Source organism: Electrona antarctica (assembly GCF_951216825.1).
Source record: "Electrona antarctica genome assembly, chromosome: 19".
Classification (NCBI taxonomy): domain Eukaryota; kingdom Metazoa; phylum Chordata; class Actinopteri; order Myctophiformes; family Myctophidae; genus Electrona; species Electrona antarctica.
Window position 1 is genome coordinate 1,293,533 of NC_136800.1, and position 130,666 is coordinate 1,424,198.

Consider the following 130,666-nt stretch of genomic DNA (forward strand, 5'->3'; position numbering starts at 1 on the left):
TAGCTGATCTACAAGCTCAAAACGTTTTGAGCTTGTAGATCGGCTATTTTTGCTAGAACAGTAATATGCAATGTGGCCCCTCTGGAGTGAGTGAGGAAATATAGTGGCCCTATCCATCGTCAAAGTTGTCCACCCCTGGTTTACATGGTGAAAGAAATGCAAATGCCCTCCTCTCCTTTCCATGCCATGCCGGAAGGAATGCAGCGTTCAGGAGTAATGTTTTTTTTGTAAAAAATTTACGAAGTCTCCTGAACTTGAACGCGGTATTTTGCATTGAACAAATTTGTTTTGCAATCCAGGGAGACATGGGTTGGGAACCGATGGAGACTATAGGCAAAAGGGAGAAGTGATCCGCTTGTGGAACCGTCTTATTAATCTGCCAGAAGATAGGTTAACAAAAAAGGTATTCAATTGGGATAAGGCACACAATGGCCCCTGGATGAAGGAAGTTTTTTCTATTTTTAGAGAGGCAGATCTGTCGTATATCTTTCAAAATATGCTTTGTGGTAATATCAATAGGTTGAAACAAAAACTATTTAGTAATTACAAAGATAAATGGTCAAATGACATATGGTCTAAACCAAAACTTAGATCATATGTCCAGATGAAGCAGTGTTTTGGTACTGAACTGTATGTCAAATCCTTTCTGACCAGAAACCAGCGGTCATTGTGTGCCCAGCTGAGAACTGGTATCCTGCCTCTGGCTATTGAGGTAGGGCGGTTTTCAGCGGTCCCAGAAGAGAATAGATTATGCATTGTATGTGACCTAAATGATGTGGAAAATGAATTTCATTTTATGTTTTATTGTACCCTGTATGATGATTTGAGGGTTCCACTGTTTGAGGTAATGCAACAAAGAAATCCTGATCTATTCTGGGAAGATGATGGACAGAAGTTAGACTGGTTATTTAATTATGAAGTATTTAGGACAGCCCAGTTTGTTTCTAGAGCCTGGAGTAGAAGACAATGCCAGCTCTTCAAGTAGGTACATGTGTCTCCTGTCACAGGCCTAATGGTGTATTTTATTTTATGTTATATATTATGTAATCTGCCTCGTAAGGATCTGGAGTGTCAGTTTGGTATTCAATTGATCATTGTTTGCAAACCGTCATGTCGGTTTATTGTAATTGTTCATGTAAACTGTAAAAAGTGTCCTGTAAGTCCATATGGGCTGGGCTTCTTCGGAAGCATGACACTTAAATAAAGAATCAATCAATCAAAATCAATCAATCCACTAGCTAAAGAGTGCTGGGTTGCGCCCCGAAAAAAGCTGATCTACAAGCTCTCAACGCGTCGCAGCACGTCGCGTTGTGAGCTTGTAGATCTGCTATTTTCGCTATTTTTGTCCAAAAAGTGCCCTCTTAACGGGATTGCAGCCCCTGCCCCTCTATACACTCTCTGCATGTGTTCCCTTTTCTTAGATGGTTTTAATGGTGAAATGCTTCTTATGTTTTTATTTTTATTCTTTTGCATTTGCTCACTGTAGCACTTTTATTATTATTATTATTATTAGGTCTAGGCCATTTATTATGATATGTCGGGGAGAAACCAACTCCAAAATGTTCATAAAAAAACCAAACCATTTTAAATAATGCACACTGCCTCATCACAATTGGTATTGTGTTGTCAATTACTGGCCCCGACAGTGACGACAGATACATTTTTTGGTAACACTTTACAATAATAGGGCCACAAATCATTAACAGTCATTAGCATGACTAACATGTGAGATGCTCGATTCATTATTTACAATTTACAATTTAGGCATTTAGCAGACACTCATAATCCAGAGCGATTTACAGTAAGCAAGAACAAAAAGCATGGCAATGCATCGCATAGCCTACATAAAAAGTAGTTATCATGAAACATGCATAGCTAAGAACGTAACAGTGGAATATCTATATACTGAAACTATACATACATACTATACTTTATTACATGGCTTGGTTGAATGCTTGATTCTGATTGGTCAATCACTTAATTCAGCGGTGAGTTATCTCATCATAATGACCGATCCGCTGTATAACAGACCTCTGCCTAATCAAACCCTCTGAGCACCAGCTGTGCGGCTGCGCCCCGCTTGATTTACTGCTGTTTCCAACATGACAGCCATGTAAACACACACACACACACACACTAGTGACACACAATGTCATTTACAGCTAAACATTACTCTCAAAAATGTTTTTGAAAACATTTGAGCGAGAAATAGACAAAGCAGGACCCGAAAATGGATTCTATTTGATCAACTCACTTCCTTGTTTTCTGACAGTGCTGCAGCCCTGCAGCTGGCCAGACACAACCAGCGTGAACTTATGGAATACTTTTTTGTTGTGTTTTGGGTCAATGTATTAATTTATGTAGCCCTGAAACATGACTGCCATGATGATTATCATGGCAGTCATGTTTCAGGGCTATAATTTATGTTAGGTAGCCATGTAATAAGCGGGATAATATCTGGCTAGGTGGTCATTGTCGGGAGATAATTCACCGACAGGGAGTTTAACCACCGAGGCGAAGCCGAGGTGGTTACACTCCGAGGTGGTGACTACATACAAAGCATACAATGCAATACAATGCAATTCTAGTGGTACAAAAAGTGCTATCTAAGGGGGTAGGGTGAGTGCTACAGGCCATATTTAGATATTTATGAATAAATAAAAAGGTATAATTGAAAAAACACTCATGTACTAGAATTAGAGGGACAATTAAATGTTGTTTTTTGTTTTTTAATCTTGTATGAAGTAATAAGGTACTGTAGTAAGGTCTGATAAAATGCACATCAGCATGAGCTTGTAGATCTGCAATTTTTCAATAGCTAAAGTATAACATAATGCTTTAAAACACCAAAAGGGGTTCCCGCCCAGAATGGGTTTTAAATACTTATGTTTGAAAGTGAAATATCCCTTTAACCATCCTGCAGCGTTCACCTTTCTCTCATGCCAATGAAGCCAATTGAATTGAATTGAATTGAATTGAATTGAATTGAATTGAATTGAATTGCGCACATGTGTGTGGGTGTGTGTGTGCGTGCGCGCATGTATGTGTGTGTGTGTGTGTGTGTGTGTGTGTGTGTGCGCGCGCACGCACGCACGCACGCACGCACGCACGCACGCACGCACGCACGCACGCACGCATTTGTAAAATACAAATAAAAAGTATGTCACGGCATCACAGGTCCTCTCAAATTGTTGGTGCTGGCTCCCCGGCTATTGTGATTCTGTAGAACACTGTTGTTATGCAGAGTTGTGGTGATTAGACTCCATTAAAGCTTTCGTCTGTATTAAAGCTCCTCTGGTTGTGGAAGCTCTGCTTCTCAAGGCTCTACATATACTGTATGTGTCAACCCATTCTGGACGGGAACCCCTTTTGGTGTTTTAAGCATTATTTAAAACTTTAGCTGTTGAAAAATAGCAGATCTACAAGCTCGTAGCGCGGCACCAAGTGCCGCGCTACGAGCTTGTAGATTTGCTATTTTTGAAAAATCATGAAAATGTGGCACAAATCTTTGAATATATACTTTCAGAGCGAACGTTTTTTAACTCAAATCTTTGCTTCTGGGGAGGTCCCTGGAACAACATATTTTCAGATGTGTGTCCGCTCAGCAGCCAAATACAGATAATTATTCGGGGTCCTTGACATGAAAAAGGTTGCACCACTGACATAGAAACATAGGTTTTCAGAAAACTGTCATGATTTAGAAGACATTTTGTAGAATCGACCTCAGGTCTAAATGGGTTAAGATGGCCAGGGTCCACTTACTGAAATAAATTAATAGTTACCGTATGCAATAAAGAGGTTTTCTTCTAAACCAAACCTTTTAGCCGTGTGACTCAAAAAGCAAAATATGATGTCTCCCCTCCCCGACACCCACACTATAGCCTAGTTACTGTAAAATAGCCGATCTACAAGCTCACAACACGTGGCATCGCAGCGCATTGTGAGCTTGTAGATTGGCTATTTTCACTTGTTTTCTAACACTTGTTTTCTAATTTATGGAATTTCTTTGATTTTCTTTCTTTGATTTCTTCATGACATTACTTAAAAAATTTAATTTGCTTTTTTTAAATGTCCTGAAATAGTAATAAATAATAATTAAAAACAGAATGTAGGAAACAAAAAATAAAGGGACCCACTGTTTGGGAAACAGTGTTCTAAAGAACTAGTTCTAAATTTAAAGAAACACAGAAAACAGACAAAACTGAGGACATTTTGATCTGGAAGGGCACACCTCGTAAAAAAAAAGAGAAAAAAAAGTTACAGTATACAAAAATCAATTGAAATGCTTAATATAATATTCAAATAATGAAATCTTACCTGAAATAGGTTCAAAAGTAGGTGAACTTTATACACTTGCATAATGCATGGCTGCCAAATGAACTACTTTTCTCCAGTGCATTTGGTGCAACAGATAAACCACAACTAGACCCAAGCAGAATGTATTAGTAGAGACCATCCATGTTCTCTGTTACAGTGGAACTCATTTATTTATTCTGATATCTTTCTCCTCAGCTCTCCAGACTGAATCACACAACACAACAGGTACACATTATTATTATTGTTGTCTCCACCAGGCCGTCTGTGAAATCTTTCACAGACGTTCCTACTAGGCTGAGGAATATATCCCACCCTTTTCACATTGGCCTGTTATAGCGCCACCAACAGCTGGATTTTTGCAAAACACATTTTTGGAACAAAATGCCTCAAATCATTTGCAATCCAAGGCGTAAGAAGAAATTGTACCCTTTTCACATTGGCCTATTATAGTAGCCTGGCTAATAAGCCAGACTAATATCACACAACACTGTCGCGGTATATCAGTCTGGGCTGGCTCCACTTGGATTTCATTTCCCGGGGAACATTTTCTCTTTGACGCAATTGGTCAGAGCTACTGTCAGTCAAAGGTCTCAAGCATTGAACGTCACTGTACCAAAGCCCGCCTATATTGCATACCGTGTCCCGATTGGTCCGACCTGTTCTCTGCTGTAGGAAAGAGGCGTGCTACTGAGCCTCGCCAGACCGTAATCCGCTGGTAGGCAATTTTTTTTTGCCAACGGCTGATTCGGTCTGGTTTATTAACCAGGCTACTATTATAGCACCACCAGGAGGCCACAACCTGACCTGCCCTGGTGGAGACCTGTCCTATTATAGCGCCACCAGGAGGCCACAACCTGACCTGCCCTGGTGGGGACCTGTCCTATTATAGCGCCACCAGGAGGCCACAACCTGACCTGCCCTGGTGGAGACCTGTCCTATTATAGCGCCACCACGAGGCCACAACCTGACCTGCCCTGGTGGAGACCTGTCCTATTATAGCGCCACCAGGAGGCCACAACCTGACCTGCCCTGGTGGAGACCTGTCCTATTATAGCGCCACCAGGAGGCCACAACCTGACCTGCCCTGGTAGAGACCTGTCCTATTATAGCGCCACCAGGAGGCCACAACCTGACCTGCCCTGGTGGGGACCTGTCCTATTATAGCGCCACCAGGAGGCCACAACCTGACCTGCCCTGGTGGAGACCTATCCTATTACAGCGCCACCAGGAGGCCACAACCTGACCTGCCCTGGTGGGGACCTGTCCTATTACAGCGCCACCAGGAGGCCACAACCTGACCTGCCCTGGTGGAGATCTGTCCTATTATAGCGCCACCAGGAGGCCACAACCTGACCTGCCCTGGTGGGGACCTGTCCTATTATAGTGCCACCAGGAGGCCACAACCTAACTTTATCTAGTTATTGTCGTTGTCCAATGGATCCACTGTAGTTATTATTCATTCACAATATCTTGTTAATACTTTTGCATTGGTTGGTTAGATATTCATGAAACTTTCACTTATATATGTTTATTTTTATTTATTTTTAAATAGCTAAAATAGCCGTATAGCTAAAACAATAACTAAAATACATGCGATGCGATGTTGCGATGCGTTACCAAGACCAAAACCTACATTAAGAATGAATGACTTAAGCCCTAATTGATAGTGAAAATAGCAGATCTACAAGCTCACGTTGTGGACTTGTAGATCTGCTATTTGCACTGTCTTACTTTATTGCGTTGTGTGCTTGTAGATCGGATATATATATAGGAAGTAGGAACAAGCAGGGAAAAAAGTTGAAATATGGAAATAAGAGGTTAACAATATATTCCAGGTGTGGTATTGACAGTAATAAACACAGACATTAATAAATGAAGAAGAACTGTTGCTTTTCCTCTTATTGTGTAATAATGTTCTGACCCAACACCTACTGTACTTCCTGTGCCTCAGTGTTCAACAGCACGTGTGACAGCGAAGAGTTCCTGTGTCAAAACAAAATATGTGTCCCCAAGAGCTTTGTCTGCGACCATGATGACGACTGTGGTGACCACTCAGATGAGTTCAAGGCGTGTGGTGAGTGGACCATTCTTTAAGGAGTTTGGTGAGTGGACCATTCTTTAAGGAGTTTGGTGAGTGGACCATTCTTTAAGGAGTGTGGTGAGTGGAGCATTCTTTAAGGAGTGTGGTGAGTGGACCATTCTTTAAGGAGTGTGGTGAGTGGACCATTCTTTAAGGAGTGTGGTGAGTGGACCATTCTTTAAGGAGTGTGGTGAGTGGAGCATTCTTTAAGGAGTGTGGTGAGTGGACCATTCTTTAAGGAGTGTGGTGAGTGGAGCATTCTTTAAGGAGTGTGGTGAGTGGACCATTCTTTAAGGAGTGTGGTGAGTGGACCATTCTTTAAGGAGTGTGGTGAGTGGAGCATTCTTTAAGGAGTGTGGTGAGTGGACCATTCTTTAAGGAGTGTGGTGAGTGGACCATTCTTTAAGGAGTGTGGTGAGTGGACCATTCTTTAAGGAGTGTGGTGAGTGGACCATTCTTTAAGGAGTGTGGTGAGTGGACCATTCTTTAACTGACGTCGAAATAAAAAACACGTTTGCTCTGAAAGAATATATATTCAAAGATTTGTGCCGCATTTTTACGATTTTTCAAAAATAGCAGACCTACAAGCTCGTAGCGCGCCACTCGGTGCCACTCGGTGGCGCGCTATGAGCTTGTAGATCTGCTATTTTTCAATAGCTAAAGTAGAACATATATGCTTAGTTAAAACACCAAAAGGGGTTCCCGTCCAGAATGGGTTAACCCAGTGCTTCTCATACTGAATGAATATGGATATGAATTAATTTGGTTGCGGACCCCCACAGGAAAATATGTTGTGCCTAATGCAAGATCTTGTTGTTGAAACGTTTCAAACATATTCACAATTTCTTCACTTTTTTGCCCCTCCAAGATCGTTTGAAAATAGCAGCGCTAGAATCTCACGACAACATCGTGATGCATTGTTAGCTTGTAGTGGTTAAAGTGAATTTGGAGGCTATCAATTGGCTGTGGGACCCCAGAGTGTCCGATATGTGATTCTTTGACCCATTAGCCTGTAAAGAACAGCCTCTAGCCTCCATTTGTGACTCTTCAAGCTCTCCTTCCTGTTCCAGAGTATCCAGCATGTGGCTCCGACCAGTTCCGCTGTGCCAACGGCCGCTGTCTCATCCAGAGAGCGTGGGAGTGTGACGGAGAGATCGACTGTCACGACCACTCAGATGAAGCTCCCAAGAATACTCGCTGCCCAAGTAAGATGCACGCACGCACGCACACACGCACGCACACGTCACACATACAACTAGCCTACATGTAGCAATGAAGACTTAGTTTCGTAAGCTTCGACACGATCAGAATCAAACTGTGTGATTATATTGTAACCATTGTTCTCTGCCGTACGGAGACTGTATCCTATCCACAACTATACTTCATATTTATAACACATGTATGAGAAACTCATACTGGGCCCCTTTACCCAGATGTGTAAAGGGGCCACACACCGCTATACATCTGATCACCGCTGGCATGCAGATTCATCACACCCTGCTGGGACAGCCAACCAGGGTCCACAGATGGAACTACACCCGACACCTAATCTGACACCACCAGCAACACATTGAACAGCAGCTCTCTTTGCTGATCAGTTTTTGATTGATTGATTGAAATATTTATTAACAGTTTGCAGAATTACAGTACATTTCAAGCACAAACTCAATACAAAGACTGTTAACTGTGAGTGGACGACCCAATTAAGCATTACACTTGTTTACAAGAGGGTCCACCGTGTTCAATTCATCAAAACATTTAGAGATGTACAGATAGACACTTCTATATAGTCAAAGAACAGAACAGGAATTTATCATAAAGGAGGTAAAAAGGGAAAAGAAACATATACAGTGAGGGGAAAGAGTGGGGGGGATTCAGATTTTACGGGGGCCAGTTTCGAATTGCAGCCGTCCGTAGGTGCCCTTTGAGGGCGGTTTTGAAGGAGTCAAGGGATTCACATGTCTTAATGACTGTTGTTAGGGCGTTCCACATTTTGGTGGCATAGGAGCGAAAATAATTTAGTCCCTTGTTTGTGCCGAATCTGGGTTGTACATGGTTTGTTGCACTCCCTCAGTCCTCTGGTGTTGTGGGTGTGGACTTCGTTAACATTAAGGAAGTATTTAGACAGGTACATGCATGGGTATATTGGTGGTGTATCGAATCTTGTGGACCAGACCCATTGCAAGATACTGTACTCTCTGTCGTCGACCCTAAGCCATTCCAGCCTGTCAAAGGGAAGCTGGAGGTACCTTCACTAAAAACGCCGGGACAACGCTCCACACGTCCCAAACTCTTCTCCCTTCTGGCTCCAAAACTATGCAATGCACTTCCCATTGCAGTCAGAACTGCAGCCTCACTCCCAATCTTCCGCCGTAGTCTGAAAACCCACCTCTTCAGACTCCACCATGGCCCGTAGCACTTGCCCTAGCCTAGCCCCTTAGATAGCACATTATGTAGACTTAGATAGTATTTTAAACAGACTTATAGCTTGTTATGTAGACAGCTCTAGAATTGCACTTTATGTAGTCATAGCACTTTATAGTACACATGTATAATATATTATATAGTATAGTATAGTATGTATAGTTTACATAGATACTCCACTGTTACGTTCTTAGTTTACGCATGATTCATGATAACTACTTTTTATACATGTGATGTATGCCATGCTTTTTGTTATTGCTTAATGTAAGTCGCTCTGGATTAAGAGCGTATGCTAAATGCCTAAATTGTAAATTGTGTAAATTGGGCAGGGGTGAGGTGGGTTCGGGGAGTGAGGCCAAGTAGGAGCCTGACCAGTTTGTTTTGGGAGGTCTGGAGCCTTGTTTTAAGGGCCTTTGAGGTGCTGTGGTACCAAGAGGTGCATGCATAGTCAAAGAAACCTTGTACGAGGGCTCCTGTTAAGGTCTTCAAGGTGTTTTTGTTGACCAGTGAGGAGATCCTGTAAAGGAATCTTGTTCTTTGATTGACTTTTTTGATTACGTTGGTGGTCATTTTATCACCGGAAAGATTAGCCTCCAGGATGGAACCTGGAGGTTAATCTTTCCGGTGATCTATTCCACTGGTTCCCAAACCTTTTCAATTGACACTCATTAGCCCGCGGACCCCCATTTGAAAAGATATGCCAGGGACCCCCATAAGAGAAAAGATGTTTACGGTTCTAGCAGTGATTCTCAACCTGTTTAATTTCAAGGACTCCCAGTTTGATTGATTGATTGATTGATTATATTAGACAGAAATGCAAACAGCAGGAGTACAGTCAAACACTTGGTCTAAAAGGATAACAAAGCGTCATGTGGACTTGTTTCCATCAAGGTCTTATGTAAACAATAGAGAATACACTATTCTATATTACAAGGTAGGATATTGAAGATATCAGTCACACATTAAATTAATAAACAGATACATTAATAAGAGAACGTCAAACATCATCCATAGACATAACTATAGAACTGGCTTTTTGCTCTTATTCTATAATAATGGATTGACCTAAACAACTACTTCCTGTGTCTCAGCAAACCTGTGTGACAGCGACCAGTTCATGTGTCAAAATAAACGATGCATCCCCAAGAGTTACGAGTGTGACGGATACGATGACTGTGACGACAACTCAGATGAGGCTCACTGTAAGAACCCAGGTAAGACACGCACGCACGCACCCACGCACGCACGCACGCACGCACGCACGCACGCACGCACGCACGCACGCACGCACGCACGCACGCACGCACGCCTCTAACAGCACCTCCAACACCTCTAAATACTTTCCAGGAAGACTTAATTGCGTCATAAACTTTTACTTTTACTTTTACACGATCAGAATCACATTCATCTGAACCTCCTCTGCTTCCATTGCTCTTCCCTTTCTCCTCCTTCCTCTAAGTTTCCACTCCGACAGAGAAGACATGCTATGTTTGTCACAACGGGAACTGTGTCCAGGAGACATTGCTGTGTGACGGCAAGGATGACTGTGGTGACGGCTCTGATGAGCTCAGCAGCTGCTCTGTTAACGAGTGTCTGAACAGCGAGCTGAGTGGCTGCTCCTCCCAGCTCAGCTGTAAAGACCTCAAGATAGGCTTCAAGGTATGGAATCAACAGTGCCATTTGATACAGATTCCACAAAGACACTGATGAAACACCTGGTCAGCATCACGCTCTGTTCCTGTCTCCTTACAGTGCACATGTCCCAGCGGCTTCCATCTGAAGGACGATGGGAAGACGTGTGTGGAGGAAGATGAGTGTAGCAGCTATCCCTGCACCCAGCACTGCAACAACACACAGGGCAGCTTCCACTGTCTCTGTGTGGAGGGTTACCAGCTCAGCCCTGAAGACCCCACCATCTGCAGGTCCACATCTGGTAGGAAACAATGGGAGCTGAAAGCACTGAAAGCACATTGGTTGTCTATTCCAAGAATAGCAGATATAACTTATACAAGCTCATAGCGCTGCACTGTGCCGCGCTATGAGACCGTATAGCTCTGCTATGTTTGAAAAAAAGTATGACAAATCTTTGAATATATATATATATTTTTTTTTAAAGCGAACATTTTTAACTCAAATCTTTGCTTCTGGGGGTCCCGGGGTCCCTGTAACAAAATACTTTGGGATGGGGGCCAGATACAGATAATTTTGGGGGTTCTTAACATGAATACTTTTGAGAACCACTGATACGTTTTTCAGACTGTTTGGGTTTAGAAGACATTTGTAGAATGTCTGTCTGTCTGTCTGTCTGAGTTGGTTATTTGAATTCATTCATGAATCTTTGTGTTGTGCTTTTACCAATCTCTTTGTAACTGATATTTTTGTCTCTTTTAACCCAAAGAATATATATTCAAAGATTTGTGCCACATTTTTCAAAAATAGCAGACCTACAAGCTCGTAGCGAGGAAGGGAACCCCTTTTGGTGTTTTAAGCATAATTTTGAACTTCTATTGAAAATTAGCAGATTTATAAGCCCATAGCGCTGCACTGAGTGCCGCGCTACGAGCTTGTAGATCTGCTATTTTTGAAAATGTGGCGCACATCTTTGAAAATATATTATTTGAGAGCAAACATTTTGAAGTCTTTGCTTCTGGGGGGGATGATTTCTCATCTCTATGTAGTTTTATAAATGATGCTGTTTTCATGAATATGTTCTGTCTCTCCCAAACAAACAAATAAAGCATTGCATTTTTTTTAAGCTAAATGTGATGTCTAATTTTCTCTAGATGTGGAGCCCTTCCTCATCTTCACCACCTACAACGAACTGAATAAGATGAACTTGAACGGCTCCAACCACACTGTGCTCAAACAGGTGAAAACCATTGAACATACTGTAACAACACATCCTATACACGCTTACATCCACCAACAATAACACATTCAAGCCCCTAATCAACTGCATAGACGATATTAAAACCTGGATGGATGAAAACCTCTTACATCTCAATGACAATAAAAGGGAAATCATCATCATCACAACCTCGGCCCCTTCACTTCCAATATCAACACAGGCTGTTATTTTTGATAATATTTTTAAATTTGACAAGCAGATAAGCTCTGTTGTCAAAACAAGCTTTTATCACCTACGCCTACTCTCCAAGGTTAAACCCTGCCTCCCCCTCAAACAATGTGAAACGGTCATTCACTCCTTCATCTCTTCAAGGCTGGACTATTGTAACGCCCTATACTATGGCATCAACCAATCCTCACTCCGAAGACTCCAATTAGTCCAAAATGCTGCGGTCCGCCTTCTCACCGGACCTAAAAAGTTTGACCACATCACACCAGTCCTGATATCACGCCATTGGCTCCCGATAAAACAAAGCATTGATTTTAAGATCCTAATTCTTTACTTTTAACCCATTCAGGACAGGAACCCCTGTTGGTGTTTCTAAGGATTATGTTATACTTTAGCTATTGAAAAATAGCAGATCTACAAGCTCATAGCGCGGCACAGAGTGCCGCGCTACAAGCTTGTAGATCTGCTATTTTTGAAAGATCGTGAAAATGTGGCTCAAATCTTGATTATATATTCTTTCACAGTGAACGTTTTTAACTCATACCGTTGCTTCTGGGAGGACCCTGGAACTACATATTTTCAGATGGAGGTCCTTGCCATGAAAAAGGTTGAGCACCACTGACAGGTTTTTCAGAAAACTGTCATGATTTAGAAGACATTTGTATAATATGGTCTATAAGGTCTAAATGGGTTAAATCTCTTGCCCTATATGGCTGAACGTATACAGCGCTACAACCCTCCCAGAGCTCTGAGGGCTGACCAATCACTGCTGACCGTGCCAACAACCTGAACCCTCAGAACAAGAGGTGACCGCGCTTTAGCGGTGGCGGCCCCAGAGCTGTGGAACAACCTCCCCCCCTTTATTAGAGCTGCCCAATCCATCGAGATTATTAAATCCTTACTTAACCCATTTTGACCTGAGATCAGATTCTAAAAATGTCTTCTACATCCTGACAGTTTTCTGAAAAAGCTATGTTTCTATGTCAGTCGTTCTTCGATTCTTCAAAAATAGCAGACCTACAAGCTCGTAGCGCGCCACTCGGTGGCGCGCTATGAGCTTGTAGATCTGCTATTTTTCAATAGCTAAAGCATAACATAATGCTAACCCGCCCAAAATGGGTTAAAACGCACCTTTTCTCCCTGGATGTTAATGTAATCTGATTTTAATGTGCTTATATATTCCTATATTGTCCATGTATCATGTTTGCCTCATTTGCTATGCATCTGGTTCTACTTGATGTAAATTGCTTTAAATGATATTTGCTCTAAATGTTTTTTCTTTCCTGTGAAGCACTTGTCAATTTCAGGTTGTGTTAAATGTGCTATAAATTAAGGATGATTTGATTTGATACAATACTCACACTGCTTTTGACATGTTGGAATGTATTCGACCTGTCAGAGACTAACAGCTAACTAAGTAACTGCTGTGCTGTGACAGGACTTGAATGGAGTGACGGCTCTGGACTTTGACTACGAGGATCAGATGGTCTATTGGATAGAAGGGGTCTTATCAGATCTCCCCACCAAGACGATCAGTCGTATGCACATCAATGGCAGTGACGTCCAGGTCAGTGTGACAAATACACAGATGGGAAGTGAAGCAATGTCAGAAAATGGTTATACTTGTATTCAAAATACTTTGTAATATCACCGTTAGACAGTCTGGTGGGAACTAAGTATTTTTACTCAAGTACTGTAAGGTACTTGTGTATAAATACTTCCCAAGTATTTATATTTCCTAATACATACAACTCCACTACATCTCAGAGGCATATTTGTACGTTTTACTTATTTGACAGCTTTAGTTACTTGCAGTGGTGGACAGTAATGAATGAGGTACTTTTTAAATATGAATACAGCAATGCATTGATACAAATTATTTATTTACACATTATACAGTATAGGCTACAAGTACATCAGTACTTTAGCTCAAGTACACATTTGACAGAGCAATTTATACTTAGTTGAGTAATATTTGACCAGGAGTATCTATACTTTGACTCAAGTACTGGGTTTGAGTACTTTGTACAACACTGGTTACTAGTTACTTTGTAGATTTAGATTGTTATGATGTTATACAATATAAATAATAACATTTATTGATAATATTCAACATAGTTAGAAAATAGCAGATCTACAAGCTCACAACGCATCACGTCACAATGCATTGTGAGCTTTATAGCATAGACCTGCTATTTTCAAAAAGCCAAATTATGAAATAAGGCTTAAGTGCTGAGAGTTGTGCAAACAAGCAGTCAGGTTGAGTAGTGGCAGTTAATTAGTGCACAGACAATATGCTCTTTATACAATATCATGTGATATTAATATGTTGAACAAATGACTTACAAATAGAACAATAAAACGTGGTGAGTATATCCAGAGTGAATGTATGTGTCATTGACAGGTCCTCCACACGTCACTCAGTGCACCACGCGGTCTGGCTGTTGATTGGGTGGGAGGAAACCTCTACTGGAGTGACCATAAGCAGCACACCATAGAGGTGTCCAAACTAAACGGGGCGTACCGAACAGTCCTGGTCAACACCGGCCTGGAGGAGCCATTCTCCATGGCTGTGGATGTACGCTACGGGTAAGTGTACTGTACGTGGTGTGGTGATCATGAACCTTACACTGACTTTATCAACCGTCCTGTGAAACACCACAGATACAAGAAGACTGAATTACATCTAAAAGCTAAACGGATGACATTGCATCATATTTATTTGTTGTAGGCCTACCTCTTTGACAGCAAATTCTGATTTAGTCTTAGTCTTTTGAATAACACCATTTAGTTTTAGTCCTATTTTAGTCTTCTGAAATTGTTTAGTCTTAGTCTTAGTCGACTAAATATCAACATCTTGTGGTCTTTTATTATTTTAGTATTTTAATCTTAGTCTTAATGAAGTGTACATTTTTAAAGATTTAGTCTTAGTCTTTTGAACAACACAGCATTTTGTTTTAGTCCTATTTTAGTCATCTGAGTCCTATTTTAGTTTACTACACAACATAATTAACAGTCTTGCAGATCTAGTTAAATAAAAGTCACATTAGTTCTTTTTTTGTATAAGACTAGGATGGATCACATGAGAGTATATATATATCCGATCTACAAGCTCGCACAACGCGTCTCAACGAGACCGTCGAGACGTGTTGTGTGAGCTTGTAGATCAGCTATTTTTGGTGTATGTTCCCCCCAGAATAGGGATGGTGAAGTTCAAGTGTTTAAAGTAAACGTCAAGTATGAAGTTATTTTCATGGAAATGACTAGTTGACGTACCGTAAAATGACATAAAGGTTCTATAAAGTAACAATGCAATTCAGGGGTGCGGTTGACGAAAACGTTATTTTGCCGATCGAGGTGCACTGAGACAAAAATGATTGAGAACCACTGCTGTACAGACAGTACTGTATTCATTTTGTTGTTAACAGTGACCTGACACAGTGTCTCCTCTGACAGCTACTTGTACTGGGCAGACCGGGGCAGCAACAACCCCCACATAGGGAGGATAGGGATGGACGGCACCAACAGGAGCATCATAATGGAGGATAAGATCACCAAGCCCAGGGGCCTGACGTTAGACTACATCAATGATCACATCTACTGGAGCGACGAGAAAAGCATTGAGTTTGCCAACCTGGATGGAACCAACAGACATACAGGTAACACACACACACACACACACGTTTGTGTGGGGATTCATGGATGCCATTTTTACAAATGTTTTGGTCAACACAAATCATAGAGAGCCAAATATAGCTGATCTACAGGCTCACAATGCGACGCGTTGTGAGCTTGTAGATCTGCTATTCTTGGTGAGTGACACCGTTGTGCAGTTAAATAAGTAAGGCATAATTCACGCACACACACATGCACAGTTGCACACACACGCAGCCACGCAAGCAGCCACACACACACACACACACACACACACACACACACACACACACACACACACACACACACACACACACACACACACACGGCCCGAAATGGTCCCCGAGCAGTCTGTTCATGACAAGCTGTCACTCACTCCTGGGAACCGCCTATTGTGAAAAGCCCCGTTGTTTGCGCCGGTGCGAGTGAGAGTGTGGAGGCAGACAGACAGACAGAGAGTGAGAGAGAACCGTCAGCGTTGGACCTGTCACTAGTGAACGAGCAAGTTGAAGTTAGCCCCTCATTCTCCGTGCCGTTTTGGTCCGTAATGTGGCGTAGCCTCGGGCGTTGTTCAAACCTGCAGAGCTACAAACAAGCATTCAAACGGACGACAATAACCCACAACCACAACTGACGATCCCCGCATCCTGGTCTGTCCCTTCTCCTTGGCTCAGCTGTCACGCACGGAGCAGTGCGGTAGTATTTGATTCCCCCCCTATTATTTCAAGAGCTTGTTTTGTTTATTATTTTGTTGTTTTGGAGACTAATTAAAGAGCCGCTCTGCTTGGACAGACGGGCTACTTTCATAACATTTACTAACATTCACGTTGCGTGGATCTGGGAAATATACCAACAGTTTATTTATGTATTTATTTATGAACTGCGCACGGTAACTCACTAGGCTACAAATGGTTGTCATGAAATGAATTGATGCATGTGTAATAAACCTTGTCTCAGGTATGAGAAGTGTAAAGAGCCCGCCCTACAGAATATTTCCACTGTGAGCATTTAATAATGGAGCCAGAACATCCCATGTAGGAAATAGACAATAATAAATATGCAGTCAGATATTTTCCTTCCCCCACCCACTACAACCCCTTTAAAGCACAGTACAGATCATTGACGGAATGCCATCAGCCGATGGACTTCCCAAGCATTCAATATTCAATCTATACATTTCATAAGCAGTTTAATAATTCATCCTAATTAAAACCTACACCATATACACAATACAATTAGTCTAAGATCACAATATATAATATCCGTGCACTGACTGACTGAATGTCTTTAACGCGCTATGTACTTAACTTTCCACAAGGAAACGACCCCCCACAGGGTCGGAGCTGTGTCGTTGGCTCGGCTGTTCGTTTGTCTGTGTTGGTGTGTGGGAAACACCGCCGGTCCAACGCCGTGAGTGATCTCCGTGGGCTGTATGAGACCGCTCGCCCCAACTGGAGAGCGGAACAAGAGCACTCCTATGTCCCCGCTATATCTTACTCTCTCCCTGCCTAACGCAGGAACCTGGCCCTAAGTCCCTGACTATCTTCGCCGCCGGCAGCCCTAAACAGCGTGCGAACGTCACCCACCCCCCCAGTAGTGAGTGCACAAACAAATAGTTCGGTAGTTGGCTCAACGCCAGCAACAACAGAGCTCCGCTCTCCAGACACGCCGTAACGTACTGAGCAAAACAGTTTTATAGTTTCACCTTCCTCAAACCAATCATGTCCAGCCGTGAGTGATCAGCGCGACGCACGTCTCACACTCAGGCGGTGGCCATCAGTCTGTGATTGACAGTTGTCATTTCTGACGTCACTCCAAGTTCAGGTTCACTACACATGGTTTTGGTTGAAAGGTTACGGACGTAACCCCATTTCTTTGAGTGTTTTCTCCCTCATTTCTTTGAGTGCAAACTGTTGGGTCTTGTTTCATGAACTGATTAACTGTTTGTGTTTATGTTGGTTGAAATCTCAATATATAATAACTTGAGAGTGAGACTGAGTTGATACCGTGTGTTGTGTGTTTTATTTCTTGGTGTAAGGGTTTTCATTTTACTCATACTCACATACTCACATACTGATACATATTTATTGTGACATATTTAAGACACCGTAATTACACAATTCCAGGTCCATTTTACACTCACAGTGTTAAAGGAATGCTCCAGATTTGACTGTGTTTAAGAACAGCTTTTGTAAATGTTGTCCATGAGTAGTGGAAGAAAAAGTAATTAAAGCAGTAAGAACATGATTTACTTTAGTACACTTTACTAAAACATTGTATATCTTATTATAAATAGTCTTATTACTATTTCATAATATTCTGACACTTTTGGTTTTGTGTGTCTGTAGTTCTGCGTCAGGGAGATATCTATGGTATTACCCTGTTTGAGGAGTTCATCTACTGGACAGGCTGGTGGTCCAACTACATCTCCAGAGCTCACAAGACTCAGGGAACCAACAACACAGAACTCTTCAGAATCATGAACTATGTACGGGACATCCAGATCTACCACCCCTATCAACAACCTGAGGGTCTGCACCACCTACTGTACACAACACTCTCATTATGACTCTGCTTAATGTTTTATGACTTCTATTAACTGTCTATCATTGTATTATTATCTGATCTGTTTTGAAAAGCATCATGTATACACTATACAGTATAAATACACCCTATAATAATAACAACAACAACAACAATAATAATAATAGTCATATTGTGACATAGTAGTAGCAATAGTATTAGTATAGTATAATCGGAATTGGTCTCAAAATAATCCAGATTATTTAATCGGTTTACACCAGCAAAATAAATGAAAAATTCTACATTTAACTTGTGTACTCATCTCATTCAGTAGTCATTCAGTTGTGAAAATGGACACTTGGAAAAAGAGTATAGGTTATTTATTGATTGATTGAATACTTAGGACCTAGGCTTGTTTCCATTGTGGTCCTCTGTATAATATCGGAATCGGTCAGATTTGGTATCGGCAGATATGACCCTGCAAATAATCAGAGATCGGATATCGGTCATAATTTCATAATTGTGCACCCCTAAATAGTATTGTAACATAATAGTAGTAGTAGCAGTATTGTATCATAGTAGTATAGTAGTAGTATTCAGGGCTCTCATATTCATTACATGTGTACATGTTTTCCTGCAGTGTCTGCTCATCCGTGTCAGACCAACAATGGAGGATGCAGTAACCTGTGTCTGCTCTCACCTGGAGGAGGCTACAAGTGTTCCTGTCCAACCTACTTCTACTTGGCAGCTGACAACAAGCAGTGCATGTCCAGCTGCACTGCCAGCCAGGTGATTCACCTCCATCACTTGTGTTATATGCAGTGCTTAATTTCTAACTCAATGGATGCCGGAGCTCAACTCCCGCACATGCACACGCGCACCAGAAAAACAAACTGTTTTTCGTCGGGTTTGGGGATATTTATGCCGGTTATTTGGTGGTAATTCCGCCCCAGAGTGACCGTCAGACAGTAGGTAGGCTATACCAAACACTTTTTCACAAATCAGACTGCACAGGCTAGCCACAGACTGTACAGTCACAGAGAGTGAGACTACAGAGAGTCACCTGTCATGATAAGACTCATAAGAGAGATGATTATTGATTACAAATACAAACTGCAGCAGCAGCACTGCTAGTCCCGGCCGCTAGCCTCCAGCGTGGCTCAGCCTGTACAACACACAACAACAACAACAACAACAACAACCAGGCGCATCACCACCATTCACTGTGAGTCGCAACACCTGCACTCTCACATATACTGTAGGTCAGTGATTTCACCCCCCCGCCCCCCACATAAACACACACACTTTGACCACCCGATAGCTCCGTTTGGAACAAGTAACAACAACCGGCATTCACAGCACAGGACACTGCAAGGCTGCAAGTTGACAGTTTATTTACCTGATTGCTGCTGCCCGTATAGTTCAGTCTGAAGCCTTTTCTTTTTTCATATCCTGAACGAACGGATAAAGTCGCTTCATGATGAATAGATTCCGTGTGTTGTCTAAAAATAAACTCTCCCGTCCGAACCTGAACCGATTACAACGAAGCAAAAATACTTTGAAAGGGGGGCGTTTCTACATGGTGGGAATAATAATTTCTACAGTCAGCCGTCAACAGGCATGTTTCCAATTCTGATCACTAAGGTATGTTATTGACGGAAGATTCCACCCTTATGAGCAGCGTACACTCACTGCGCAAAGAACGTAGTTGCGCCCGCCCTGCGCAAAGAACGTAGTTGCACCCGCCCTGCGCAAAGAACGTAGCTGTACGTTCTTTGAACGTAGTTTTTTGCGCAGTGCGGGTGGAGGCCTTTTTGGGAATCGGGGGCCCTACGCAGCCTGTGTAGTCTACTCTGCGTATAGGACCAATCGGCTCCCATAGCGGAGCGCCACCTACAGGTACCGGAGCTGCCTTTACACTTAGGGGAGCTGAAGTGACAGTTACCGGAGCTGAGCTCCGCCAAGCTCCGGCTGAAATTAAGCACTGGTTATATGTCTTTATGTCTTCATGTTTCGTGTCTGCTGTCGATAGTCATTCTAAAGATGTGTGTCGTCTCTCCCATCAGTTTCCTTGTAAGAACTACAAGTGCATTCCGTTGTGGTGGAAATGTGACACGGCAGATGACTGTAAAGACGGCTCAGACGAAGCTGCAGACTGCAGTGAGTATAGAGACTCCGAGACTGAAACACTATCTTACTACATGTGTTTACACTGATTACACTTAGTATTACTTTGTACTCCAATGTCCTTTAACTGACATGCAACTCACATGCATTAAATATATAACTACAAATGTCTTCTAATTCATGACAGTTTTCTTAAAATCCTGTTTCTGTATGTCAGTGGTGCTCAAACCTTTTCATGTCAAGGACCCCCAGAATAATATGCATTTGGCCGTGGACCCCCATCTGAAAATATGTTGTTCCAGGGACCACCCAGAAGCAAATATTTGAATTAAAAATGTTCACTTTGAAAGAATATATAGTCAAAGATTTGCGCCACATTTTCACGATTTTTCAAAAATAGCAGATCTACAAGCTCATAGCACTCTGTGTCGTGCTATGAGTCCTTTTTGAGTAAAATCTGAAAAAATGAAATAGAGGTCCATTTTAAAACAACCAACATCCAACAGACCATACAAACAACTGTAAAAAAACAAAAAACAAATTAATAAAATAGCCTACTAATGTAAACAATTAAAAACAAATGGCTTCTAAATCCTAAATGTTTTCTGTAAAACCTGTGTTTCTATGTCAGTGGTGCTCAACCTTTTTCAGGTCAAGGACCCCCAGAATTTCGCCGTATACCCCCATCAGAAAATGTCTTTCCAGGGACCCCCCAGAAGCAAAGATTTGAGTTAAAAACGTTCGCTCTGAACGAATATATATTCAAACATTTGCGCCACTTTTTCGCGATTTTACGAAGCTCGTAGCACGGCACTCGGTGCCGCGCTATGAGCTTGTAGATCTGCTATTTTTCAATAGCTAAAGTATAACATAATGCTTAAAATACCAAAAGGGGTTCCCGTCCTGAATGGGTTTAAGGCCATGCACAGTGCACACACACATTTAGAACTGATGGCTTCCCCTGTTGGGCAATTACAAAATAACTTTACACACAGTGTTATGAAGCATGTCCTGTGAGTTGTAATGTTTGGACTAAACAATTCATTGACAGCCAACTGTTTGATGGTGGCCGTTTGAAGTTTTGAACAATAGGCTATACATGATATGAAGTAATACTATACCGTAATGTACCGTGAACAATCCTCAAATATGAAGTGCGGCAGGAACAATGTACGCCTCACTTTGTTCCTGACACACTTCATATTTGAGGATTGTTCACGGTAGTGAAACAAAATGTGTTGTCCGTCCACTATGCCATTTGAAACTTAATTAAACTAGCTATATTACAGGAACAGGCACAAAGCAGATATCCACCAATACAAATATACAAATAGTTTGGGGAGTGGGACAACGTCGCTGCACAACACATGTAGTGTCGCTCTCTCGCTGATTGAAACACATGTATTTTAGTGGTGGGCCGTCAGGGCAAGCAAGGCCTTCTCTGCTGGCCCTGCACTTTCCTGATGCAGAAATTTATATTTTATAATACGTTTTTCTTTTTAACTAATATTATATATTGTATTTATTTCGCTGCCACTGCACTATTTCTCACTCAGACAGGCTGGATGCTCTGCTTCCATTCTGTGCAGGTACAACAGCGCTTGTTTTTTTTTTAACCAATAGGATTATTTCCTTGTGTTGTCTCCGGGTAAAAGTCTCTACCGTCAGGCCTTCATAAACTCCACTGAATCCCCTTGCTGTTGAAATGAATGGGAGCAATATAGAGATTGACAGGTTCCTTAGCCAATCAGATTTCAGTTTTCCCTGCTGGGCGTCTTCTTTCAAGTGCTAGGGCCAGCTAGCTGGCCTTTGGTGATGTTAACGTCTTGCTTGGATCCCATCGCTGGGGGAAAATATTGTCCAATGAGAAAAGAGAACTGGGTGTTTGAAACTTTCTGCGCGAGTTCCCATCTGATTCTGATACTCATTCTGAGGTGGGCATTGACTGTGTGGGTAGTTGTCATGATCCAAGGAATCCAGGGAATGTCAGTTTTGATTGTACGACCTACGGTTCAAGAGTTATGGGCCAAAATGTAACGCCTGGCCTGGTGGAGACAATGTATTAGAGTAATAGAGACAATCCACGTTCTCTGTTGTGAAGCTAATTGATTGTGTTATTTTTTCCCTTCAGCTCTCCAGGCTGAACAAACACACAACACAACAGGTAAACAAAGATTACAAATCATCATAGATTATAGATAGACCAAGAGCTTCTTCTAATTAAATCTCTCTCTCTATCTCTCTCTCTCTCTCTCTCTCTTTATCTCTCTCTCTCTCTCTCTCTCTCTCTCTCTCTCTCTCTCTCTCCAGAGTCTGTGAGGTTGGTGAATGGGACCAGTGTGTGTTCAGGCAGAGTGGAGGTGAAGTCTAATCAGTCTTGGGTCTCAGTGTGTGAAGATGACTTTGACCAGCAGGACGCAAAGGTGGTCTGTAGGGAGCTTGGCTGTGCGGCTCCTTCAGTCCTCCAGGGGGCGCTCTATGGAGAAGTGAACGCTTCAATGTGGACCAAAGAGTTCCAGTGTGAAGGCAGCGAGTCTGTTCTCCTGGACTGTAGAACTTCAGACTCAACTAGAAACACCACCTGCTCACCTGACAAGACTGTTGGACTCACCTGCTCAGGTAATTATATATATATATATATATTCTTTTTTTTTTTTTTTGAAATAAAATGGTTGCACCTGTCTGTATGTTCATTACACTAGGTATGGAGGGCTCTGCAAATAACACACAGCCCCCGCCTCCCCCTGCTGTCAAAGCAGTTATCAATGTTGTTCACAACATCATGTCAATGTTTACAACTTTATGTCAATGTTTACAACTTCATCTCAATGTTTACAACTTTATGAGAGGATTAAGTGGAACTTGTGTTCTCTCTCCCAGGTTGATGTCAGTAAATAAATCAAAGTAACTTTACATTGACATGCATCTCTCTCTTTGTCATAATGCTTGACAATAGTGAGAGTATTTCATATGTTTAGTGTGATGTAGCGTGTTGCACGTGCACGTTGTGTTTAGTGTGATGTAGCGTGTTGCACGTGCATGTTGTGTTTAGTGTGATGTAGCGTGTTGCACGTGCACGTTGTGTTTAGTGTGATGTAGCGTGTTGCACGTGCACGTTGTGTTTAGTGTGATGTAGCGTGTTGCACGTGCACGTTGTGTTTAGTGTGATGTAGCGTGTTGCACGTGCACGTTGTGTTTAGTGTGATGTAGCGTGTTGCACGTGCACATTGTGTTTAGTGTGATAAAGCGTGTTGCACGTGCACATTGTGTTTAGTGTGATAAAGCATGTTGCACATGCACATTGTGTTTAGTGTGATAAAGCGTGTTGCACGTGCACATTGTGTTTAGTGTGATAAAGCGTGTTGCACGTGCACATTGATCGTCACAGTACATGGATGTGAAGGTTAGGAGGAGGAGCGAGCCGTAACAATTCGTCCCCTACGCACCGACAGAAGAGAAACAAGGGTTTATGCACAGATGAGGGAGAGGTTTCCACGTTCATATGTTAAATCAATTAATATTATTATTATGGTTAAATCAATTTATTTCATATCATGAAATATTGGGCTTCTAAGAATTTACAAGCACTGTGTGCAGCGCTTTTCCAAAATGTATTTAAAGCATTTTACAAAACAAGATACAACTTTTACTATAATATAACACAAACGAGATACATGAGAAAAAGTATCAACTTAAAACAAATTGAAGATATTCAAAAAGACACTGACTCTCTGAGATAACGACACTTTTAGTTTTTGATGAAATAAAACGTTGTTTTACTACTTACTCCCTTGTCTCTGTACAGAGCCTGTCAGGCTGGTGGGAGGAAGCAAGTGTACTGGTAGACTGGAGACGCAACACCAGGGAGACTGGAAACCTGTGGATGGTCATTCTGACTGGAACCTGCAGTCATCTTCTGTAGTGTGTAGGCAGGTGGACTGTGGCTCTGCTGTTTCAACACGATGGAGTTATGCTTCAGAAGATAAACTTCAACCGGTATGGAAGATGACAGTGTCCTGTGATGGGTCTGAATCTTCACTGAGGGAGTGTGGAAACAAGACGTCTGATACTTCCAATAAGATCCTGGAGGTATTCTGTTCAGGTAACACAAACAATCACTTCAACAATGACTGTAATCTGTAGTTCATTTAATTGAACTGTCTGTCTGTCTGTCTGTCTGTCTGTCTGTCTGTCTGTCTGTCTGTCTGTCTGTCTGTCTGTCTGTCTGTCTGTCTGTCTGTCTGTCTGTCTGTCTGTCTGTGTCTTTGTTGAAACTCATGTCCGTGTCTGTTATGCACAGTGGTGGACACTAGTAGCAAAGTATGTTTACTTGTATTGAGTACTATTACTTAAGTACTTCTATTTTTGTATACTTTTACTCCACTACATTTCAAAGACATCTCTAGGAAGGGAAAAGTTTAACCACTTAAATGCACTTTAAAATACAGTGAAAATAGCAGATCTACAAGTTCACAACATGTTGCGATGTGACACATTGTGAGCTTGTAGATCTGCTACCTTCACTATCCTATCCTACTATAATAAGGAAACCGTTCAGTCAGTCAGTCACTCTTGTCTGTTCTGGATGGTTCTCCTCAGTGGCTTGAGCAATTGCTCTGCACACGGGCATTGACCATTAGCATATGCACACAACCACAACGCCTGTTTTTAACATTTAAGCTGTTTATTAGCGTGTCTGTGTAAACACCGGACATTCAGATCGTAGCTGCTGGCCAGACACTGTCACACAGTAAACGCCACAACACACACACACACACATGCTGCAAACTTATAAAGGGCTTTCATTTACGGCCCGAGTCCAACACATGTTTTATGAGAGGGAAGGCTCTTTGGGATATCATCCTCATAGCACGAGCACGTAGCTTAACACAGCACGCCGGTCAGTTGACTTAACTCACAAAAACACATTTAACATCCTGTTTAACCTTCAAATTCAAATCATCTGACAATGCAAACAACGACACGTGCGTACTGCATGTATGCACGTTCTGGCGCGTGGCTATATGGAAAGCTCACTCCTCCGTTCTTCACTTGACGTGTAGATTTCTGAACGAACTTGACCACTGAATGTACTGCTATGGTTGACGGCTGCAGTCTTGTGTTAAAAGCATTTTAACACAGCTTTAAATTGAGTGACTGGCTGTAGGCTATTTACTGTATGTAATCACGGGTAACAGGGCGGACAACGGGTCCCTTATTTGACGGGCGTGGCGGGTCTGGTTTGTATTTTGATATAATCGCTGGTGACTGGATGGTCTATGGATCTGATTATTGACTGGCAGGGTGCGGGTTGTCAAAATTGGAGCCCATTCACTGGTAGCCTGGCTAATAAGCCAGACTAATATCACACAACACTGTCGCGGTATATTAGTCTGGGCTGGCTCCACTTTCATTTCCCGGGGGGCGGGTTCAAACATTTTCTCTTTGACGCAATTGGTCAGAGCTACTGTCAGTCAAAGGTCTCAAGCATTGAACGTCACTGTACCAAAGCCCGCCCATATTGCATACCGTGTCCCGATTGGCCCGACCTGTTCTCGGTTGTAGGAAAGAGGCGTGCTACTGAGCCTCGCCAGACCCTAATCCGCTGGCAGGCAATTCTTTTTTTGCCAACGGCTGATTCGGTCTGGTTTATTAACCAGGCTAATTCACTGGGGGTCTGCGACAACCTGCCTCACAAAAGTGATATTTATTTCATCTTAGACTGTCGAAAGCTGATTTCCCACTGCATGGCTACTGCTTTGCCAAGCTTGATAACAGATCAATAGCCTCCTGTAACAATGGCATACTTCGTTCACGCCTTCGTTCTATTCAAATCAACTAAGATCCCCACTCATTCATGTTCTTGAAATGATTGTTGTCGATTAAATAATCGTCCAAAGATGAAGGAATGACAAAGTTCTTCAGGGTGAAGTATTGAGAATTTATTAAGAAGATTCAGCAGAGAAACAATATACAGAGAGTGAGGAACAGGCCTCCGTGCCTGTTCCAGCAGCCCCTCCGGGCGCAAGCCTCCCCAACCCCATTCTCAAACAGTTCTTATAGTCTTGTTTTAACAGAGATGCTATACTGAATGGTCATATAAGGGTCTGTGCTAAAGATAAGGGCGACACACAAATAGTTACACAAGTACACATTCGCTGACATAGTGATAGTAAGCATGGAGAAGTCCGGTCAGCTGTTAGATTGACAGCTGCATGAATTAGACTGAGCACATTGGTGAGCGAAAGAGACTTAATGGAAGGAAGATAAATACACAATAATGTATATATTTGGCACTGTAGTTGGCATTCTAAAACTCCCATAACATGATCTATCTCTCTCTCTCTCTATCTCTCTCTCTCTCTCTCTCTCTCTCTCTCTCTCTCCAGAGTCTGTGAGGTTGGTGAATGGGACCAGTGTGTGTTCAGGCAGAGTGGAGGTGAAGTCTAACCAGTCGTGGGTCTCGGTGTGTGAAGATGACTTTGACCAGCAGGATGCAGAGGTGGTCTGTAGGGAGCTTGACTGTGGGCCTCCTTCAGTCCTCCAGGGGGCACTCTATGGAGAAGTGAACGCTTCAATGTGGACCAAAGAGTTCCTGTGTCAAGGCAACGAGTCTGTTCTCCTGGACTGTAGAAGGTCAGACTCAACTAGAAACTCACCTGACAAAACTGTTGGACTCACCTGCTCAGGTAATAATAAAAATCACACCCATGTGTGTCGTATCTGGTAGACACGAAACACTCTAGTTCTACTATACGAAATACTGTTAAACGTGAAAGCTGGGAGAGCACCGGAGAAAATGTGAGACGGCACGACAGCAGACAGAGTGAGATGTTCCGATCATGTTGGTTTATTCAGCAACACAGCACACAGCATAGGCTCCTCCGGCGGCCTTACGCCGTCCGGTAGACTGACAAAGTTACATTCAATTGCATGGAATTAAGTACAGTTTCACAGACATAGGTGAGAATGTAGGCGTGTTCACTGTTCCTCTGAAGGCGAGATGCTTAACCTTTGATCAAGCACTCCAACAGTGGCCACTTTGAACTACTATTTAGCATGTAATTGCCCCTAGGTGTGACCCAGGAACTCAGGACTCAAACAAAAGGCACAGACTACAGTATAAACAGGCGCCACATCGACACCCCCATAGGTGTCAACAGGATGAGCTCTACTGCATGTAAATAACACAAGGCACATTTTGTAACCAATAACCAATAAGAATTATTGGTTCCAGATTCCACAAGTGAGGGGCGCTCTTATCATCATACATCATCACATTCCGGCCAATCAAAATTTGCGTCCTCAATGTTTGTGTTTACACACTTTTGTCCTCAATGTTTGTGTTTACACACTTTTGTCCTCAATGTTTGTGTTTACACTAACACTCAAAGCTGGACATAGGAGGGGCTAGTGCCCCTCAAAAATAGTAATAAGGACAAAGGTTACATGCTTTACAAACCAACATCTTATTTGAAAAATCACACCCATGTGAAGTGAGGGGCACATCACCATGACGTAAAATTAGACACATTGTCTATTTGCTCAGACACTATGACACAACGACTGTGGACACAGACTATGGACGTGGGAGGGGCTGGCGCCCCTCAAAAGACAAAATTAAACGACATGAGAAATGATGGTGAAAATAGAACAGAATCAGTTAAAAAAACAGAAAACAAACACAAGGATGTGGTTTCGATAGCCTGACATAACAATCTACACTCTTTGTTAGGATTGTTATTTTATAAGGAAAGTAATAGTACTTTGTTTGACTGTACTGATGGTATTCTCACTTGTCTCTGTACAGGGCCTGATGATGTTAGGTTGGTGGGGGGAAGCAGTAAATGTACTGGTAGACTGGAGATCAAACGCCAGAGAGAATGGAGACGAGGGGGTGGTCAGTCTGACTGGAACCTGAAGGCAGCATCTGTAGTGTGTCGGCAGATAGACTGTGGCTCTGCTCTGTCGACACAAAGTTCTGCGATATACTCTCCCATGCATCAGTATAACACTGATGCATGGGAGATTATATCGTCCTGTGATGGTACTGAGTCTTCACTGAGGGAGTGTGGCGCAATGAGGTCTGGCCGCAGATTCTCACAGTTTCACAGTCTGGAGGTGATCTGTTCAGGTAACACAAACAATACTTCAACAATAACAGTAATCTGTACAGTCTGCTATTTAATTGATCTGGCTTGTCTGTCTGTCTGTCCCCGTCCGTCTGTCCCCATAGGTCTGTCCATCCGTTGATTCGTGTGTGTGTGTGTGTGTGTGTGTGTGTGTGTGTGTGTGTGTGTGTGTGTGTGTGTGTGTGTAAATAGCGTCAATGCTAGCGAGCGCGCGCGTGTGTGTGTGTGTGTGTGTCCTCATGTTCTCGTCTGTTGTCTGTTACCTTTAATGAATGAAAATGTTGAACACCCTCCCCCCTGCCACACACACACACCCACACCCTCTCTCTCTCTCTCTCTCTCTCTCTCTCTCTCTCCAGAGTCTGTGAGGTTGGTGAATGGGACCAGTGTGTGTTCAGGCAGAGTGGAGGTGAAGTCTAACCAGTCGTGGGTCTCGGTGTGTGAAGATGACTTTGACCAGCAGGATGCAGAGGTGGTCTGTAGGGAGCTTGACTGTGGGCCTCCTTCAGTCCTCCAGGGGGCGCTCTATGGGGAAGTGAACGCTTCGATGTGGACCAAAGAGTTCCAGTGTGAAGGCAACGAGTCTGTTCTCCTGGACTGTAGAAGTTCAGACTCAACTAGAAACACCTGCTCACCTGACAAGACTGTTGGACTCACCTGCTCAGGTAATCAGGGACGTGCAGAGGGACCAGGAGAGCTGTGGCCTGATTCTTTTCTTTTTTACTATACCCAGATTTAGAGGAATATCTCATTTTAAATGAACACTAGGAATCTAGAACAAATTGTAACCGCAGTGCATGATGCAGTAAAGCCAATATACTCAAACAAAAATAATACTTGTACATTAACCGTTTCCGTACCCAATGGACCCGTACATAGGACGTCTGAGGACGTCCTAGCGCATCCTCAATGATACAGGGCGAGATAAGAATATTCTGAATTTTTTCCTTTTTTTATTTGTCAGTTCGCCTTTCGGCTACCGTATGCTACACTCTAGGCAATTGTTAGCTTATCATTGACTTAGCTGTTAGCGCGGCGGAAAGAATGACTCGTCTCTCCTAATCCAGGGCGCTCTCCGTGGTGTTGAACGGATCGATATACTGGCGCTTCATTTCTGCTCCTCATCCGTCTCTCCCGCAAAATATGAACGCTTTTTGGATCATATATCGTATAAACTAAAACTATCGCAATGTAAGCTAGCTATGTAAAGTAAACTTTTTTTAGTGGATTGTTTCCGGGTCATGGGTTTCCGAGTAAAAGCGGCCATGTCTTTCCGGCACCCCAGAGCTCCTATAGTGGCAGCGGTGGCCGAACGGATTGCGGAGCGGTCTTGATACCGGAAGGTCGCCAGTTCGAATCAGCGGTCCGACACGTTAAAATTACCACCGCTGAAGTGCCCTTGAACAAGGCATTGAACCACTACGATGAAATGTTCTATGAGCAGGGCCTGGCTGGAAACAAGTTCTTGAGCTTAGCCCAGATACCCTGGGTAAATATAGTAATCATTTCATTGAAGGACTTCCGGCACTGATTGTGTTAACCCATTTAGGCCTGACGTTGAAATTAAAATAATTAGGTATTTCTGAAAAACCTCATGTTTCTGTATCAGTGGTGCTCAATATTTCATGTCAAGGACCCCAAAAATTATATGTAATTGACCACCGACCCCCATCTGAAAATATGTTGTTCAAGGGACCCCCCAGAAGCAAAGTTAGAGTTCAAAATGTTCGCTCTGAAAGAATATATTCCAAATTTGCGCCACATTTTCACGATTTTTCAAAAATAGCAGACCTACAAGTTCATAGCGCGGCACTGTGCCGCGCTATGAGCTTGTAGGTCTGCTATTTTTCAATAGCTAAAGTATAACATAATGCTTAAAACACCAAAAGGGGTTCCCGCCCAAAATGGGTTAATGAAACAAACAACGCAAAATAGACTAGAACAGTCATACCAGGTCACTTTCCTATATCAGCTGAATCTCATCACGATTGCAGATGCTTTCCCCACACTGAAAGTACAAAAACTATCATTTCATTGGAATGACCACGATGGGCTGCAGAGACATGAAGCAGGGGCCGCATGGGGCCCGCGGGCCGCGGGTTGAGTAGCGCTGCTGTACACTGTGTACAGTATGTGTTAAAATTGATGAGTTATGTGGACACACCCACCTGACCCATCTCCTCTGCCTCCTCCTCCTACATCACAATGTGCTATGACAGCAGCCTATCATTTCAAACTTGAATTAGCATTCTTTTCAACATGCGTGTGATTTGCTTTAAATGGTAAATGGTGCATTTACTGTATATAGTGCTTTTATCCAGAGTGCTTTACATAGATTGTGCATTACATTCACCCATTCACACACACGTTCACACACCGATGGCAGAGTTAGTGTCTAACCTACTTAGAACCTACACTAACTCTGGGGGAGCCCGGGATCGAACCGGCTACTCTACCGGCCACTCTACCCCTGAGCCACTGCCCCTTTACTTACTCTGATTTAGGTTGACAGATCTTTTTGGAACGTACCGGTGATGCTTTCTGTGTCCCCTGCAGGATAGACTGTGTAGAGTCTTAAAACATACTTAAAATGAAAGTAATGCATTTTTTTTTAATTTTCTTTTTGTTTTTACTGCTTTCGTCTCTGTACAGATGTCAGATTGGTGGAAGGAACCAGTAACTGTGCTGGAAAACTGGAGATGAAACTCCATGATGGGTGGAGATGGAGACCAGTGGACGATTCTGACTGGACCTTGCAGTCATCATCTGTAGTGTGTAGACAGCTATCCTGTGGTTCTGCTGTTTCATCACTAAGACTGGTTGGTTCTACAAATCAACCTGTATGGTGGATAACATCTCCCTGTGTTGGCTCTGAGTCTTCACTGAAGGACTGTGGAACAAATGCGTCTTATACTTCAGCCCACAGACTGGAGGTGATCTGTTCAGGTAACACCTGTTCAGGTGTGTCTGTCTGTCTGTCTGTCTGTCTGTCTGTGCCTCACCTGAGACACCAAAACTGATACACACAGAACACACACCTCCCTTGTGTTCTGATACACACAAACATCTTTACTTGTATTAACCTGAAGTACTAAATAAAGTACCACCAAAAAAATGCTCACATATTAATAGTCCTGACTGTCCATTACAGAGACATGTTAGGAATTCTGAATACACAAAAATGAGTTATTACATTTAGACAACTCCTTATTTGTGCGTAGTGATGTTGGAAAATGTATTCTTGAATGATCTCAACTAAGATCCCCCACTCTTAAAAAAAATGGCATTTCAGAGATGAGCGGAGCATTCCTGGAAAAGTGTAATGTATTTGTTTTTGATAAAAATTCTCTCTTTCTCTCTCTCTCTCTCTCTCTCTCTCTCTCTCTCTCTCTCTCTCTCTCCAGAGTCTGTGAGGTTGGTGAATGGGACCAGTGCGTGTTCAGGCAGAGTGGAGGTGAAGTCTAACCAATCGTGGGTCTCAGTGTGTGAAGATGACTTTGACCAGCAGGATGCAGAGGTGGTCTGTAGGGATCTTGGCTGTGGGGCTCCCTCAGTCCTCCAGGGGGCGCTCCATGGAGAAGTGAACGCTTCGATGTGGACCAAAGAGTTCCAGTGTGAAGGCAACGAATCTGCTCTCCTGGACTGTAGAACCTCAGACTCAACTAGAAACACCACCTGCTCACCTGACAAGACTGTTGGACTCACCTGCTCAGGTAATAATAATCACAACTAGAAAAGAACATTTCACATAATGTGACATAATGTGGTTTGTGGTCACCTGCAGCCTGGCATCATTCACTTCCCTGTGCAGTGAGTGAAATGTACTCTAGCTGCAGACAACGTCATGTCTGTGATTACTTTGATTCTGATGGGATGAGAAATCACATCCAATATAAGCATATGGTTGTGAATCACCAAGGCGGTAAAACTGGTGCTATTTAGGCTATTACCTTGTACTTCCTGCTGCCACCGTAGTCCAATTGAATTGTGGAATTGGTCGAATTGAAGAAGTAATCCAGCACCGCACCACATTGTGGGTGTGAGGCAGAGTACAGAAAGTTTGCATGCCAGTCTCTCATGGCTCAGAGTAGAGGAGAGGTTGGCATGCAATTTAGTGAGTTTCTTTAGGAATGTTTGTCATAGTAAACAACCAGTTTGTCTGTTTGTCACAAATACAGTATGTGAGAGATCGTCATAGTCATGCTACCAGGCAGGCTACTAGTGGCCACATGGTCAAAGAAAAACCCAGAACAAATGCGGTTTGCAGATCTGTAATGTTCAGTGCTATTTCAGTATGGAACACGTTACCAACTATAATCACGGAAGCACCCAGTAAGGCTAGTTTTAAGAGGCTCCTTAAGAGACACCTGATCAATTACCCCAATTTTAATTTTAATTAACTGTCATCATTTAAGGGGATGTCTTGTTTAGTGTTTTTATTTTCTCTGTATTTTTAATGTCTTAAATGCATTTGTATTTTGTATTATGAATGTATTTTTTTCAAGATTGCACCTGTTTTTATTGTGCAGTGTTATTTTTGATTGTGTTGTGTTATATGTATTGTTTGTCATGGACCCCAGGAAGAGTAGCTGCTACATTGGTGGCAGCTAATGGGGATCCATCTGAATAAAGAATATCACAAAGCACAAGGCACCACAAATATATTATGCTTAGGGAACCCAAATGGCCAGCAGCTGCCCTGATTACCTCTATGGTCATGTCATCAAGGGAGACCTGTCCAATAATTCATATTTCATCCAGATTGGCTAAGATTGACCTCTACTATATTGTCGGTGGAGTCCTGTGCTCAGAGGAGCACATATTTCTAGTTTAAAACATGAAAATGACATTGCTAGCCTGAGATAATTCGGATTCCTATTTAACAATGAAAGTAATAGTACTTTATTTTATTCTTTGCCTCGTTTTGCCACTGTACAGAGCCTGGTGACGTCATGTTGGAGGGAGGAACCAGTAACTGTTCTGGTATACTGGAGGTGAAACACCAGGAAGAGTGGAGACCAGCGGGTTCTATTTATGACTGGAACCTGAAGTCATCATCTGTAGTGTGTAGACAGCTGAACTGTGGCTCTGCTGTTTCAACACAAAGGAGGTCTGATGCAACCGTTGAACCTGTGTGGAAGATTCCATGTGTTGGATCTCAATCTTCACTGAGGGAGTGTGGAACAAAGGAGTCTCACAATTCCACTGAGAGACTGGAGGTGTTCTGTTCGGGTAAAACAAATAAACAGTGACCTCAACTATTACAATAATGTGGACTCCACTTCACCTCCACAACTCGTGCGTGTGTGCGTGCATGCGCGTGCGTGTTGAAACATGTTGCAAGAATTGCCATTAATAAGATACACGTACGTTGACAACCCCCCCCCCCCCCCCTCTCTCTCCAGAGTCTGTGAGGTTGGTGAATGGGACCAGTGCGTGTTCAGGCAGAGTGGAGGTGAAGTCTAACCAATCGTGGGTCTCAGTGTGTGAAGATGACTTTGACCAGCAGGATGCAGAGGTGGTCTGTAGGGATCTTGGCTGTGGGGCTCCTTCAGTCCTCCAGGGGGCGCTCCATGGAGAAGTGAACGCTTCGATGTGGACCAAAGAGTTCCAGTGTGAAGGCAACGAATCTGTTCTCCTGGACTGTAGAACCTCAGACTCAACTAGAAACACCACCTGCTCACCTGACAAGACTGTTGGACTCACCTGCTCAGGTATAATCTAATAATTTTAGTAATGTCCTCAAAGTATGAGGAGGGAAAATTACCATCTATGCCGCCAAACGTTGAGGACGGAATTGCAGCAAAATTAACCATGTATGGCCGACATTGGCGATGTGGTTGGCCGATTGGCTGGAAGGTGTGCCATTATTCCCATTATGCACTGTGATTGGCTGAGCATGGCATGAGGGTGTGCCACAGCCAGGGACACCCGTTATATATAAGTTGCACGGAAGTTGCATATTCCATGCATATTCCGTGCTCAAACTTTGAGTTTTGAGTTTGACGTTTGGTCAAATCCGTTCCAAGAAGTCACCTGTTTGCCGTCTTGGGAGTGACAGTTCACCATGTGTTAGTGTTAGACAGTGTTAGGAATAGATCCCCACCATCTGTTAACAGAACACCACCATCCATTAACATGGAGTGGGAGAACTGAACACTTTCGGCTCACAAGGCATGTCTGCTCTAAATGGTTTGTAACGGTCTTGTCTCTGTACAGAGCCTGATGACGTCAGGCTGGTGGGAGGAAGCAGTAACTGTAGCGGTGTACTGGAGATGCAACACCAGGGAGACTGGAGACCCGTGGATGGTCAGTCCGACTGGAACCTGAAGTCATCCTCTGTCGTGTGTAGGCAGATGGATTGTGGCTCTGACGTTTCAACACAAAGGAGTCCTGCTTCAACGGTTCAACCTGTGTGGTGGATCACAGCTGACTGTGTTGGAACCGAGTCTTCACTGAGGGAGTGTGGAATGACACTGTCTCAGAATTCCACTGTCACATTGGAGGTGATCTGTTCAGGTAACACAAACAGTGACGTCCGTCTACTTGCCTACTTACTTAACCTACCTATCTACAGCATAGAAACAGGATGTTTCTTTTTCTGAATTAATTTAAAATAACTTTTTTTGCATCGTCTAATTTCAGCAAAAGCCATACAAAAGCCTTACAATATGTTGGATCTCTAATCTTGGTTCCATCTCATTGGCTACTCTATACTGTATGTAAATATCTGCTGTACTATAATTCAATCACTCGTGTCTTGTTACAGATCTTCTGTTTAAGCCAAACATCAGTGTCTTCCCCACTCTAAACGGGGTTTCTGAGGGCCAGCAGCAGGGGCAGCAGGTGTTGGAAGGTTCCAACTTCAGCATCAGCTGCTCCATCCTGCCACAGTACCCAGACGGCTCCTTCCACCTCACCTTCACTGGAGCCAACAGCACACACAACCACACCCAGCCAGCTGTCAATCACTCTGCCAACTTCCTGTTCTTCGAAGCAGGCCCCGGCCACCAAGGGAATTACAGCTGTGCTTATCACGTCGACGTTGTTATAAAACACACCAACGTGTTTTCTCACAATGTCTCCTCTGAGAGCGACATCCTCTCTCTCACCGTCACAGGTAACCTGAATGAAATGACCTTTAAACCATTCTGGGCGGGAACCCCTTTTGGTGTTTTAAGCGTTATGTTATACTTTAGCTGTTGAAAAATAGCAGACCTACAAGCTTGTAGCGCGTCACCGAGTGCCACGCTACGAGCTTGCAGGTCTGCTATTCTTGATACATCTTGAAAATGTGGCTCAATTCTTTGAATATATATATTCTTTCAGAGTGAATTTTTTTAACTCAAATCTTTGCAACATATTTTGGGCCAAATACAGATAATTCTGGGGGTCCTTGACATGAAAAAGGTTGAGCACCACTGACATAGAACTGTTAGCATTTAGAAGCCCTTTTTTAAGAATCGGCCTCAGGTCTAAATGGGTTAAACTCACAATATGAATCTCCGTCAGGCATGATTCAATCAAACATGAAGGTTTATTTGGTGATGTTTTTTTTCCCACAGTCCCTCCTACAGTCCCTCCGACAGTCCCTCCGACACCTGAGGACAACAGCAGCAGAGTTACAATCACTGTGGTGGTGCTGCTGTTGGTGGTGCTGTTGTACCCACCCATCGCCCTCTATTGTCTCTGGAAGGTAATACATCTTTACACAACACAAGACTGGAATGTAAATGACAGTTAAACCAGAGTTCACGTGTCTTCATATACAAACAAACAATAGAGAGATAGGAGGGTTCTCAGCCAGATGATGATTCAGTGACTTAACGTTGGGTGTTTCTGTGTTTCTCCAGGCCTCCAGAAGACATAATGCAGGAGTGTGGGACACTGCGACGGTTCATTATAATGTCGGAAATGAGAACATTGATATCGAGTATTATAATGTTGTTGGTTCTGATTCTGAATCTGGCCTCGAGTATGAAGTGATAGATGAACAAGTAGTTGTTGAATCTGGCCCCATTGAAGAGGCAGAAGACTCAGATTATGAAGAGATAGATCAACAGGTAGTTGTTGAAGCTGCTGGACCCAGTGAGGAGACAGAATACCACCAGTATGAAGAGATAGATCAACAAGTAGTTGTTGAAGCTGGACCCAGTGCTGAGACTGGAGTCCAGGCCCCATAGACCCTTGAGACGCTCGGGTGGCACAGTAAAGTAGCTGTGCCCACCATTGCGGAGTCTGGGGGGTTAGAATCCACCACAATGCATCTGGCTTTGTCGAGCATCTACACGAACACATTTGGCCCATGTTCGGGGTAGAGAAGCCGGGCGGAGAGGGTGATATATGTATATATAGTCACTGCACATAATCCTACAGAGTATTCCTTCCTGTCAGCAGGGAGTGTTGGGTGAGAGGAGTCAGATGAAGGCTCTACATCCTCCCGGTAGGAGCTCCAGGTGAGCTTGTGACAATGTACAGAAATGTGTGTGGGGGGCAATACATTGGCATAATGAGGAAATTGGGGAGAAAAAGGGGCAAAAAAGGGGGGAAACGAAAAGAAAAAATTATTGACAGGAACAGACAGACGGAAGAACAAGTACTGTACTTTACCTGGTGTTTGTGGTTGTAAATAGAAATTGGGGAGAAAAAGGGGCAAAAAAAGAAAAAAAGATTGACAGGAACAGACAGACATTAGAACAAGTACTGTACTTTACCTGGTGTTTGTGGTTGTAAATAGAAAGAATTCCTCCCAGTCCACACAGACCAAAGCTAAACGAGGACAGACATAAGATGTGATTTTGAAACGGAAGCCTTGTTGCGTTGTTATTTAGCTTGTTATGGGAGCATGGTTGAATCAATGAATTTAATGTCACGGTCAGTCATCCATGCTGGCGCTGTATAATACTACAAATATTATTAGTCCCAAACGTCAGGCTCAACCGCCGCCTATGCAGGCAGTGACGCATCCAGTCAGGATGCTCTCTGTGGTTCCTCTGTAGAAGATAAGATTATGGGACCATGCCCGGAGAATTAATATCCCAAGCAGGCAACAGCAACACGTAAATAGTTGTGTAGGAGAATTAAAATAGTCAACTTGATGAAGGGCTATAGTCAGTGGTTGCTATACAATTGTTACTTTTACATATTTTATGTGATTAGGGTATTAATATGAATAATCTTGCATTGTCATTCAAGCTAATGTGTAATCCCTCCATTTTTTGCTCTGTGTTTTGTTTATATAATTTTTTACAGAACAGTGTTTGTTATGAGCAGTAAACCATAGTGTAAATAGGAGGTTATTGTTTCTTTTCATAGGCTCAACTTATGTAACTTAGATAGCATTTTATGCAGACATACAGTAGCACTCTATAGTGTATACGCATAGCTTCATTATATAGATATTCCACTGTTGCTTACGTATGATTCATGATAACATTTTTTATGTATTTGATATATTACCATGTTTTTGTTCTTTGATTATTTTTTTTAAGATTTAAAGATTTTTTTTTAAATCACAGTTAAGCAACTTTACTTTGTATTGTATCCTTTTCTTTGTGTTACTTATCTCTATTGTTGGATGAACACCTCATTGAAGTTGGTATACTGTACATATAGTCCATTATGAAGGCATGAAACCCATTCAAAGTCCATTGATTTCAAAAGCGCATTGGAACTGAATGCACCTTCATTACTGTAAAGTCGACGGTTGTGACTTAACTATTCATACAGTTTTAAACAGTTGAATTGATGAGATAATGTAATGTTTGTTTCTTTGTGCCTTTTGAAATAAAGACAAAAGTCCTGAAAATGAAGAATGTTCTCTCCACAATGTGTTGTGTGTAGTAGAGGAAGCTCCCATTGGTTACCATGAACACAAACGCATCCAGCAGCAGCAGCAGGAGACAAGCTGCTACGGTAACTAAACTGACATTTTAACAAAAATATTTGGCCATGAAAGAGCCTCGTCAAACACATTTTCATTCAAATCAACACGAAAACAATTAATGCAGAGTGAAAACATCACAATAACGCACACGTTACACCAGAGCAAAGAACAATGAAGAATCAGAAATCATCATCTTCAGGGGGGTTCCTGCAGGCACTGAGGCCGGGGCCACTGGAAAATATATGCAAAACATGTGTTCATTCTAACGGAATGCATTTTGTTCTCAGTCCCCCTGGCCAAATGAGATATAGCCTATAGTCTTCTGGACTATAGGCATGGCTATTTATGTACGTGTATGTAACATAGGCCTACACATAAATAGCTACTATAGGCTACTAACATACAGTATGTTAGTAGCCTATGCATGCCTGGGCATACAGTCCTACAAGTGTGTAAGACTCACCTTGTGGTTTTCTGGTTCTCTTATGTAGATCAGCAGGGTCACCACTGTCACTATATACTCTAAGCTGTCACTGCAAACACAATCTGAGAACCCATCGTCAAACAATAAAGGAAAAACAGCCCCTTTTTGCCAGTCAACAGTCTGTCTCGAGAGACTACTGCTAACATGACAGCTAAAACTGATCATGAGCTAACCTAGAAGTGTGTTACATGAGCACCCCCTGGTGGACAAACTTGTAAACAGCATGACATGCAGTATAATGGCATAATGGACTGAACAGACAACCACTGCAGTGGAGCAGTGGTTCCCAAAGTGGGGACCGGGGACCCCCAGGGGTCCTTGAGGGAGTTCCAGGGGGTCCCCAGCTAAATGATAATTAGGAACCAAATGGACCCTTATGGGTCTGTAACTCTGACGGGTCCATTTGGTTCCGTTTGTACACTCTCAGAGTTAAATTAACATAGATTTGTTTAACACTTCAAATGGCCATAACACCGCTCAGGGCTGGATTTGAAGGCTAGCTGTCAAGCAGCCTGAAAAGAGACCAACTCTTTACATTGTAACAAGGCCCAGCTTATGCAATAGTTAAAGAGGTGAATATATATATATATATATTAACCGCTGTATAATGGGGAAATGGTGATTTTGGCCTCGAAGGTTTGAAAATATACAAAGATCCCAAATGCATGCTTCCGATTTATACCCCAAATGTTAATCATATTGGGGGGCCTCTGAACAACGAAGAGCCAAAGGCCATTTCACTTTCACTGATAGGAGCACCACAAATGCACAAATACAAAGGGTAAACGTCAAGTCTTGATACTCCTTACGTTTGCTTATAACTGCCTTCAAAATGATATCTGTGGGGCAGATGTCTTACAAAAAAAAGCCATAAACCATGTTGTCATACTCAAATTGAACTTTATAGGACAATATACAGTGCAAATGGGCTTAAATTGATGCCAATATAAGTGCACCTCCAAAAGCACTTTCACTTCACATGTAATAGGGGGCACCACAAACATGAAAAATGAGTCTATAGAAAGAGGGGTCAACCAATATTGTGGATTTTATTACACCACCTAGCTCTGGTCCATAGCCCTAATGCCCTTTGCTGCCGTTGCATTAAGGCTCTGCCACTCTTTGCTTCTAGCCCTCGCATGAAATGCAGACCAGCCTCTCCTCTGTAGCGGAAATATTAAAAACCATACTCACCAATACAAAGGCGGCTTGTGTAATTAGAAAGCCTACTTTCCTTAGTGGATGCACTTTGAGGCTGAGTGGTCATTGTTTATAGATGAATCACCGCCTGAAGGTGATTTATTTATTTATCTGGCATTTATCTAGCTGGCAATGATTCTTGAAATCACTAGCAAGTAAAGTAAAATATAACGTTGACCATTTTGGGGAACACAACGTATGTGTTGATATTGTGGTAACTTAGAAAAGAACATAATCACACTCCACTAGTTCTCATTTTTGATATGATTATTATGGATTTTTTCCTCTTGCTAGAGTTGTAAATGAACACTGAAAGATGGCAAAGTGCCATGCCAAAACAAAGTTTGTATTACAAATACGTATTGGCCCAAAGTATTGTACTAACAATTCACATTGTGGTTGTAATATTTGTTAGATTGACTGATTGATTGCTTGATTGCTTGATTGAATACTTTATTAACAGTTTGCAGAAAAAAAGCACAGGAAAGTATACAGTTCAAGACAAAATCTGCTAAGAGGATCTATAACTCAAGATATCCATGGCTTGTTTCCATTGAGGTCCTTCATATTAAATTCCTAGATGTTACATTACCATTTAGAGTAAATTCACTCATAGAAACAGCGACTCATTTTCAAAGCCAAACACATGTATTCATGTGTCAATTACAGAAGGCTACAAGTCAAATAAAACAAAGGAAATCAAAACCAAGACAAAAGAAAATTCTACATCATTTTTTGGACGAAATTTAAATACATCATTTGGTCATTGATATATTGTAATAATAAATAATGAATAATAATACAATTTAGCAAAATAACTTGATTTAGCACATTGTCTACAAAATTTGTATTATTGCTCTTTAACATCAAATACAAAGTTACATCACATGCTGTCAGAATTAGGTATTCATATACAACTCAACCTAATAAACCAAATGCAGCCCTAGTATAAAGTATCACACAAATAAAACACATTTACCGGTAAACCAAAACCACCCCAGTATACCACATAGCTAATACTTGTAGTATAGTATATTAATCTCATAAATGAAGAAAGTATAAATAAGTTGGTATTAAAAACTTATTCTTTGCACTCTGCATTTATCCTGTCAGGTTTTATGATAATTACATTGCAAGTCACTCTGCTTAAGACTATCTGCAATAGTCTTATTTGCCAAAAAAGTAAATTTTGACTGAGTTTGTTAACTTGGAATCCACATCAGTGGCAGTAGCTGTTATTTCTGTGAAGCCAAATTTGACTTGAAACTTGAATTCACGATCCAGCCCACGTTTAGTATTTGGCATCTCAACGTCAAATGAGTTAAGTTTTTCTATTCCCCACTCATCTACATAAAGCGGATTTATCCTTTCTGTGCGGTAAAACGTGATACGCACTGATGTCGTGTCTCTACGCGGTGGTCTTAAGATGTGGTCTCTGGTTTCCTCCAAAACCACATATTAATTTATTGTCACCAGTGTTTTGAAAAGTCTTATCTGAGACAGCAATGCCATAAGTAAAAGGACTTTTTAGTGATACCACTACCTTTGGGCATGTTGGGTTTCTTCCCAACATGACAGCTCCCTTCAAAACTGCCTCCTGGGCAAATGCAGGGCACAGTACTTTGCACTGAGCACCAAACTGCTTGGTAATGTGTTTGCGTAGAATCTCACTTAAGGCATAACCTCCCACGGCACTAACAGAAGGTAGTCAATGCTGAGATCCTTTTGAAAGATTTTTTCCAGACTTTTAGTGATGCCACTCAGGCTTTTCTCAAAAAAAGATCTCATCTTTGCTCTTGAGAGTTGGATCGACCCATCGTCCCAGCTGACACCTTGCACATTCTTGAAGTCATTCTCTATTGGTTGCTCTTTCTGAGCCAACATATATAAGTTCATAGGACAGGAGATCTCTACATCTTCATCCACACTCTTAAGGACAATGAAGTTATACATCAGCTCTTGAAGCTCACTGGGATACCTTCTTTCAAAGTCATTCCAGACATTTTCAGAGAATATTTCTTTCAGGCAACTTTTAAAGTTTATGGTAACCTGCTCCCCTCCCACACCATTATCAGAGACCTTGTGCAGCTCTTTCAGGGCTCCTCCAGCCAATACTTCATGCACCGTGATGTCAACGGTACCGCCTGTAACACAACAATGTTAGGCTTTAGAATATGAACAGAGGAAGAATGTATAGTGAAGTTGCATACATTTATGCAACTTCAGAAACCCAGTTCAGAAACCCGTCCACCAGTGACATCATCGATGGTGAATCCAAGCTAATGGAAACGGCAGGCTTTCTTTTCCTGAAAAGTTGCAATGCAAAAGTTGAAGCCATCGTTCTCACGATAATACAAATCTAAATATATTTTAAAACAAATCTTGTTTTTTTAAAAATCTGCCTAATGATGATGTCACTGGTGGACGGGTGTCCGAACTGCCCAAAGCCCTCCTATGAGACACAGACTGAGTAGGAAAAAATGGTGGTGTTTTATCATGAACATTAGTGAGGACCAATTATATGAAGAGATGTTGAAAAGTGGTGAACTGGTCCTTTAAGTCCTTCAACTGCCTCCTCCATGCCATGCCTGATAACTGGGGGCTTCTCTGCCAAGTCAATGACACCAGCTGAGGCAGCTGACATTGAATTTGTTTATATTCCTCAAACAAATTGCAGTTTACTAGAAGTATTATCCAAATTCTTCTGATTCTGATTTGCCACTGGAGTCCATATTTGTCTTTGGCCCCGGTGGGTCCCTCGGGGCATTAAAAGTAAAAACCTGAACAAATAAAACTAACACACTCCAGTAGGTTCCTTGGCTTGAACCTACCTGTGGACTATACCAGGGACAAGGGACTTGACTTTCCCCCCTTTGCTCCGTCTACTGTCTACCTCATGGACCCACATGTAGATTCTAGTATCTACCAGTCCAGTGTGTTTTGCAAGTTAATCCCATGTACAATGCACTGACTTTTACCTATTTGTGTGTTTTATTATTTTTAATTCTAGCACCTTAACTATAACATCCATAAGAATATATAATGTGCAGTATACGTACACTGCAGCCTGCTATGCTCATGCACATTTATACATTATGTCAGGTTTATGTGTAAATTTGTAGATTTGTCTTTTTCTTTGTCCTTTCCCCCATTTATTTTTCTGTGGAAAAACGATATAATGGGAACTATGCACTAAAACTAATCCCACTCTTCCTTGTGACAATAAAGCTGATTCTGACGTGAGCATAAAGTGGCTTGATAAAAAAATAACATATTATAGATCTTAGCAGACGCTCCAGAGCACTGCAACTTACAAAGTGCAGGATCAGAGTAAATGTCACTAACCCTAGTCAACAACACAACAACAGAGTTAAATGTTTACATAACTAGAGTCCAAAAAAAATGCAATTTAGTGCTGGAGGGGTGAGCTAGGGCTAGGGGGTGAGGAACGTTAGTGTAGTGGCAGCGGTGGCCGAACGGATAGCGGAGCGGTCTTGATACCGGAAGGTCGCCAGTTCGAATCAGCTGTCCGACACGTTAAAATTACCACCGCTGAAGTGCCCTTGAACAAGGCATTGAACCACTACGATGAAATGTTCTATGAGCAGGGCCTGGCTGGAAACAAGTTCTTGAGCTTAGCCCAGATACCCTGGGTAAATATAGTAATCATTTCATTTCATTTCATTTCATACAAGGAGAAAGGAGTGCAATGGGGTGAGATGGAGTCTGAAGAGGTTGTCAGACTGTGGTGGATAATGGGGAGTGAGTATGTAGTCCTGACTGAGAGGTGAGGTCAGAGGTCATTCCCCAACTTGGAGGCCAGAGTAATGATGCTGCAGGAACCAAAGTGAAAGCTGCAAACTACCATGTTAAGACAGACGTAAAGGCAACACAGAGTAGGAGTGCAAGAACAGAGAGGAGACCGCTATAGGCCCGAGGCTGAGGTGTTTCAGTGGTAACTGAAACACTGTATTGCATTTTCATATTGCAATACATTATAGGCATACAACTCTGACATACAGCTCTGAAGTCATCTGAGGAATTCACACGTCACAAGTGCCTGTTGATTAAGTCAGATGAGAAGCTGATGAGACAGTTACCATTGTCTGAACAGTGCTAGAACTTGTTGAACAAGTATTGTTCCTGTGACACACCGTTGCTCCAATCAATTGCAGCCTCTGATGTGGCCCCTGGGGTGACTTTTTTTGATTGATTGAGTAATTTAACAGATTGTAAAATAGCACAATGGAACAGATTTATTCAAAATAATGCTAAAAGGATAACCCGAATAAGCCCTCAGGGCTAGTTTCCACTTGTTCATTAAGGTCCTGTGTATTTAATTCAGCGAGACATTTAAAGGCAAACAATCCTAGGTTCAAAATGTGTGATATGAATGTACCTTTAAATACTTAAGCATTTACTTTAAATTTGACTGAGCAACTTTCCTTTGTAATTGAGTAATGCATCACCAGGAGTATACTTTGACTAAAGCACTGGGTTGAGTAGGCCTACTCTGTAGTGTAGAGCCTCAGTCACTTTAACATATACCTCCCCCCACCCCTCTTCCCCTCACTGTTTGTTTTTTCCCAGTTCACCTCCTTTTATGATGATTTCCTGTTTGTTGTTATATAGAATTGTATATTTGTACTTCTCTAAATGTTCTGATGAATTGAAAACAGTGGACCCTATTGTAAACAAGTGTAATGCTTTATGGTGTCGTCCACATGCAGTTAACAGTTTTTGTATTGAGTTGTGCTTGAAATGTACTGTAATTCTGCAAACTGTTAATAATTACATCAATCAATCAATCAAAACCTGTAGTAATGTCCAGGACCCTTCACATGGGTCTATTGCGGTGGTGTAACTAACGAGCCAGCAATGGGCCCCTGTGCACTGTGGTCTCAACACCCACAGCCCCACAAAAAGAGGACAGTGGGCTTACTGTACCCTATTTGCGTTTTATTTTTTATCGTGTAACTGACACATGAATAAATGTGATTAATTGGCTTTGCAAATGAGTCGCTGTTTAGGTGAATGAATTTCATGTAACACTAAATGGTAATGTAACACAGGTCGCGTGCACGGCTGCACACATCCGCCCACACGGGTGAGCGCTGGCGCTTTGGCATGGGGGGGGTCAGATCAACATATGGAATGAATTCTGTACTGGCCATATATGGAGCGTGTTTTGAGTGTACAGGGTTTTTAAAAATGCTCAAGTATTTAAAAATACATTTATTTTTCATATCACACATTTCGAACATGAGATTGTTTGTCTTTAAATGTCTTGATGAATATAATACACAGGACCTTAATGAACAAGTGGAAACTAGAGGGCTTATTCAGGTTATCCTTTTAGCATTATTTTGAACAAATCTGTTCCATTGTGCTTTTTTTTTTGGCAATCTGTAAAATTATTCAATCAAAAAAAGTCACACCAGGCCCCACATCAGGGGCTGCAATTGATTGGAGCAACGGTGTTCTAAAGGTTGGATCATGAGTTCTAGCATTGTTCTAAGACAATGGTAACTGTCTCATCAGCTTCTCATCTGACTGAATCAACAGGCACTCATGTGACGTGTGAATTCCTCAGATGGCTTCAGAGCTGTATGTCAGAGTTGTACAGTATGTGTGTATGCCTATCTTATAATATATTGCAATATGAAAATGATGCCACTAATACTACTAGTCTGTTACCACTGAAACACCTCAGCCTCTGGCCTACTCTTTGTTGTCTCCACCAGGCCGAAGAGGCATGGGGAGAGAGTATGTTTTCCACTCCGTCTGTGTGTCCGTCCGTGTCCGTCCGTCCGTCCGCGCGCGTCCGCGCGCGTGTGTGAGTGTGTGTGTGTGTGTGTGTGTGTGTGTGTGAGTCCGTCCGTCTGTCCGTCTGTTAACAGCTAATCTCCGGCACCATTGACCCGGTCGATGCCAAATTTTGCACTAAACACAATGTTTTGGGCCGAACAACAACCAAAATATTGTGTGTGTTGTCATGATTTGTCACAACTCGAGTTGGCTTTGTACGACGCTTAAAAGGTCTTTAAATAAAAACATTTTGAAATGTCTATGGGAAAAATGCATTGGGAATTATTTCCTGGGCCTGGCGTCGTCATGAAAGGGGCCGGAACTGCGATGCTCTATTGACCGATTCCGTAACGGGTCTCATGGTCGCAGCCTACGTATTTCCTGTAGGCGGAGACGACACATCTGCGGTTTCCCCGCACCAAGCTTCTACTACATTGAATGGAAAAGTGACTTATATTAGTCTGCCTCAAACGTTACTCTTTTACCTGCTTTTTACTAAAACTAACATTACAAAGATGCCCAGAACATCGGGATGAACCTGTGTAGTTTATGGCTGCTCCAACAGTAGTGGCAACATTCAAAAAATTAAATAAAACGGAATGTCAAAATATCTACCGCGGTGGCTGAGACCAGAGCCATTGAGTAATGGTTGAGACAAAGCAGTGAAAGGTCCTGAAAGATACATAACGTCAGTCTTACCCAATACCCAATCTTTCTGTTTTAGGAACACAAGGCTGCTGTACTTTATACCTCATGCTTTAATGCTTAGTATTGGTGCGGGGAAACCGAATATGTGTCGTCTCCGCCTACAGGAAATACGTAGGCTGCGACCATGAGACCCGTTACGGAATCGGTCAATAGTCATGTGTTCAAGACGGATCTGTCCGATATTTCATATTCCATCCTAATTGGCTAACATTGGCTTTCAATTTACGTGAAATCTTTCACAGACTTTCCTACTACTAGGCTGAGGAATATATCCCACCCTTTTCACATTGGCCTGTTATAGCGCCACCAACAGGTGGATTTTTGCAAAACCCATTTTTGGAACAAAATGCCTCAAATCATCCAATTGCCATCCAAGGCGAAATGGCACCCTTTTCACATGGGCTATTATAGCGCCACCAGGAGGCCACAACCTGACCTGCCCTGGTGGTGCCCTGAGGGGCACTTTATCTAGTTGCCTTTCTGTCTTAACATGGTAGTTTGCAGGTTTCACTTTGGTTCCTGCAGCATCATTACTCTGGCCTCCAAGTTGGGGAATGACCTCTGACCTCACTCTGGATGGATTATGACAGCTCCGTTCCACTGTACTCAAAAATGCTTTACAAATTAAAACAGGGTAATAACAGAGGTAATGGGTTTAAATCTGGTCAGTAGTAAAAGTAAGACAATTAATTCAAATTGAAAACAAAAAATTAAAATAAAGTTAAAATAAGATAAGTAGCCTAACCTAATTCCAGTAGTAGTAGTAGTAATAGTAGTTGTTGTTGTTTACTTTACACTATACTGTCTATTTGTGGCTTCTTGTCTTTTGGCCAGTGATAGATATTTTATAAATTAACTAATGTTAACCCAAGGCCACAAGATGGCAGCATTGTTTCTTTTTCTCATCATGCCGTGGTGGTGATCTGTGAATTTTAAGAAACCAATATCAAATATGACATGATGTACAGTAGGCTACACCATTTTACAGAATCCACCTTAAGTAAATTTTATATAGCAGATTTTATACCAGGTAACAAGACTTTACATTAAATAGAAAGATTTCCACAAACAAAGTAGTTACTGAAAGTTTTCTATGCATTTCGGGGGGTTGGGGGTTTTAACCAGAGATTACAGCTCAGACATCAGGTGAATTTTCGGTAACACTTTATGTTAAGGTCGCCTTTATAATGCATTATAAACTCATTTATAATGCATTATAATGTGCTTATAAGGCATTATAACACTCGTTATAAATGTTTAATCATGTATAACAACTTATAACCACGTTTATAACATATTCATGTTCATAATGCATTATTATGCTCAGTGGAACAGCATATTATAACTATTATAACTTAGTTGGTTATAAAGGCACATAGAGAAGTGCTGTAATGTCTGTGTCATGATGCATTATAACCAATGTGTTTATTAAATGGAATAATGTCTTATAAACATCAATAATATGAGTTTTGTCAATTTACTTAAAGGTCACAAAGTCATGCTATATGGTATTATAAAATGATACAACTGCTAATAACCATTAAAGAATGTTGCCACTTTACTTAAAGGTCTCAAAGTCCTGCTATAGCATATTATTGATGCTTATAAGACATTATTCCCTTTAATAAACACTTTGGTTATAATGCATTATGACATTACAGCACTTCTCTATGTGCCTTTATAACCACCTAAGTTATAATAGTTATAATGAGCTGTGCCACTGAGCATAATAATGCATTATTTATGACCAGCACTTATAATAAGTTATAAACGTGGTTATAAGTTGTTATACATGATTATAAACATTTATAACGAGTGTTATAATAATATAATATAATATAATATAATATAATATAATATAATATAATATAATATAATATAATATAATATAATATAATATAATATAATATAATATAATATAATATAATGCATTATAAAGACAACCTTAATATGAAGTGTTACTGAATTTTCCTAGCAGTGCTGTACTTATTACTTGATTACTTAATTGCAGACAGTTTTGTCAGAAATCAAGAAATATGTAATAAAAGCAGAAAACGTGGCGTGTCAGCATGTGCAGATGTTGGTACCCTGCCTGATTGATTGATTGATTGATTGATTGGTTGATTGATTGATTGATAAAAAATTCTATTCACAGTTTGTAGAGTGGGTACAGTACAGGTCAATACAAAAACTGTTACGAGGATAAACCAGAAAAAGCACTAAGACTTGTTTACATCAGGGTCAATTCATCAGAACATTTAAAGACATACATTAACATATAGAAACATGGGTTTTCATAATAAACATCAATAATTTTAAAAATCACACCTGTGTGTGAAGTGAGGGGCGCTCTTATCATCATACATCATTATACATCATCTCATTCTCAACCAATGGCACATCTCCCACCCAATCAATGCCGGCCAATCACAATTTGCGTCCTTACATTTGTCTTCAATTCAATGTTTGTGTTTTTTCTTTATGTCTTTATGTGTTTTGTCTTCAATGTTTGTGATGTTTGTTTACACAAACACTCAAAGCTGGGCATTGGAGGGGCCAGCGCCCCTCAAAAAAAGATTGCATGTAGGTATATATAATGTAGATATAAGTGTGTGGTTAATAGGTTCTCCTTGATCTCTCTCCCACCCCCACCCCCCACACGCTCTCCATCCCTCTCTCTTCACTGCCTCACACAATGCCAAGCGACTCTGATGATTATTTATTTTTTGCCGCGTTTCCCGCCGCTTTTCCGGAAAAAGAAACGTGCCCAGTCTGCAAGGACCTATAATGTGCATAATCCTAGATTGAAAGCTGACTTTGGACACTTCACTCCAGGGCCGCGGGAAGATGTTTACACTAGCAGGTGCTGAACGTTCAGTAGGGGGTGCGCGCGCGTTAGCGCGCGCCGCAAAATGTGCATGCACGCGCCTCGTGCACGCGCATTGTCGCGTGCACGAGAAAACTGACACAGGCAATTAACCAGGATAAGGTGCTGATACTGTGATACAGCATATTTATTAAGCCTAGTAACAGAAATCTGTTTAATTCCAGCCCCCCCAGCACCCCTACTTCCCTCAGCCATGCTTCACTCCCCAAGCTGTGCTATGCTTTAAACATATATTTTTGTGTGATGATGGATTGGATCAGATGAATGTGGTCTTTGCATTGCATAAAGCCCAAACCAGTGACGTAGAGTCTGTGGGGGCCGGGGGGCCAGGGCCCCCATGAGGAATTGGACCAGGGATCTCGGCCCCCATGAGGAATTGGACCTGAATATATATTCGCCTCGGTTCGTCCCGTTTGTGCCGCATCAGGTCGCGCCCGTTCGCGCAATTCTCGCTTGCATTGACGTTGTATGTAATCGCGCTGCTCTAAGGCAGCACAGCCACCGTTCCTCTTTTTGAGTGGTGTAAACCACTCCTACAACTGGCTTTGTTAGTCTGTCTGTCTGTGCTCAAAAAATGAGCATGGTTGATGCTGATTGGTTGATGCTGATTTCATTACGTCAGACATTACGTCAGACCACAGCTGATCAGGCTATATAATACCTTACACCACTCAGTTCACACGGGTGTGATTTTTATACTTTTGTATAGCCTATGTGCAATGATTAGCGCTGTGCTGAAGCAGGTGGAATCAATATATATCAATTCTCTCTCTCTCTCTCTCTCTCTCTCTCTCTCTCTCTCTCTCTCTCTCTCTCTCTCTCTCTCTCTCTCTCTCTCTCTCTCTCTCTCATGGGCCCCCATGAGGATTATGAAAATAATTCGTCCCTGGCCCAAACCACACCAATAATTCGCCAGGCAATTCTTTGCAACCAAACAGTTGCGAGTAGTTGCATGGAGCTGCATGCCACAGTGCCGGCCCACCGTATAGGCTACGTGAACTACGCGACCGCCTAAAGCCCCGGGAGTTGCTAGAGCCCTAAAATGTCCGTCATGCATCCAACAAGCTTTGAACTGAGCAGATTGGACTTTCCGTTCCAGAGATTATTGCGTATAAAACATCTTGTAAATGGCCATGTTCGCTGATTTCAGGCCATTATTAGCCGTTTTTCTTTAATAACATGGGCTAGGAAGGTCGGACGGCAACAAACTAGATATACCCGAACAAAGTTCACTATGAGCTTCATCCAACGCAACATTTTTGTGAGGGTACCTACCCTAGGGGACACGGGGAGAGTGCATGCAAACTCCACACAGAAAGGCCCTTTCGCCAACCCCGCCCAAGGACTGTCTAAAGAGGACAAGACGCGAAGACCGTACGGGCGACGCCATGTTGCTCCATGGAAGGAAAGAAACATGCGCAATGGGCTATATGCAGCCAACACTTCCGCGTTCAGCTTCCTTGGTCTCAACTGCGCATGTTTCTTTCCTTCCATGGAGCACCATGGAGCAACATGGCGTCGCCTACGGTCTTCGCGTCTCGTCCTCTTTAGACAGTCCTTGACCCCGCCTCGGGTATGGGCACTGATGACGCGGAGGAGGGAACATGCCCCCAGTGCCCACAGCGTCCCCAGCGGGAATCGAACCCAGGACCTTCTAGCTGTGAGGCGACAGCACTACCGACTGTGCCACCGTGCCCGGAAAATAGTGTGCACTGGTCACTGAGCTCCAGTGTTGGGTAACTAACACTACCTAACTTAATATATTACGTAATATATTACCGGAATACGGTAACTTGTAATATAATACATTACTTAACAAAAAAATTGTAATATATTCTAAAAATCTTTCTGTATTACTGCATTACTTTCTGTATTACTTTCTGTCTGTCTGTCTCGTTGCCCGTGGCTCTGTCTTGTGACATTGTGACACTACGTAATGTATAATTTATAATTATACTAAATATTTAATTGTTCGATTTGAGCATTTAAAAAAAGTAATATGTAATAGTAATATTAATATATTACTCTTGCTCAGACAGTAATATGTAATACAATATATTACTTGACAAATTAAGGTAATAAGTAATAAGAAATATATTCCAAATATAAAGTAATATACCCAACACTGCTGAGCTCTCATTGACTCCAGTGCATTCTGCCGAACTTCCGGGTGTAGTTGTGTAGGCTCCCATGAAAGCGTCCATGAAAGTGTCATGGCGCAGCCCAGTCACGTGACCATGTCTTTTCCTTCTCTAAGCTTCCTTGCCCTGCTCCAGGAGATCCCCACATTTCACTTCTGAAAGGTATTATATCTTCAGATTCTCTAAGCTTCTCTTGCTATATCCAAGTCTGTTGGATTGTTTTATCCGTTACGCTCGAGCGGTGCTGCGTAGCCACATGTGCCAGGGACCTTCAAAGACACTGTTGTCTCGTAATCATCCATAATTCACAAGTTATACTCAATACTATTCAACCATATGTCTAATTCAACTGACTTAATTGACTTGACTTCATGAGGAAAACAACCAAGAGGATAATTAACTTAACTAATAAGACAAATATGCCATAAAACATTATACTTGCCTTCTACAACTAAAATAAAAACACCTTCAATATTTTATTTCTTTCATAAATAAAGAATATTTAATAATAAGGAATAATAGGAACTGCTCCTGTCGCAAGTTGATGATGTATGCATACATGGATGGAATGTATGGAATGCATATGCTAATCAAAAACAACTTAATACTTCCTAAGGATCATATGAGCATCAAAGCAATATTTTAAATACTTTTTATTATCACGTGCATTCCATATATCCAATAGGGCTGGACCACACATGGACATATGACATCATCAACTTGCGACAGGAGCAGTTCCTATTGAGTGAAAAATGCTCTATTTATGAAAGAAATAAAACATTGAAGGTGTTTTTATTTTATAGGCAAGTATAATGTTTTAAGCCAAGGCATATTTGTCTTATTAGCCAGGGATCATTTTAAGAACTCCATTTCTCTGGTTTGTTAGTTTAAGTGGTGCTTAATATACCACAACACAAAATGTTACGGGTTTGGGGAGGAGCGTGAGGGGAACCCTGGCTGTGTTGGAATCCTGGAAGTAGTGAAAGGATTTTAGAAATCCGGGGGAGTGGGTGGAAGCAGGGCCGGATTAACACCTCTGAGGGCCCCTGGGCACTGAAGCTCGAAGGGCCCCCCCTTCACGCGCGCGCAAAAATTGTGCGGTTTTGGAGCCGTTTTGGGGCAGTTTTATGCCGTTATATTAGCCTATTTCCGGTCGCCTACCCCCCCCAGACACCATTTATTTCAGGGAAATTTTATGTGGAGCTAAAAAAAAAGAAGAAAAAAAAAAAAAAATCTTTTTTTTTTTTTTTTTTTTTTTTAGGGGCCCCTGGTGGCCAAGGGCCCCTGGGCACGTGCCCAAAGTGCCCTATGGTAGATCCGGCCCTGGGTGGAAGGAGCTGTGAGACACTGGGTTTGTGGAGGGAGCCTGGAACAAAACAGAGGATGAAGGTTGCTGCCGAATACACTAACCACACAGTAGTAAACGTCCAAGCGTCGGGCACCACTTCTTAGCAGCTAACAGATTCTTCCAAATCTTCATCAAACAACATCTGTGGGGTTAAGGGCAGGTCAGTTGGCTGGTCAGTTAAGCTTAAGCACAGTACCATGGTTGGTAGGTACACCAATTTGGTACACCAATTACTAGTAAGTTTGGCACTGTGGGCAGGTGCTAAGTCCTGCTGGAAAAGAAAATCAGCATCTCCATAAAACTTGTCAACATACTGAAGGACAAAGTGCATCTATCCTGATAGATGGCTGTGTTGACTCTGGACTTGATACAGCACTGTGGACCAACACCAACTGAATGACACACCACAAATCATCACTGACAGTGAAAACGTCACACTGGAGTCAACACAGCCAAAAACAAAATGGCGGCGAGCGTGTTTTGGGGTGAGCCTCAAGTTTGCAGATCATACCACAGTCATAGCATAGGCTAGACCACAGACGGTGATGAAACAGCCTACACTACATGTAGGAGCCATAATGTGATATTTGACATATGTGAAATATATATGTCAAATCATCAAATGTGAAGTCTAATATTATTGTTGTTGACAATTTATATGCACATTTAATTGATTGATTGATTGGGCGCTGCACTGGTATTGGGTGGTGGTGGGCGTGATCACCAGATCTGGAGCGCTGCCACGCTAATAATATGGCGTCTACCTGAGCACAATAGTGTGGGAAGTTGGACAGAGGGGGTGAGCGTGGGAGCGACATTTTCTGTTTTATGAAACAGAAAATTGCATTTTCATAAATGCAATTTTAACATCCACGTTTAGGTAATATCGTTGCTGGGAACTGTTGTACGTGTTGTGGTGGAATAAATGGTCAAACTTATGGCTTGGAGTGGACCTGCATTCTTTGCATGCACGTCATCGGTGTCTCAGACTCTCATGTTCAGCTCCTCTCGGCTTTGTAGAACAGCCTATACGAACAGCCGCAATACTACAGGAGAGAAGTGGAGAACCTGGCACAATGGTGACAGGAGAACAACCTGGCTCTCAACGTTGACAAAACAAAAGAGCTGATCTTCGACTACAGCAGACGTACCTCCCATGAAACCACTCTCCCATCCAGATCGGGGTGCTGCAGTGGAAAGGGTCCGAGAGTTCAAATTCTTGGGGGTGCACATCACTGAGGCTCTCACCTGGGCAGTACGGGTGGTGAAGAAAGCACAACAACGCCTCTACTTCCTGAGAAGACTCAAGAAAGCTGGCATGGGCACCTAAACGCTTTCTACAGAGGCACCACAGAGAGCATCCTGACTGGCTGCTTTAATAACTTAATAACAACTGGGCTGTCTTTAATAACTTTTTGGGGGCCTCGCCCTCAACGCTTCTGGAGCAATGCTCTGCGTTAGTGCAGTGCTAGTACACCTAGAACGCCCAGGGGTATTTAGGACCATTAAATCAGAGCGCCCAGCGATTTATAGCAACGGAGCACATTTAGCGACGCACTACACATTTCTGCTAAGGAGTCATGGCCAGGCACTGGTGGTGGCACTGCCAGTTGCAGTAGTCGTGGCACATCAGGCATCAGAGGTGGACGCGGAAAAAGGTGGCACCACCAGCTGCAGCGTTCGTGGCACATCAGGCAGCAGAGGAGGCATCAGAGGCGGGCGCGGTAAAGGTGGCACCAGCAGCTGCACATCAGGTGGCGCGGCAAACAGAAGAGATGGGGTGAACGGATGCCCAGCAGCAGAGCAGCACTGAACTTTCAGAGACCTGTCAATCAAGACACGGTACTGTCTGTCAGAATGAGTACTTTGTACAAACTTCCTTTTTTTTCTGGGACAGAAAATCCACTCGCGCCAGTCGCGTGTCAGTCTCTACCATAGAGTAATAGTGATTTTTTTTAAGGAGACATGATATTAGACATAGCAACCTTGCATTGCAACCTTCACTGACAATCACAATGTTGATTCAGTCATCTTTTGTTATCTGGGACCTTTGAATGCAGGTGTTGTGTATCAGCAATCAAGTGATTACTAGCAACTTTGTGGTTAGTCCAGCCACAGTAAAATAAGGCAGCTTCAGTTTGACGTCCATCCTGTTTCTTTATGTCCTTGAGAAGAAACGTATTTTTTCCCACTCTTCTGCTCTCACCACACACGTGTACTTATGTGGCTATGCAGTGAGTTAAACATAAGCTTCTGTTAACAAAGTAGCCAAGACAGGAGCTGAACTTGACACATCATTCTCCATGACATTATTATGTTATTTATTCACTGGTTGTGGTTACATGCACAAATCAGAATGAATGAATTCCGAACAGAGATTCATACCCAACTGTTTACATGGAACCTGAATAAAAGTATTCCTATTCCTCAATAGAGCGTCGCAGTCCCGCCTCCTACCCTGGACCAGGAAATGAAATCCAATGCATTATTCTCATAGACATTTCTTAAAGTATTTATTTAAAGACGGTTACGCCGCGGACAAAGCCAACTCGAGTCGTGACAACTCATGACAACACAAACAATATTTTGGACCAAACAAATAATTACAAAGAAGAAAAACAACAAAAAAAGTGTTGTAACCTGCCGTTTTTTTCTTCTTTCTAATTATTTGTTTGGTCCAAAATATTGTTTGTGTTGTCATGAGTTGTCAGGACTCGAGTTGGCTTTGTCCGCGGCGTAACCGTCTTTAAATAAATACTTTAAGAAATGTCTATGAGAATAATGCATTGGATTTCATTTCCTGGTCCAGGGTAGGAGGCGGGACTGCGACGCTCTATTGTTTACATGACCAAAGCATTCCTTATATATATATATATATATATATATATATATATATATATATATTATATTATATATATTGAAGCACAAAAGGAGTCCCTGCAACCACACGCGACTTCCACCCAAAACAACCCCCCCAAAAAACACAAAAGAAACACACACACAGCAGCATGAGGCGTAAAGAGAAGTGGTGTTTGGGAAAGTTTTTCCCAAAAGATTTCCCAAGAATGATAATTTGGTTACGTAACATCGGATGGTCGAAAAGGATATGTTGTCCATCAGCGTAGTCAATGGCGAGGGTTTTCAGGAGTTGCTGCCTTGCAAAAAAAGAAATCACGGGTCCATCGAATTGGAGCCCATTTTAAAGAAAAAATAAAGCTAAACTGGCTAGTGGAGTTTACGTTACGCGTGTGTGTGGCTCTTACGACCTCCTATTGGATGGCACTCACCAGTCACCAAGGAGAGCTATTTGACAATGATGTGCCGAGGAGTGCACGTTTCATCCACCAGTCAGCTCTCCAGCCGTCACAGACACAGCACTTGCAGACAACCTGGTAGGCAAACGAAATGATGAAATGAAATGAAATGATTACTATATTTACCCAGGGTATCTGGGCTAAGCTCAAGAACTTGTTTCCAGCCAGGCCCTGCTCATAGAACATTTCATCGTAGTGCCCTTGTTCAAGGGCACTTCAGCGGTGGTAATTTTAACGTGTTGGACCGCTGATTCGAACTGGCGACCTTCCGGTATCAAGACCGCTCCGCAATCCGTTCGGCCACCGCTGCCACTATCCGTTCGGCCACCGCTGCCACTAACGATGCGGTGGAGGCTTGGGGACTTACTTGGGAAAGTGTGCACGTGTTCACAACAACGCACACCAATACAGGTGTGCACCAAGACAGGTTGGAGCAAAAATAGCCAATCTACAAGCTCAAAACGCAGTGCGACGCATTTTGAGCTTGTAGATCAGCTATTTTTGCTATTATTTGAATTGAAATCCTGAATATTTACAATTTTTGAATTGTAAAGCTGAAAAGTACGTCCAACATAACAACTTAAATTACAATACAAATACATTGGACATAAAAAAACACAATAACATTTTAACCTATTTAATAGTCTCTCGAGGGCAGGTCAGGTTGTGGCCTCCTGGTGGCTCAAGCCAATGTGAAAAGGGTGCCATTTCTTCTTACGCCTTGGATGGCAATTGGATGATTTGAGGCATTTTGTTCCAAAAATGTGTTTTGCAAAAATCCACCTGTTGGTGGCGCTATAACAGGCCAATGTGAAAAGGGTGCGATATATTCCTCAGCCTAGTAGGAACGTCTGTGAAAGATTTCACGTAAATTGCACGCTGCGTTCATGATTTGAGGCTTTTTGTTCAAAACGGGCCAATCTTGCAAATTTTGAAAGCCAATGTTAGCCAATCAGGATGGAATATGAAATATTGGACAGATCTGTCTTGAGCACATGACTATAGAGATACTGTGTAACGATTTGCTGGATTTTTGGACAAAAAAGGTCCTAACATTGATTTGGTGTATTTCCTAAATTCCTTCTGTTTCTATGTTTCCTATGTTCTTAATCTTTTGTGCTACCGTGCATGCATTTTTGCGGTAAGAACTGTAGCACTGCAGCCACACGTGTGTTAAATGTATCAATGAGAAGGTGATGTGACCACCAATGATCAATGAGTAGGTGATGTGACCACCAATGATCAATGAGTAGGTGATGTGACCACCAATGATCAATGAGTAGGTGATGTGACCACCAATGATCAATGAGTAGGTGATGTGACCACCAATGCGTCAACTGCCCTTGTGTGGCTTGGCGGTGCAATAACACCACCATATAAGTAATAATATTCAAAATAAATCAAAACACAATTAGCTCCTCCTACACGTACAGGCAGTGAATGTGTTTAGGAATCAGGATCAGTACTTGCTTGCTTATTTATATTTTACCGAGCACTTTATTCCAAGAATGGCAGTACACCACATCAGTCGTTTCATCCAGTATTGTATTCCTATTCTTACTTTTTATTGTATCATAGTGTTGGTCCCAAGTCCCACCTACATTTCACTGCTAGTATGCACAGGCCTGTGGCAGTATCCTTCTGCCAGGAGCACAAGGAATCAGACCATGGTTATTTTAGACAGGAAACACTCATATCAAAGTAGATTCACCATTTAGTGCAACAAATGGTATACAGTTAAAAGGCTCCACGCTCTGGGAGATATTTGAACTTTGTCTAAGCAGCATGCTATGCAAAATATCAGAGAGCATTAGCAAAAACCCCAATGGGTATACAAGAACAGCACATATCACGACAGTTAATGAGATTAACTTGAATCATGCAAACTTGAAGCATACAACTTGAATGCATTTTAACGTTAAAGCCATTAATCAGATTAGAGCTGTAACATTTAATTCTACTTTACTTTAGCCGCAATACTACAGGAGAGAAGTGGAGAACCTGGCACAATGGTGACAGGAGAACAACCTAGCTGCTCTCATAATTCACAATTCAACATGCAGGTGCCCTGACCAACCTCTTGGAGCCACTATAGAGCTGTGACAGAGATAACCCTCCATATCTGTCTTTCCTGCACTTTGTTGGGTCACCTGGCCAAGCTGGATGCATTATGGAGGACTTGAACCCCTATAGTCTCCGCTGTGGTGGGGCAGGACTTCACCCCTGTACCACCTGGGGCGGCGGTGGCTCAGGGGTAGAGTGCCTGGATTGGTAACCGTAAGGTTGCCAGTTCGAACCCGGGCTCCCGCAGAGTTACTGTCGAAGTGTCCTTGAGCAAGACACTGAACCCCTAATTGCTCCCGATGTGCTAGTTGGTGCCTTGCATGGTTTCCGCTGCCATCGGTGTATGTATGTGTGTGTGAATGGGTGAATGTAATGCACAATCTCTGTAAAGTGCCTTGGATAAAGGCGCTATATAAATGCACCATTTACCTGGACACCCCGGTGCCGTGTTATTAATTTGATTGCTTTGCTTTTGCATTGCATTGTTAAAGCAGTGTTTTATACTATGGACAGATGGATTCATGATATACAAAGGCTTACATGTGGATTCAATAAGTGATGGACTGATGTCTGTGTCATGATTAAAAAAATCACACCCGTGTGAAGTGAGTGGTGCAACTCCGTGTGGGTTGAGAAATGACAGAGTTACCGTGTGGCCGGGGGTCCCTCTACTGTACCCTCTACTGTACTGTACTGTACTGTACTGTCACTGTACTGTATGGCACACCCATAATCACCATATATACAGTTAATATGTGCGTGTGTGTGTTTGTGTTAGGTTGCGCACAGGTGGTGAAAAACAACCATGCTGTTTTCATGCTCAGACGCACCCAGCCAGCCAGCCACCCACCCACATAGCTCCGTAAGTGGTTGCACCACTCAAAAAACCCTCTCGAACTGACTGCAGAAAATCCTTGTCCTGTGTGTGTGTGTGTGTGTGTGTGTGTGTGTGTGTGTGTGTGTGTGTGTGTGTGTGTGTGTGTGTGTGTGTGTGTGTGTGTGTGTGTGTGTGTGTGTGTGCGTGTGTGTGTGTCTAGCGTGTCTATGGTTCCCAGAGGAAAGGAGGGTCTTTTGGCCCAAGAGGGTGTTTCTAATGGACACCAGGCTTCCTTCCACAGAGAATAGTAGAGATAGAGAACAGTGAAGAGGAGGAGGGGGGGGGGGAGGGAGTAATGAAAACCATCCATCTCCTGACATCAGAGAGAGAGAGAGAGAGAGAGAGAGAGAGAGAGAGAGAGAGAGAGAGAGAGAGAGAGAGAGAGATTTCCTTCACCGACCAGACTCGCTCCACTCCTGTCTCTGTCCCAGTAGATTTACTTTATCAGGACACTTGTCTTGGTTCTGTTTCAAGCAGAGCTGTTATTTATCATCATCAGAAGATCACCTAAAATGAAGGAGACTCTCCTCTTAGTCTTCATTGCCTCAGAGGACTGTGTCCACCTGCATATGAAGTAGTGGCTGAAACCCTTTCTGCTCTTAACATTTTGTTCATGTGTCTATCAGAGAAATAGGTTTGTGCAATATGAGAAAAGGTATAGAATGACCAAATGGTGCCTTAAGACATTTTTGGTTTTGTGAGGTCACATGTTTTGGTGTGTGCCAATAAAGAAATGGAAATGTGAGTACTTTGTCCGCCGTTTGTTTAATTTTTGGATGTGCTACCTTTTTGATATATATTGTATATATACAAGCACCATGCATCAATCATAGTTTTCAGGGAGGTAGGAAGAATAGAGATGTAGAAGAAGAGCAAGGAGAAACAAGGATAGAAAAAGGTCAAATAATCAAAAGTGCCTGATATGAGTAGATCGAGTGATTTTTTTTTGTATTCTCTTTTATAAATCAACGCTATTGAACCCGCTTTATGTCTGTGAAGGGGTGGAGTTAGCTGGTTTTGCATTTTAAAGTATTTTATTGAATTAAAACATAGAACATAGCACCAGCTGGCATAGCGAGAGTATAGGGCACAGGGTTACAGCTTAGGCAAATGGCCCCGGGTGAAAGAAATGGGTTACAAAATCGAATCATGGGATACAAATTTAGAAGGGGAAAAAAAAGAATGAAAAGAAAAAGCACCAGATGTAGCTATCACGGCTGTGTAGATAAGGTGCAACAATAGAACAGTAACAGATATAGAACAAACCAGAGCCATAGAGTAAGACAGAGTTACGAAATGGGGCCAGTCTAATGGCGGCTCTCCTACATAGACTTCTATTGAGAATGGGGACAACAAAAAGGGACCGGAAGAGTGTGTCAGCCCTTCGGTCGCCCGTCGCCTTAAAGGACCACTTTTCAACCTATCTTCATATAATAGGTCCTCACTAATAATCATGATAAAATGGCACGATTCTTTTCTACTCAGTCTGTGTCTCATAGGAGGGCTGTGGGCAGTTTAGAAACCGTCTTCCAGTGACATCATCATTAGGCAAGATTTTTTTTACAAAAATGTTTAGATTTTCATTATCGTGAGAACGATGGCTTCCATTTTCGCATTGCAACTTTTCAGGACAAGAAAGCCTGCAGTTTCTATTAGCTTGTATTCCCCATCGATAATGTCACTGGAAGACGGTTTCTGAACTGCCTACATCCCTCCTATTAGTAAGGGCATTTTATCAGGTATTTGACCAATCTGGGAAGTAAATCGTTACCAAGACATTTCTTCACCAATGTGTTTCTAAAGGTGTCTAATAACATGTACTAAAAGTTTGAAATTCAACTCCTGTGGGAAATTGAGTTATTAGCATAATATGTGACCATACCCTTAACATCCTATAAAAGGCAAAAAAGTCAAAATTTCATCATTCTTTAAGTAGCATGTGACATATGAAACTAGGGTGTTTTCATGATTCTGAATCCATTCCAAGCATTAGTTTTGCACAAAAAACACTCCTTGGGCTAAATTAGGCCATATCCACTTGACCAAATGTGCTGACCCCATCACTTTGTATGGCCGTTTTCCTCCCAAGGAGTGTTTTTTGTGCAAAACTAATGCTTGGAATGGATTCAGAATCATGAAAACACCCTAGTTTCATATGTCACATGCTACTTAAAGAATGATGAAATTTTTCAATTTCCCACAGGAGTTGAATTTCAAACTTTTAGTACATGTTATTAGACACTTTTAGAAACACATTGGTGAAGACATTTCTTGGTAACGATTTAGTTCCCAGATTTTCATAGATTTCTCTTACTATATGAGACACAGACCGAGTAGAAAGAAATTGCGCAATTTTTTCATGATCGTTAGTGAGGACCTAGTATATGAAGATAGGTTGAAAAGTGGTGAAGTGGTCCTTTAAGGCTTCTTACTGGTTTGTAGTAATCGTACAGCATAAACATAAACAGTTGGCATGTTGCACACATGCCTAAAATTGCTCTTATTTGTGCTGCCCTCGTTGAAAACAATGTATTTCCAACTCCAGCTTGTCTCAGTTCAGGCTGCATGAACAGTGCTCGAGCGCTGGGTTTCTGCCCCCTCAATATCGTAACTCTTCTATTAGATGGCTCTGGAACAAACAAAAGCACAGGAGCAGCGCGGCCTGTTAAATGCCCTTTTAAAAAGTGCAATGTATAAAAGGACGCCACCGCATTAGATGCCACAGGCTTAATTGGAGTCTGATGAAGATGCTGGGACATCGAAACATCAGGCTTTTTATACGTAATAACGCCTTTAATAATGCCTTTAATAACAGGCATTTAACAGTTCGTCCGCACATGCTTTGAGAACGTGGCCTGAGATCCTGACAGGGTCCACAGCCTTACTGGTGTTCACCATGTGTTCTTTCAATTAATTAATTATTCTCCGTCATTTTTAGCAATATTATCTTCATGGAAGCCTGGCCTTTTTTTGTCTTTGTCACTCTGGAGCATTTTCCATCACATCACTGGTCTCTTGGGCTCTACTCTGTTTGGTTTAACGGCACATACAATATTGGCTGTGAAAAGTGGTTTTCAAACAGCATACAACAGCAGCTATGATCTTCACATCACTCCTAATGAGTGTGCATGTGTACAGCAGAAGGAAATAGGACATGAAGCCAGTTTAACAAAAAATAAACAGTTTGCAACAAAAAAAAAGGCACGGTGGGTGGCACAGATTTATACCAATAAGCCAAGGGCTTGTTTCTATTGAGGCTCTGTGTATTCGATTCTAGACAAACAATAATACACAGTAATATGCAAATCATATACGAGAATCATGTGTTTGGCCTCCCCCATCAGTCAGAACTGCAGACTCACTCCACATTTTCCACTGCATTGTATACCCCATATTGATGATTTGATTGGCTTAGCACGGAATGTGATGTATTATGATGAGCGCCCCTCACTTCACACGAGTGTGATTTTGATATGTATATTCTTTTAAATGTCATCTTATTTTGTAATCCTAATTATGATTGTCCAGGTTGATTCCAAAAGGCATAACTTGTCTTTCTTTCTTTTTTTCATTACCTTAAGACTACTCTATGATGCTGGAAGGCTTTGAAATAAAATCTCCAGTATTTTGACGCAGTGCGTGCGTGTGCGCGTGCGTGCGTTGTTGTATTACATTTTTCTGATTGAAGTTGAAAAGCTGCACATCCTACATTCTGCACTGCTCCTATGTGATCTGAACCACACTCTTCACTGACAAGAGATGACATGATGGATGAATGCCTGTTTCTCTTGGGGCGTGAGAATGCTAGAAGCATCTGTCTTCGTAAGGAAAACATGAAAGCTGCAGTTCACAGCTGTGCAGTTGTTCAGGGCAAGACAGGTTTCCGAGAAGGAAAAGAGCTCGGAGAAGCCAGCGATAACTGGCAAGTTCTATGAGAAGTCATGTGCTGCTGGGTAAATTTACTAAAGACATTTTCAGTGAAATCACTTGTGTTAGTCTCCTCAGTGCTCAGTTAATCTTTTTGTAATTGTAATTGTAAGACGAAAATCTACACTAATAGCTGAATATATATAGCTAATGTAGCTCAAAGATTTGTAGTAAAGTAGCCGATGGCACTGTTATTTGAGGGCTTATTTTAGGCCCTAAAATGAGCGAGACAAAGACATCTATTCAATCTTGGATAATACAGACGTGCCCAGGAATTACATCACATCTGTCATGTGTGAAAATATATTTATTTGCATTGGACATCGCTATTATTTGTGTATTATTTTACTTTTTATCTTATAGCTTATCCGGCTGGTGAAGGAGATCAAATGTTTTTGCACCTCTCTGTGTGTGTGTTTGTGTGTTTGTGTGTTTGTGTGCGTGCGTGCGTGTGTGTGTGTGTGTGTGTGTGCGTGCGTGCGTGCGTGTGTGCGTGAGTCTGGAGCTTATCTATGAAACTACTACTGGATCAATTGCCGCCAAATGTCACGTGCACGCTGCCAGTGGAAGTCATTACACCCCAGTATTTAGATGGGCATCACGGTGGTGCTATACTGTTACGCTTTACGTTTTCACCTATAACTCTTGAACCGTAGATCTTACAATAAAATAAAATTTTATCTTGGATTCCTTGGATCACTATACAAATCCCCATGCAGGTACGTCAAGTCGCAAAGCTTGTAGATCGGCTATTTTCGGGACTTCTACTTGTAACGGAGTACATCCACATTGCAGTATTACTACGTCACCTTAAGTACAACATTTAAGTACTTTTTCCCACCACTGACTCCACGTATTTGTTGTCCAAGCCACGTGCTACACTTGCTGGTCGCTGGTTCCCGGTGGTGGAAAAAGTACTCAAATGTTTTACTTACTGTAAGTAAAAGTATAGCCTAGATGTACTCTGTTACAAGTAAAAGTTAGTGTATTCAAAATGTCCTAAAGTATCGGCATCAAAATGTACTTAAAGTACTAAAAGTAAAAGTACTCATATTGCAGAATGTTCCATTTCACAAGTTCAAAATGTGTGTTCTTTTTTTGAAAATAGCCAATTTACAAGCTCACAATGCTCGCGATGCATTGGGAGCTTGTAGATGTGCTATTTTCAAATGGCCGAAATGTGTATAGGGTTGAATGTATGTTTTCAAATCAACATTTAGATCTCCAAAGTAACTAGTAACTAAAGTTTTCAGATCATTTTAGTGGACTAAAAGTAACAATTTTGGCTATGAGATGTAGTGGAGTAAAAGTATTGGAAATTGGAAAGACTCAAGTAAAGTAGGCTACAAATACCTCAAAATGGTACTTAAGAACAGTACTTAAGTAAATGTACTTAGTTACTTTACAGCACTGCTGGTTCCCGGGAACAAAACCACATGTGGGCCTTGGAAAATCCTGCACCGTCCCACAAACCAACAGATATAGAGCACCTGAGGTCTTCACGGGTCCAATTTGACCGGCCCGTAATCAAATAGACCCGTAAACAAATTTACCCAGAGCCGAATGGACCCCGGCTATTGTTAGAATTCTGAGTTCCGAACCGGTACTGAAACGGACCCGGGTATTATTAGAAATATGAGTTCCGACCCCGAGCAGCACCGAGAGCTGTCGAACCGTACCTCTACAAAACCAGAGGCCCCAAAATTACCGAATGCCAACGTTATTTTGAACATGCTTTCTTTCCTGTTGTTGTCTAATAGCGCTGCTACTTCCTGACTATAGTGTGTACCAAAATCTCCTGGAGGGGGCGTCAACATATGTGTCACGTGGTAGCGGCCGCCATACTTGTTGGCTTGTCTGGTTTGTTTACATTGAGCGACTATCAGGTGTGCTTGTATACGTTCTTTTTTTAAACTGACCTCACAATGGTGCAGACTTGCTTAGTAAATAAGTGCCACAGCAGGTCATGTCGAGGGAATGAGCCAGAAAACGGAATTCGATTTTCAGCTTTCCAGCATGGAGACAGCATCAAGGAACCCAGATTGACGAGTTTACAAAAAGACGTAGAATGGCTTGGATCGGTGCACGGGCGCAGAGACATAACGTTCATCTAAGTATCTAAGCACAGCCGTGTTTGTTCACAATATTTTCCTTGTCCTTGTAATGTATTTGGGCCCGACGTTCTTTCTATCCATCCTGGTGTTGGTTCACTATGTTGACGCCAAGAACGAGCTCAATATTTACAAAAACATACCACCGTCACTCTATTCTGAGTGATGTGGGCTAGAATTTAATGCCCACGAGAGGGCCGTCCCTAGCTTTTCAGACGCCGCCCCCCTCTTGGTGACGTACACGTTTTCACACGCTATAGGTCATGTGACGCAAGGCACGCAGGCAGCTCGCCTACCACTGGCAGAGGAGGAACAAAAAGGGGGTGATTGACAGCTGTGACAGCCAATCGCCGGGTCCACTGAACTCGGGTATTAGTGGAACCGTCATTTCACTGTCAGTTCCGACCCGGTCCCAAAGTCCCAAAGTCACTTCTTGTGGATGGAACCGTGACATACCCGGGTTCGGGTATACTTTCAGGTCTCGGATATACCCGAAGACCTCTACGTGTGACGTGCTATACTTTAGCGTGATAGCACCGAGAAGAACATACTGTCATTTCAAAACGTAGTTTCCGAGGTATACAGTATGTGCATAATGAATCTATTCAATATTCTACTGTCAATCAGTAAGTCCAGCAGAGCCACTGTGTCGCTGTCTGTGCCACCAGAGTCGCCATTGGTGCTGTAATGGCTGTATCTCTGTCTGTCTCTCCTGTGCGTGTGCGTGTGCGTGTGCGTGTGTGTGTGTGTGTGTGTGTGTGTGTGCGCTCTCTGCGCTGTACACTGCACAGCTCCTCACAAATATAATATCTCTGTCTCTCCGTGTGCTCGTGCTGTGCAACTCCTCACAACATTTCACACACTTAAGCTGCGTTCAGACTTGAACAGTTAGAGCCAATGGAAAGACAAGAAGGTGCGTGAACGAGGCGACACAAACGAAGCGAACGGTCGCCTGGTATCTTCGCCCCGGCTGGAAAAATCCAACTGAAGCGACCCCGGGAATGTTTTGGCTGTTTGGTTTCACTCATCCAGTTCCAACTGAACTGACCGCCGGGACTCAGCAACGTTGGAAAAAACATTACAAACCCTTTGCAAAGACGTAGGAACTTTTTTTTTAGTTTTGCTACTCACAAAATTATATAGTAGCAGCCTAGCTGCTGTTAAATATATTGAACCGAGCCGTCTTGGGTGAACGAACGGGTCCATTTGGTTACTCTCCCAAAGATAAGTTACTACAGCCAATAAGGGCCTTTCTCGGCCCCACCTCTCTCCCATTGTTTATATTGTGTTTTAGTTTCCAAGATGGCCGTAGCAAGGCCCCAGTGAGGCTCTCCAACGTTGAAGCACTGGGCCCTAGTGGTAAGAGACTGCAGGCGAACCCGTGGAAGTATGACGAGGAAACCCTGTGCAGCTGGGCTTTAACGTTGAGCATGTTTGCACTTCCGCATTTTGGAAGTAGACGGTCCTTCCGGGTGCTTCAAAACGCCACTGAGCAACTTCCACTGACATGAATAGCGGGGGGGGGGGGGGGCTTCGCGCCAGTTCAGTCTCTATCCTTCTTTATACTCTATGGGGTGGCCTTACTGGGCTGCGTTCACACATTCAAGACACCTGTCTTGTGTCTGTCTTTTGTCTGTGTATAATGGCCGCTCCAATGCATTTCCAATGGAAGCCCATATAGTTTGACCAAACATTTTGTTTGATGGGGGGCAGAACACATCCATCAAAGCTGTGTTCAGACACAAGTCAGGTGTCAGACACAAGGCAAGTGTCTTGAATGCAGCGATTGAAAACAAATATATATCTTCAGGTTTGAATGCACCTTTACTCCTCGCTCTCTCATTCTGTTTGAATGTAAAAGGAAATATTGCGGGCTTATGCGGGATTAGACGATAATATTGTGGTATATGAGGGACTAAATGGCACGGAATTTTTTGTTGCTGGCTGATGTGGCGGTCAAGAAAGGAACTGCGGGCGGTCAGAAAGGATTTGAATTAAATCATCCAATGGGAGCGGGCGGGAGGGAGATTAAGAAAACAGTTCTGCAACCCAGGATTGACATAGTCCCTGGTACTATAGGCCACCCGGACTGGCAGAGATATGCGCTCTGATCACGCCTTTCTAGTTTTTATTTTTAATATAAATCAAACATAGTATGTATGAGCTGTGGGAAATAACACGTGTTAAACAGTAAAATGCATGGCTGCAAAATGCACTTCCTTTTTTGTATTTGAAAACCTGTCCTGAGAGAGCAGCAAGCAACACACAGTATTTGGCTTAAAGAGGCTCCCCTGTTTCGAGGACAAATTATTATGGTCAGGATTATAATAATAGATCAAACATGGGGATGAGAGAGCACTATAACATTCCTTTAAATAGCCCCGCAGACTACACAGGCACAACAGGGTAGCTATTATAGGCATCCAATGACACAGTAACCTGCATTACCACCAACCTCTATTGCAATGCGGAGGCGCTCCACAGTCAGATCCTTCTCTGGTGGAGTGTTGTATAGGGATAAGCAGGGTGCTATTCGGTCATGTGATTCCGTTTTTTTCCCTCCTCCTTCGAAGTTGAAAGGCAAGGCAGAGAGAGAGCGGTGCGGGGGCCAAGCTTCTCTTCCTTTCCTCAACCCCGGGACTAGTAGTAGGCTGTCCGTATAGATGCAGTAAAATTCGTCCCTTTTTGCCACCTTATTTTTTTCTCTCGCTTGGTGGTGTGACTTTCACCAACCTTATTTCTCCACAATGGCGGGGGCTATTATTGAAAATATGAGCACCAAAAAGTTGGTCATTGTGGGAGTAATTCTGCTTTTGTTCCAAGCGTTTTCCTTCATGGTCGGTGGTTTGATTGGTAAGCTTCACTTTTATTATTGTTGGTTTAGCTATGATTTAGAATCCTTTCTACAAGCACGGCTGTTTAAAATGCCACAACATGGTTACATGGGTGTCTATTGTGTATAGAAACTATTGTTAAAAGTTTCAAGTTCGGCTATTCCTTCCTTCCATGCTCGCATGCAGACTATAGTCTATTTTCATAGGTAAGCGGGGCGACTATAACTGAAGATTAATTCAACACTTGACGTTATCTAACAAAGCAGACTGGAGCATTTCATTTGTATCATGCGTCACTCCAAAAACTGATAGCCTACTTTTTGACCTGAGCCGAAATCACTGCTTTGTACCACCAAGGTATTTTCCGCCACGGAGTTTTTGTTTGACGCTATGCGTGGCGTCCGTGCCACATTTCAACTTAATTCCTGCTAAATGGCTAGAAATAAACTAGGCCACTTGCTTTTTTGACTTCTGATGACCTAGTTGTCTGTTGCAGTGAGTTGTGAGTGCAACTGATTAAGCAACACGAGATATTTTATTCTGCATATTTTATTTGATGCAACATTGAATGTTCGCCAACCCCCGTTCGTTCTCGCTCTCTCTCTCTCTCTCTCTCTCTCTCTCTCACTTCTCCCCTCCCAGATTATGTCTGTCTGCTCTGTGGCCCCAGGCAGCATCTCTTTCTCTACCTTTCTTTTCAGTCTCTCCCTCTTGTTTCTCCCTCCTCAATGTATCATTTCCTGCTCCTAGGCAGTTTCATTTGCATTGCTACACTTATGTCCCCCTCTCCCTTACAAAAGAATATAGTTACTTTACTATACTAAATATTCAGAGAGAGAGGGAGAGCACACACTGTTAAAGTTGCATTGTAGACTATCTCAAGGATTGTATTATTGGGAGTTGCTGTCAGTGTATTTCAAGTCCACACACACACACACACACACACACACACACACACACACACACACACACACACACACACACACACACACACACACACACAGTGAAAACGACAGTTAATAGAAGTTAAGGCCATGTGAAAGATGCCTATCTTTACAGTAGGCTAAAGCTGGCACCACCTTCCCCTGCCTGTGTGAACACCAGCCATTCTCTCTCTCTCTCTCTCTCTCTCACCCATGAGATGGCTGGTGATAAATTAGCTTGTTTGGTTCGCTGCTGGCTGAGATGGTTTTAATGAAGCCGGATTCCTTTGTGTTTGCTCGGTGGCCAGGGGCGGCGGGGGTAATTGAGTAGAAAGGGGTTTGTCTCTCCCTGTTTCCCCACAAACCCAGGAACACAGCGTGAGGTCAGTGGGCCAGGGGGACGGCCATTCTTCTGGACACACTGTGTTGGAGCCGGTGTGTTGCTGGACTCTCGGGTCACCAGATAATGGAACTCCAAGGGGTTCCAGATAGCTGGCTTTAATTCGATTTGCTGTGGCCTCCTTGTCACCACCATGTGCGTGTTGCTGGTGTGTTTTGCAGTTGTCCGTGCCAAGTTCCACTGTGGTCACCTCAACAGACACACACACCAAGTTATAATAATAACGATACATGTATTTGTATATAACCTAGATAACTTTCTTGGGACCACCGTTGCTCTAACTAATGGTGCGTTACCAGCTCAAATCAACATTGTAGAATAGGTGAAGAGGTCACACACACCAATAATATACTTTCAAAAGATTTATTGAGTGGTAGACAGCTATGTGTGTCGCTGGCTGGCTGGCTGGGTCTGTCCGAGCACGGAAATAGCATTTGGTTGGTTTTCACCACCAACTGTAACTGTTGCGCAGCCTTACACACACACATTAACTGTATATATGATGATTTTGTGTGTGACAGTACAGTAGAGGGAGCCCCACACGGTCATTTCTCAACCGTTTTGAATGTGGGGCGGCTCGCCAGAACCGGGCCGGCACCTTGTGGGTCTGGAAGTTCCGGGGACCCCTGGGGACCCCCACACGCAGTTGCACCACTTTCTCTACATCACAGGACAAACATTTCGGCTATCCAGCCTTCATCAGTGTGTAAGCTTTCATACAAATCATGCAGCTTAAGAGTGCTTTACTTGCCAATATAAGAGCTTTTTTTGCTTTTGGTACGAATGACACTAGGTGTCACATGGACGGAGTAGTAAATTGACTCTATGGGAGCCAACCCAGGGCAAAGCCAGGAGGAGAAAGAAGCGTACCACCTATGTAGACGTGCTGTGGCGCGACAGCTTGGCTAACAACACTGCAGAGCTCAAGAACCTGATGTTGGATAGGAATTTGTGGAGGGCAGCGATCCAGGAATCCCGAGTTGGTGTTGGCTAGACCTCACTCTCGCAGCAACTAACTAACTTTGCTTTGGTGCTGACTAATAAGATGTCTTATCGTTTAAAATGAGAAAGATGTTACCCATTTCATTGCAGGGATCCTAAGGCATCTTCATCATTTGGTTCAACAGATTTTGTGTATCTGTTAACTTTAGCTCTGGAAGCTAACATTATGTTCTGTAATTACATCAACTACTAGAATCAATGAGCATAGTGCGTAATAGCGAAGGCCCAAAGAGTTGTTTATAGATTGTAGTGATGCACCGAATATTCGTCCGCAGAAAATATTCGACCGAAAATGGCTAAAAAAATATTTTCGTCCGGTTTCGGCCCGAATAGGCAGAAAATATATGTTGTTGAATAAATGTTTTATGGACCCATAATAGTGATTACTATTTAAGTTAAGTTATTTTGCCATAAATCAGGTAGCTTTAAGGTGACAGCAATGGTAGGAAAAAAGATATATAATATTAATCATATTCGGTATTCGGTTTTCGGCCAACTGTTTACTATATTCGGTATTCGGTTTCGGCCAAGAATTTCCCTTTCGGTGCATCCCTAATAGATTGCAAAAGGGTGGAAAAGTTCTGGTTTAAAAAATAGAAAAAAAGAGAAAAGCCTTTTGAATTGGGAACTTGAGCTCAGGAATTGTATACATTTTATTGTAAAAGCTTGTCTATAACAAGGCATTTGAATTTGGTAAAAAATAAAATAAAAAAGAGAGAGAGATGGATGGGACTTTGTGCTTTGCACCTGTAGCCTCCATCATGCTCAAAATCCCAAGAACATTGTGCACATGCACACACACACAGTCAGGTTCTAAATATATCAAGCTGACCAGTACAACTTGAAATGCTGCCACACATCAGCTCTGAAATTCAAGGCAGAATCCATGATCTCTTTCTTGATACGTCATTTTTGCTGGATCTGAGTAAAGATGCAGTCAGTGTTGTTTTTGGCAGAGAATTTCCATTTTAGTTTGACTCCTAGTCTCTTGAATAGTTTTCACTTAGTTTTAGTCACATTTTAGTCACCTGGAATGTTTTAGTGTTAGTCTAGTTTTAGTCGACTAAATATCATAAGATTTTAGTCGACTAAATCTACAGTTAATTTAGTCGACTAAAATGTATTTTAGTTTGCCTTGATGCTGTCGTAATGACTGTTTTTACACTTGCTGAAAATAGCAGATCTACAAGCTCACAACTTGTAGATCTGCTATTTTCAGCATGCAACCAAGTGTAAAATGACTTATAGTGTCCACTAGTCCCTTCCTAACATTTTAGTCTAGTGTTTATTTGTCGACGAAATTGTCAGTATATTTAGTCTTAGTTTTAGTCATCATATCATAGTTTTCATTTAGTTTCCATTTAGTTTTTGTCAGTGAAAAAAGGTAGTCGACGAACATTTTCCGTCTTAGTTTTAGTCGACGAAAACAACACTGGATGCAGTGCTTCACTGACTTGCCCATGAAGCCCTAGATCTTGCGCCAGCCCTTACCCCTTATCCCTAAACTTATTTGCCATTTTTTACTATTTTAAAACATTTTAAAATAGTACAAATAGCCGATCTACAAGCTAACAACGTGTCGATGTAGATTGGCTAGTTGAACTATTTTTAAATGTTTTAAAATAGTAAAAAATGACATAAGTTTCAGTGATGTAAATAGGTATTCAATGTAATGAGTCCCGGGATGCAGGGGTGGTCTTTTTGATGAGTCCCAGGGACATTTTTTGAGTCCCATTTCAACAACGTTAGGACTCAGGAGTCATATTTTGCCATTTTTACAAATTGCAGCATTTGACTCCCATTTCATATGGTTGGAAAACCATATAAAACAGAAGAAGAAATGATAATTATAACTAAAGCTAGCAAAATAAACTAGAATAAAAAAATAGTACAGTAGTACTAGTGCATCCCGAGGATGCAGAGGTCGTTGTTTTATTGCGTCCCTTAACTATAAACTGCGTTTTGGGATGCAAAATGCACCCTATTTGAATCTCTGAAGTTTAGGGGTAAGGGGGGGTGGCACAAGATGGAGCCCGAAGTCTTTAAAATACAGTAATCAGTGTTCACAGCGATCATCCTTGCAGATATTCGCTGATCTATAAAACATCTGCTAAGGTTTATTACAGGAGAGATGCTGTAAAGATAAGTGTCTGCTCATATCGCTGTGTAAACATGAACATAGGTCTCTGCTGCACAATTTCCAGCCTGTAATTCCTGTCGTAGATGCCATGATCATGATATTAGATATTGCTGTGTGTGTGTGTGTGTGTGTGTGTGTGTGTGTGTGTGTGTGTGTGTGTGTGTGTGTGTGTGTGTGTGTGTGTGTGTGTGTGTGTGTGTGTGTGTGTGTGTGTGTGTGTGTGTGTGTGTGTGTGTGTGTGTGTGTGTGTGTGTGTGTGTGTGTGTGTGTGTGTGTGTGTGTGTGTGTGTGTGTGTGTGTGTGTGTGTGTGTGTGTCGTGAGAACCGTTCGCCCACATAGATTACTATTCATAGTGAACAGATTAACCAGGTATGTTCATATAAATACCTAGGAGTAGAAATCTCCTGTTGTGGAAAGAATCTGTGTGTAAGAAAACAAATAATCTATTTCCTTCGCCGTTTAAGATCCTTTGGTGCTACAGTAGTACAGGGGTTCTCAACGTTTTTGGCCGGGGACCCCCGAAAATGCTTTGGCAACGTCTCGGGACCCCCGCCCCGCCCCCTCCCGACCCTCAATATAAATTGACTGCTACAATAACCTTAATAATAGAGACAATACACCATAAATAAATACTGAAACCAGATATAATCATTAGGGAAGGTGTATGCATGTGTGTACTATAAACTCTTCATTTCCATTTTCCAGCTATTCAGTTGCATTAAAAAAAAGGAAAAAAATGAAATTTATTTGGGGACCCCCCAAAATAATTTGGCGACCCCCCGAGGGGTCGCGACCCACGGGTTGAGAACCCCTGCAGTAGTAGACAGATTCTTCTTTTGTTTTTCACTTCTGTTATTATGAGTGTTCTTCAGTACTGTAGCACCACCTGGTATGGATGTTTGTCTGTAGCCTTAAAGTCACAACTGCTGCAACAACTAAACATCTGTTCAAAGATTGTTGGACAACCACTTCAGAGGCTCTATATATACATCCATGTATGATAACAGCATCCTAAGGTTAGCAAGGAATATCACCTCTAATACTAGCCATGTTTTGTATGGAGAGTATAGGTTGCTGCCTTCAGGAAGGAGATATGGTGTCCCAGCATACAATAAGGTCAGACTGAACTTTGAAGAGGTATCAGTTGACTTTGAGGCTTAAGCAGGATTTTGGCCAGGACTAGACTGAGCTGTGGACATTGCTCTCTGCCCTTATGTTTCTATGTACGTATGTAATTTTCTTTTTTGTCCTGTGTTATGTCAAATGTACGTGTGTATATATGTGCTGCATACAAGGCCGCTGGGTCGCAAGACAAATTTCAGTGCAAACTGACAGTAAAGTACAATATTATATCATATGGGCACAAAAGGGGACACACACTTAACTTTTTCTGTGCCATCTACGTTTATAAACGTAGCTAGGCTAATGGTACCTACTGGTGCTATCTACACGTATATTCGTAGACAACCGTTTACTCCGCCGACTCCAAATTGGACACACGCGTTCCACACCCCCACCGGGAGTACAGTGCCCGGTGTCGAGTCGGTCGGTTGCACGGTTGTCCAGAACCGCCGCAAAAGGCCTCTGCCCGGGCTCTGGACAGGGCCCCTTACCCAGGCTCCAAATATGGAGCTGGCCTGTTCTGACATCACAACACTCCATATTTGGGCATGCCTGACAGAGAACTCCATACGTACGTGTGCACGTCTGTAATCCACGTAACTCGAGAACCATTCGCCCCACCGACTTCAAATTCGATTGGATTCGAACCCGGGTTCTCGTGCTCACGAGAATATGGTCTGTGTGTGCACTAGTAACTGGCCGAGCCGCCATGCACCCGACCCGAGAAGTAGCATGTTTTATGCAGCTTTCGATTAGAATGTCAGTCTAATGTGTGATGGTGGAGTCGTGTATTGTGGAGTGCATTGTGCATTCCATCTGCCAGTGGAGAGTGGCATCAGTTGGCTCAGCGGCAGACTGCAGTGACTGTCGTTTCTCACTTTGACATTTGATTTCTTCATCTTGGAGAAAGTCATGAATGACATCACCCAAGGCTAGTCATTCTTCATCGGCAATTTGCTGAGCATAGTAGCTGACGTTTAGGAGGGTTAGGTTATTCTAAACGCTGTCGCAAGCACAGTGATCATCTGTAACATGAAATGGCAAAGGCAATGATTGAGTACAATGAGTTTTCAAAAATAAGCCTGAGATCATCTAGAAAGTATAATCTTGATGGTCCAGTAGTATTGTGTACACGCGCACGCACGCGCACACACAGACAGACATCATGTGTCTCAGTGATCGAGTCCAAACAAGCCCTAAATGTACAGACAACACATGCACATGAACTTATTCACAGCCAACATTGGTCACTTCAGTCTGTCATATTACCAACACTCCTCCAAATAGGTCGACTGCCTATAATGGAACACACACACACACACACACACACACACACACACACACACACACACACACACACACACACACACACACACACTGATGATAATTGATGGTCCACTGAAGATGTTGGAGTTTTACAAGGTTGTGGTCTGAAAAAAATGTGGGGTTGGAGTGTGTTTTGGGGTGAGGCTTCCGGTTACCATGTGATCATATTTCATTCCGTTTAGATGTGATTTCTTTCTGGTCTAGATGGGCCGGTTAAACAGGCGGTGGATGCTCTTGGTTCGCCGTTCGGAGCACCTGTCCCCCTCCTCGCCTCCCCTCCCCTTGGCTTGAAACTTTGCATGCACAATCCCACCAGTAGCCCAAGGAAGATCTGGCACCCGAAATGTGTCAGCCTGGCGGGGATCTTTTCTAGTTAAATCAGTTTTTTATTTTAATTGGGGACAAATAAATAGCATATGTGCCCGGCACATAATGTCACCCATTTTCTTCGTTTTTATTTTATTTTTTACAGTACACATCACAGAACAAAAACAACGTACTACAAGGGGTCCGTGTTCATAAATCGAATGGGCGCTATATTGTAATGGATTAAATAACCCTGAGCGATTAAAGTGTTAAGGCCTTAAAACTCATTCAATGCCAGACTAAATCATTATTTAGATTATTAGATTATTTTCCACAATCTTTGTGGAAATGTATATTGTTAGTAAGGGCATTTTATCAGGTATTTGACAAATCTGGGAACTAAATCATTACCAAGAAATTTCTTCACCAATGTGTTTCTAAAGGTGTCTAATAACATGTACTAAAAGTTTGAAATTCAACTCCCGTGGGAAAGTTAGTTATTAGCATAATATGCATAATATGCCCATAACATCCTATATAAGGCAAAAAAGTCCAAATTTCATCATTCTTTAAGTAACATGTGACATATGAAACTAGGGTGATTGCATGATTCTGAATCCATTCCAAGCACAAAAAACACTCCTTGGGCTAAATTAGGCCATATCCACTTGACCAAATGGGCTGACCTCATCACGTTTGTGTGGCCGTTTTCCTCCCAAGGAGTGTTTTTTGTGCAAAACTAATGCTTGGAATGGATTCAGAATCATGCAAACACCCTAGTTTCATATGTCACATGTTACTTAAAGAATGATGAAATTTGGACTTTTTTGCCTTATATAGGATGTTATTATTATTATTTTTTTCTTAACCGTGATCAGCAATGCTTTAGTTATCGGCCGTGAATAAAGCTTGTTTTGATTAAAAACCAAATCTGGGAAAATAATCACAAATAAAAGCAACAAATGGAGGTGGATGGACTTTTTGTTTCCGGTTAATTTCTGTTTGCTGTTCTGTTGCATCATGCAATGGTTTGATTTAAAATGTATGCTACAGGTTGTGTACCGTTAGGTACAGTAATATCATAGTTAATTTTCACTCTGTAAAAATGTTCCCGGACCATTTTACAATTTTAATGCCGTGATTAAACAATCGTGTTCCAGATCTCCCTGCCGTGTTTTCACTAACCTTTTGAAGAGCCACTGTGCCGACTTGATAGTTGCTTGTCATGAAAATCCACTTTCAAACGGTGTAATCGCTTGTCGTAGTGTTAAAGAATCACAACAACACCTGCACCACTGCCGCCATTGTAACGCATTGGGACTCAATTTCCTACAATCCTTTGCACGCCAGAACGACAGAACTTATTGCGATTCCCACTCTGTCCTGTGGAAACCCTGTATGACTTAAAACGTATTAAAAACGTGGATTAAACAATGAACATAACTTGTGTAACTCGCGAACGGGAGGGAAAGTGTTCTACAGTCAATTAACTTGTGTAACTCGTGTTCAGGAGTCAAAGTGTTAAATGAACACTGAGGATTTTATTGCGTAGATTAGAAGCCATGGTGATTGCCAAGATGCAGTGTAGTGTTTTAACTCATTCTGGGAGGGAACCCCTTTTGGTGTTTTACGCATTGTTATACTTTAGCTATTGAAAAATGGCAGATCTACAAGCTCATAGTGCGGCACCGAGTGCCACGCTACGAGCTTGTAGGTCTGCTATTTTTGAAAAATCGCGAGAATGTTGTACAAATTTGGAATATACTGTTATTCTTTCAGAGCGAACATTTTTAACTCAAATCTTTGCTTCTGGAGGGTCCCTGGAACAACATATTTTCAGATTAGGGTCGGAGGCCAAATTCATAATCTTTGGGGGTCCTCGACATGAAAATGTTTGAGAACGACTGACATAGGAACATGGGTTTTTCAGAAAACTGTCAGGATTTAGAAGGCATTTGTAGAATCGAGCCTATAGGCCTAAATGGGTTAAGAGGCTTGCTTAACAAGCTAAAAAAATTGCCAGTTCTATTTCGGTATGGTTTGCCCTACCGTGTCAGGTCTGTGTTGGTCTGTGTCTGCGATAAATGCTTTTTTACATATGTGATGTATTCCCATGCTTTTTGTTCTTGCTTATTGTAAGTCGCTCTGGATGCCTAAATTGTAAATTGTAAATTGTAATTCTTAATAAGACATTCAATCCCCTCCGTGTTCCTGTTCACATGATCTTTACCTCAGGGCCTTCTAAGCAATTCTGTTTACATGATAATGATTGTCTCCCAACAAGCACCATAGATATCCTAGGACTAGAGCAGGGGTTCTCAACGTTTTTGGCCGGGGACCCCCGGAAATGCTTTGGCAATGTCTCGGGACCCCCGCCCCGCCCCCTCCCGACCCCCAATATAAATTGACTGCTACAATAACCTTAAACCATTTTGGGCGGGAACCCCTTTTGGTGTTTTAAGCATTGTTATAATTTAGCTATTGAAAAATAGCAGATCTACAAGCTCATAGCGCGCCACCGAGTGGCGCGCTACGAGCTTGTAGGTCTGCTATTTTTGAAAAATCGTGAAAATAAAATTTAACTTTTTTTTTTTTTGAAAATAATTTGGGGACCCCCTAAAATAATTTGGCGACCCCCCCCCCCCCCCCCACCCCGAGGGGTCGCGACCCACGGGTTGAGAACCCCTGGACTAGAGAATAACCGACACCAATCTCATAAATCATAAATCTCTGCGATTGTGATGGATGCTGGAAATTCCCTCGGATGACTTCAAAGCAACAGTCTCTCCGTGACAGTAATCACTGGATTCTGTTGAGGAAAAAGAAAACGGTAGTTATTTGCTGCTGATATTTGGGGAAAACACTAGCTCATAAATCATTACATTTCTTTTTATTTCCCAGAAATCTTGTGTTTGAATAGAAAACAACAAGGACCCCAAATTATGGATTATTTCTTCTCACAGGATATTTATTTGACATGCAGGCAGCTGCCGCTGCCAACATCAAAATACAACAAGTTTGACTATTTCTCCTTCCATCAATTTAAATTGGTTTTCAATGTAATGAGTCCCGGGATGCAGGGATGGTCTTTTAGATGAGTCCCAGGGACATTGTATGAGCCCCACTTCAACGACGAGTCATATTTTGCCATTTTTACAAATTGCAGCATTTAACTCATTTAATTTGATATGGTTATAATGTGGTTATATTCATGTAGAAAACAGAAGAAGAAATGATTATTATAACTAAAGCTAGCAAAATAAACTAGAATAAAAAAACAGTACAGTAGTGCATCCCGTGGATGCAGAGGTCGTTGTTTTATAACAATGTCCCATGTGTCATTCTCAAACATTTTTCTCAAGGACCCCCAAAAATATATGTAATTGGCCGCCGGCGCCGACCCCCATCTCTAAATTTGTTGTTCAAATGTTTTGAAAAAAATTATACCTCCTTATATAACAATAAGACCTGATGATCATGTTTTAGGGTGGAAAAATAATCACGGCACACACTTGGAAAGAATATATATTCAAAGATTTGCTCCACGATTTTTCAAAAATAGCAGACGTACAAGCTCGAGCTTGTAGATCTGCTATTTTTCAATAGTTAAAGTATAACGTAATGCTTAAAAGTTTAAACACCAAAAGGAGTTCCCGCCCAAAATGGGTTAACAATAAACTGCGTTTTGGGATGCAAAATGCACCCTATTTTAATCTCTGTTCCATCCCTCTTGCTTTTTGTTCTCTCTCTCTCCTCCGTACCAGCTCCCAGCCCCACCACGGCGGTCCACTATCTGGCCACCAAGTGCGTGGACACGGTGAAGCATCACCAGAGCACCAAATGGTTCATGCCGTGGGGCCCCAACCAGTGCGACAAGATCCGAACCTTCGACGAGGCCATGGCCAAGAAGATCGAGGCCAACAACATCGTGTTTGCGGTCCACATCCCTCTGCCCAATAAGGAGATGAGCCCCTGGTTCCAGTTCATGCTCGTCATCCTGCAGTTTGACATCGCCTTCAAGATGTACAATCAGATAGGTGAGGGCGGCGTTGTTGCAGCTCTTTGCCTTTTATGCATTTCTCTTTGCTCTGACGTTGCTTTCAAGATGGACAAACATAATATTAAAAGGCATCTGTGTGTGAAATGTTGTACTCGGCCATCAAGATGTTCCAACTAGATGTGAGAGCGCTCCTCCGTAACTAATAATAGACTTAGTTTATCTCGTGTTTAAACTGCCACTCTCTCTTGCAGGGTTTTTATTTTGAGATGTCCCGATACTGTATCAGGTCATATCGGTATCGGTGAATATGCCAGTCTAACCAGCGATCTGACACGGGGGTAATAGGGGGTTGACACTATGGCCGCTATATAAAAGTGTTGGGGCATGTGGAGTTTGCTTTCGAGTTGCCCAAACTGCAAGTGCACATTTGAGTGAAGAGTCTGCTAATAACACAACACGAGATATATATATATATATATATATATATATATATATATATATATATATATATATAAACACAACATGAGATCACGACACTGGTATCGGCTAACGCAGAAAGTGTATCGGGACATCCCTAGCTATTAGCTAGATATCTATAAACACTATTACCGATCGGTGGACTAAAACAAAAAAGATATATACTGTATATATTTTGTATTATTATAAATATTATTCTCTGGTATCGGTATTCAGTATCGATATCGGCTAAGACAGAAATTGTGGTATCGGGACATCCCTAGTTTTTATCTTCAAGATAAATTCGTAGTCCAATTACATAATAAGGCCTGACGTCGAAATTTAAAAAAAAATGTCTTTTTAAAATGAGAAACCTCGCGTTTCTGTATCAGTGGTTCTCAATATTTCCTGTCAAGGACCCCAACAATTATATGTAATATGCCGCCGACCCCCATCTGAAAATATGTTGTTCCAGGGACCTCCCCAGAAGCAAAGATTTGAGTTAAAAACTGAAACTCTGAAAGAATATATATTCAAAGAATATATATTTCACGATTTTTCAAAAATAGCAGACCTACAAGTTCATAGCATAGTTTATGAGCTTATAGATCTGCTATTTTTGAATAGCTAAAGTATAATATATAATATGCTTAAAACACAAAGGGGTTCCCGCCATAACAGTGGTTTCCAAACCGTTTCTTGTCAAGGACCCCCACATCGACATTTATTAGCCCGCGGACCCCCATTTGAAGAGATATACCAGGGACCCCCCCATAAGAGAAGATTGTTATGGCTCGAGTCTTTAGCAGTGGTCATTTCTATCTCTAGGACCCCAATTTATATTGTAAAATCAATGTTAACTTAACTCAGAGTATACATGTACACTCTCAAATGTTACACACCAATCGGGGTCCATTTTGGTTCCTAACTAGCTATCATTTAGCTGGGGAGTGGGGACCCCCTGGAACTCTCCCAAGGACCCCTGGTGGTCCATGAACCCCACTTTGAGAACCACTGCTCAGTCTGTAACATTCAAACCCTTCCCCTTCCAGACTACTGTAGCTCGCTCCTTATAGAGCGTCGCAGTCCCGCCCCCTTTCATGACGACGCCAGGCCCAGGAAATAGTTCCCAATGCATTTTTCCCATAGACATTTCAAAACGTGTTTATTTAAAGACCTTATAAGTGTTGTACAAAGCCAACTCTTGTCGTGACAAATTATGACAACAAACACAATATTTTGGACCAAACTAATAATTACAAAGAAGAAAAACAAAAAAAAAAAGTGTTGTAACCTGCCGTTTTCTTCTTCTTTCTAATTAGTTTTGTGTTTGTTGTCATGATTTGTCACGACAAGAGTTGGCTTTGTCCGCGGCGTAAACGTCTTTAATTAAATACTTTCTGAAAAGTCTATGAGGAAAATGAACGGGGATTTCTTTTCCGGGTCTCTCGAGGGGGCGGGACTGCGACGCTCTATTGGTCTGGCATGTGCACTTAAGCCCCTCCAAATGATTCAGAAATCTTCTTCAAAATCACGCCTTCTCCTCTCCCTCCGTTGGCTCCCGTAACTGACCGCACAGTACAAAACACTGATGTTGGCCTACAAAGCAACCAAAGGTTTGGCACCCCCATATCTCCAAAGCCTGATCCAATGCTACAACCCCTCCTACATAAAGCTCACTCAGATCAGCTAATCTTCTCCCTTCTGGCTCCCAAACTGTGGAACGAACTCCATTGTAGTTAGAACGGCAGACTCGCATCCAATCTGAAGACTCACCTTAGCCTGTAGCATTAAATTTGCACTAGCACTAGCCTTGACCTAGCCTTGAGTACCTTGCAGGCTTATTATATATCCATATTCTGGGGATGACACAAGGTGCTTTCACAAAATATTTGAGTTTTTAGTAACTAAGAGGTTAAAGGCAAATAAATGGCACAGCTAGAACAGTCGGGTAGAAAAAGTTTAGCGTAATGCAGCATTTCAAATCAGGAAAATACCTTTTTTGTTTTTGTGTGTGGGAAATTCTCAACCTCGAGTGTTGTGATCTTTTAGATTGGCTATTTTGGAATGAATTTACATTATTGTATAGTTAAGTGGATCCCAGAGTTGTACTTACTGTATACTGACTGTTTGTCAGTTCTTCTTTATGCCTGATGAAGGCCTGAACGACCGAAGCGCTGCTCAATAAATCTAATTCTGTAAGTGAAGACAGTGTGCGGGATCCTTTTTTCTCTACTTCTATAGTTAAGTGGTTAACAGACGTAAGTGCACATCTGTAAACAAGGTGATGCACCCTCTATCATTGTTTCTAAACATGTATACTGTAATGTATCGTTACTGACCAAACTAGGACTATACTGAGTTGGTTGTATTTGTATGTGGGTCATTTCTTATTCCGTTCCAGGTGTTAGTTCTGTGCGTGTTGCGTTTTGTTGTCTCCGCAAGGCGACAGCGTGGCAGAGAATATGTTTGGCGGAGACCTGTGCTCCGAGGAGCACTTTTTCTACTATGTTTTCTAGCAATGTTTCTGTCAGTGCGAGTACATCTTGTGCAAAAAACTCTCTTTCATGCATGTGTCTGTGCTTATCACTTTGTACAACCCTGCAGCACATGGCTGTGTCAATGGATCTCGGGCTTTGGCAAATCCTTGAAATATTCAAGTCCTTTGTCATTTCCGCCGCACACACGCATGCGCACGCACACACACACACAGCGCACGCATGCACACACATACACACAGAGTAGTCGTAAATTCAAGCATGAAGTCATTGTAGTGCCACTAACACTCCCGATATGTTTCAAATATGTCTGCCCCCTCGCAGACATTATAGCTGGCTATTGTGTGGTTTCACTTTGGCCCGTTGTAGTGGGGAATGCACCAGGAACCCGCAGGAATGTGTCTCTTTTCTCCCTCCCTCCCTCCCTCCCTCCCGCACTAGATTGGATTTCTTTTAGCACAGAGAGAGGCGGGCTAACAATGATGGATGTCCTGTTGCGACGTCGCTGCAGTGATACGGACCCTCTGGGACCGTATCTCCACTAAAGGCAGGGGGGGGACTGTCTCCAACTGGCACCTGCTTTTCTCAGAAGCTGATGGCTTCTGACCAATGCAATTCCCCCCCCCCCCCCCCCCCCCTATTCCTCGTTCCCAGAAGCACAATTTAACACGCACACCTTCAGATGATTCGGGTCTCCCACTGCGTGTGGATTTGCAGGTTTTGCTTTTCTTGTCTTTTTGGCTCAAACGGAGACGGTGGCCATAACATGACAATGAGGGACATGTGCTGTATTATTTGTCATGCTTTTTTTTCCCCCTCTTTGTTGCGTCCATTAGCCCATTTTGGGCGGGTACCCCTTTTGGTGTTAGCATTATGTTATGCTTTAGCTATTGAAAAATAGCAGATCTACAAGCTCAAAAAAATCGAAGAACGACTGACATGGAAACATAGCTTTTTCAGAAAACTGTCAGGATGTAGAAGACATTTTTAGAATCGGATCTCGGGTCAAAATGGGTTAGGAAACATTGTGAAGACGTGTTTCCTCAGCCTGCAGACTCCTGTCTCTGTTTGAACAACGATGCCAGATCAGTCGAGCCTTAACGCTTGGCCTGTGCCACGGCGTTGACTTTGGCGTGGCACAGGGTATTTCCTATCAATGCCTGAGTGCAGACAGAATGCTGACGTTTACTTTCACCATTGGTGCGTCTCAAAACAGGGCGCTGGGTTTTGTCCAGTGACGGTCTAATAGGCCTATCTCACAGCCCCCTTTCCACGCCCCCTTCCGGTAGCTAGTGGTGTCATTTAACATTAGGCATTTACACTTTTTTTTTCTCTGGAGAAGTACATTTCCTAATGTTAAAATGTCAAAGACCGATAATAATATGAAGAAAACACAATGGTATAACAACTCAAATAAGTAGAATAAACCTTACCTTTACAAAACGGTAGTTTGTGGCTTGTGAAAATACCTCTTTTAACATGGAAGTCTATGGACCGCAGAAAAAATAACACCATTAGCTCCAAAAGGGGGCGGGGAAATGGTGTGAGATAGGCCTATTGAAAAAAAAAGGCGAATAAAGGGTGGCACAAGATATAGCCCTTGGTAGTGAAGGGAAAAAAATCAGACCCGTCTTGACTTAACACTTACAGTGCTAGCATGTATTGACAAATTGTGATATTATTCACGCCAGCATTTTTTCCCAGTTGAGCTCTTATTTTGAAAAGCCACATTTCCAGACTTCCGGAACTGATCATAAACTAGGAAGTTGGACGATGCGTGTTTAGGTCCCGTGTATCAGACGGAGCTAACCCAGTGCAGTGGAGGGCTTCACATCGCCGGCTCTGTGCCGTGGAATAAACCTTGTTTTGACCAAAAACGATCCAAGATGGCGCGACCCAGTGTTATGACAACAGCTAGCAACCCGATGCTAACGTAAGTAGCATTATGACTTGATCAATCGAAAGCGGTATAAAAGCGCAATTGCCATTAATCTACGGCAATGGCGCTGAGGGTTTTATGTGAGTGGTGCTGTACTGTACTTGTACTGTACTGTACTGTACTGTACAAGCTCTCCTCCCTGGCCTGTGTGACTGTCTGTGTGTTAGGCTGCACAACAGTGAGACTTGGTGGTGTGTTAGGCTGCACAACAGTGACGCTTAGTGGTGAAAATATGCTATTTCCGTGCTCGGACCCAGGGACACAGCCAGGGATAACAGCCAGGGACACACATAGCTGTCTATAGGAGTGGTTGCACCACTCAACAAAAATAGCAGACCTGGTATAGAGCCCTGGGGGACCTCGGCCAACTATGTATATCGGATTTAGATGGTTAAACAAAAACATGACATTTATTTTGTCATGAGAGAATTAACCTGCAGACATGAGACTAGAGTATATATATATACGACAAAACCTGGGGTTAACTTAACTGAGTTTACCTATAAGAGACTCAGGGCTCCATCTTGCGCCTCCCTTATCCCTAAACTAATTTTTACTATTTTAAAAAACATTTTAAAATAGTTCAACTAGCCGATCTACATCGAAACATTGTGAGCCTGTAGATATTTGAACAATTTTAAAAGGTTTTTTTTTTTAAATAGTAAAATTAGCGATAAGGTAGGATAAGGTAAGATGTAGCCCTATGATTCCATTTTCACGACGTTATTGTGTGTGTTTGAAGTTCTAATATCTAGAGATGCTATACCTATTCATTACAAATGAACGTTGCTCACAAGCGCATGACACACCCGGAAGTAGTAAAGTACACTCCATATGGCTCCAACGTCGGAGCGGAGGGGGGTGGTCGTCATGAAAGGAGGGATTAGCGAAGAGGATAAAGAACTAATGAATGAATTGGGGATCGACACACTGCGGCGGACTGGGAAAGTGCCCATGCATACAACACTCCCCAAGACTGTGGGGACGTCTTCAGGTAGACATGCACGTATCTGTGCATCTCCTTGAGATTTGAAGAGTACAATACAACAGATGTTACAGAGCTACATGGTGGATCAAAGAAACCACATTTTGTAGGCTAATAAATGACTGCTTGAAAGCCTTGATGCACATCTGTATTGTGCCATTAAAGACGGTGTTCAGTTGAAACCTACATTACGCGACCCAGAGATCAAAGCACATTCACAGACACGTCGTAGCGTTTACACGCGGCCTAAACACGCTGACATGACTCGTCTAAACAGTCCCCAGTCATTCTAATGGTCGGCCGCCCAGTCATCTGTGCCATTAGTTAGCTCAGCGGATGTAGTTTGGTTGGGGTGGGCGGCGGCGGGGAGGGGGATTTGTGGGTTGTTTACTGCTATTGCTAGCCTGTCGTCCTCCTGGCTGCCAGACAGACTAGTCTTAGTGATTCACCCCCCCCCCCCCCCCCCCCCAAAAAACCACACAGCGGCGGTCCCACAGGCTGCCCAGTGGCTTCACACTTCCCAGTCCCATCATGGCTGAGCCCTCTCTCTCTCTGTGTAGCCTCAGACTGTCAAGACGAGGCCGTGCTCTCATGGCTTCTAGAAATGGGAACAACATGCTCAAAATGTTCTGATTCTTGAAGTAGAAGAAGCTGAGGGCTTAGACCTGACTTAAAAACATTCACTTTGAAAGAATATATATTCAAAGATTTGCGCCACATTTTTACGATTTTTCAAAAATAGCAGACCTACAAGGCTATGAGCTTGTAGATCTGCTATTTTTCAATAGCTAAATTATAACATAATGTTTAAAACACCAAAAGGGGTTCCCACCCAAAATGGGTTAAGATGTGCAGCACCGCCAGCACCCGATTAAAAAAAAAACGACTCTTAAATTATTTGAACACATTCAGGACGGGAACCCCTTTTGGTGTATTAAGCATTATGTTATACTTTAGCTATTGAAAAATAGCAGATCTACAAGCTCATAGCGCGTCATCGAGTGCCACGCTACAAGCTTGTAGATCTGCTATTTTTGAAAAATGGTGAAAAGGTGGTGCAAATCTTTGAATATATTCTTTCAGAGCGAACGTTTTTAACTCAAAACTTTGCTTCTGGGTGGGGGGGTCCCTGGAACAACATATTTTCAGATGAGGATCCGCGGCCAAATACAGATAATTCTGGGGGTCCTTGACATGAAAAATGTTGAGCAAATGAGCACCACTGACATAGAAACCTAGGTTTTTCAGAAAACTTTTAGGATTTAGAAACTTTTTTTTTTTTTTTTTTTTTATCTGCCTCAGTCCTAAATGTGTTAAAAAATAGCCGATCTACAAGCTCACATTGTGTTGTGAACTTGTGAGTGAGCGTGTATATTTGCTATTTTCAACTTTTTCTTGTTCCTTTTGTTGTTCCACTGTTCCATTTCTGTTCCAGATTGTAGTTAAACTGTCCAAACTAAAAGGGTTTGGACACACAGATTGAGTCTGGTGTGAGGTTTGAGGAATGCATTAAAGAACACATGCTGCTGCTGTCTGGCTTGCTGACGGGCATCGATTCCCTCTGAATCATGGACATTATTTGTTGTTTTCGTTGTTTTAGCCAATGACAATGCTATAGTGATGTTTTCTGAGTCAAGGTATTGTAGCGAGTCTAGCAACGGAGCAAAGTAGGCTACCTCATTGTCATTGCACTGTAGACGGGTGTCCAGTGTTTTTGGCAGAAAAATTCTATTTTAGTTTTAGTCGTCGTCTCTTGAATAGTTCTCATTTGGTTTTAGTCACACTAAATATCACACAATTTTAGTCTACTAAATCTACGGGTGATTTAGTCGACTAAAATGTATTTTGGCGGGTCTTGATGCGTCGTAATGGCTAATTTTACACTTACTGAAAATAGCCGATCTACAAGCTCCCAACGCATCGCAGCGCGTTTAATACATAATATAATAAGTATAATGTATTACAACAACTATGTACAATGTATGAGAATTATAATGAAACTATGGCCAAAACAAAAACCTTGAATGACCAATAATTATAAAAGTATAGAGGGTATGCGCATGCTTAAAGTGAATGGCACATCGAGTGGCAAAGCAACATGCAAAGTGAGTTTAACATTGTTTAATGTTGTTTAACCCATTTTGGGTGGGAACCCCTTTTGGTGTTAGCATTATGTTATGCTTTAGCTATTGAAAAATAGCAGATCTACAAGCTCATAGCGCGCCACCGAGTGGCGCGCTACGATCTTGTAGGTCTGCTATTTTTGAAAAATTGAAGAACGACTGACATAAAAACATAGCTTTTTCAGAAAACTGTCAGGATGTAGAAGAAATTTTTTGAATCTGATCTCAGGTCAAAATGGGTTAATGCAATCAGATATGACTTTTCTGTGTGGACGTATGGGCTGTCAAGGCCAGAAAGTAGTTTTTTGCCACTCTGTAGGCGTTCCTGCATAACTTCCTGGTTTGATGATGTCACGCGCAGATACCCTCTATTATGATACTTGACCTTTATAAAAACATTGTTTTTTATACTCTAACCACAAATCTTTATAAAATGCTTTCTAATAGGGAGGGAAGCCGACATCGACTTTTTTGCCGATATGCGATATTCCGATATTGTCCAACTCTTAACCCATTTTGACCTGAGATCAGATTCAAAAAATGTCTTCTACATCCTGACAGTTTTCTGAAAAAGCTATGTTTCTATGTCAGTCGTTCTTCGATTTTTCTAAAATAGCAGACCTACAAGCTCGTAGCGCGCCACTCGGTGGCGTGCTATGAGCTTGTAGATCTGCTATTTTTCAATAGCTAAAGCATAACATAATGCTAACACCAAAAGGGGTTCCCGCCCAGAATGGGTTAATTTCCGATATCAACCGATATACAGTATGCAGGCTTTTTCACCAAAGGTCAACATATTGCCGGAATGCCGGGAAACAACATCACATATCTAATAAAATAAAAGGGCTATTTTTTTTCCTTACCGTGATGTTGTTAGGTTTTCAATGAAGTGAGTCCCGGGACTCACTCGTGGTCCTTTGAATGAGTCCCACTAATAGATGGAGGGATGGAGGCCTATTTTAGTGCAGAAGCATAATTGTGATTATGGTAAGCTCACATTTCATATCACACACACACTACAGCAAAAACTCCTGTAACTATCATTAGACCCACCCAAAAAATTAATACAAATAAATTAAATAATAATAACATAAACCAATACCAATATTTTCCGGATTCTGATATTACATTTTTATGCTAATATCAGCCGATACTATCAGACATCCCTACTCTATAATGTGTTATTATCGTCATAACGAATTGAGTATTTGAGTTATAATTATAAAGTGGTATAAGTAGATTATAAGTGTCATCTGAATTGTGTGTGTGTGTGTGTGTGTGTGTGGGGTTGTGTGTGTGTTCTCCATTGGTGTTGTTGGTGTGTGGTTTAAAAGATTAATTATTGTGGTGCAATTATGGTGAACAAAATGGCCTCACTTGATGCACGTCATTGACGCCGGCGTCAGTGACGTCCGCGTCAAGATCTGTCTTGTATCTGTCAAGACCTTTTCCGTTTTGCTCTGCTGAAGCACGCTCAGCGGTAGCAATGCAAACGGATGGCAATAGTACAGAATGATTGAAGCCAGATGTAGGTGATTTGTAGCTGTTTGTTTTGTTTTATTTATGAGACAAGAGCCAGCAGTGTATTGACGGAGCTAAACGCTCAGACCCCGTGTCCACATTCAAGTTCTCAATGAGGTACGCAATTCAAACCAAAATGCCTCGCCCTCCGGAACCAGCGGAATGGCGTCAGGCCCATTTGTCTCCATTGTGGCCAGAAGCACCAGACCATTTTGTCTGGCCAAATGGTCGTTGCCAAATGCAGTGATGTAAATAGGTTTTCATTGTAATGAGTCCCGGGATGCAGGGATGGTCTTTTATGAGTCCCACTTCAACGACGTTAGGAGTCATATTTTGCAAATTGCAGCATTTAACTCCCATTTCATTTTATATGGTTATAATGTGGTTATATTCATGTAGAAAACAGAAGAAGAAATGATTATTAAACTAGACTAGAAAACTAGAATAAAAAACAGTACAGTAGTGCATCCCATGGATGCAGAGGTCGTTGTTTTATTGCGTCCCTTAACTATAAACTGCGTTTTGGGATGCAAAATGCACCCTATTTTATAATCTCTGCAAATGTATTATGTTGTTGCCTGCTTTTGTGGAGCCTGTGGATAAACATTTGCATCCTTGCTAAAATCCAGCATATTTACATTACATTAACCCATTTTGGGCGGGAACCCCTTTTGGTGTTAGCATTATGTTATGTTTTAGCTATTGAAAAATAGCAGATCTACAAGCTCGTAGCACGCCACTCGGTGGCGCGCTACCGAGCTTGTAGGTCTGCTATTTTTGAAAATTTGTGAAAATGCGGCACAAATATTTGAATATATATTCTTTCACGTCTAAATAAACAAATAGAGTAAAAGTAGAATTCTAAGTAAGGTGGATACTGTTCTGTACTGCAGTCACATGACCAGTGAGTGAAGCACACCCCGCAAATTCCTGAAACCACCTTTGGCATATCGGCGTGTTCCTATCCAAGAGAAGAATTACACCTCCAAGGATGCCGCCAGCATATTTAAAATATATATGCGCTAGAGTGCCAGCAGATATGGCAGATTTTACTCTGAAAAAAAAAACCACATGTACACGTCGTTAGCAACCCACAGTTTTGATATAAGACGTGTATACACGTCCAATGCAACAATTGTGTTAACGGTAAAGGCTCATACATACTCCAGTTTTTGGTGATAACCTATCACCTAACCTAAACGGTTAAGAGTTGAGGCCATCATACTCGCGGTGATGTCCTTAAGGATTTTTTTCCCCTCCCTGTGGTTTACCCAACTTCTAGACCAATCAGTGAACGGGGTGATAGCTCCAGAGTGAAAAGACTTGTCTGATAGTAAAAACAGAGAGATGGGTCTGTGTCCGCCGTGATAGCTGATCATCACCGCGACTGACGTAATGTGTAGGTGTAGTTTTCCAACCCTTTAAAAACTACACCAAAAACTGGAGTATGTATGATGTATGTGGCGCGCTATGAGCTTGTAGATCTGCTATTTTTCAATAGCTAAATTATAACAGAATGTTTAAAACACCAAAAGGGGTTCCCGCCCAGAATGGGTTAAGGGGTACCATCGCCCATAATCCATCTCACCCTCGTTTTTTCCCGCCAACCTCACGCCGACCCCTCGGTGCGGCGGTTCTTGTATTCTTTATTTAGTTTTACTGAGAATAAGGTTAGAAATAAGTTTAGGGTTAGGCACAGTTTTTCTGGGGTTGAGTTTAGGAATAGGGGTAAGGTTTTGGCCTCGTTTTACTGAGGTTAAGGTTAGAAATAAGGTTAGGTTTAACCGTTTAAGCATAATCTACTTGGGTTACTTTAGGAACACCAGACTGAGCAGTTCCGCCGCCTGTACGCCCCGGAGCGTGTTGGTAAAAAAAGGGCGACTTTGTTGGTATTCTTAATAACTGCTCCACCCACCTGCCTTGCATCACCCAAAACGCCAAGCATCCCCCTGGCATGGCTCCAGCAATAACACAGCTGTTGAGAAGGCTTAGTTTCCGTGGCGATGGCCGCTGGACTGAGGTGGAATGTTTTTACGCGTTAAGCTGACATTCAGGGGTTCTTGGCAACGTTTACCTCGAAACAGAGAGAGGTGTCGAGGGGAGGGGGGGGTCACGGAGACAGACGACTGCCAATAACCGTCTTTCTGTTCCTCTATGCCTTTTCTTTTCTCTCCCACACGTTTTTTTTTTTCTTTTTCATGTCATTGGGTTCCTTTCTCTTCACTCTAGCTTGTTTCATAACTAGAGAGGGGACACTTGCCTTTGTAACATGATCTAAAGATGTTGTGTTTTAACCCATTTTGACCTGAGATCAGATTCTAAAAATGTCTTCTAAATCCTGACAGTTTTCTGAAAAAGCTATTTTTCAAAAATAGCAGACCTACAAGCTCGTAGCGCGCCACTCGGTGGCGCGCTATGAGCTTGTAGATCTGCTATTTTTCAATAGCTAAAGCATAACATAATGCTAACACCAAAAGGGGTTCCTGCCCAAAATGGATGAATGGCTCCCGTGTCCTTTCATTAGTTTTACCGGGGTGGTCTGTTTTTTACGCAAACTGCAGGCCATGCTTTATAAGTTTACATTAAATTGACATAACCTAGATTTGGGTCACAGTGGGAGACATCGATAAGACCTTTTTTTTTAAATAATCGTTGAAATCTATGCTCCATCAATTATTCTAGCACTGGATTCATGTGGGAGTTGTCGTATATCCAAGACCCGACTTTAATTGTTTGGGAAAATTCATAGAAACAATGCAAGTTTAGTTCTTGCATCATTATCCAAATTCTTTGTCATTTTTAAACACTATTTATAACTTCTACTGACACCTCACCTCACAATGGGAAGTTTTAATTAGCTGCAGCTGTTTTGACATAACCACTTTCAGAGCTTTCAGAGCCTTTGGCTCAAAAGACCATGTGTCTCAGCTTGTCTTTCACCAAGGTCTTATTTGAACCCATCTTAGGATTTATAACACAAATGGCAGTATTATGCTCTGCAGAGTTGACCGGTGTGAATGAAGAATTTGATTGGTTGTGATTTGGCTTGAAAATGTGGCTTTCTTGAGCACTGCCACGTTGGATGAGAGCACATGGGTCAAACAGTGAAGTTTCTAAAAGTGTGGAGAGGCCATAATAATGAATTGCATTTTTATAGCGCTTTTCCAAGTGCTCAAAGCGCTTTACAATGGTTCATTCATACATTGGGAGGTGAGGCGGCGAACAGTCGACGCCAGCGTCCTCACTTCCCACATTCACACACCAATGGTGGCAAGCTTACACCAACCGACTCATTGGAGGCAATGTAGGGTTCAGTGTCTTGCCCAAGGACACTTCGACATGTGGACAGGAGGAGCCGGGATTCGAACCGCCGACCCAGGGATCATTGGACAACCTGCTCTACCTCCTGAGCCACAGCCGCACCCGCCATAAAAGTCTCTTATTGCTGTTCTAAGAGCGAAGTATGATAATGATATAAAAGGATTGGCTGATTATACTGATACACGTAGCCATTCTGGACATCAACACGCACTGTTAGTTCGCAGCTTTGCTACTGATCGTTTGTTTCCCTTGTGTAACTATCAAAGTGTGCTCCTCGGAGCACAGGTCTCCGACAGGCCGGGTGGCCTACCCAGGTACCCGCAGACGTTGGGTCATAGCCGCTTGGAATGGGATCAAAATTGAACTTGTACATCTTGATCGCATGGACCCAGGTTATAATGTGTTCTGGTTTTGAGTTTTGGATATAAAATGTGTTTTTGAAGAAAATGATCCAAGGAATTCTAGATACAAATACTTTTGGTTGTATGGCCTACGGTTCAAGAATGATGGATGTGGAATCGGCCTTGTTAATAGCAGATGGAGAAATCTATTTCCGGAGTAAAAAATGTTGTTGTTTTTCCCTGAGGGTAATGCGGTATCACAAATGAGTGAGAAAATACCGCTGTTTTAAATGCTATTAAGATTTTTATGAAAGAACGCTTCTGAACATAATGACTGAAATCAGTTGTGGCGACTGGGAACTTTAATCCATGAATATTGTTAAATTATATTATGCTGCTACCTTGGCACGGCTTGCATTTTGTGTGTGTGTGTGTGTGTGTGTGTGTGTGTGTGTGTGTGTGTGTGTGTGTGTGTGTGTGTGTGTGTGTGTGTGTGTGTGTGTGTGTGTGTGTGTGTGTGTGTGTGTGTGTGTGTGTGTGTGTGTGTGTGTGTGTGTGTGTGTGTGTGTGTGTGTGTGTGTGTGTGTGTGTGTGTGTGTGTGTGTGTGTGTGTGTGTGTGTGTGTGTGTCACAGACAGACAGACAGCGAATTACATTCATACGTTTAGCTAGATTGACAGACAGCGAATTACATTCATACGTTTAGCTAGATTGACAGTTCAGCGACAAATGAGAACCAAACGAGCGGATCCGGTCTGTGTGCTTAATGTGTGCAAATAACGAAAATGTGGGAAAGTATTTTAACCCATTTTGGGCGGGAACCCCTTTTGGTGTTTTAAAGCATTATGTTATACTTTAGCTATTGAAAAATAGCAGATCTACAAGCTCATAGCGTGGCACCGAGTGCCGTGCTATGAAACTTATTTTTGAAAAATCGTGAAAATGTGCCTCAAATCTTTGAATATATATTCTTTCAGAGTTTCAGTTTTTAACTCAAATCTTTGCTTCTGGGGGGGTCCCTGCCTGGAACAACATATTTTCAGATGGGGGTCAGCGGCATATTACATATAATTTTTGGGGTCCTTGACATGAAATATTGATTACCACCGATATAGAAACATGAGGTTTTTCAGGAAAAAAAAACAAACAAACATTTTAAAACATTTTTATTTTTAAAAATGTCGACGTCTGGCCTAAATGGGTTAAAAATAAAATTATGTACAATAGTTATTTGTAACAATAATGTTTACCCCTTCCTGGTCCAGAGGACGGCGCGCTGGTCACCATTGATGTGGGTCTGGCCTACAGAGATGACTCGCTGAGCGACTGGACAGAGATGGCTCATTCTAAAGAGCTGAGGAAGCTCAACTGCAACTTCACTACCGCCAAGGTAGGACCATCCTGCTCGCTCTGCACCGACACTCTCTCGGCTGTCACCTTTGCCCACTGTTTTTATTTATTAGTAGTATTATTTCGAGTTACAGTATTAGAGGCTACACACCAAATACACGCACAGTTCAGTTCACTTTCATTGAACTTGTTTTGAAGTGATGTGAAAAGTCATGATAATCTAAATGATGCCGCTAGAGGTATTCGGTAAGGCAGGGGTTCTCAACGTTTTTGGCCGGGGACCCCCGGAAATGCTTTGGCAATGTCTCGGGACCCCCGCCCCGCCCCCTCCCGACCCCCAATATAAATTGACTGCTACAATAATCTTAAACCATTTTGGGCGGGAACCCCTTTTGGTGTTTTAAGCATTGTTATAATTTAGCTATTGAAAAATAGCAGATCTACAAGCTCATAGCGCGCCACCGAGTGGCGCGCTACGAGCTTGTAGGTCTGCTATTTTTGAAAAAAAGTGAAAATAAAATTAAAACTTTTTTTTTTTTTTTTTTTTTTTTGAAAATAATTTGGGGACCCCCTAAAATAATTTGGCGACCCCCCCGAGGGGTCGCGACCCACGGGTTGAGAACCCCTGCGGTAAGGTATCGGTGTCGGCCCTTTTTGGTCATATCGGGTCATATCGGTATCGGCGAATATGCCAGTCTAACCAGCGATCTGACACAGGGGTAAGGGGTTGACACTATGGCAGGTAAATCAAATGTTGGCATGTGGAGTTTGCTTTCGAGTTGCGGCTGCCCAAACTGCAAGTGCACATTTGAGCGAGGAGTCTGCTATAAACACAACACAAGATAAAATAAGTGATTTTCTTTTTTTTTTTTTATTATAAATATTATTCTCTGGTATCGGTATTCAATTTACAATTTACAATTTAGGCATTTAGCAGACGCTCTTAATCCAGAGCGACTTACATTAGGCAAGAACAAAAGTAAGGGAAAACATCACATATATAAAATGCATTTATCAAGAAACATGCGTAAGCTAAGAACGTAACTAGAACATATCTATATAATGACACTATACATATTAACTATACATATATACTATACTATGCTATACATATGTACTATATGTGCTATGACTACATACAATGCAATTATTGTGCTGTCTACATGACATGCTGTAAGTCTGTTTCAAATGCTATCTAAGTCTAAAAAGTGCTATCTAAGGGGGTAGGATAAGTGCTATGGGCCATGATGGAGTCTGAAAAGGAGTCAGTATTGGCTAACACAGAAATTGTGGTATCGGGATCGGATCGGAAACGAAAAACGTGTATCCTCGGGACATCCCTAGTTACCGCCAGAAACTATATTGTTGTTTACGAGATTAGCCACGGACAGACACGCATACAGACCCCTGCCTGGCATCCACGCCATAGAAATTGTGCTTAACTTTATGTAAGATATCATACTAAATATTGTATTGGGATACAGTGGAGCACATTCATACAGTAGTTTGTTTAACCCATTCTGGGTGGGAACCCCTTTTGGTGTTTTAAAGCATTATGTTATACTTTAGCTATTGAAAAATAGCAGATCTACAAGCTCATAGGGCGGCACCGAGTGCCACGCTATGAACTTGTAGGTCTGCTATTTTTGAAAAATCGTGAAAATGTGGTGCAAATCTTTGAATATATATATATATATTCTTTCAGAGCGACCATTTTTACTCAAATCTTTGCTACTGGGGGGTCCCTGGAACAACATATTTTCAGATGGGGGTCGGCGGCTGATTACATACATTTTTGGGGGTCCTTGATATGAAAATGTTTGAGAACCACTGTTAGAAACATGGGGTTTTTCAGAAAACTGTCATGATTTAGAAGACATTTGTAGAATCGACGTCGGGTCTAAATGGGTTAATAATGGCAAGTAAACTAAACCCAGTAGCTTTAGGCGTTACTTATTCAGACATATAAGAATAGAGACTTAAAGGTATATTCAGTGAGTTCCTCCCTGTCCCCAGTGAGCCCCTGGGGTCAAAAAACCCTAGTTTCGGTTTGGGCTTTGGGTGGCAAAGCCTTCATCCAATCAGGAGGAGAGGGGCCTTCCACCAATTATGATCGAGTGGGGCGGGCCTTGGTGCACGTGCTGTTGGTCTGTTGTACTTCCCCCACTGTAGTGCGTGTGCATGTGCACATCTTGTTACCGGGGCGGACCAGGTTTTTTTCCAAATCACCAAAATCACTGAATGCTCCTTTAAATTAACCCATTGTGGGCGGGAACCCCTTTTGGTTTTTTAAACATTATGTTATAATTTAGCTATTGAAAAATATGAACTTGTGAACTTGTAGGTCTGCTATTTTTGAAAAATCGTTAAAATGTGCCTCAAATCTTTCAGAAAATTGTCATGATTTAGAAAACCTTTTTTTTTTTTTTAATTTCGACGTCAGGCCTGAATGGGTTAAGGTAGCTCCTCATATGAAGCTAGATTACAGTAAATGGAATAATAATGTTTTAAAAACTGCTGTGTGTGTGTGTGTGTGTGTGTTGTTTAGACCTATGAGAACGAGGGACGGTACTACGAGTGTGATCTGCTCCCTTTCATGGAGGTTGGCAGCGTGGCCCACAAGTATTACCTCCTCAACATCCGGCTGCCGGTCAACGAACGCAAGAAGATCAACGTGGGCATCGGAGAGATCAAGGACATCCGATTGGTTGTAAGTTGCTCTGGCTACGTGTTGAGACGGATGTATTTGAACGGGACTACCTTTTTTTTTTTTGCTGAGCCTGAGAGTCGATGGTCGCTGATGGAACGCTTGTTTTACAGGTTAGGGTTAAGGTTAGTTGGTAGTAGCCGGCGCTACTACTAGTATAGCCTCCGAAACCCAGACGTTTTTATTTCCAGGGAGAGAAAAAAAAGTCTGGGGCCGAGTCCACTTCAATTTGGCATACAGTAGCGCAAACGTCACTCACTCTCTGCTGATTTCCGATCATCTGCACCTTTTGTTAAATTGACGCACACACAGACACACTCACTCCTCTCTCTCTCTGTCGCTCTGATTAATTAGTCTCATTTCCAGCAGCTGTGCCTAGTTTCTCCCGGCGGATCCTGCCGGGAGCTGCCTATGCCATGAAAAGCATAGGTGAGTTCCAGTCTACTACTATAGGACTCCCACTATCTGCAAAAAAAAAAAGCGTCCCGTATTTGAACATGAAATATAAACCAGTTTTATAGTGATTTTGTCTGAATGTTATTTCTCGATATGCTGTGATTTAGATGAGTTAAAAACCATAAACTATTAAAGTGCCAACTGTTTGAAGTGAACATTTGGTTCAAATTGGCCGTCTCTTACTTACAGGGCATCCACCAGAATGGAGGCTTCACCAAGGTGTGGTTTGCCATGAAGACCTTCCTCACCCCCAGCATCCTCATCATCCTGATCTGGTACTGGAGACGTATCACCCTCATGACCAGACCTCCGGTATTACTGGAAAAGTAAGTGCCCTCATCTTTCACAATGATTAATCACAAACCTTTTATCACAACGGGACAGGATTGAAAGGTTTCCCAAGATTACCCTCCTACAGGTATTCTTTTCATGCTACTTATGGGCGGTTAACCCATTTTGGGCGGGAACCCCTTTTGGTGTTAGCATTATGCTATGCTTTAGCTATTGAAAAATAGCAGATCTACAAGCTCATAGCGCGCCACCGAGTGGTGCGCTACGAGCTTGTAGGTCTGCTATTTTTGAAAAATCGAAGAACGACTGACATAGAAACATAGCTTTTTCAGAAAACTGTCAGGATGTAGAAGACATTTTTAGAATCTGATCTCAGGTCAAAATGGTTAATCACCGAACCACCAGGACACATTGTTTTTGGTCAGGTTGAAACCCATTTTGACCTGAGATCAGATTCTAAAAAGGTTTTGAAAATGACATTTTTCTGAAAAAGCTATGTTTCTATGTCAGTCGTTCTTCGATTTTTCAAAAATAGCAGACCTACAAGCTCGTAGCGCGCCACTCGGTGGCGCGCTATGAGCTTGTAGATCTGCTATTTTTAAATAGCTAAAGCATAACATAATGCTAAAACACCAAAAGGGGTTCTCGTCCAAAATGGGTCAAGTCCGAAATGAGGACAGAACATTGCCGTTCTGATGGAAACCATGGACCAGCGACGTAGATTCAGAGATAATAAGACAGTTTTGTCGGCCCGTGCACAAGGAAGTGAATGATGTTGCGCATGCGCAAAACATGTCCAGACATCAGTCTTAATCCTGAACTTCCCAGACATTTTCATATTAATCCCCAGTCCGAAGAACAACTGTTTGTTGGGAGGCAAAGCTGGCTTTGTGTGGGCTGGTCTGAAGCAGTGTGTTTATAGAATGCTGTGCTGTGGAACGTGAACCTCACATGTAGACCAGGGGTGCCCAAAAGGTAGATCGCGATCTACCAGTAGATCACAAAGGCTGTGCAGGTAGATCACATGACATGCCCCTAAAGAGTCATTTAAATATATTGAAGAAAAAAAACGATTAAAAAAAACAAACATTTCTCCCCCTCTATTTCTCATTCCAAGTGCATTTGTCTTATACTGTACATTGTCTTATACTGTACAGAATGTAACAAACTCTACTATTCCGAAGCCCCCTCAGGTACATATTTAAACTATTTTCAGCAATGGTATAATAATTGATTTGGTGGGTAGATCTTGCCGAGCTGGTCATTTTGAAAGTAGCTCTCAAGTAAAAAAGTGTGGGCACCCCTGCTGTAGACCCTGCTGTTTGTCTAGCCCCGTGCTGTGCTGCGAAGGGCGGATCAGTATGAGGCTGCGCTCAGCGCCACGGGAAGGCCTGGCGTAGCATGAAATGCATTACACGACTGTATCTGCTATAGCTAGCACTCAACTGACACATCCTATGTATACACACACAGCACCACAGCGGACACACACAACCACTCTGTGACTACACACACACACACACACACACACACACACACACACACCCACCCTCACTCTGCCCGGTACGGCTCTCGCAGCTCGCATTCCCAGATGATCGGCATGCTTTCAGGGATGTGCCATTCGTAAACCTATTTGTAGACGGCCAGATGATTTATTTTTCATGCTGTAAAAAGCGTCGCCACCTTTACTAGTGTCCTAGTAGTCAATAGAGCGTCGCAGTCCCGCCCCCTACCATGGACCAGGAAATGAAACCCAATGCATTTTCCTCATAGACATTTCTTAAAGTATTTATTTAAAGACGGTTACGCCGCGGACAAAGCCAACTCGAGTCGTGACAACTCATGACAACACAAACAATATTTTGGACCAAACAAATAATTAGAAAGAAGACAAAAACGGCAGGTTACAACACTTTTTTTGTTGTTTTTCTTCTTTGTAATTATTTGTTTGGTCCAAAATATTGTTTGTGTTGTCATGAGTTGTCACGACTCGAGTTGGCTTTGTCCGCGGCGTAACCATCTTTAAATAAATACTTTAAGAAATGTCTATGGGAAAAATGCATTGGGTTTCATTTCCTGGTCCAGGGTAGGAGGCGGGACTGCGACGCTCTATTGAGCCATCAGGATGGGGGGGGGAAGTTTTGAGAGAACTGCTAAAAAAAACAGATGAGAGTGGGATACAGTATGCTTTTCACAGCCTCTGTCCCCGTTTGCTCCCCTTTTGGGGGGGAAATGGACCACGGTGACATAATAACCCATTTTGGGCGGGAACCCCTTTTGGTGTTTCAAGCATTATGTCATGCTTTAGCTATTGAAAGATAGCAGATCTACAAGCTCATACGAGCTTGTAGGTCTTGTAAGTCGTGAAAATGCGGCGCAAATCTTTGAATATAATCTTTCAGAGCCAACGTTTTTAACTCAAATCTTTGCTTCTAGGGGAGGGGGGGGGGGGGTCCCTGGAACAGCATATTTTCAGATGGGGGTCGGCGGCCAAATGCATACATTTTTGGGGGTCCTGGACATGAAAATGTATGAGAACATAAAAACATGGATTCTTAAAGAAAAGGATTTAGAAGACATTTGTAGACTCGTCGTCAGGTCAAAATGGGATAAAGCAAGTCGGTGGACTGACTATTCCTCAGTGTTCTGCTTTTAGTTACACCGGCCGTTCCCAAACCTTTTTGGGCCGTGCACCGCCCGTTACCTCCTGACCTAGCTGACGCACCTCCTGACCTAGCTGACGCACCCCCTGTTACCCCCTGTTACCTCCTGACCTAGCTGACGCACCCCCTATTACCCCCTGTTACCTCCTGACCTAGCTGACGCACCCCCTGTTACCTCCTGACCTAGCTGATGCACCCCCTGTTACCTCCTGACCTATCTGACACACCCCCTGTTACCTCCTGACCTAGCTGACGCACCCCCTGTTACCTCCTGACCTAGCTGACGCACCCCCTGTTACCTCCTGACCTAGCTGACGCACCCCCTGTTACCTCCTGACCTAGCTGACGCACCCCCTGTTACCCCCTGTTGCCTCCTGACCTAGCTGACGCACCCCCTGTTACCCCCTGTTACCTCCTGACCTAGCTGACGCACCCCCTGTTACCCCCTGTTACCTCCTGACCTAGCTGATGCACCCCCTGTTGCCTCCTGACCTAGCTGACGCACCCCCTGTTACCCCCCGTTACCTCCTGACCTAGCTGACGCACCCCCTGTTACCCCTGTTACCTCCTGACCTAGCTGACGCACCCCCTGTTACCCCCTGTTACCTCCTGACCTAGCTGACGCACCCCCCGTTACCTCCTGACCTAGCTGATGCACCCCCTGTTGCCTCCTGACCTAGCTGACGCACCCCCTGTTACCCCCTGTTACCTCCTGACCTAGCTGATGCACCCCCTGTTACCTCCTGACCTAGCTGATGCACCCCCTGTTGCCTCCTGACCTAGCTGACGCACCCCCTGTTACCTCCTGACCTAGCTGATGCACCCCCTGTTGCCTCCTGACCTATCTGACGCACCCCCTGTTACCCCCGGTTGCCTCCTGACCTAGCTGACGCACCCCCTGTTACCCCCTGTTACCTCCTGACCTAGCTGACGCACCCCCTTTTACCCCCTGTTGCCTCCTGACCTAGCTGACGCACCCCCTTTTACCCCCTGTTGCCTCCTGACCTAGCTGACGCACCCCCTTTTACCCCCTGTTGCCTCCTGACCTAGCTGACGCACCCCCTGTTACCCCCTGACCTAGCTGACGCACCCCCTGTTACCCCCTGTTACCTCCTGACCTAGCTGACGCACCCCCTGTTACCTCCTGACCTAGCTGATGCACCCCCTGTTACCTGCTGACCTAGCTGACGCACCCCCTGTTACCTCCTGACCTAGCTGATGCACCCCCTGTTACCTGCTGACCTAGCTGACGCACCCCCTGTTACCTCCTGACCTAGCTGATGCACCCCCTGTTACCTCCTGACCTAGCTTAACCCCCTGTTACCTCCTGACCTAGCTGATGCACCCCCTGTTACCTCCTGACCTAGCTGATGCACCCCCTGTTACCTCCTGACCTAGCTGACGCACCTCCTGTTACCTGCTGACCTAGCTGACGCACCCCCTGTTACCTCCTGACCTAGCTGACGCACCCCCTGTTACCTCCTGACCTAGCTGACGCACCCCCTGTTACCTGCTGACCTAGCTGATGCACCCCCTGTTACCTCCTGACCTAGCTGATGCACCCCCTGTTACCTCCTGACCTACGTAGCTGATGCACCCCCTGTTACCTCCTGACCTAGCTGATGAACCCCCTGTTACCTCCTGACCTAGCTGATGCACCCCCTGTTACCTCCTGACCTAGCTGATGCACCCCCTGTTACCTCCTGACCTAGCTTAACCCCCTGTTACCTCCTGACCTAGCTGATGCACCCCCTGTTACCTCCTGACCTAGCTTAACCCCCTGTTACCTCCTGACCTAGCTGATGCACCCCCTGTTACCTCCTGACCTAGCTGATGAACCCCCTGTTACCTCCTGACCTAGCTTAACCCCCTGTTACCTCCTGACCTAGCTGATGCCCCCCCTGTTACCTCCTGACCTACGTAGCTGACGCATGGAAATATACATTGCATAAGCTATATAGAGACATATATTTCCTATTTATCCACATATACTGTATGAACCTGAAAATGGCATATATATGCAGCATAGGCTATATTCTGCATACTTGCCATATATTGGCATAATATGTTAATAAAACCATAGCACCACCATTAGCCTTTTCATGGCGATGCACACGCAGATTAGGCACACCGACGGTCGGTCATGCGGAAACAGCGGTCGAACGTGCGGTCGAACATGCGCTGCTCCCGTGCTTGGCGGTTAGGGTTAGGTTTAGGGTTTGAGGTAGGTTGACGGTCTAATGACATGTCGGAACAATAGTATGTCTAAAACTAAAGCCTGTACCCTTTTCCGTGTCGCTCACCCCCTAGAAGGCGCCCGCGCACCACAAGGGGTGCACACACCACAGTTTGGGAACCACTGGAATTACACCATATGGTCTCATCTTGAACATCATCACCACGAACGTGTAATGTCCCCGACAACGTCTGTGGTTTAATTTTGTTGCTTGTTAGCAACTGCATGTAAAACATTCAAAATTCTCGAGTGGGGTATTATTCATTTCTTATTTTTCTATCTGTACCTACAGTCCTCACAACAAGGCAGTAGAAGTACAAGCGCGCACACACACACACACACACACACACACACACACACACACACACACACACACACACACACACACACACACACACACACACACACACATTCACACACATTCACACACATTCACACACATACACACACACACACACACATTCGCACACACATTCGCACACACACACACACACACACACACACACACACACACACACACACACACACACACACACACACACACACACACACACACACACACATTCACAGATATACAGGCCTAAGTTCTCCTGTGTGTTGTCTGTGCTCGGGAACATTCCCTGCATACCAACTCAATGTTGTCTCACTCCGTGCGCTCAGTGCAACATGCCAGAACTATTCTCTTCTGTATGCCTGTCTACTTAGAACCTGCTACGCTTCCTGTATTCTTTACCTCTGTTTGCACTACAAACTTGCGAAACCTAAACAAAAAACTAAACAAAACTGCACCTCTTGTACGTCTTTTATGTCTTGTTGCTTGACGACCCCCCCCCCCCCCCCTCCACACGCACGCACACGCGCATGCACGCGCGCACGCACTGTTACTCACTGTATTTTATGATTAGCCTTTCATCTAGTCCTGGCATGCCGAGACCTGCCACAGACCTTGAAGAGAGAGAGAGAGAGAGGCCCTGTTCTGTTCTGTTCTGTCTGTCTCCACGTAGGTTGATTTGTTGTCTAGACCAGGGGTTCTCAACCCGTGGGTCGCGACCCCTCGGGGGGTCGCCAACATATTTTAGGGGGTCCCCAAATTATTTTCAAAAAAAAAAATGTATATACCGGTATATATATTTTTTTAAATTTTATTTTCACGATTTTTCAAAAATAGCAGACCTACAAGCTCATAGCGCGCCACTCGGTGGCGTGCTATGAGCTTGTAGATCTGCTATTTTTCAATAGCTAAATTATAACAATGCTTAAAACACCAAAAGGGGTTCCCCGTCCAAAATGGTTTAAGGTTATTGTAGCAGTCAATTTCTATTGGGAGTCGGGAGGGGGCGGGGCGGGGGTCCCGAGACATTGCCAAAGCATTTCCGGGGGTCCCCGGCCAAAAACGTTGAGAACCCCTGGTCTAGACTCTCTATAGAGGTTGGAGTGTGTCGACTGTAAGTAATGAGGTTAGTTAGACAGGTTATTGGGAACAAACTGTGCTATTTTGTCTTTACTAGATAATCTAATTAATACATTATAGGCAATGTCTTTAGGACCTAAGTGGTCCACTTCCATTAGACACAGATTTAGTTAGCCATATCACAGGCCTGCGAGACGGTGTTGTTTTTGGCGGCGCATTTAGATTTTAGTTTTAGTCATAGTCTGTTGACTAGCTTTCATTTAGTTTTAGTCACATTTTAGTCTAGTTTTAGTCGACTAAATGTCGTAAGATTTTAGTCGACTAAATCTGCAGTTAATTTAGTCGACCTAAAATGTATTTTGGCGGGCCTTGATGCCGTCGTATTGGCTCATTTTACACTTGTTGAAATTAGCCGATCTACAAGCTCGCTCATTTTCAGCATGCAACCAAGTGTAAAAAATAAAAATACTGGATCTCTTGTCCACTAGTCCCTTCCTAACATTTTAGTCTAGTTTCTATCTGTTGACGAAATTGTCAATACATTTAGCTTAGTTTTAGTCATAATAGCTTAGTTTTAATTTAGTTTACATTTAGTTTTCGTCAGTGAAAAAAGGCAGTCGACGGACATTTTTCGTAGCATTTCGGTCTGCCAATATTTTACCACGCTTTGTTTTTGAATAACTTTAACCGTGTATTAATTATTTGATTTGTTAACTCAGCTTTTTGCAGCTTGTTGAGTCATCTATTTTGCTTTGTTGAATAGCTGACACAAAGTTGCTGATGCTGCAGTGCTGATAACCACTATTGATTCATTTCATCATTAATTTTCACAACTAGAGTTTCAGTCCGCTACGTGGCCCTCACACCCCACATTATGGAGATGTCCGTTTTCTGTTTGTCTACGACGTCGAGCCACCCAGAGCCGCGGTAGAACAGTGAAGCTGCCGTCACCTGGTGGTTAAATCTGGGACAGCAACACTTCCACATTTAACACTAATTAAGCTTTGGACGTCTTTTCTAATCAAACCACAGGAGGCCTTGGACGTGTATACACGTCTTTTTTTTTGTTGGCCTTTCCTTCTGCATGGTACTCCTTGGGTTTCGCGCATGCGCGCTGCCGTTCACTTCCTTGTTTGCGGCTCCAAAAGAGTGTCTCGTAACTCCTAATCTCCTTGGTTTTGACCAAAGGGACAATGTTCTTCAATGTCTTCATTTCTGACTTCAGCATGCATCTCGTCTGGAATATTAATGCTTCTAGAGAGACTTTAGTGTGATCATCGTGAGGTAAGAACGGAAGATTATGCCTCCTGGTTTTGGGGGGGGAACGGAAGGGAGGGGCTTTTCAGAGTAAAATCTTCCATATCTGCTGGCACTCTCGCGCTCTTATTTTGAAGAAAATCCCGGCACTCGATGTGTTTAAATTAGTGAGGACCAATTATACTAGACCGGACGGACACACGTTACAGAGATTCCTCCGTGTATTTATTGTAAGAAGATACGATTTGAAAATAAAAGTGCTCCTTTAACCCATTCTGGGCGGAGAACCCCTTTTGGTGTTAGCATTATGTTATGCTTTAGCTATTGAAAAATAGCAGATCTACAAGCTCATAGCGTGCCACCGAGTGGCGCGCTACGAGCTTGTAGGTCTGCTATTTTTTGAAAAATCGGAGAACGACTGACATAGAAACATAGCTTTTTCAGAAAACTGTCAGGATGTAGAAGACATTTTTAGAATCTGATCTCAGGTCAAAATGGGTTAACAGAAACAATATCTTTGTAACTGAAGAATATATTGTTTTGTTGTTTTTTGTTTTTCTCCAGAGTGATCTTTGCCCTGGGCATCTCCATGACCTTCATCAACCTCCCGGTGGAGTGGTTCTCCGTGGGTTTTAACTGGACCTGGATGCTTCTGTTTGGAGACATCAGGCAGGGCATCTTCTACTCCATGCTGCTCTCCTTCTGGATCATCTTCTGTGGAGAGCATCTCATGGTACTGTACAATACCCCCCCCATTAAACACTGACTGTTTCTATTAATTAATAATAACTCAATCAAATTTATATAGCGCTTTTCCAAGTGCCCAAAGACGCTTTACATGGTGGGGGGCATGAGAAGAACGACAAAGAAATGGGGGTACACTAAGAAAAGGCTAAGATTAACACTTTCAGATCTAAAGGTAATAAAACAATCCAGGCAGCGTAGGATATTTGATTAAAAGGCGGGTTCCGCAGGGTATGGCGTCAAACTGTTAATATATCCATCCTACCTAGGCTGCCTAGATTGTTTTATTACCTTTGGAGCACAAGTATTTGCGTCTTTAGTCCATGAGAATCCGCCTGAAAATAGTTCCATGGGTTGTTGTCATGGAACTATTGTGACCATCGCGACCCAGAACAACAACAAGAGCAGCCTGGGCTGCTGTAGTGCAGTCAAAACCACCGTTTGCATTGAACTCATTTTCCCAGAAGCCCTTGCAGCCCAGAGCACGGGTCGATTTCCGGTTTTTCGTCGTCATAACGTGACGGCCTCGCCACCAGGTTCGCGACAAGTATAAATCCCATCAGCTATCAGTATTATAAAAATCACACCCGTGTGAAGTGAGGGGCGCTCTTATCATTATACATCATCTCATGAACAACTGAATTTATGTGATTGGTTAGCCGATTTGCTCATCTACATATGACGTACATTTTCCCTTCATTGTCAGTGGCATTTAGTGTTTGTGTTGCCACAAATGTACATCATATTTGGCGGACATTTGACCTAATTTCTCCTTTCATTGTCGATGGCAAATATTGAGACGTGTGGGGACAAAATGTACATGATATTTGAGGCACATACTGTATGACCTAATTTCTCCTTTCATTGAACTGAATTTATGTGATTTGTTAGCCGATTTGCGTGTCTACATATGACATAATTTTCCCTTCATTGTCAATAGCATTTAATGGTTGTGTTCAATTGTTGTTGAACAATTGTACGTCATATTTGGAGGCAATTTGACCTAATTTCTCCTTCCATTGTCAAAGGCAAATACCTTGACGTGTGGGGACAAAAGCTGTATATAGGAGGGGCTGTATATAGGGGTTGTATATAGGAGGGGCTGTATATAGGGGTTGTATATAGGAGGGGCTGTATATAGGGGTTGTATATAGGAGGGGCTGTATATAGGGGTTGTATATAGGAGGGGCTGTATATAGGGGTTGTATATAGGAGGGGCTGTATATAGGGGTTGTATATAGGAGGGGCTGTATATAGGGGTTGTATATAGGAGGGGCTGTATATAGGGGTTGTATATAGGAGGGGCTGTATATAGGGGTTGTATATAGGAGGGGCTGTATATAGGGGTTGTATATAGGAGCTCAAAAATGAAGTGAGGGGCGCTCTTATCATCGTACATCATCATGACGTAACATGTTGATTTGCTCAGACACACATGACGTACATTCTCCATTCATTGTCAATGGGAATTTAATGTTTGTGTAAGACGAAAATCTACCCTGTCCTCATTTTGGAAACTGGCTAGTTTTTAATTTAAACCCCTGCCTTGATAATACATTGTGTTCTTTGTGTTGGTGTTGGTATTTTTTTTCTTCAAATATTAATAATGTTTTTTTGTGGCTTTCGCCTTTATTTTATTTATTTCTTTGTGGAGGGACAGACAGTAGGCTGACAGGAAATGGGGAGAGAGATGGGGGGGGGGGGTGACATGCAGTAAAGGCCGTCAGGATCGGCCGTCGAACCCGCGGTACATTGCCAGACTGGATTACCAGCCAAGGTGCCTGGACCGCTGAGCCACGGCCCAGGCCAATATTAATCATTTCTAACTATGAATATTGAGTCTGTTTGTCATTCCTTCTGTCAGGATCAGACGGAAAGGAACCGTTTCTCAGTGTACTGGAAGCAGGTCGGACCCATAGTCTTTGGCTCCTTCTGCCTCTTCATCTTTGACATGTGTGAGAGGTGAGGCACAGTTATTTAAACACCCATCCATCCAGCTTTGGTCCCAAGACAACATATCAGGGAAACTACTGGCTAGATTGCCATGCAATTTAATGTTGAACGTCACTCTTAACCCATTTAGACCTGAGGACGAATGCCTTCTAAATCCTGACCGTTTTCAGGAAAAACCCATGTTTCTATGTCAGTCGTTCTCAAACATTTTCATGTCAAGGACCCCCAAAAATATATATGTAATTGGCCGCCGACCCCCATCTGAAAATATGTTGTTCCATGGACCCCCCCCCCCCCCCCAGAAGCAAAGATTTGAGTTAAAAACGTTTGCTCTGAAAGAATATATATTCGAAATTTGTGCCGCGCTATGAGCTTGTAGATCTGCTATTTTTCAATAGCTAAACTATAACATAATGCTTAAAACACCAAATGGGGTTCCCGCCCAAAATGCCTCGAGTTTGAGGGCAGTAAACTGGCCACTTTGGCACTTTTGACAACTACTCAGTGCAGTGTTATGCCCGAGTTCCATGCTGGCACTAACAAAGTCTCCCAGCAGCTCAGAGATTACCAAGTACTGCGAGTTGAAAACCTCCACAAATGATGTGTGAAGTTCATAAAAAATGTCACATCTTACCAGCAAAAGAATATATGATGCCCCTCACATAGAATCACATAGACTGAATAATACTAAAATGGAGATATACAATTCAGTGTAAGCTAGCATAGGCCAGTGTGTTTTTTTTGTTTGTTTTTTTCATAGTCTGTTTCAGTTGCACCAGTACAAACTGTGTATCAAAACTTGTGAACCCTTCAATTACGCTGCCGATAAACATTACACCCTCAAACTACAGGAGCCTTGGTCATGTTTTTTTTTGTTTTTTTTACCTACCTTGTTAAATATCGTTGCTGTCGGGAGGAAACCTCATAACTCAATTTGAGGTTTTTGATTTTTTTTTTTGGCATAAATCAGTGCCATTGAACACCCTTTACGTCTGTGTGTTGTTTCGAAAATATTGAACCAATGGAAAGTAGTAAAAAGTGCTTTGGACAAAACCTCTTAACTCCATTGGACCCTCAAAATGTCTGCTAAAGCAACTAACTCCACCACCTCTCCATCTCTCATGGAAGTAATTGACAATATATAAAGTTACAACACCAACTTTGATGAGGCTGTATTGCTTTGTTTTAAAAATATAAGATTTTCTTTATTTCCTGAAAAACATTTGAGTTATGAGGTTTCCTCCCGACAGCAGAGATATGGCACATTTGCATACATATGTATACATATAGTTTCATCTCTCCGTCTCCATCATATATTATAACATGTATTTATTTTTTGATGCTTTTAAAAATACTGTGAAATTCTCAACTCGGACAACACGCAGAATTATTAATTATAATTTTTGTTGTCACCAGGGGAGTCCAGCTAACGAACCCCTTCTACAGTATCTGGGCCTCAGATGTGGGAACGGAGCTGGCTGTATCCTTACGATTCTTTTTTTTAGGGTTTCTCCTCACCTTGCTTGTGTTGGAATACGGCATTTCTTTGACATGGTATCAAAACGTCACACATCCCAACCAAGGGGGCAGGCAGACTTTCCAACGTTGAAGCTCTCCTCCCTAGTGGTAGGAGGAGGGACTACAGGCGGACCCGTGGATTCATGACCGGGAAACCCCGTGCAGCTGGGCTTTAACATTGAGCGCTCGGTTGCACTTCCGCATTTGACCACCAAAATTTGGTGGTCAAATGCGGAAGTAGACGTCCTGAGACGGTACTTCCGGCAGTCTTCCGGGTGCTTCAAAACGCCACTGAGCAACTTCCACTGACATGAATAGCTGGGGGGGGCGGAGCTTCGCGCCAGTTCAGTCTCTATTATATATATACTCTATGATCCCAACGTGTTATTTTCTTTCCCATTTTCTTATCTGATCAAGCTAAATGCCTCAAATACAAATTATTCCACTTCTAATGAAAAGTGGAATAATTCAGTGATGCCAGATGTGAATACTCCTGGCCTACCCTACTGCGTGTGTGTGTGCGTGCGCGCGCACTTGTTTGGCATGCCAGGCTGAATAATGCAAAATTCATCAGTGCATCTTTCTTGTAAAAAGAAAATGTGCCAGAAATCTCTCTCTCGTTTTTTTTCTTTTCTTTTTTCCCTCTATCCCTCTTTTCTTAACCCTACCGTCTTCCTCTCTGTCTCTGGGATCCAGGCTGAGCTTCTCTTGAGTGCTTAGATAAGACATTTAGCCACAGTGTCTATAACCAGCGTCATCAAAGCTTTATTAGGTCTGCTAGTTTCTGCGCAGGGCTTCCATTTCATGAACCCTTTAACCCATTTCGACCTGAGGAACAGATTCCATAAAATATCTTCTGAATCCTGACAGTTTTCTGAAAAACCCATGTTTCTATGTCAGTCGTTCTCAAACGTTTTCACAAACATAATGTAATTGGCCACCGACCCCCAGCTGTTGTTCCAGGGACAACATATAAGCAAAGATTTGAGTTAAAAACGTTCGCTCTGAAAGAATATAATATTCAAAGATTTATGCCACATTTTCACGATTTTTCAAAAATGGCAGACCTACAAGCTCGTAGCGCGGCACTCGGTGCCGCGCTACGAGCTTGTAGGTCTGCTATTTTTCAATAGCTAAAGCATAACAATGAATGAACAATGAATACAGTAATGCTCTAAATGAATACAGTACAACAACATGAACATAGGCATTGATGTATGCTACTAAATGTAACTAAATAATTTACAGACCTTTTTATGCCAAAATGACTAGTCCATATCATGTTATATAATGTAATCATTCGACAAACATGATACACAAAAATACACAGTTAGATTTTTTTTTAGAGTCAGTGGGTTTCTGTAGACTCGACTGGCTGGTGCCCTTTATGCATGAAAAGTTGAAAACATCGACATTCTTTCATTTGAGTCATGCAACTTGATATCATGGTGAGAATGTAATAAATGTCCACGAACCCCCCCCCTCAAAAAATCACACTAAACCCGTTTGAATCCTTGAGCCGTGTTGCTACAGATGGCTTTCATCATCGTGGCGGGGATCTGTGCCTGTCTCTACTTCCTCTTCCTGTGCTTCATGGTGTTCCAAGTGTTCCGGAACATCAGCGGCAAGAGAACCTCCCTGCCCGCCATGTCCAAGGCCCGACGGCTGCATTACGAGGTGCGTGTTTGTGTCCGTTAACCTCCCTGCCCGCCATGTCCAAGGCCCGACGGCTGCATTACGAGGTGCGCGTTTGTGTCCGTTAACCTCCCTGCCCGCCATGTCCAAGGCCCGACGGCTGCATTACGAGGTGCGTGTTTGTGTCCGTTAACCTCCCTGCCCGCCATGTCCAAGGCCCGACGGCTGCATTACGAGGTGCGTGTTTGTGTCCGTTAACCTCCCTGCCCGCCATGTCCAAGGCCCGACGGCTGCATTACGAGGTGCGTGTTTGGGTCCGTTAACCTCCCTGCCTGCCATGTCCAAGGCCCGACGGCTGCATTACGAGGTGCGCGTTTGTGTCCGTTAACCTCCCTGCCCGCCATGTCCAAGGCCCGACGGCTGCATTACGAGGTGCGCGTTTGTGTCCGTTAACCTCCCTGCCCGCCATGTCCAAGGCCCGACGGCTGCATTACGAGGTGCGTGTTTGTGTCCGTTAACCTCCCTGCCCGCCATGTCCAAGGCCCGACGGCTGCATTACGAGGTGCGTGTTTGTGTCCGTTAACCTCCCTGCCCGCCATGTCCAAGGCCCGACGGCTGCATTACGAGGTGCGCGTTTGTGTCCGTTAACCTCCCTGCCCGCCATGTCCAAGGCCCGACGGCTGCATTACGAGGTGCGCGTTTGTGTCCGTTAACCTCCCTGCCCGCCATGTCCAAGGCCCGACGGCTGCATTACGAGGTGCGTGTTTGTGTCCGTTAACCTCCCTGCCCGCCATGTCCAAGGCCCGACGGCTGCATTACGAGGTGCGACGTGTTTGTTTGTCTGTGTCCGTTATGTCCGTTTGAGAGACAGGGACGTGCACACTGCACACATAAGACATCAAAGGGGGCTTCAGCCCCTGCCCCTTTTACCCGTCTGTAAAACAACTGCCCTCTCCAGACCACGAATGCAGCATTTCCTGATGGTGAAAGAAATGCAAATGCCCCTCCTCTCCTTTCCATGCCATACCGGAAGGCAGCGTTCAGGAGAATTGTTTTTTTTTCTCCTGAACTTGAACGCAGCATTTTGCATTGAACTAATTTGTCTCAAAATCCATGTCGTTACAACGCATCTCCAGTAGATAAAGAGTGCAGGGTCGCACCCCGAAAATAGCTGATCTACAAGCTCACAAGTTGTGAGGTTGTAGATCAGCTATTTTCCCTGTTTTGGGCCAAAAGTGCCCTCCTATGGGATTTCAGCCCCTGCCTCTCTAACACTGCACTGCACGTGCCTGTTGAGATGTACTCCGGATGGGTTTGGACTGTACTGTGTGTAATTATGCTGCATTCACATGGAAGCGTGCAAGCGGTATAGACCAGGGGTTCTCAACCCGTGGGTCGCGACCCCTCGGGGGGTCGCCAAATTATTTTAGGGGGTCCCCAAATTATTTTCCAAAAAAAAAAAAGAAGATTTATTTTTAAATTTTATTTTCACTTTTTTTCAAAAATAGCAGACCTACAAGCTCGTAGCGCGCCACTCGGTGGCGCGCTATGAGCTTGTAGATCTGCTATTTTTCAATAGCTAAATTATAACAATGCTTAAAACACCAAAAGGGGTTCCCGCCCAAAATGGTTTAAGGTTATTGTAGCAGTCAATGTATATTGGGGGTCGGGAGGGGGCGGGGCGGGGGTCCCGAGACGTTGCCAAAGCATTTTCGGGGGTCCCCGGCCAAAAATACTCTGCATTACGAGGTGCGTGTTTGGGTCCGTTAACCTCCCTGCCCGCCATGTCCAAGGCCCGACGGCTGCATTACGAGGTGCGTGTTTGTGTCCGTTAACCTCCCTGCCCGCCATGTCCAAGGCCCGACGGCTGCATTACGAGGTGCGTGTTTGTGTCCGTTAACCTCCCTGCCCGCCATGTCCAAGGCCCGACGGCTGCATTACGAGGTGCGTGTTTGTGTCCGTTAACCTCCCTGCCCGCCATGTCCAAGGCCCGACGGCTGCATTACGAGGTGCGTGTTTGTGTCCGTTAACCTCCCTGCCCGCCATGTCCAAGGCCCGACGGCTGCATTACGAGATGCGTGTTTGGGTCCGTTAACCTCCCTGCCCGCCATGTCCAAGGCCCGACGGCTGCATTACGAGGTGCGTGTTTGTGTCCGTTAACCTCCCTGCCCGCCATGTCCAAGGCCCGACGGCTGCATTACGAGGTGCGCGTTTGTGTCCGTTAACCTCCCTGCCCGCCATGTCCAAGGCCCGACGGCTGCATTACGAGGTGCGCGTTTGTGTCCGTTAACCTCCCTGCCCGCCATGTCCAAGGCCCGACGGCTGCATTACGAGGTGCGTGTTTGGGTCCGTTAACCTCCCTGCCCGCCATGTCCAAGGCCCGACGGCTGCATTACGAGGTGCGACGTGTTTGTTTGTTTGTGTACGTTTGAGAGACAGGGACGTGCACACATAAGACATCAAAGGGGGCTTCAGCCCCTGCCCCTTTTACCCGTCTGTAAAACAACTGCCCTCTCCAGACCACGAATGCAGCATTTCCTGATGGTGAAAGAAATGCAAATGCCCCTCCTCTCCTTTCCATGCCATACCGGAAGGCAGCGTTCAGGAGAATTGTTTTTTTTTCTCCTGAACTTGAACGCAGCATTTTGCATTGAACTAATTTGTCTCAAAATCCATGTCGTTACAACGCATCTCCACTAGATAAAGAGTGCAGGGTCGCACCCCGAAAATAGCTGATCTACAAGCTCTCAAGTTATTTTGGGCCAAAAGTGCCCTCCTATGGGATTTCAGCCCCTGCCTCTCTAACACTGCACGTGCCTGTTGAGATGTACTGTAACAATCGGCCTTTTGTTTAGAAAGGAGAATCATTAACTAAGGAATAAAAACGGGATCGGCAGGTTCTTAGCTTAATGAAACTCACATATTTAATAACTACATAAATCAATCGGGCAATACAATACACTTGCTTCTGACCCTATACCAAAATAATAAACAAACAAAAAAATCAACACTCAATTCCCCAATCCCCTTTCAACCCAACACAGTCCTGACGTCAGTTGACAACAACAAACAAAACAAGTTCGTCACGAGAAACAGGTGCTTTAAATCAAGAACAGTCCCGCGACCGTCGTCCTCTCAGCACGCTCCCACAGTATAGTTCCTCAGATCCACATGAAGCGCAAGTTAGGGGTACCCCAACTATAATCCACCGGTAATCCAACAGAAGACGGATTTATCTCACCCGCGATGCTCCTTGTTGACCGGCAGTTCATTCATGGATCCAGCGGCGATGACGCAGTCTCCCCAGCGTCCCAACACGGCCGCTTACTCCGTGCTTGGCTGAGCTCGACAGTTTGTATGTTTAGGCTGCAGGTTACCAGTAGTTAGTTTATGGAATTTAGACACTAACCACAGACCCTGGCGCCTCTGAGATCTCCTCCTTCCACACCCGTTCACACTAGTACACAGGTCTTTTTAGTCTCCTGCACCACACCCTCTATTTGTAAAGTGGCCTGTGGCTGCAATCAATCATGCTAATCAGGCCCACTACCTCCCACATGAATTGGAAGTGCTCATATCACAGGGTTTCGCATGTATTCATATCACACGTATACAAATCACACACATTGAAAAAGCAGATAATAATAACATAATGTGCGTTTGTCACAGTACTCCGGATGGGTTTGGACTGTACTGTGTGTAATTATGCTGCATTCACATGGAAGCGTGCAAGCGGTATAGACGGCAAAACCGGACTTCGTTTTAGTGGACGGGAGCAGGACGGTAAACGGAACAGGACGGCACGGCAGCCAGAACGGGGGCGACGGTAACGGCAGACGGCATCGATGTTAAAATATTTCATCTTTTTACCGTGCCGTGCCGTCCAGCAGGGGGTGCTGTTTGCCTGATTCCATGTGAATGCAGCATTAGCCCTTCGCTAAGTCCCTCCCCCAACCCGTCCTTGTCCAATAGGCACGTTAGCAGCGAGGAGACATGGCAAGCTGTCCTTCTCCCCCATAGAGATGCATGTTAAAGGACGGGGATTTCTCCATCTAAATAATGGATCAGTTCAGTAGAAAGAGCTTCAAAATGTCTTCTAAATCTCGTCAACCAGGCCTGCAGTGGGCTTTGCACTGGATAAATGCGCATGACATTATTTCAATAAACTAGAAATACGAGGAAATGACAGAGGGAGAAACGGTATCCAACAATCAACTTTAACGACCGTCAGACAGGAGTCAGACTACGGTGATTAGTATTATTGCCATCACCTGGATGGCTGAGTCGTGTAACTTTCCCAACATTAAGCTGTGTACCGTATGTGTTCAACAACACAGCCATGCAAAATAGCACTGACAGCTATGAGGTGAGGAAGGTTTTCCCAGCATAGCAACGGTTGCTAAACTACATGGATTGACAATAGCTTTTTGGAGTGGGGTTTTTAGCCAAGGGCTAATTGTGTCATGTCTTGTTGTAATGTTATGTACACCATAAAACTGTGAACTGTGTTCTGGATAATATGTGTTAATGTACATTATAGTAGTTTGTCACTTTGTACCTAACTTATCCCTTTTGTCCCCCAAGGGTCTGATCTTCAGGTTTAAATTCCTAATGTTGGTAACATTGGCCTGCGCTGCCATGACGGTTATATTCTTCATCATCAGTCAGGTCAGCCTGCTTTATGTCCTCCATTGTCTCTGTCCACCAATCTTATTTTGATTGTTGTTGTATTGAGAGGTTTTTTGTATTACTGCACCATACCAGTGCAACGTATTAACACTTCTGCTGCCTAGGACGACCACACACCCGTCTTATCAAATAATACCACGGGGTGCTAAGGACGTGTGGGGATATCTTGAGGGTTTTTTATCGATATAAAACTGGGTAGCTAAAATCTTTTTTTCTTAATACCGGCCGTGTATACCGCCCAGCCTCAGCCCCTCCCGACCTGTTTGGATGCACGCGCAGTCGCGCACCCTTTCACCGACAAAAAAAACAACCTATTTTCTCTGAATCTACGCTGCATCTGCGCTGATTGATCATAACGTGGATGTTCTCATCTAATTTCTGACTTCATGATGTATCACGGTTACAATATTAACGCTTCTAATAAAGAGATCAGACTTACTAGCGCAATGTAGAAATTGTTTCCTGTTTGGGGGGGGGGGGGGGGGGAAGGGAAGGCGGTCTTTTTCATACCACCACCGCACATAGCCTCTTGGCCACCACCTAGTCCATACATGGGCAACATGGCGGCCCAGGGGCCACATGCAGCCCCCCACCTTCACTTAATGCGACCCGCAGGTTAATATCAGAATACTGATATATTATTGATTTCAGCTGTTACAATTCCATACATGCAAACATGACCCGCCTTAATCACTTCAGTCTGAATTAGTAGCTTAATGAGTAGTATTAAAATGTTAGTCTTTTTTTTCATGTCCAGAGCATTTAGTTCATAAAGTGAACATAACTATAATTAAAGGCATTTGAAATTGTCATGGTTCCAGTTCAAAAATACCAAAACATTAATTCAGGATTTCAATTCAAATAAAAGCAAAAAATAGCCGGTCTATAAGCGCTGCGACGCGTTTTGAGCTTGTAGACCGGCTATTTTTTGGTACGACAGTAATATGCAATGTGGCCCTCTGGAGTGAGGGAAATATAGTGGCCCTCTCCATCGTCAAAGTTGCCCACCCCCTGACCTAGTCTGACAATGTTGCAGCATCATATCTGTGCTGTCCGGAGGAAACCTCATAACCTCATAACTGAAAAAATGTTCATTGTTCAGGAAATGAAAAATATATTTTTTTCAGGAAATTAAGATAACCGTATATTTTTAAAACAAAGCAATACAGCCTCATCAAAGTTCGTGGTGTAACTTTATATATTGTCAATTACTTCCATGAGAGGGGGGGGGGGGGGGGAGTGGTGGAGTTAGTTTCTTTAGCAGACATTTTGAGGGTCCAATGGAGTTAAGAGGTTTTGTCCAAAGCACTTTTTACTTCAATATTTCAATAGTTCAATATTTTCGAAACAACACACAGACGTAAAGGGTGTTCAACAGCACTGATTTATGCAAAAAAAAAAAAAAGAACTCAAATGGAGTTATGAGGTTTCCTCCCAACGATTATGTATCTTGTGTGCTCTTGTCCATATGCAGGTGAATGAGGGGCACTGGCACTGGGGGGACCACACCGTCCAGGTGAACAGTGCCTTCTTCACTGGCATCTATGGCATGTGGAACCTCTACGTCTTCGCCATCATGTTCCTCTACGCACCCTCGCACAAGCGCTACGGAGACGAGCAGTCCAGTGGTCAGTGCATCATTGGTAACTTAAGTATCTTATCTTCTCTCTGTTTGTTGTCGTGTTGACGTGATGATCCGTTTGTATTTTATTATCTTTTTGAGGGTGGCGCTCCTATGCCCAGCTTTGTGTGTCTGTGTTTGTTTTTTTTGTTTTTTTTACCACAGAACTTGTTTGATTTGTTTGGCTGAGCATGGAATGTGATTATGTATGATGATAAGAGTGCCCCTCACTTCACACAAGTGTGATTTTCTGTTTTTTCTTTTTCGTTTTTGTAGTGCTGTTTGTTAATTGTTTATTTTGTTTGTTATATTGTCGACCACTTTCAACCTGGTGTCCCATTTTCGGCATGTCATATAGGCAAGAATATGAACAGATTTGCCAAAAGAAACGGCATAAGTAGCCAATTTACAAGCTCACAACGCGTTGTAACAGGCTTGGGTTGTGTGAGAGAGCTTTGTGGGTGTGTTTGTGTACGGGACACAAACACAGGTTCTTCAATTCCCCTAAGTGACCAGGGCATTTATTAACCCATTTTGGGCGGGAACCCCTTTAGGTGTTAGCATTTATGTTATGCTTTAGCTATTGAAAAATAGCAGATCTACAAGCTCATAGAGCTTGTAGGTCTGCTATTTTTGAAAAATCGTGAAAATGTGCCTCAAATCTTAGAACATATATTCTTTCAGAGTTTCAGTTTTTACTTTTTAACTCAAATCTTTACTTCCGGGGGGGTCCCTGGAACAACATATTTTCAGATGGGGGTCGGCGGCATATTACATATAATTTCTGGGGTCCTTGACATGAAATATTGATAACCACTGATGTAGGGCATTCACTTCTAGTCATTTTTACTAGTTGACTAGTTGCCTAGTTTACTAGTCGACTAGTCGGTAGTTAAACTAGTTGTTTAACTACCTATTATGTAAAAAAATAAATAAAAAAATTAACTTTTTTTTTTATTATCAACTAGTCAACTAGTACCAACAAGGTCGACTAGTGGATTTACTAGTCGACTAGTAAACTAGTCGACTAGTTGCTTAATGCCCTATGATATAGGCCTAGAAACATTAGGTTTTTCAGGAAAAAAAATACATTTTAAAAAGACATTTTTTAAATTTCGACGTCAAGCCTAAATGGGTTAAATCAAATGCTGTTCAGGAAAAACAAAAAAAAACAAAGTCTCTGTCCCTCTCTGGGAATCAAACAACGTCCTCTGTAGAGAGCTCCTGCTCGCTCTCAGGTCTGAACACAATGCACTCAACACTTATCAGAATGAGGCCAGGTGTGTGTGCCTCAGCCCATTTAGACATGTGACCACAAGATCTGCTATTTTTTTTAAATCATGAAAACGTGGTGCAAATCTTTGAATATATGTTCTATTTTTGCTTCTGGGGGGTCCCTGGAACAACATATTTTCAGATGGGGGTCGGAGGCCAAATACAGATAATTCTGGGGGTCCTTGACATGAAAAAGGTTGAGAGCACCACTGACATGTAGAAACATAAGAATCTGATGTGGGGTCTAAATGGGTTAGATTGGCAGTGGTTGGAGCCAACGAGAGGGCTCTATATATCACCATGCCTCTCAGCATGTCCTCTGCGTCACATTGTGGTGCTATTTCTGCCATTTCTGAACCAGGGCTTAAGTGGTTAAAGCTTTCAGTGCTTTGTACAAATAGTTTTGGACTATATTATGGATAGAAGCATTTATGATAGATCAGTGCCCCCTGCTGGTGATGCAAGTCATGGACTGATGTTGGTAGCATCATTATGGTTAGGATACAACGTAACATCTCAGATTCTTGTCACACTGTGTGTGTGTGTGTGTGTGTGTGTGTGTGTGTGTGTGTGTGTGTGTGTGTGTGTGTGTGTGTGTGTGTGTGTGTGTGTGTGTGTGTGTGTGTGTGTGTGTGTGTGTGTGTGTGTGTGTGTGTGTGTGTGTGTGTGTGTGTGTGTGTGTGTGTGTGTGTGTGTGTGTGTGTGTGTGTGTGTGTGTGTGTGTGTGTGTGTGTGTGTGTGTGTGTGTGTGTGTGTGTGTGTGTGTGTGTGTGTGTGTGTGTGTGTGTGTGTGTGTGTGTGTGTGTGTGTGTGTGTGTGTGTGTGCGTGCGTGTGTGTGTGTGTGTGTGCGTGCGTGCGGGCGGGCGGGCGGGCGGGCGGGCGGGCGGGCGGGCGCGCGCGCGCGTGCGTGCGTGCGTGCGCACTAATGTGTGTCTAATGGACACCAGGCTTCCTTCCACAGAGAATAGTAGGGATAGAGAACAGTGAAGATGGAGGAGGGGGGTGTATAGTGAGGGAGCAAAAGTAATGAAAACCATCCATCTCTTGACCTCAGGGAGCTAGAGAGAGAGAAAGGGGAGGAGAGAGAGGGAGGTTTCTTTGATATGCCAGCCAGAGAGCTCCCTCCTCTATTCTTTTCTCTCGGTCTCCCTCTTAACCCCATTTCTTGTTTGTTTGTTTTTTCACTCCTGTCCCTGTCCCAGTATATTTACTTTATCTGGACACTTAAGTCTCGGTTCCGATTCAAGCAGAGCTGTTATTTATCATCATCAGAAGGTCACCTACAATGAAGGAGACTCTCCTCTTTGCGAAATGTTGGCTTCGTTAACTCGGAGGACTGTCCACCCGCATGCAAAACTGAGACCGAGACCTTGTCTGCTCAGATCCGTGCAAGCTGCGAGAAAAAGGAAAATGTCCAAATGGTGCCTTAACCCATTTAGACCTGAGGACGCATCTGTGTCATATTATAGCTTTTAGCCCATTTTGGGGCGGGAACCCCTTTTGGTGTTTTAACTAAGCATTATGTTATACTTTAGCTATTGAAAAATAGCAGATCTACAAGCTCATAGCGCGCCACCGAGTGGCGCGCTATGAACTTGTAGGTCTGCTATTTTTGAAAAATCGTAAAAATGCGGCACAAATCTTTGAATATATATTCTTTCAGAGCGAACGTTTTTTTTATTTCGACGTCAGGCCTGAATGGGTTAAAGGGACACTTCACCCTTTTTTGCAAAAAAATATACGTTAATGACAAATTGTTGTAACACTGTAGAGCAGTGGTTCCCAAAACCTTTCAGCTCGAGACCCAAAACGCGTTGCGAAGCGTTGTGAGCTTGTAGATCTGCTATTTTCACTAGTACTTAAACATTTGTTTTCTAATTTATGGATTTTTTTTCTTTCATTTCTTCATGAAATTACTGAAAAAAATAATTGTGTCATGACAAATGTTTTGAAATAGCCTACTAATGCTGATTTAAAAACCAAAAAGTAGGAAACAAAAAATAGAGGGACCCAAAAAAGTGTGGCCGCGACCCACAAATGGGTCCCGATCCAGTGTTTGGTAGAAAACAGTGCTGTAGATGATTTATAGTATAACGTATGTGTCTGTCTGTGCAGGAGATAATGGAGCCAATAGTGGAGAGGACATCCAGCTTACGACGACCATCACCCACGTCGACGGACCCACTGAGATCTACAAGATGACTGGCAAAGAAGCCCAGGAGTAGACACTTGAGCCTGATTTACGCTTCGGCGGGGAAAAACGTCGGCGTGATATGTTGTTCCGAGGAAAAACGCCACCAATTTCAACTGCAAAAATTATTCCGTTTTTGTCGAGCGACATGTTGTGCTACACTTTTTTTTCCTTTTTTTTTTTTAACCGAAGCAGAAATTAGGCATTTATTTGGAGGTCCCTCTGCTTCTATCTACTGCCCCGACTCCCCTGCCCTAACACTGTATTCTGGAAAGTCATTCGGCATCAGAGAAGCATATCCGTAGCCCTGCATCAGGCATCAGTATGCTGTGTTCCAATTCCCCAGTTATCTGCTGCCCCATGGCCTCTACACCAGTATCTGCTCTAAAGGGACATTCAGACGACTGCAATGTTTCTCCCCAACGTTCTAATGCTTAAATGCATGCTCCATCATGCGACGTTGTCACGTGCCGATAATGGTAGTCCTACAATAGTACAAGCTCGTGCCGCGCGCTCTGAGCTTGTCTGTCGGCTATTTTCGCCATGCGACACGTTGTACAACGAAGTATAAACGGGTACTGTCTCGTCGCAAATCTTGGGTCTGAACTAGCCTTGAAATACAACTCTCTGTCGAGTCCAACATGGCTCCTCGAGGTCCTGTCATTTCATGATTTACTATATATTTTTCTTTAAGTTTGATACAGATATGTGGACGATTGGTCTTTGTATATATACTGCGTGACGCCTCTCTTAAAAGCAATAGGGTCAGGATGTGGAAAAGCTGTTTCTGAATCGGGGAAACGGTTTGAGAGTAAAGAAATACCATCTGGTCGTAGTGACAAATGAAGTGCACTGTGTACTTTGAAACCTTTTGTATGAATATCCTATAGGCTCTTAACCTATGTATGAATATCCTCTTGATAAACATACTTTATGTCCCATACGCAGATGGACAAGAAGATTGTTATTTGACAAAATTGTGTTTTCGCGCTCAAGATAATGGTGTTTTCTCCTTTTGCCTACTCTGTGTGCTCACAGCTCTACATTACCACCGGAAGAATATTGGTCTACTATTGGTATTGTCCTGTTTGTCATTCTTAGTGTGGTTATGGGTTCCTCCTTACATTTTTTGGGAAACTGTACAGACCACCTAGCTATTATAGTGAATGCATACTGTAAGTTCATGTATGTTTCAACATAGATAATCTATTTTTTATAACGTGCTTATTTTCAACTTTATGAAATATTTCACTGTATCACTGTACATGGACAAAAAAAAAACAAGGAGATTTGAAGTTGACTGTAGTCTATTACACATGGGTGTTGTGTTTTTATGGTAATTTAAATAAAACTTTTACTCTTCTTTTTGTTTTCTGGACTCAACCTGTTGTTACCTGTTACCTATCCACTGTGTGCCTTGTATTGTGGCACATAAGGCCTTCACAGAGCGCTTCACGGTACCGCCGTCCAAAAATAACCGAGGTTCCCGAAAGGGGCTAAAGTCAGCTGCTGCAGTCCTCACTTCAGACCCCGAATAATACGAATATCCATCCTGCATCTTTTCTTTCTTTCTCAACGGTATGCCTCCAGGTGGTCTTTGGTCTTCCTTTTCTTCGTTTCCCTTCTGGTGCCCATGTCATTGCTATGTTGCAGTCGTCGTTGTGGTCATAGACGTATACATTCTTCCACCCTCCCGTCAACACGCATGGCTCCAACGAACTGCAGCAGCCAATGAGGCATCCATTTTTGAGTGGTGTAAACCACTCCTACAACTGGCTTTTTTGTGCAGAAAAAATGAGCATGGTTGCTATGTTCAAAATAATTTCTGACGTAATTAAATCACACCCGGGTGAACTGGATGACCGTAGCAACCATGCTAATTTTTTCTGCACAAAAAAAGCCAGTTGTGAAATCACAGCCGGGTGTGATTTCATTACGTCAGATCAGAGCTGATCAGGCTATATAATACCTTACCTTATATAATACCTCACATCGGACAAAAACTCCAGCTGAGAAACAGAGATGCTGAATGCTGAACTCAATAGCCTAGATCTAGGAAAGTGGTCACTCAGTTCACCCGGGTGTGATTTCATTACGTCAGACCGTCAGACCACAGCTGATCATGCTATATAAAACCTTACACCACTCAGTTCACACGGGTGTGATTTAAAAAATATATATATCTACGGTCGTGGTCCTGTCTGTCGTATGTGTCCAATCTTCCATAGCGGCTTCATCTCAGCTCTTTCAAGCAGGTCTTTTAAGTACTGACATGATCTTGACAATGAATGCAGAGTATTCATTCACATCCATATAGCAATACTGGCATCATCACTATAGCGTCTTGTACAGTTTTAGCTTTGTTCTCCTTGTGATGCTGTTGGAGCTCCAGGTCTTTTTTTAAGTCTGATCAATGCACCGCTTGCTTTTGACACACTATTCTACCGGGTCCTCTTCATGATCTTGTCCATTCATCTGAATTCTTTACTGGTTTCTTTGCGTTAATCTCATTAGTGTGGTTGCCCTAAAGGGCAACCAGACTATTGTAATCGTAACACTTTATTCTTTTTCCTGGAGTAACCTTTATTTTGAAACGCTACTCCTCCCACAGTTTTAACTGTACGCACTTGAGCCATATCTCAAATTGACCGGACAAATCGGGAATGGTGTGCTTGCTCGTTTCTAAGAGAAATGTTGAATAGTTTAATTGATATGAATTTATTAGTGAATTAAATTTCCCCATTGACATGAATGGGAAAATGCGAAAAAACACGTTCAAGTATTTTTTCCTCGAAGACCGTAAGGGCTATAGTTACAAAACTTGGAGGGATAATTCGTAATACTTACTAAAATTAATTAACTTATAATTATATCGGTCGGCCTCATGGTGGCGCTATAACAGCCCACTTTACGTTTTGGCTTATAACTCTTGAACCGTAGGTCGTAAATTCAAAATTCCTTTCTCCCTGTATTCCTTGGGCCATGACGCATCTCCCCATATAGGCCACGCCCATTTGCGTCAGGATAGATTTTCCGCCATTTTGATTTTTCTTCAAAACACACCTTTATTTTCTGTTTCTACAGATTTTGTCCGAATCTCACAGAAATCGGTATACATGATCTCTGGACCTATCGGACCGCGTTTCAATTTTTTTCAGATTTTTGGAATTTTTTTTGTCCGTATCGTTCGGCCTTAATCGTCGTCCGAAGTTAGTGGGAGGGGCCTATTTTACAAAAAATGCCTAAAGTCACGAACGGAATGTCCAATCCATCCCAAATTTGAATCGGATGTCGCGGGTGGTTTAATCAACCAAAAGCCAAAAGCGATTCCATTTTCATCCATAGGGGGCGCCGCAAATGCGGAAAATGTAACCGTTTCTTGCAGAAAAATGTTTTTTGGGGGGATAAATCCCATCCGAATTACTTACGCATGATCGCAGGGGTGACGCGACATTGCAATTGGCTGGCAATATCAGTGGGAGGGGCATATGTAAGCCACTGCGGCAACCACACTTTGCAATTTTTTAAAATTGTGACCTTTCTAGTTGTTTTTGTCTTTGTATGTTAATTATGTTTAGCCTTAACATATGGACAATATTTGGTTTCTTTGTGTGTGTGTGTGTGTGTGTGCGTGTGCGTGTGCGCGTGCGTGCGTCGCAGAGAGAGATCCGGGGATAAGGCGACAGGAAAACGACATTGATGTTTTTCTATTCCATCGTCCGCTAGCAGGCACTGTTGTTCCTCCAGCTCTGCTCATATAGTGTTCTAAAACAGGCTGTGCTCCTCCACACCCAACGATAGAGAGAGAAGTTCGGGTGTTCCCGTCATGACGAAGCGCTCGAGAGGAGGAGTGAGCGGAGCGGAGCGAGTGTGGACTGGAGTCAAAAAACGAGGAGGGGAGGGTAAAACTAAAGTAAACGACAATTTAAATATCAACAACGTCAACCGGTGGCGGGCGACAAGAGAAAGTGGCACGAATCGGCCGTTTTGAAAGTCCATCGTGTGTGACACTGACCGAATGTTGTTGTTTTAGTAGCTGTAGTAAACATAGGCGTAGTGGTGGTGGTGACATTGCGCTCGGCGGGTCTCCTCCCTCCTCCCAGCAGCTTGTTGACGGATACAGCTCGTCTCTGTCTGTCCAACACTATCCTGACCTGACCTGACTGTACATTAACCCCGTCCAGGTAAGTCAGTCCGCCATGTGTCTGTCTGTCTGTCTGTCTGCCTTTGCGTTCACAGCTGCTGACCATTACGAAAAATGATGCCATGCATGGAATGAAGCAAAATTGAGTGGCAGTGCCAGTACACTGCTGTCAGCGGTACAATGTTCATTTTTGACATATTGACCAGTGAAAACAGAAATGTAATGTATGTGGGGCCGCAACAGGTCTCATCTTATTTTGTGCTTCATGGGTGGCATGCAATGCATAGCCTATCCTACGGTACGCAACAGGTGACCCGTGACAGACCAACCAAAGGCTGAATCTATGGGTTTCATAAAACGGCTGTTTTTATGCCTTCTATCGAATTTATTTTCTTCGGGAATGTAATCGCAAGAGTAGTAGGGCCCCACCTATGCCTGCTATGAAACCACTTTTTTGGGGGGAGGGTGTTTTGTATAGCATGCTGTACTACTAATCACACATTGTCGTGTCTGTCTATGCACAGGGTTTAATATAGGACTGCAGCCCAAAACAACCATGAACCAATTGGACAGATTATTGCCCTCAAAGGGGACGCCCCGACAACACAGCAGTGCCATATGCCATGTTGACATGAACCATCAACAGCTCTGTCCAATCCGTGTCGCTCGATCTGGCCATTAGGGGGACAGAAAGAATACAGACTGGCCATTGATAAGGCCAACTCATTAGTACTCCATTCACTGCCATCAAAGCTCTCCTCTCTACGCCCATTAAGATGAGTGGCCCACCGCGTTGGGTGATGATAGGGATTCAACAGCCCTTCATCGCTGTAATGTCTCAGACAGTGTTACATTATAGGCCTCATGTAAAGTGCAACAGGTGGTAAAACACCGATATGAGTAGAAATCCTCTTTGAGTGAGGCAGTCTGACACCGTCTCAGAGAAAACACACAGGTTCATTTACAGTGGAAAAATCACACTCGTGTGAAGTGAGGGGCACTCTTATTATCATACATCGCATTCCGTGCTCACTGCTCAGCCAAATCAAATCATCACAAACGTCATTCCGGCCAATCACTTTTGGCGTCTTCACTTTTCCGCCCTCACCTTTTTATCCTCGATATACTTTGCTCAGCCAATCAAATCATCGTGTTTGTGTTCACACAAGCAGACAAAGCTGGGCATAGGAGCGGCTAGCGCCCCTCAAAAACAAGTGTTAAAATGGACCTGTATGGATTTTATTTTGTACTACCAGTCAGGGAAGGGAATGTGTCAAAATAACCTGAAATACAAGTACACACGTTATCTGCCACAGTGTGACTGTGCCTTTCTCTCTCAAGCCCAGTAAGACCTGGAGGCGATTCAAATGCCTTCTAAATCACTAGTTCTCACACTTTCAAGATTTTATCCCAAATGGCAGATGTACAAGCAGCTCGCAGCGTGGCACGAAGTGACAAGCTGAGAGCTTGTATACTTGTGCACGGAATGGAGCGATGCAGAATATTCTAAGGGCTGATTCATACTCCTATTTTAGAGCCGAATAAAAGTCGGTTCGGCTCTGTAGAGCCTACAATGTGACGTCATTTGAGGTTCGGGGGGGGGGGGGGGGGCGGGTACCGCCCTAAAGTCGGCTCTTCGGTGCTACTGAAAATTTCTGACGAGCCGAAATCATTTCGGCAATACAGCGCCGAAACAGCGGTAAAATAGGAGTATGAATCGGCCCTAAGGCAGTGGTTCCCAAACCTTTCCATGTCAAGGACCCCCAAATGAACACTATTAAATTAGCCTGCCGTCACCCATTTGAAAAGAGATGCCAAGGACCCCCATGCTCTAGCAGTGATTCTCTACCCGTTTAATTTCAAGGACCCCCAGTTTGACATGCATTAGTCTAAGGACCCCCATTTAATGGCATCTCTCTGACCCCCAATTCATATTGTACAATCAAAGTTAATTTAACTCTTGAGTGTACAAATGGAACCAAATGAACCCGTTGGGGTCCATTTGGTTCCATTTGTACACTCTCTGAGTTTCAGACCCATAAGGCTCCATTTGGTTCCTAACTATCATTTAGCTGAGGACACCCCGGAACTCTCTCGGACCCCTAGGGGTCCCCGGACCCCACTTTGAGAACCACTGTTCTAAGGTTGGTGAAAAACGCTCTGAATCCTGGCAGTCAAACATGTGAATATAATGTAAAGGCATTCAATGTGGGGGAAACTCCATCCACTGAAAATGGGTGGGTGGCGCTGGCCCCTACTGTATATATGGCCCCTATATATTTTGCAATATGAATTGCAAACGAGCAACATTTATACTGGCATTTCCATTTTCCACCCTTTCAACAGGCTAAACTGTCTAAATTCCATCAGAGGGAAACATTCTAAGATGATGGCCTCCCTAAAGATGATTTTATGGCATTCTTTGTTGCTTTATTTGGATCATAGGATGAAGTAAAAGCAGATTGGAAGGATCTCATGCTGCCCAGGCAGTCAGGGATTGAACCAGTCCGGTGGGGATGTTTCTTCTATATGAACTCGGCAACAAAAGTTAAACTTAACTTTGGTCCATTAGTTCTCCACTTAAATAATGCCATAATGTCGGTATTGTATTTTATATAATTTTAATGGTTGATTATTCACCTTTACAACGAGGTATAGATTGTAAGGATCAGGCGTTCGTGGAATGAGCAACACGGCTAAACGTGTGGGTAGCGCCTCCAAAAAATGTGCCAAAATGGCAAGTGGTTGGTATTCAACCCTTGCTTTGAGTTGCTTGGATTGGATGATTGCACTGTCCCACAGTAATAAGGGAAAAAAGTTAAATAACACATATTGGCCATTTTTACACTTTATTCATTTTACACTTGGTGTTAGAGAACTCCGTAGCGGGTGGAAGATCCAAAAGCAGCTGCAACAGCATGGCAACATGCTGGTCAACCAAACTAGCCTCATTTTGCCAGCTGCTGTGGGATAGCGTCCCATTCCTCAACCAGGTTTTGTTGCAAGTCAGCCAACGTGGTTCTGTTGGCCACTCTAGCTCCTAGCACGTACAGCATGCCCGAGCTGATCCCACAAGTGTTCAATTGGGTTGAGGTCTGGACTCACGGGCAGGCCATTCCGTCCTCTCCACTCCCAAATTCTGGAGGTAGGCATACGTCTGTGATGATCCTGGCTCTGTCTGGGGCGAGCGTTGTCATCCTGGAGGATTGCGTTACGTCCCAGATTCTGAAGATATGGGATTGCCACTGGCTCCAGAATCTCATCCCGATATCTCACTGCATTGAGAAATTTGAGATTGCCTTCAATGATGACAACTTCAAGTTCTGTCTTGCCTGCGAGACAGATACTGCCCCAGCCCCCATACCATACCAAGATGTGGCTGCGTATGGATCTTCCAGACGGTACTGAGTTCCCTAACACTGAGTGTAGAATTAATAAAGTGTAAAAATTGCCAATATGTGTTTCTTATTACTGTGGGAGAGTGCAATCATCCAATCCACTAAGCAACTCAAAGCAAGGGTGAATACCAACCACTTGTCATTTTGGCAAATATTTTGGAGGCGCTACCCACACGTTTAGCTGTGTTGCTCATTCCACGAAAGCCCGATCCTTACAGTCTATACCTTGTTGTAAAGGTGACTAATCAAGGATTCAAATGATATAAAATACAATACCGATTGGTATTATTTAAAGTGGAGAAATAAAGTTAAATTTCCAAACTTTTGTTGCTGAGTTTATATGATTTACTGAATATACTGTAATGGCAGACAACATAGATGTAACCAGAAAGGTACAACCTAATAGCCACTCTGGAATGTGCCACTGCTCATCTCTTTATGCCTGATTTACACTTTGGAGGGCGACTGCGTCGTGTGCCGGAAATGGCCGATTTACAAGCTCACAACGTGTTGCGGATGTGACGCGATGTGGACTTGTAGATTGGCTATTTTCGACCTGCGGCAAGATAAGCATTTAATAGACAGTCGGAGAATGCTACTAGACTGGATCTGCCTCCATGTGTCTGTGAGCTCAGATAAACAGCCCGTGTGTCTGCACAAGGAAGACGTGATGCAGTAGCTTCTTCTGGTGGATTAGCCCTGAGGGTTTTTACTCTGTGTGTGTGTGTGTGTGTGTGTGTGTGTGTGTGTGTGTGTGTGTGTGTGTGTGTGTGTGTGTGTGTGTGTGTGTGTGTGTGTGTGTGTGTGTGTGTGTGTGTGTGTGTGTGTGTGTGTGTGTGTGTGTGTGTGTGTGTGTGTGTGTGTGAGAACTGTCACTGTGGGTAAGAGTGTGTGTGAAAGTGAGTGAGTGTCAGTGTGTACTGAAATAATGTTTGAGTAGTGAGTAAATGTAAATTACTGAGCCCAAGGAGGCTTACAAAACAATGGAGACATATGTGCACACACACACACACACACACACACTTCCAGTGCATCACCAGATAATGTTTTCTGGCTCCTATGTGATCATTAACTTTGTGAATGATGAAATGTCTGTTACACACACACACACACACACACACACACACAGAGCCCGTATCTCTCACAGATGCACTCTTCCTATCCATTAGTGTCTCTAGTAATCATTCAGAGCAGAGGACATGACTGTCAGCCTCTGACGTTAATAGTCTCAGATGTGTCTGGCAGAACATAACAAATAACTGACCACCGTTAAACCTCGTGTTATTTCTATTTCTAGGAGAGCCACAGACACTGGCATGATGCACCCAGCATCATAAGAACAAGTTGGGATAATTGGAACTGTGTGTGGTGTATCGATGACAAAAGACCTGTTGTTTTAATTTCATTGTAATTCTCAAGATATCTTAATATCACCAAATGGACCTGCCCTATTTGTCTTATGGTATTATGGTCGCATCACAACGTGATGTTTTTTGAGTTATCTTGGGCAAAGAGATTTGGTGTAGATGAGAAAAAGAGATCCAAGTACAGTTGTAAGTAACTCAAGTCCGTTTCTCTATGAATAGAGGGTTTAAGAGTGGTTAAGTGATATCACCCATGAGTACTTGTGTTGTTGTTGTTGTGTGTATTAGCGAGGTCCAGTTTATGCAGAATTTGATCCCCTGCTCCTGAGAGCACATGTGCGAGCCTGACACTGATGACATCACATTCACATCCAACACATGATTTAGCAAACAACACTTTAAGGAAATACTAGCCTACCTACATGCTACTTTCTCTCTCTCTATCTCCCTCTCTCTCTCTCTCTGTCTCTCTGTCTCTCTGTCTCTATGTATCTCTGTCTCTGTCTGTCTGTCTGTCTCTCTCTCTCTCTCTCTGTCTCTCTGTCTCTCTGTATCTCTGTCTCTCTCTCTGTCTGTCTGTCTGTCTGTCTCTCTCTCTGTCTGTCTCTCTGTATCTCTGTCTCTCTGTCTGTCTGTCTGTCTCTCTCTGTCTCTCTGTCTCTCCCTCTCTCTCTCTCTCTGTATCTCTGTCTCTCTCTGTCTGTCTCTCTCTCTGTCTCTCTCTCTCTCTGTCTCTCTGTATCTCTGTCTCTGTCTCTCTGTATCTCTGTCTCTCTCTGTCTGTCTGTCTGTCTCTCTCTCTCTCTCTCTTTCTCTCTCTCTCTCTTTCTCTCTCTCTCTCTCTCTCTCTCTCTCTCTCTCTCTCTCTCTCTCTCTCTCTCTCTCTCTCTCTCTCTCTTGTTTTGCTTAAAACCCTTGCTTAAAACCCAAATTCATTACAGGTCAGGAACGGTCTTAAATGCACTAGTTTAAGCGTAGGCGTACTGTATGTGTATCAGATTGTGAAAATATAATAATAATACAATGATTGAAAGAAAGAACTGGTGTATTGTCTACTATAGCGTGCTGCTTGCTTATGTTATGGATATACATAGGCTACTGTTGAATTTTACTACTTTGGCATCAGTAATTCAGTAATTCAACAAAATTATACCCACAAATAAATTGCATTAAACAGTGCTGGGGGGGGGGGGGGTCTCTGTGCAACCACTGCAGCATTGAGATATAGGCGTCAGGAACCCCCCTCCCCCATTTGATAGAGTTGATTCACCGAAAAGGAAGTGTGGAAGATAAAGCGGTTGTACCTCAGCTGGCTTCAGGAAGTACTGGCTCTGGACGCTTGCATTTATTTGTGTTATAATCGGGTTCTAATCAACCTCAGATGTACGAGTTCACTCAATGCAGGAAGTGTTGTCCTAGCAACTATCTCTGTTTGG

The 130,666-nt window shown here is 43.0% G+C and overlaps 3 protein-coding genes across 4 annotated transcripts; 2 read left to right on the top strand and 1 right to left on the bottom strand.

The window, feature by feature from the left end:
• Positions 1–33,926: 33,926 nt before the first annotated feature.
• LOC306943768 (uncharacterized protein) lies at positions 33,927–38,139 on the top strand (the record flags this gene model as incomplete). The annotated part of the gene is made up of 5 exons (XM_079530298.1): positions 33,927–34,047; positions 34,553–34,852; positions 35,103–35,453; positions 35,899–36,029; positions 36,187–38,139. The coding sequence occupies 5 exons, from the start codon at positions 33,927–33,929 to the stop codon at positions 36,514–36,516; spliced, it is 1,233 nt and encodes a 410-aa protein (XP_079386424.1). The 3' UTR covers positions 36,517–38,139.
• Positions 38,140–41,311: 3,172 nt separating this feature from the next.
• On the bottom strand, positions 41,312–49,501 carry LOC306943769 (uncharacterized protein; the record flags this gene model as incomplete). Its single annotated transcript, XM_079530299.1, has 3 exons — positions 41,312–41,597; positions 41,882–42,047; positions 49,489–49,501. The coding sequence occupies 3 exons, from the start codon at positions 49,499–49,501 to the stop codon at positions 41,312–41,314; spliced, it is 465 nt and encodes a 154-aa protein (XP_079386425.1).
• An 18,066-nt stretch (positions 49,502–67,567) lies between these two features.
• Positions 67,568–121,687, top strand: wls (Wnt ligand secretion mediator). Of its 2 annotated transcripts, none has more exons than XM_079529375.1 (12): positions 67,568–67,941; positions 78,907–79,179; positions 93,592–93,716; positions 96,225–96,386; positions 97,029–97,165; positions 105,262–105,430; positions 107,306–107,403; positions 108,811–108,874; positions 110,446–110,589; positions 115,132–115,215; positions 116,711–116,879; positions 120,249–121,687. In XM_079529375.1, the coding sequence occupies exons 1-12, from the start codon at positions 67,836–67,838 to the stop codon at positions 120,356–120,358; spliced, it is 1,641 nt and encodes a 546-aa protein (XP_079385501.1). In that variant the 5' UTR covers positions 67,568–67,835; the 3' UTR covers positions 120,359–121,687. The 2 variants fall into 2 exon arrangements, with proteins under 2 accessions (XP_079385501.1, XP_079385502.1); XM_079529376.1 differs by having other exon boundaries at positions 116,711–116,864.
• The last annotated feature ends 8,979 nt before the right edge of the window (positions 121,688–130,666 follow it).

Bases quoted from the DNA above. Each gene is read 5' to 3' on its own strand.
- wls (XM_079529375.1), top strand. From the start codon at position 67,836: ATGGCGGGGGCTATTATTGAAAATATGAGCACCAAAAAGTTGGTCATT. The intron at 105,431-107,305 runs GTACTGTACAAT...TCCTTCTGTCAG, and splicing joins TCTGTGGAGAGCATCTCATG to GATCAGACGGAAAGGAACCG. The intron at 116,880-120,248 runs GTAACTTAAGTA...CTGTCTGTGCAG, and splicing joins CAGTGGTCAGTGCATCATTG to GAGATAATGGAGCCAATAGT.